General features: G+C 47.8%; 2 long non-coding RNA genes across 2 annotated transcripts; one reads left to right on the top strand and one right to left on the bottom strand.

Moving 5' to 3' along the window:
- Positions 1 to 47,976: 47,976 nt before the first annotated feature.
- On the bottom strand, positions 47,977 to 96,178 carry LOC144782872 (uncharacterized). The gene is made up of 3 exons (XR_013601293.1): positions 96,098 to 96,178; positions 52,949 to 53,012; positions 47,977 to 48,044 (listed from the first exon to the last, which is right to left on the bottom strand). It is a non-coding gene; the product is annotated as an uncharacterized LOC144782872 (long non-coding RNA).
- A 72-nt stretch (positions 96,179 to 96,250) lies between these two features.
- On the top strand, positions 96,251 to 128,480 carry LOC144782871 (uncharacterized). Its single transcript, XR_013601292.1, has 3 exons — positions 96,251 to 96,369; positions 125,518 to 125,581; positions 125,785 to 128,480. It is a non-coding gene; the product is annotated as an uncharacterized LOC144782871 (long non-coding RNA).
- The last annotated feature ends 15,699 nt before the right edge of the window (positions 128,481 to 144,179 follow it).

Genomic DNA, 144,179 nt, shown 5'->3' with positions numbered 1-144,179 from the left:
CAAGGGGCAGAGGAAAGGCCGAATGGGAGAGCCTGAAATTGGAATTGATGGTTGTTATAAACCTTCTCGAAGGTTTATACCCAGTCTCCAACCCTTTTCCTTTTTTTGAACGAGGAAAAGGGTGCTGACAAATCTCTGTAGAGACCATGGGACTTCTACAATAGCGCCTTTTTGAAGCATAGCGGAGATTTCTTCTTCCACAATTTTCTGATGCTCCTCCGAAAGGATCAAAGGTTTGGGTGCCTGTGTTTGAAAAGGCAGAGCTAGAAATTCTATTTTGAAGCTCCGAACCCTCTCCAGAACACAGGGATCTTGAGTTAAAGATTCCCATATATGATAAAAGTATTTGAGCCTCCCCCCTACTTTTGGGGGGGAGAAGAAGAAGGAAGAGGAGGACTTACTTGGAAGGTTGGTGTTGTTGGGAGTTCCTCTGGATCTGTAACCTCTGTTTCGTGAGCCTCTCCCTCTCTGAGGATAGAATTGGTGGTTAGATGGGTAGAATACTCTACCTGTTCCTCTGAAGGTTGAGAAGGGCCATTGGTTGCCATGGCCGGAAGAACGGCCCCTTCTTCCAGCCTGTCCGAAAAGGTTATTGTTGAAGTGTTGAAGATGCGTTTCATATTGGCCTGGGCCTTGTGAAGGGCAGTAAAGGTAGAGACATATTTTCCTATTGATTTAATCATGTCTTCGCCAAAGAGGAGGCCCATGGGGTTCTGAGAGGGCTCCTTTTTGGCTAAATCACCCAACTTGGGGTTGATCTTTGTAAGGATGGTTCTCTAATTAATGTTGAGACTCGAATTTGCGTTTCCAAGTAGAACGATGGCCCTTTGGCTCCAACCTCTAATGAGGTTGATATCAAGAGGGGAGTCAGAGATGTGAGACTCTTCAGCTAAGTCCAAAATCCTGGTTAGGGGGCCAAGAATGTCAAGCAGACGATCTTGGCAGCCCTTAAGAGCTCTTTCTAGATCTTTCCTCGGGTCTTTTCCCAGTTTAATTAAGAATTTAATCAGGTCAGGGTCAAGGTTTGGAGTTTGACACACCTTGTCCTGTATGGAAGGTCTTGGGCACTCAGATTTAAGGGTGTTACGAGACTCCCTTTCAAGGGAATTTCTAAGCCATCTCGTAATAAATTTGGAAATGTGTTCTTGAGGGAACCATTTAGAGCTATTGGGGTGGGAGATGTTGAGGGGGAGAACATTTCCTATCCCAAGGGGTTGAAGATAGCGTTTTTGGAGGAGGAGGATGAGTTTAGCTCGATTTGGTTGTTAAAGTCAAGGTCTTCGTCGTCCAAGTCAAGGACAAATTAGTCGTACGGGTTTTGGAAGCTTTCCTCTTCCTCTGAGTCAGTTTGCGTCGTTCTGAGCACTAATAACATTTTTGCCGCTAGGGACACCCATCAAATTTGTGCCGCTACGGACACCAGTAACTTTTGAGGCGCGAGAGCCTCCCATCAAGTTTGAGATGCTAGGACCTCCCAAACGAGTTGAGGTGCTAGGACCTCCCATAGTGCGTTCAGAAAGAGGCTCGGTGGTGTTTAATTTTTTTGGGGCTGTTGCCATAAGTGATAGACTGAGGATCACAAGAAGAGGGATCATCAGGGAGATCATTGTGATCAAAGGTGAGGGGTCTCTTTGAGGACATAACCTCTTTAATGGTTTCCAGCATGCAGGAACTCATTTCTCTTTGTAGGAAGTGTTTAAAGGATTCATTAACATGGCTAGTGGAGCTGGCAGTGACATGGTCAGAGTTAAGGTCAGACATGGTATTATATTAATTATATAAGTTTATAGTCTGCCTTGCTTGCTATAGGGGCTTAATAATCTGCTATGTTTGTTGAGCAGAATGACTTTAACACCTTGGCTGCTTGAGATATTCCCCTGCTGTGCTGAAGGTCAATAGAAATGGGTGTGGTCATGACGAGCTCAGCTCGTCATCAGCACACGAGTACCGTGCCTCCTGACGAGCTGAGCTCGTCATGAGCATGGAAGGAGTTAAAATCTGTCTTCACTTATTTGGGAGCAATAAGGGAGTGAGCTTGAGTTAAGATTGGAGTTTTCCAAGTCCCCTCCCCTTTTTTTATGAGGATATTATTAATTTGCCGGGGTACGCGAGAGAAAATGTCAGGACTGATGTTTGGAAACGATCTCCGGCAGCAGCTGCTGAGAGCGATGAAACTGTCACAATCGCTCGAGCTCAGCCGCTGCCGGAAAAACTGATTAGAGGAATGACCTAGGCCGCCGTTGCTAAGGGCCATTCCTCTTGTGAAAGGAAAGACGCGCTCGCTCCGTCTCCGCGAGCGTGTACTGAAATCAAGGCAAATTAAATCCAAATGAAGAGCCTTGAGGGTACCGGACAAGAGCGGAGGTTTGGGGAAAGTGAGGGGGCGCTTCGCAAACGTGGAGCGACCTGCAGGAGCAAGTGCGGGCCCACCAGGAAAGGAGATACTTTGGTGAGGAAGGGGAGGTAAAGGGAGGGTAAAGCTTGACGACCATATATTGGAGGTCGAGGGAGGGTGGGGGTAAGGGCTGGGGGAAATCCTAAATTCAGCACAAACTCTATACCAGAGATGAATAAGTAGGATAATTACAGAGTCAATCACTGTATAAGCAATAAAATCCATAAATATATTACATGATAGAAATAATACATGAAAAGCAGAGCATACAATGAGGAAAACAAGGTGTAAAGAACTTATCTGCTTGCGAGCCGCATTTAAAAGAGGCAGTCTGTTTGCGCCTCATGCCTTTTATACCTTGTGCTCATTGCATTCTAGAATTGTTTTGCTTATGATGTAGTGCGGCTGCTTGGGACTGCATTAAAAGATTGATGTATAATGTAGCCTCCTGTCTTGTAATGAAATCTAAAAAAGTATCAGCCCCAGATCTCCTCAAGCAATGATTTCTAAGACGGATTGATCATGGACATAAGGTGTTTTGGTACCATGGAAAAATCAAGAATTTTAGGGTTTGTGTAGATGAAACCAGTCCATGTTTCTCTGAAAGTTACTGGTGACTTTTTTCCCCTGAATGTTATGGATATACTAAGAAACCTCCTATCGGCCTTTCGCAACTTTGAATGGCTAGGCCCAGGAATACTTCTTTAATATTGGGGCTATTACTATTCCCTCTAAAGGATCTACATACTCTGATGAGAGTGCTGGAGTTGGTCAGGCGTTCCCTGGCAAAAATGACAAGTAAATCATACAGATGAAGATTCTTTTTGCCAACTGTGAAGTGAAGCAGAGTTGTTGCCGAAACATGTTCAAGCAGGAAAGGTAATGTGGTAGAAATGTTCTTGTTCTTTTTTGTGAAGGATATCGTACCATTACAGCAAGTGAAAGAGGAGCTGCTTTTGATAGAAAGTGCTATCAGGAGTATGAATGTTCAGCAGGGTAAGCGGTTCTGTGGATGACTGAGAGGCAGGCAAGGGAATTGATTCACTTGCTATCAGTGCTAAAAAAAGTCATCATCTATACAATTATTATTTTTTATCAGCTGTAGATGAAAATAAACGGAGCTGCAAGAGGAGGCTCGAGCTATGGCTGTCTGGACATTGCATGATTACATTTCCCACATTTCAGCCGGGATGGCCGAAAAAACAATCTGACAGAAGGTAAAGTACATGGGGCAGGAAAAAGTGGGTATGTGATGCTGGCAGTGGCTGTCAATATTGATTGAGCTGTTGGCTGGCGATTGAGCACCCAATCTAATTTGACCCAGCAGTTGAATAACTTCTTGTGCAGAATTTGGCAGTTCTTTTATAAGTACAATGAAGGAGGAGATACAAAATGCAGAGGGAAAGGGCAACACCTACAACTATATGTGAGACCTTTCTTGTCTCTCCACTACTCCTTCCACAGCAACAAGAAATAAAGCTAAAAAAATAACATTCTGGAGGCTTTTTGTAGGGAACACAGTATCAAGATACTGATAAAGATGAAACAGAATTCAAAGTGCCACATTTGTTTCATATAGATGCAGAGCATTTTTCAAAGGCTAGGGATAAAATGAATTTAGTGGGTATAAAGGTAGCAGTCAGAACGCTTGAGGGAAATTTTGAGTTGTGATATTAAGGTTTGCAAAAACAGCATGAGAGAATATCAAATACAATCAAGGGGTGGTTTTGTGGGTTTCGGAAGTGTTTTTTAAATCGTAAATCTCATATCCTTAGTCCCTTTTGTCCTCGTCACAGTCGTAATGACTCCCCCTCAACCAGGAGAGAAAAACAGGAAATGAAGGGATAAACCCCACCCACCCTAGGATTTTATAAAACTCCCTTTTACCCACATTACTTCCTGACCATAGCAAGCCAAATGAAGGCCATCTGACAAGGTGGGATGTAATGACTGTGAGAATGATATAGGAGGACTAAGAGTAATGGAAGTTACCAGTAAGGAACCATGCATTATCCCTCTATCCCAGTGTAGTTCAGTTCGCAAGTTTTTCTTCAGTTTCCACACAAAAACCATAAAATGATAACGATGAAAACATTTCATGTAGGACATTTGCCAAATTAATCCAATCATCAAGATTACATAAAAAGCCATCTATATATATAAAAATGAATGTATGTCTGTCTGTCTGTTTGTCCTTTATGCATTACTACACCATTCATCCGATCGCCATGAAACTTTTAGAAGTTGTTGAGTACACTCCCGCGAAGGTTTCTGGCAGAAAATCTTTTTAAAGATCGGCCCCCCAGAGCCCTCATAATCTTTCGAATACTGAATTTGCAACCACGACTTTGCAACGGTACAATACTTTTGGTGAAAAAGATGATGAACAATGTCATCGAAGCTACAATTTTAAATGGGAAATTCAAGGGGGGAGATGTACTGTTGCCACGTATTCTAATGATCCCAACAGATATGCCATTTGAATTCAAACGTATACAGTTTCCGGTGCGACTCGCTTTTGCAATGACCATCAACAAAGCACAAGGACAATCGCTGCAAGTGTGTGGACTAGATTTGGAGAATCCGTGCTTCTCACATGGACAACTGTATGTGGCCATCTCACACGTCAGAAAACCTTCTGATTTATTTGTGTACACACCAGACAGAAAAACAAAAAATATCGTGTATCCACAAGCACTCGAATAAATAAATAGAATTAAAACAACACATTGAAATGTTTTCCATATTAAAATGAATAAGTTTCAATAAAAATGACACATGTTATCATAACGAGTTTACTTGAATTTCCTTTTTTCTGAGATCGCAGCAGCGCGCGACGGGTAAGCTAGTTAATATTAAAACAAATCATATTACCCCTATTGTGAAATTCAGAAATAAATAAAGTATGCTGTTTAATTTCCCACCTAATTTCTTGCAAGAAGTGCATGTATATCTTCATTTGATATTTGCTGAAAAGTAACCTTAGAAGACAGCAAGATAAAAAACTTAAAATACATCAGGCATGAGATAAAGTATTTTGCAATCGAACAGCACCCTATAAAAAACAGGCCAGATAAAACATGTATTTATATTGGGTAACAACATTAGGTAAAGCAAAGCAGGTCGAACTTGAATGAACTGCTTGCCAGCTAATAAGGGGACAGTAAAAGATGTATGTAATTTTTTTATAATATGGGCAAAACAATGTAAAGTGCTGGGAATCCTGAAAACAAACACTGTCAGAACTGCATGGAATAAGGACAGGTTCAAATGTGCATACCACGCGGGATTGCCAACAGGTGATGAATTAAATTGAATCTAAAGCGTACCAAGAGAAAGCGATGATGGTTCAGCTTACCAAAAGTTAGATACGGTTCTATGTAAAAAGTTTTTTGAAGCTGAAAATAAGCTCAGAGGATTTCTCCAATACAGATAATGCTCTCTCTTTTTCTTTTAAAAACGTAAAAGCTGTCGTACTCCAAGCAATATCACCTTTGATTATTGAATCAGGGTTGTTAAAAATTTCAGGTAGGTCCATCTTGCTACAGTAATTCTTTATGTAATTTAACCAAGCTATACTGGGCACACTGTCGAGGGCCAAACAAAGCGATTAAAACTTTTTATAGGTTGCAACCAGACAGATAACCAAAGTAGTAGGGGTCGCACCTGCAGAATATCAGCTATATACCTTAACCCCAATTCTTTATGGATGATGTAAGAGGAAAAACTTTGAGGGAGACATAAAAGCCTTCTTAAAAACCTTTTTATAATTATGTTTAAATCTAACAGATTAACGAACTCACAAATATCGCTGCCATGGGCAGCGATAGGAACACTCTTCACTTTGTAAACTTCAAGCATAGCCCTGATAGATTTATGCTCCAACTTAATTGAAAAATCAAAAACTGAGGCAATACTCCTAGTGAGCATATGACAACTGGTAGATACCAGAGGAGACCAGGTCCTGGAAGAATCTAATAGGACTCCTAAATATGAAAAAGCAGTAACTTGAATAACGGTATTGCCTTTAATCCGATAGGTTCTAGACTTAGTAATCAGGCGACAATCACCATGACATGTGATTTTGATAAGTTGATACTCAAATCAAGGTTGTCCATAAATTGTACAACAGAATCAAGCAACCATTCAAGCCTCATAGCTGTTCTGGAAATGAGGACAGCATCGGCTGCATAGAGCAATACAGGGATTGAACGATGAAAAATCTGCGGCATATGCCATACACCCTTGATAAGTGTCTTCTCTGAATTGTTGATATATAGTGTAAATAGGAACGGAGCCAATATACATCCAGGCAAACTCCTCATTTTAAAGTGCTCTGTGCCATTGATCCAAATTGGACTGAAGCAAATAAAAATGAAGGTCACACAATAATAAAACTAACTAGGCTTCTACCCCCAGATGCAACATAATATCCCTTAACTTCTCCCTGTTGCCCATATCGAATACAGTGCTCATATCCATGAAAGTCAGGTGTAAAGCCCCTTGTTTTACCACAGTGTACTTATTAATAATAAGATCAAGATTGAGACACTGGTCAGCTGTCCCTGGACCAGGCCAGAAACCGTATTTAATGTCAGATAAAACATTATCCTTAACCTATTCAAACCTATCTGACGAAAAGCCTCAAACCCAGAATTATTCAGAGAAATGGGACGGTAACACCTTGGACTGGGCGATTAACAATTTCCCTAAATTTAGATCTATCATGTAGCTTGCTTTTACCCAGCAACTGTCCCCATGCCTCCTCGAATAGGAGCTTCTTCTGCTGTTTTAAAGTTCTCTTGTTGGAGGCATGACAAGTGGCAATCCATGAACGATCTCGAGGGACAGCCTTAACAGCCTCCAGAAAAGTGTAATGTGCCCTCAAGCATTTGGTGTCAAACAATTTATAGGGCTTAGTGCCCTCGGGAATGTTGCTGCGCTTCAACGTGGAATTAATGCTACAACAAATAGCAGCAAATTACCTCAAAATAACAGCATCAGGGGAATTAGAATTCAAGCAGATATTGAACTCAAATTGGCAAACTTTAAAACATTCAAGATAACAAACATCTGAAAGCACACTAATCCATCTAATGCACCGTCCCTGAGAATGAGGTTTGACATTGTCAGTAACAGAACACACAGGGAAGCCTTTTTTGGAGTCCCATAAAAAAATACACAGTAAGAGGATTATGGTCACTCTGTGGCTCCATACCACCTCAAAATTTAAGAGAAAGTGAACCGTGGATGAGGTAATAAAGAGATAATTAATCAAGCTACCAGCACTTCTACCAACAACAGTGGGTGTATACATTTCCGGTTGAGGTTCAATTTGAGAAGAAATGGTGGAAACAATACTCAGCCATAATCGAATTCATGAGCTCTTCCTGAAAAGTTTGTGAAAAGTGCATAGTCTCAAAAGAGGAGTAGACCGCGTCATCATACTGAGTGAGACACCCTTGTAGACAAGGGTGCACATTAAAGTCACTATCTAAGATAACAGAACTTTATCTAAGGTGGATACTGACAAGCTATCAATTTTTTTTTAGAGCCTGACCAGGAGATTCAAGCAGGAAAAAAGCGTTATAGAAATTGACTATAATGAAACTAGGAGAGTTGGGAAATGTCAGCATGACGAGGTCCAACTTGGATGAACTAGTAAGTATCTCTGTGGCTTTGCAACCTAGATTTAAAGAAACCAGAATAAGAAAAAAGGAGAAATAACCGTCTAAATGAAAATTATAACAATATACCAAGTTCCTTTTAGGCAAAAAGTTTTACATTTCACAAATTGATCATAAAAAGCCTTGTTGCCCAATTTGTTAGCGAGACCTGTGATATTCCAGCTAAGAATTGAAAGGGTGCCAAAAGTCCCCTTTCACAATTGAATGTCACCTATACTGGAAGAAGAACTCTTGTCACATATGGAAGATACTAATCAGTTGAAAATGGACATAGTACCTTAAAAAAAATACCTAGTAAGAAGGACAGATGGAGTGATAGGAGAAACTTAATCAGCATTATGCCCCACACAACGAAAAAAAGATGGCTTGTAGAAAAAGTCCAGCAGGAGGGCAATAAAACCAGTAGAAGGCTCAATGCTGGGTGACACTTGAGTTAACAGAAAACCAGCAGTTTGAGAATTATCAAAGTTGACTACAATCCAATCACCATCTAAGGACATGAGTTGGGATCCTCCTAACCATGTTAATGTTCTCATAAAGTTGCATATTGCGCCCCATCTAAGTATTAAACCAGTGGGCCACTTTATTTTTTAAATGAACTAACGTTTCCATGATGTTCAGAGCCAATGAAGGAAGATTTGCTAAAATGATAACGTAGGATGTTGCTGCTGGCGGCAGCCTTAGATTGTGGGGCCTAGCAGTAAGTATCACAGGGTGGAACTTGTCATTACTGTGAGGCTTGGTTGAGCCATGATTGGAGGCAATGGTTGGAACCAAACCAGACCTCCCAGTGTAACTGTGTATTAGAGTTAACCAACACCGAAGTAAGCTGCGAACGCATGGCGAAATTTGATCTCGGGGCATCCAGGTTCTTGGACTGTCTGCTGCCCATTGGACAAAGGTCAAGCCCACAAGAGGTCCTTGGCTGGAGTGATATACAATCAGGCGGTACCAGGACAGCAGGAGCGGCAGATCCTAAGGTCTCTAGAAGAGTTTGTAGAACATATGGCTCAATCCTTACAGATTCTCTGGACATAGGGCCCTGGAGTTGAATCAACAGATTTTGGATCGCCTCTTCAATCTTGGAAAGTCTTTGTTCGCAAGATGAGAAGGTGGAGGCAACCAGGGTTTCTAGCTTCGCGGCCAGTCTTTCCATGAGTCTGTCAGTGAGATTATTGCACCTATCAGGAGCCAATGGGCAAACCACGGGGTCACATGACAAGGACTAGTTAACTCTCTTGGACAAAACTCCCTTAAACTGTCATTTTTTATAGATAAAAGGACACAGAATTACAATATCCACTGCCGACTCATGATACAGAATGCTGCGCCGATGTCCTCTGCAGGATCGTAACTCAGGATCCACTGTTTGCCTTCATCGCCGCTCTCCTCCATGGCCCACCTCTTCCATGGTCCCTCACGTATTGGGCAAGATGTCATGATCTGCTTGTTTTCACAATGTTGGTACGACTCCAAGTTCTGCTAGACAGTGGAAAGACTTTGTAAGCAATGTACTGTTTGCACACAATGCAATACTGGGAAGAGTACACTGACTGCACCTGGCCACTTTCCACCTCCCCACAGACCTTTTGAGAGTCTCCAAATGTACTTCATTGACATGCCCCCCACTCAGAAGTACAAGTATGTGATGGTAATTGTGTGCATGTTCAGCAAATGGACTGAGGCCTATCCATCAAAGAACAGTGATGCACAAACTGCTGCCAAATACCTTTTGAAAGAACTTATCCCGCGCTTTGGGATACCAGCACTTTTGAGCTCAGAGCATGGGCCTGCATTCATTTCCAATGTGATAGGAAGCATATGCAAATGGCTTATGCTTACATAAAAACTGCATTGTGCCTACCAACCACCGGGCACACTGTAAGTTGTTTGATCCTTCTTTATCACGCATGGGCTGCTAGTTGTGTAATTACACACTGAGAGGTAACCAAATATATTCCACATTCCACCATTTACCCTTATCTGTACATAGTATATGCCCTCACTTACCCCCCTTTTTAATTCCCCTAGATGTCCCTTAATGACCAGTCCTGACGAGACCCTCATTCTTCTGGGTCGAAACGCCGTCGACGCAAGTGGGAATGAACCACGCAAGACAGTGCCTAGAAACTTAGACAGCCACTGTACTAGATAATTAGTGTATTATTGCATTTGGTCAAATTCCCTTGTCTGTATATATACCCAGTAGAAACCTGTAGAACACTCACTTATTGTCACTTAATTACTGTTTGGTTCTCACCAAAAACACTTGGGACACATTGCACTTTCTTCACTTTACTATGTGTATAAATTGTATATTATTGATGGAATCAATGTTTTGAAAATACAAAAACCTTGATATAAACTACATGTATTATGAGTTGTGCCTTGCTTCTCTCTTTGCCATCCCTTGTTAAACCCCCTAATGTTTTTTGAAAATTGCTATTATGCTTTGTATTGACTTTGCAACATACAAATACTATACCACAGGAACCATTGTTTTCCCTTGATAAACTAAGCGCCCTGGTTCCGTTGCGAGTAGGGTTCCCTTGTTTTTTCCCCTGTGACTTTTTGCGCGGTGGCTGCACCGCAAGGGTTCTATCCTTGTATATAGGATTCTTCCCCTTCCCTATACATAATAGGGCTTATCTAGATAGAGGGTTGGGATGGCAGATAGAGACGCACCACTCTATACAGAAGAATACATTACCAAACTAACTAGTGGACCCTCTTTATTTTCAAATCTACCGACTAATATCAGTAACCCGAGACAGGCACTGATTGATAAATTGGAAAAAACAAAGAAAAAACACGTGAGGACTGAGCTGCACGCACGTATGCTCACAGACTATCTTAGAGCTGGTATAATACCACAGGGCCTCCAAATCCGAAACGTACCGGGCATATTCCGAGAGGACCCAAAATTTAAAGGGAGCTTCTGTGGGATCTCTGTCACGTGTTCACGACATTGGATGGTCCTAGGTGTGGAGACTGCCATCGAACACTCTAAAATCGAACTTAAGGAAATTGAAGAACTAGAAAAGGAGCTCTTGGGTGGCGACGGTGTAGCCGAGGCCAAAACACTTTTAGACAAACTCAATAAGACTATAGAAGAATTTAACGCGTTTGAATTAAAGAAAAAAGCGGATAAAGTCTCTAAAGACATAAAGAACTATAACAAAGAGAAGGCTTTCCCCTACCTTAAAGAAGACTACTATACAACTTTCCAAAATCAAAATAGACAGAACACGTGGGGTCGCTTTAAAAGAAACCAACCAGTCACATTTTCTGAATCATCTGGTGGTTCAAGTGACTCAGACGGACAAGCGGGTCCGAGTAATTTCAACTCACATCAAGGCCAACCTTTTTTAGATAGAGGAGGCAAAACCAAAAAGAGAAACTGGCATCAATACCCAGGGGAACGCCAAACGCGGAACAAGCATTACCAATGGGGACCACAACCCTATTAAATACCTCTCCAAGTAATGCGGACAACATGGAAACTATTCCTATCTTTAACTTATCTAACCATGTTCTATCCTCCGCTGAAATATCTCTATTGAGCAAAGGCCTCTCCTTTGTTATTACGGAAAGAACTAACTTTTTCAATTTGAAATCTGAACTGTTTCAGTTCTTCAGAAAAATCCGTCTTAAAATATTTTTCAAAGACAAAGAGTATACCTCACAGACATCAGTAACTGGACTCAGACCACCCTCAACCTTCTATCCTACAAATGGCATGATGCCCCCTGAGTTACTAACTTTTGAAAAGCTAATTTTACAAAGTGTGGACAGCATGAAAACTAGTAAACAGTTTACACCGTACAATATAACACTCCTTGAACGTCAAGCATTGAACAGCTTAAAACAGGACACTTCTATAATACTTAAACCAGCAGATAAGGGAGGTGGGATAGTCATTCAAGACAGAAAAGACTATGATACGGAAATAAAAAAACATATTGGTGAAGATAAACACTACAAAAGACTCAACTATAATCCACTAACAGAAATTCGGGAGGAAATCCTGCGCATTACCAAGGAGGGTCTCGAGCTAGGTTTCCTAGACAAGAAAGAATTTGAATATCTAAACTCAGAAAACCCCAGAACACCTGTTCTGTATACCCTCCCCAAAATACACAAAAGTACAACACATCCACCTGGTAGACCTATCTTATCTGGATGCGGGTCTATCTTAGAACCCATTGGAAGATATGTTGACTTTTTTATCAGGGAGTATGTCCCCTTACAACAGAGTTATGTCCGTGACACTATGCACATGATTAACTTGGTGGATGGATTACCCTATGATAGAGGAACTGATTGGTTGGCAACTCTCGATATTTCGTCACTCTATACCAACATCCCACAACTTGACAGCATTCAGAGTATAGAACATCTTCTAGACACGAGACCCAGACCAGTTGTTGTTCCAACCTCGTTTATAATTTCTCTTTTACAGGTGGCACTTCAGAGGAATTATTTTGTATCGGATGGTCAATATTTTCAACAATGCTGTGGGACAAGTATGGGAGCAATTTTTGCTCCCAATCTGGCGAATATCTACATGAACCAAATTGAGCATGCTTTCGCATTAAGTGACCAGAATCCCTATCGTACCAGCATTAAGTGCTGGTACCGATACATAGACGATATCTTCCTCATTTGGAGAGGTGATGAGGGTGATTTCAATGCATTTGTCACATATCTCAACCAGGTCCAAACTCATCTCACTTTTACGTCCACGTTACACAAAACCACAATTGCGTTTTTGGACCTCAACATCCAAAGTGAAGAGGACAAATTATTCACCTCACTTCACAGAAAACTGACAGAAAGAAACACCTTACTGTCCTATAATAGTCAACATCCAAGAGCTCTGAGGGACGGCCTACCTTTCGGGCAATTTTTGCGCATTCGTCGCAATTGTGCCCATAAGGTGGACTATATGAAAGAGGCTGAGATATTAAAAAAGAAATTACTGAACAGAGGATACCCCAATAAGATAGTAAAGAGATCACTGAAACGTGCGTGGTACTGTCCACGAGAGGAACTTCTTGTTACAAGGGCCAAAAAAGACATGCAAAAAATAGTTTGTGTGACTACATTTGGTATACATACCAACAAAATTCGTAACATGATTATTAAAAATTGGCATATTATCAAGAGCATTGATCCTCTAATGGAAGTACCCCTTTTTGCCTATAAGAAGGGAAAGAATTTAAAAGATCACTTAGTGAAATCCTCCACAGAAACATCGCAGAAGAGAAGTGGTACATTGGAATCAGCCTGGGGTTTACCACCGGTTCTAGGCCATCATCCGTGTGGCAATTGTGTGATCTGTCCCTATACTGAGAAAACCACTACATTCAAACATGGCAATTACACACACAATTTGGAATAATTTTCGAACTGTAATACACGCAATGTCGTGTACTGTATCTGGTGCCCGTGTGGGCTTCCCTATATTGGACAAACACAACAGCCTGTTAAAGCTAGGATTGGACAACACCGTAGCCGCATCCGTAAGTGTGTTATGACTGCGCCTCTGGTACCACACTATAAAGAAATGAACCATAGCGCGGACGAACTTAAGTGGCAAGTTATCGATACTGTGACATTACCTGAAAGAGGAGGTGATATTGCCCAAATATTACAGCGCCGAGAATGCCACTGGATCGATAAAATCAATTCTATCAGCGATGGGCTTAACTCTGCTGATGAATGGAGAGGTTTTGTATCTAATCTTGCTACATGAATTGCGCAGATTACGCATTGCCCGTGCACACATAGCCACCATGTCCTCAACTGGCCCAGTAATGAGAGGGAGTGTTTAGCATGTCAATTGTTCAATCTGCACACCTATGCCATGCAAATGTAAGGCTTTGTGAATGCACGCACTGTACATACCATGTAATTTGTTTTTAATGTGTAGAATGGTGTATTTTAAGGTGTACTTTAATAACATGTATAGCCCCGATACTCTCAATTGTAATTCACATTCAGAGAATTTATTATTATATTATATATGGTACACTGTACTTCTTTGGAATGCTGCGTTGGCTACGTTGTGTAAAAGAGATAAGGCACACACCCTCGTAGAAGTGCAAGGATGTAGTGATCTTCTAGCACTGCCTGATGAAGTTACACAACTCCTGCTCCTCTAGTTAGGTCTGCGCATTCAGTACGCGCAGTACGGTACATACTGCTAGGACGCTGGCCTTACGTCACCGTCAGATCCCTAGACGTTCGGGTGACGCATGGAGTGAAGCGATCGTGCTATCCTTCTCCAGCCCAGGTAGGACTCCCCTAGCGCTTTTGTTACCAATATGCATGTCCCTTACGCTGTGGGCAGAATTTACATAGCTCACTTTCCATGTAGGCATTGATCCGGCTGAAGGGCAATTATCCAGGCGGCATCGACCGCTGGCCGTCTGAAAAGCTACTAGCAAAATACCGATAACCAAAGTCGGCCGGCACCGTCCGCCATTCTTGAAACCCTGCCACGACCAGTGTTGAAGTTGTTATACATAGACTTCGATTCTGTCTACAGTGGTAAGTACCACCGTTAGCCTGCTCCCTGTGAGTATTGTCATATACAAGGACTCTATCTTGACCTTACTTGCGTCCATTTCTCTCCTATCATACAGTACCCGGCCGGGCACACTGTAAGTTGTTTGATCCTTCTTTATCACGCATGGGCTGCTAGTTGTGTAATTACACACTGAGAGGTAACCAAATATATTCCACATTCCACCATTTACCCTTATCTGTACATAGTATATGCCCTCACTTACCCCCCTTTTTAATTCCCCTAGATGTCCCTTAATGACCAGTCCTGACGAGACCCTCATTCTTCTGGGTCGAAACGCCGTCGACGCAAGTGGGAATGAACCACGCAAGACAGTGCCTAGAAACTTAGACAGCCACTGTACTAGATAATTAGTGTATTATTGCATTTGGTCAAATTCCCTTGTCTGTATATATACCCAGTAGAAACCTGTAGAACACTCACTTATTGTCACTTAATTACTGTTTGGTTCTCACCAAAAACACTTGGGACACATTGCACTTTCTTCACTTTACTATGTGTATAAATTGTATATTATTGATGGAATCAATGTTTTGAAAATACAAAAACCTTGATATAAACTACATGTATTATGAGTTGTGCCTTGCTTCTCTCTTTGCCATCCCTTGTTAAACCCCCTAATGTTTTTTGAAAATTGCTATTATGCTTTGTATTGACTTTGCAACATACAAATACTATACCGCAGGAACCATTGTTTTCCCTTGATAAACTAAGCGCCCTGGTTCCGTTGCGAGTAGGGTTCCCTTGTTTTTTCCCCTGTACCAACCACCGGCAGCAAGAGCCGTGGAAAGGAAAAAGGGATTTTGAAAAACCAAATAGGGAAGATTTGTGCATCCACTGAACTATCCTGGGTAGACGCACTACCATTGGCTCTGTTGGCAATGAGGAGAACCTTTACACCGAGTGACCAGGTTGAGCCCAATGAACATTCCAGGGCACATGTCCACCTCTCCACTGTCAATCTCAGATGATGTACTTTTGTGCTATTGTAAGACATTGTGTTATCTTCATCGCCAAGTCCTACAGGCTCTTCCAGAAGCAGCAACACCACCATCAAACGACCTGAAGCCAGGCAACTGGGTTTGGATAGAAGTCCACACCAGACAACACTGCCTCCTGCCAAGGTGGAAAGGCCATTACTAGATTCTCCTGATGACAGCAACTGCCCTCAAGTGGAGGAGCTGACTTCCTGCATTCACAGCTCCCACACCAAGAAAGCACCAGGGCTGGAGCAAAAAGGGCAGGCTCCAACTGCACCACCAGCTGCATCAGAGGCACCCCGCAGGTGCAACCTTCGCTCCAGCAAAACAGCACCAGCAAGTATAACCTAAAAGAGGCAGATCCCTGCTGCGTGTCATCGCCGGACAAGGAAAAAAGCAACAGGCCAGGCCTCTGGATATCATCTTTTCAAGGATCTTCATGTTTTCTTCAACTGTCTGGTCACGTTACGTACTGGTGACCTTTGACCGTACACCACAGTGGCACCAACGAGTTCTTTTGAAAGTCTTGCTGGCGCCAGGACCTGCTAGTTAGATACAAAACCTAATTGCTTCGGCCAGAGACTACAAAGTTTCCAAATTCCAAGGCTAGGACAATGCCAAGAACAAGGAAAGAGGAAAGAAAGTGGCCAGCGGTGCTGACAGTGATACTGTCCCCAGTCCCAGGAATAATAATAATAGCACTTGTAATATATGCAAAAGACATTGAAATACCATTCCTTAATGGCAAGGTGGGAGGTGGGAACAACGGGCCCGATTCACAGAACTAACGTAAGACAAAACCCTAAACTTACTACCATTTTGGTATTCACAGAAGGCACTTACTCATTTTGGTATTCACAGAAGGCACTTACTAATTTCGGTATTCACAGAAGTTAGGAGTCCTAACTTTAGGACTCCTAAATGTCTTCTGTGAATACCGAAAGTCTTAAAATTAGGATTTTTCTCAGTTTAGTAGTAGTAAAGTTATGACTCCTAACTTTAGAACTCTTAAATGCCTTCTATGAATACCGAAAGTCTTAAAAATAGGATTTTTCTCAATTTAGGGTTAGTGGAATATAAAGGATTGTTCGTTGTCTGTGGTCAGTGGGTATATTTCTATCTGCCCCCAGGATGGTACAGAAGCTGCTACCTTGCTTCCTTCCTACCCCGAATGACCCATGTCACTGACCTAGTACATGTTGAGCACCAGAGGGACAGCCCAGGAAGAGCTAGAAGGACAGCAGAATGGGAACACAACGTAATGACAGGATTTGGATTGATGATGCCTGGTGCAGGGATAGTATACACAACATTGAGGATACTTCAGCTAGCAAGGATGATTACAGATTTGGCGGACTCAACAGCAGCAGCCCTAGGAAACTATGAAAATGGTCCGGACCAAGGGCACTCACCCAGGATAAGCTAATCAAATTGATAAATACACGGTTGCAATGGGACAGGTGGGAGAGGCAGGGGGGTCGGTGGGGAACTCCACGGCTGCCAGCGAGGGTGATCCCACGCTGGAACCCTCACTAAAAAATATTAGCTGATATGATGGCCCACCTGGAAGGCAATAATATCTGAGTGGTGGGGGTCCCTGAGGATGCGGAGGGGGAGTCGGCAGACCTCTATCTTGAAGACTTTATTCTCCATAACTTCAAGCCCAAGCATTTGTCGAACTATTTCTCTGTGGAGCAAGCGCATCGAGCGTTCGGGCCTTGGCCGCCGCCAAGGCCCCTCCCTGCGTACAACTATAGCCTGCATACTCAATTTTAGAGATCGGGACGCTTGAAGGGCGATTTGCAGCATGAAATTGCGACCATTTCGTACTTTTCCAACTTCACATTCAGCGTGCAGCGCCAGCCGTGGACCTTTGATGCTGTCAAGAAAGCTATCCAGGACAAAAATGTCAAATATATGATACTGTATCCTGCCACACTCAGGGTGACTGCGACCAGGAAATCATCCTTCTTCACAACGCCGCAGAAGTCTTGGGAATGGCTGGAGGGCGACGGGGCGAAGAAGAAATCGTGGGAAAAGGACCACCCCAAGAGAGCAACATCCGAAGATGCATAGCCCAGGCCCCCCAGCCAGCCTGTTCGGCCAGATGTCTGATGCAGATAAGTGGTTGTTTGTGCCCTCTGAAGTTCTCCGTTCTCCACTATGGAGGCGGGTGAGGGAGGTATAGAGAAGGTGGATGACTTTGGCCCGCTGTTTTTGAAACTTAACTTCCTTGGAAATATATCTGACCAAGGGAAACTCCCTTGCCTCTAGAGACTTTTGGACATATATATATTGTTTGGGATTAGGGGGGGTTATGATTTATCCTTGGAAATGATCTACTTAATTGAGGCCGGCGGAGTGAACCCCCTCCCCATTGTTGTTATAGGTACACATTTTGGGCAACAGGCACTCTGCATATTGGGGATGTGGGGGTTTGTTACTCACCAAGCAGGGATGCAGGGAGGGGGGAGTTTGAGGGATTGTTTGTTTATGATGTTATGTTAATTTGATTGGCTCATCAAGGTAATAGACGACACATAGCGCAATCATACTCAAGGCCTAATGCCGGTGGGGGGCGACTCATGCACAAGACGTGACATATCCATGACAGAGACACGACCTACCTGCATATGTGCATTGACATGGAACGTGAATAGGCTAGGTAACAAAATCAAACGCACCCTAGTCCTGCAGCACATCAAGCGCCACTCTCCTGATGTCATACTGATGCAGGGAACACACCTTAAGGGAAATCATTTAAGGCCCTAGATCATTTTGGATACAAGCCTCCAGCCCACTCCGGGTTTTCCACAGACTCCCGAGGCGTAGGTATCCTGCTTCGAAACTCATTACCATTTACAGTTCATAAAGTATGGTGGGATGACCTAGGGTGTTAAGTGGCCCTAACAGGTACATGGGAGGTCCAATCTCTTAGTTTTTGTTCATTACACATCTCACCCAAACTTCACGCACCTATCATCCCTAAAATTACCGCTCTTCTGGTGGAGCTTCCTTCCAGGACCTTCCTTATGTGAGAGGATATGACTGCAGTAATTGACCCTGATTTAGACAGAGTGGGCGCCGCAGGGGGGCACACGAGCAAACATATTCTCCCGGACTTTATATCAGCAGTGGGCATGGTAGATCTATGGAGAACCCTTAACCTTCGCTTGAAAAAATACACTTATTATGCGGCCCAACATGGGTCCTTCTTGTACCTTGATTATTTTTTCTCACGACTTGACCAGGTGGGAGGCTTCAAATGACCAACACATATAGCGCTGGGAATATCTGACCACTCCCCAGTAGGTGTTGAACTCAGGGGCCCAGTCGTCAACTTTGCTAAGGTCCCTAAGCTAGATCCCTGGTATTTGAGAGATCAAGACCTTAGAGATAAACTAAATTCAGGAACGGACCTATATTTCAGAGAAAAATGGGGTTCTGTGTCGTCCCAATGCACCCTCTGGGAGGCATTCAAGGCAATAATTGATGGCCAGGCCCAGATATTCTGGCCTTGGAAAGGAGGTTGGTGGAAGAGGGTGGTGCAGACCTGCATCACAGGCTAACTCTGCAACAACATGACCTGCGAGCCCTAGCAGATAATGCGTCTCGGTTGTATGCATTCGCCACGCAGCGCTGATTGTATGATGTGTGGAACAAGGCCTCCAGATTACTGGCCTGGCTAGACAAGAAGGACAGGGACAGATCGTTGGTAGAGAAAGTCATAGATGGAAGGATTCCTGTAGACGACGAGCATAACATTAGCTGAGACATTCACCTCCTACTATACAAGCCTTTTTTCCCTGTCAGTACTAAATCGGGAGCAGACTGCGAGGAGCTGTTGAGAGACTTCTGACGCTCACTGCAGACGTGAGAGACACCCTAGAGGCTGATCTCATGGAGGAGGAACTAATTGGCACCCTCGGGACCTTGAAATCCGGGAAGACAGTGGGCCCTAATGGGCTACCAGTTGAGCTGTTCAAAGGGATATCCAGTAAGATAGCGAAGCCAATGCTAGAGATGTCTTAAGAGGCAAAAGAAATCGGGTCCTTATCTGAAGACCAACGAACAGCCACGTAAGTGGTGGTACATAAAGCAGGCAAGCCCTCGGAGGACTGCAGCTCCTACAGACCTCCTCGCTCCTGAACGTGGAGGTGAAGGTGCTGGCCAAGGACCTGGTGACTAGGCTCACAGCAGTCCTCGCCTCGATTGTACATGTGAATCAATCCGGCTTCATGCCAAGTAGAAGAACGCGACACAACCTGCGCAGGTTGTATGGTGTCCTGCACATGATGAGCACCCTCCCGATGCTAAAGGCGGCGCGAATGGCAGTCGATGCCTCAAATGCTTTCGATATCATAGAATGGCTGCACCTGTTTGCCGTGTTGCCCAGACTGGGATTCGACCCGAAGTTCTGTGGGTGGATTAAGCTGCTGTACAAAACCCCACTGGCAAGGGTGAGGGTAAATGGAGCACTGTCAAGGAACTTCCCATTGCATAGAGGCACCCCGCAGGGATGTCCAATTTCGCCCTTGCTGTTTGCCCTGGCGCTGGAGCCCCAGGCATTTTGGATACGCACTGACCCAATGAAATGGGACATTCAGTCATCAGCGGATGAGAGGAACGCATTTCCTTATACGTTGTTGACATAGTTTTGTACCTCTCCAGAATATATTTTTCCATTGCAAGAATGCTTCACATCTTTGAACTCTTCGGGAGCTATTCCGGCTACAACATAAACTGGACCAAATCAGTGGTGTGTCCCTTATCGGCCCCACCCCCCAAGACTCCCGATAAAGTGTGTAGCACCCATTGTGAAGCAGGGCTTCAAATACCTCTGAATATGTGTGTCTCGAGATCAACAATTATTTTTGCAGTAAAACCTCTTCCCCGAGCTAAACAGACTTCAAACTGACATGATGCACTGAAACACGCTGCAATTGTCTTTAATGGGCAGGGCAGCTTTGTATAAGATGATGGCCCTTCCAATCCTTCTGTTTGTTCTTCAAAATACACCCTACCCAGTCCCAACAAACTTTTATACACATAGAGCCCGGGAACTCCGGACCTTGCTTAGGCAGGGAGGTACACCACGTATTGCCCTGCATAAATTGCAAAGTGGGATCTATGAGGGTGGATTAGCAGTCCCCGTTGTTAAACTTTATTATTGGGCCTCACAACTCATGGTGATCAACGATTGGGTCTACGTGGACCGGCAGGAGCAGGCCTACAGAGTGGATAGAGTGGCAATGCCAACAGGTAACTATGAGTCAATTCTGTATGCCCGCAGGACGAGTGCAGACTTACCGCCACATACAGCAGCAGTGGTGGTGTGCTGGACAGAAGGAAATAGATACCTGGCTGGCACTCTAGATTGATGAGCATGACCCCACTGTGGCATGGTGATCGACTGAGAGAGGTGTCCAATTGGCGGGGCTTCTCACGGAGTACAGGCATCGAGCACCTGAGAGACGTGTGGAGGAGCGGGCGCTTCTTCCCTTTGACTCGGGAATATGACCTATCGCCCTCCCAGGTGTTCCTCTACCTGAGACACCCCTTTAGGATCTACATTCAACAGGGCATGGACCTTCCCAACTCCTCCCCCCTGGATAACCGACTACTAGCAAACCCCATCCCTGAAAAAGGGGCATCAGTCATATACCGGAAATTAATGAACAATTACCCGGACCCCTTGGGCTCCCTGAGGCGTGCCTGGATTGATTACATAGGCAACATTGATGATGAAGAGTGGATAGAGGCCCTACAGAGTGCTCAAGACATTGCGATCCAAGCCAGATTTAGGTTAATACAACTTAAAGTCTTGCATTGTTCATACTACCCCACTCTGTTATATAAATTGGGGGCAGTACATACCTCACAGTGCGCAAGAGGTTGCGCACAAGAGGGATCCTTCTACCAAATCCTGTGGGAATATCCAGTGATCGATGCATATTGGCGGGAGGTGACGGCAGTGAGGACCAGGGTCCTGTGGGTGAGGGTGCCTATGGACGCTAGGTGGTTACTGTTGATGATACAGGGCGAAGAAGACTGGCCCGACACATTAGACTTGGGTGGCATTGGGAGCGGGAATAACAAACCAACACATAGTACAGCGATTGGGGGCTGCTCATCCCCAATCAGTGGCGAAGTGGGAAGTTGACTTGGACTGGTGCTAAAGAGCAGAGGATGTGATTTACAAAAGTAGAGGGTATCCCAGAAAGTGGGAGAATATATGGATCTCATGGCGGGAATACAGGGGTGAGTTATTGGGGTAGTGAGACCCCTGTGGGCTGTAACACATGCCATAACCGGAGATAGCATGAGGAGTGAGCAGCTGACATCCCACACTATAGGGAATGTCATCAAGTAATTCTAGTGCTGTTAGGGATCTTCGCCCCAACCATATCGCAATGTAACATGCATGTTAACCATTGAATATGTGCACGCGAAAATGTTTCAGACTTGTATTGTATGATGAGATTGTTTAATAAAAAGACTTTTGAAAAAACTGAAGTTTTCCCTTGAACACTCCAGCGTCCATAAACTCAGTATCCCAAGCCACAGGTAACCGGCGGTGTTTTAATAAGCGCCCTCACAGCACTCCACCTCCTCTAGCAAGGCAGCTTATGGGGGTTGGGTGCAGCGTTGTCCTGGCTGTCCTTGGTGCTGAACGGCAGCTGCACGGATCCTGATTTTACTGCTTACACAGTGGTGCAAGAAACAGAATGCAAAAACACCTCAGATACACAGTCGCAGATGCTGGATGAAGATTGCACAGTGTTCCTTGTAGATGTAATGTCGAGTGTGGGGGTTAGTTGCCGAATTGGCAATCAACAAGACTTCGCAGCGGTAAGTACAGCGAAAAAGTACTGAAACTTCACTGGGTCCTGGGAATGAGGTAACTGCCTGAAACTTTGCGGCAGGCGAGACTACAACTCTCACAATGCACTGGGCCGCCTGAATTTGTTCGATCCCATGGAGGGCCTGATGGCCAGCAATTCTTTGGATCCAGTGAGTGTTTTTACCTGCAGTTTGCAGGATACTAATGCCACTAGTCCAGAGGAGCCTTAGGAGCCTGAGAGTGTTTGTGGCTTCCACCGGGGTCCCTCCCTTCAGGAGTGCTAAGTTTTAGGCAAGGACGAGGGTTGTTCACTCAGTTCCAAGTCTGTTGCCACAGGGACAAAGTATCCCTCTTTTGCTTTGGTGCTGTGGGCAAAGCCCTGTTATCAGCGACATGGGCCTCCTCTTGGTCTTTCCATGTTGAAAGTTGATCAGATCAGACGTTTTGGTGTGAGTGGGTCCCTTAAACCCTAGATTTAGAGGCGTATGGGGTATGCAGCTAGTAGCCAATTGGCAGCTTGTTCCTGCAGCTATTCCGCCCCTGAGGTGACTATATCCAGGGGAGTAGGTCAACTTTTCTACCCAGAACCCTCTATTCTGACACTCTTAAAGATGGCAGAAATCAAATTGTGGTGTACGGACCAGGCTGCTCACCCTGGAGGTGTGGCTATCCTTCAGGGGGATTTACACTTCCCTGCAAGTCAGCCCGAATGAATATCAGAGGGTATGCAACATTTCAACCTCACCTCCTTGATGTGCCACTTCACTAGCCTGCCTTCGAGGAGAGAGGTGTGACCTCCTTCCTGCCCAAGCCTTTGTTCCTGACACCTGGAAGTGATCGCACTGCCTGGCAGAAGGTCAGAATCCTGCCTTGGTGGCTGCAGGCGCAGTAAAGCGTGGGCTGGTCAGCCAGAGCAAAGAGAAGCTTGGGTTACCAGGTGGGCAACCTCTAAGTTTGTCACCTGGGTGCATGCTGCATGACCCTGGGCATGAGATTTGTGTCAAGGGTGAGAAGGTACGTTGTTTGATACCAAACATAACATATTTCGGAGGTACCATAATGGAGCAGCCTAACTCCAGAATGTACAGGTGGCAGCCCATGTTATCTTATGGACCTCTAACACTTATAGTAGTTTCCAATGGGGAACGTCATTATAAGGACATACAGACTTGCAATTATATATCCTCACCTTTAATGTATTGTACAATGCCTCCTGAGCTGAGGAGGCCTACCGCCTGACATATATTAAAGTTAGCGCATTTGACTATGCCACACGTTGTGAGGGTACAGTTGAGTTTAAGCAGTTTGCACTGCTCCTGCAGTCTGCAATAGCAGGCCTGCTTTCAGTTTGCCTGGGTCACCCAGGGTGGCACAAAACTGTGCTGCAGCCCTGGGGACCGCTAGTACTGTATATTAGGGACTTATAAGGGGGGTAAAGTCTTTGTCAAGTGGGGTTGCCAATTCACGTGTCAGTTTTGGGGATAGAGCCCTGGCACTGGGGCCTGGTTAGCAAGCTCTAGTGAACTGTCAGAGTCGAAAACCAGTATATAGTTCTTCAAATGGGGTCAAAAACTGGGGGCATCTGCAACGAGCCATGTTTTCTTACAGATAAGTACTTCAAATCATCAGAAATAAGAGATTGAAATGGCACTCCCTGCAGTGCTTTCAGGACGAAAGGCAAATCCGAAGGGAGGAGCCAAGGGTCTAGCCACAAGCCTATTAATAGAAAAATGAGTCTGACCACCAAATTAAAATCAGTGCACCAAACTTCAAAATGTTTCCAATGCTTGGAGTAGGACCTTAGCGTAGAGGGGCGTCTAGAACCCTGAATGATCTCTGCTGAGGCACCCTTCTTCTCTGAAAACCAATACATTCAACTTCCTGACCGAAAAAGCCAGTCTCTAAAGAGGAAGGCACCTGACTGATCGCAGAAGGAAGGGGCATAAAGAGATTCTCCAAGAAGGAAGAACAGCGAAGCTCATCAGGAGAGGAAACCAAGAGCTCCTCCTAGGCCAGAACGGGACTTCCACACCAATTTCCACGCTCTGCCTCTAGACCCTTGAGAAAAGATGAGGTATAAGAGGAATAGGTGGGAACGCATATAGAAGCTGAAGAGGCCAAAATGAAGATAGTGCTTGTTTCCTTCATGCTTCCGGATCCTGATACAAGAGGAGTTGAGTGTCTTTTCTGGAAGCAAACCGGTCTAAAAACTCTTACATATCTGGGGAATATCAAAGGGGAGTGGGACAGGATTTGAGACAAGGAGAAGACCCTATTTAGTCTGCCTGGTACTTTATTGTGTCCTCCTTGGATGTGAGCTGCCCAAATCCCCATCCGCAAATTGAGAGAAGTAGACTTTGTCTTCCTTGTCTGTTCACATATGACCCTGCTGTTCTGTTGTCAATCCTGAGCAACACATACTGATTTAGAATGTCCACTTAGAAGTTTAACAACGCTTGGAAAACCACAGATAACTCTCTCGAGTTTGAAGTTCTTGACTTGTCTTTTGCAGACCAGTCTTCCAGGTATGGATGCACACTCCACCCCTGGAGAAGTTTGTACCAAGGTTGCCATCATCTTCGTAAATACTCTTGGGGCACACTTGATGCCAAAGGGCAATACCGGGAACTGAAAGGGTTTCTCTTGAGCAAAACATCTGAGGAATTTCGGATTAATCATGCATTAGGGATATGAAAATAAGCATTGGTTAGATCCAGACTTATCATCAGTGATTTCTCTGGATTTAAAGAAATATACCTCTGAATTGTTTACATTTTAAATGGGATCTTCTTTATATATTTGTTCATCCCTCTTAATTCTATAATCAGTCTGAACTACCAGAGGGTTAGGGGAACAGGATGATTCTTCAATACATTCCCTTGCCCCTCTCTGCTTTCAGAACTGAAACCACTGCTCTCTTCTGCACCAAACTGAGCATCGCTGCTTTGAAAGCCAATTTCCTTATCACATCTGGAGGTTCTGGCGTAGGAATGATCCCTGAACCCAAAGGAGTCTCCAGAAAATCTTTCTGGTATCCCTTCCTTACCACCCGACAGACCCATATGTTGGAAGTAGACTCCTCCCAAGCAGAGAGGAAAAAATCTTAATCTCACTCCTACTGGGACTAGGGACCTGTTTCCGGTATAGTCAGGAGCTCTGGTTTCTGTTAGGAGACCCAGACTTTACCTTCATTTTTCCTTGATGTTTGCTTACCTTGCTCTTTCTTTTGTAGAAAGAGAACTGCTGTTGCTGGCCAGATCGTCTAGGAGGCCGGTGACAGGAGTATTTGGAAGAAGAGGAGCGGGATCCAGATATTCCAACACTCTGACGAAAGGAATCAATCTTTTTTTTCAATGTGGTCCTTAAGAACACTCTCCTCAGCCATAGACGTTTTGCCAACCAAGCTGGCAACCAAGGAATCCAGGAATCCAGTGCCACTGACGTAGGCATTGATTTATCCACCTCCTCCAAAAGATATAATCTGGGGGGCGTGGCCGAGACTGCGATGTGAGCAGACGCGTCTTGTGTGAGCTCCGTCGCCCCGCTGCTCTGCTAAGCCTGTTTAAGCGAAGTCCCGGGGGGCAACTGCTCCTGGAGATCCCCTGACCGCTGCCGCCCTGCTAGCGATCCCCTCCAGTGGCGGACTGCAGCCGTTGAGATTCACGCCACCGGAGATCAGAGCCCGGGGACCTCCGAGATCGGCCTCTGGCCGCCATCTTGCCGCGGGGTTTGCTGGCGGGACGCCTGTCCCGGTCCCTGCGGAGTGGGCTGGAGTGACGGTCTGCGGGAGACACCGGAGGCCCCCTACCCCTTCAGCGGCTGTGTCCCTGCAGCGGACCTCCATCGGCTGCCTGCACGGCTAATCTGGGGCTGCGGGTGCCGGACTACCTCCAGCGACGGACGCAGCGACCGCCCGGACGCCACTGCTACGTGAGGCCCCGGCTTTGGCGGGAACACCAGGCCCGACCCGGAGAGATCACCGGAGGACCCTCCCACGAGTGCCGACCACGATCTCCGCGCCCGTCGAGGGATCTCCCGGTGAGCTGCAGAGCGCCGCCCCCCCCTCCCCCTGTCTTTCCCTGGAGGGGCCCGGCGGTGGGGGGCCTGATCGCGGATCTGCCCCTGGGTGAGCTCTTGGCTGCAACGACTCTGGGCATCTGGGGAAAGTGACTTGGCTCCCCTGTATACGCGATCCCTGCCTGCGCTCCTTGCTACCCTGGACTCATCGGCGGCGGGCTGAGGGGCTGTTTGGGGATCGAGTGTGGGTGAGGCCCGGGCCTTGAGGGCCCCAGCGCTATAAGCCTCTGCTCCTGGCCGTTTCTCCCACACGGCCCTACCGGAACATTGCCTCAGCCACCTTCTGCCTCGTAGCCTGACGCCCCCGCCTATCGTTGGGTCGGTGGCGCTTTTGGGGGACCCCTTGGCCGCACCTTCAGGTTACAGCCGCAGGACCACGCGGGTCCTGCCTCAGGCGGAACCGGGAGGCCGTGCCCCGCCACAAGCCTTCGGTGGCTCTCTGCCAGTGGGCCCTGGATACAGCTCGTCGCGGGACACCCGCCGGCGGCGGCCCTCCGCCGCCCCCCCTGCCAGCGTACTCCCCCTCCTCCCCGGCTGGGCCACCTTGCCTGCACAAGCGACCCCTCAGCGTCCTGGACCCCTGCTGCTCGGGCGAGCCTAACCTGCCACCAACGAGCCGGGCCTGCCCTACCTCGGGCTTGTGGAGGTTGTCCCTCGCCGTCTCCGGATTCCCGGCCTTGAACCCCTAATTGTAGGACCGGGACTGCTTGACCACCGGGACGCCGGTGCGGCCTCCCTTGAACTTTTCTTCTCCACGACCCGGAGGCTCCACGCAACAGCCTGCCCTACCTCTCACTATCCCTGGTCACTCCGAGTAGATCATGACTCGGGGCAGAGGGACCAAGCCGGAACCCCCCCCAGCGACGACCAGGGGTACATCTGTGGCTTCCATGTGGGGTAAGGCGGGTTCGCCGCCATCTTCTGGGGGTCCCCCGTCATCGGGGGGGAAGCCTCTGCCGCCGGCCGACTCCCCTCCGGTGACCCAGGCCTTCATGTCCTCCTTCATGGCAGATCTTAAGTCCGAAATTGGGTCCCTCAGGACGGAGGTTCACACATGCGTCAAGGAACTGCGCAAGGAGGTCACCGATCTCGGCGACCGGGTTGATGGCCTGGAGAAGACGGTCGATTCCCGCACCGACGACCTCGAGCAGCTCTGGCAGAGAGTGGCGACCCTCGAAGAGCAACACATCCAGCTCCAGATCAAGCAGGAGGATTTGGAAAACAGGGGGCGCCGCAACAACCTCCGCATACGGGGTGTGCCACTCGGAGAAGAGGGGACTAATACCATGGCCTATGTGGCGCTGCTCCTGCAAGAGGTGCGGGGCGAAGAGGACGCACCCCCGCCGCGTCTTGACCGCGCGCACCGAGTCTTTGGAGCGGGGGGCAGAGCCGGCCTCCTCCCAGCCATTGTCGCCAGACTTCATTACTTCACGGAGAAGGAGGCCATACTCAAGGCGGCTAGGGACGCCCCTGACCTGCGGTACGAAGGCCACAAGATCCAGATCTTCCAGGACCTGGCCCCCACAACGCTCCACAGGAGGAAAGTCTTCCGCCCGATCACGGAGAAGCTCCGGACCCTCAACATTTCCTATCAATGGGGTCATCCTTTTGCTCTCATCTTCAAGTGGGAGGGCAAACGAAGGGCCCTCCGGTCCTACCAGGAAGCGGCGCAATTGCTTGAAATGCCGGAGTCCCCGGATCACAGCCCAGCCCGCTCCCACTATCCAGAGAAGGCTCCTCCGCGCCCTGACTGGTCCACTGTGCGTAAACGTCGCCGGTCCCCCCCTGTGGACGCCCTCTCTACCTCGCAGACCAAGCAGGACATTATTGCTCACATTCGCTCCCTCGAGGGCGACCGCGGGGAACAGAACTCACAGCTTCCCGCTTCTGGCGCTGAGGGCGGGGACCGTCCTATGACACCAGAAGACCACTGATCGTGACCACTGAGGCCCGAGCTGCCTTAAGCCTCCACTTGCCCCTTGGGCACACGGACTTGTCCTATCGCGCCACGGCGGCCTGTTCCTACTGCTTTTGGGGGGGGACCTCCCCTTCTCTCTAGCGGGCCGCCCCTGTGGCTTCCCCCCCCTGTGGGGGTCGGGAACATCTGGCACTGGACAACACCTCTCCTGGGTCTTGCACCACACCACTGAGCTTCGACGCCCTCTCGGCAGCGGGTCTGCGCATGCGGGCCCATGACTCACCCCCGGACTACCTAGCGGCAGCGGGGTGGACGAGCTGCGAGACGACTGGACTTCACTTCATCTACCCAGATCTCTGCTCCCTCCCTTTGTCCCATAGGAAGTGACATTCCTGAGTTCATCCAAACCCTCGGGTAGAGGATGTCTGGTACCTGGGACAATGTACACTGGCCCTGTTGGCCTGTTTTGGTTATGCCTCTTCCCTGTGCCCTTTATATTCCTTCTCTCTCATCTCTTCCTACTTTTCTCTTGCTCTGCCTTCTCCTACTGTTCTCTCCCCGCGCCTGCGGAGGGACGGCATGGTGGGTCTTACAGGGGTTGGCACGCTGGGGGCGGGGTGAGGCTGCCCCTGCCCTGACTGCGGGGGGATTTGCTACACTGGGTCTTGCGCTGCTCCACTCCACCTTGGCACTATGACAGCGAACATCCCTACACCCTTGAAGGTCCTCTCACTCAATGTTAAAGGGCTCAACTCCCCCAACAAGCGGAATCAGATATGGCGCTACCTCCTACACCACTCCCCTGACATTATCCTCCTCCAGGAGACGCACCTTCTCAAGGGGGACACCAAACGCATGGCACACCCTAGATACCCCACACAGTTCTGGGCATCCTCTGACACCAAGACAGCGGGGGTAGCAATCCTCTGCAGGGCTGGCATTAGGCGGGGACCCACGAAACCCTTCAAGAGTGCTGACGGGCGTTTCCTCCGAGCCACGGTACAGGTGGGTCGTATGCAGCTCACCCTCGGATGTGTATATGCGCCCAACCAGTCGCAGGACAAATACCTCCAGACACTCCTGCGGGACCAGTTCCCTTCGGGTGACCCCAACGTGATCCTGGGTGGAGACTTCAATCTTGTCTGGGACCCTGAGTTGGATCGTGCGGGGGCCTCCTTCAATGGCACGGGAGCGATGTCCGCTACCCTTAGAACGCAGCTTACAGACCTGGGACTCGTGGATGTGTGGCGCTACCACAACCCGGGGACCCGGGACTAATCCTTTTATTCACACTCCCATCGGACATACTCCCGGATCGACTATCTCTTCGCATCCCTTGAATTGGCCCGAGACTCCTTGGCTGCCGCTATATCCGACATTTCCCTGTCAGACCACGCCCACGTGGAACTTTTGTTGCAGGACCCCCTGGCCCATGCCACTCGTGAGCGCCGGTGGGTGCTCCCGCCGAGAGTCCTTCGGGACCCGGAGGACGTCGCCAGCATCCGTGACGCCATAGACTCGTATTTCGCCGTTAATGACACCCCTGACCTGCCCTTTCATACGATCTGGGATGCCTTTAAGGCCACCATTCGGGGTCATATCACCTCCCTGGCGGTGGCGCGGAGGAAGGAGGCGTTCAGGATGGAAACCGACCTGGCTAGCGAGATCGAACAAGCGGAGGCCCGGGACCGGGACTCTCCTTCACGGGCGTCGAGGAGAACTCTCGCCAACCTCAGGGGGCAACTCCGCGCTCTGCGCACCAACAAGGCGGAACACTCCCTACTGGCGCTCAAACAACGCTACTACGAGGGCGGGGACAAAGTTGGCCGTCTGCTGGCCGGCAGGCTGCGGGCACGTGCTGCTAGGGCCCACATCGCCAATGTCAGGCGGCTAGACGGCACCTGCGCCACCACTGAGAAAGCCAAGCAGGCCGCCTTTGTTGCTTACTACACTTCTCTATATGCTGAGGAGCCTACCTCCGAGGAGGCACGGGAGGCCGTTCTTGCGGATTTCGAGGGGTCTCCACTGTCTCCGGCGTGTGCAGCTACACTAGAGGGCCCCCTGCAGGAGGAGGAAGTAACGGAAGCTGTTAAAGACCTTCCCACTGGGAAAACCCCGGGACCGGACGGCCTGCCGTTGGCCTTCTATCGCCTGTTCCTGACCCAGCTCCGCCCGCACCTGCTGCGGCTCTACGGTTCCTTCTCGGACACCACAGGCCCGTCCCCTGACATGGGCCTGGCGGAAATCGCCCTGATCCCCAAGCCTGGGAAGGACCCCACCTTGTGTGCCTCTTATCGCCCCATCGCCCTCCTGAACACTGATCTTAAGATTTACACTAAGATCCTGGCCAAACGGCTGGACCCGTACATGCCGGGTTTGGTAAACCCGGATCAGGTGGGTTTTATACGGGATCGTCAGGGGGCTGATAATGTTCGCAGGCTGGCACATTTAGTGGGGAAGGTGCAGCATTGGGATATCCCGGCCTGCCTCCTCTCCCTGGACGCGGAAAAGGCCTTCGACCGGGTGGATTGGTCCTTCCTGCGGGCGGTCCTCCGGAAACTAGGCCTAGGCCCTACCATGATATCTAGGTGCATGGCCCCGTACCTCGGGCCGCAGGCCAGAATTCGGGTCAACGGCCAACTGACATCGCCGCTCTCGATCCACAGGGGCACGAGGCAAGGATGCCCGCTTTCACCGCTCCTGTTCGCCCTAGCGGTGGAACCCCTGGCGGAGCTGATTAGGCGCACTCCTGACATTCACGGGATCCCCCACGGGGGGCGCTCCAACAAGGTAGCACTGTTCGCGGACGATCTGATCCTTACTCTTACGCGCCCTCGGGACTCTCTCCCTGCGGTGCATAAAGCCCTCACACTATTTGAACAAGCGTCCGGCCTTAAGGTTAACCACACCAAATCTTGGGCACTTAACCTTACCATCCCCGAGGAGGAGGTCTCTTTCCTGAAGGGGGTTGCGCCCTACCGTTGGGCGGAAGACCACATTAAATACCTGGGTCTGGACCTCACGCCCCACCTCGACTCGTGGTCCTCGAGGAACTGGGCCTCTTGCCGCAAGGAGGTTCTGGCGGACCTGCGGAAATGGAAGCCCTTGATGATCTCTTGGCTGGGGCGACTAAATGCGGTCAAGATGTCGGTCCTCCCCCGTATTCTATATGTTTTCCAGTGCCTACCCACCCCGATCCCGCTCCACTGCATTAGGAATCTCCAACGTGACCTCACGTCCTTCATATGGGGTGGCAAGCGACCCCGGTTCTCGCAGAAGGTCCTCATGGAACCGAGAGACAGGGGCGGTCTCGCCTGCCCAAATCTCCTCCACTACTACTGGGCGGCGCATCTCCGGTTCGTGATAGAATGGGTGCACGCGAAAGCGACAAGCACTGGTTCCACATGGACCGAGTAGTCACGGGGCGCACCATATGGGATCTTCCTTGGCTGCCGCGTGTGGCGCGCTCCAGGAGTGCATACATGGCGGTCCCGACGAAGACGGTTCTTGACGTGTGGGACAGAGTGGCAGTGCCCAAGGGCCTAACCACGTTCCCCTCTCCGCACACCCCCATTGCAGGTAATCCGCACTTCCCTCCTGCTGCCCGGACCCGGGCTTTTGAGAGCTGGACACAAGGGGACTGCAGGGTTGCAGGGGACCTCTTTCTTGGAGGGTTGCCTAAGTCATGGCCAGACTGCAGGGAAGAATTTAACCTCCCCTTAACGGCCAGCTTACAGTATGCGCAACTGCGCCACTGGACTTCGGGCGACGACATGTATCGGGCTGCTACCAGGGCATACACTCCATTCGAGAAGTTGGCACGCTCCCTAGGGGGACTGAAGCGGCTCATCTCCCAGATCTACAACATCCTGCAACACCCCACCGCTCCGCCCGCACACCCCTACCAGAGGCAGTGGCAATCGGCAACTGGCGCCGATATCACACCTTCTCAGTGGGCTAGGCTGTGGACTGACATTCCCAGAACCTATCGCAGCATCCCGCAGAGGGAAAACGCATACAAGATGCTCACGCAATGGTACTACACCCCCCTGCGACTCAGCAAAATGTTCCCCACTTCCTCCCCACTGTGCTGGAGGTGCGGCACTGCGACTGGCGACTTCGTACACATCTGGTGGTCGTGCTCTACCCTGGCTGTCTTCTGGAAGGAGGTCCTTAGTCACATCAAGAAGGTGTTGGGTTTCCCCCTCCCTGAGGAGGTTTCCACGCTCCTGCTGGGCATTCGACCCCCCACACTTAGGGCCCTCACGCGCAGCTACTGGATCCTCACCCTTCACATGTTAAGCGCTGCCAAACAACTCATTGCTCTGTACTGGAAGCGGGCTGAGGCACCGCCGATAGCTTCCTGGTTTGTGCGCCTCTGGCAGGTCCTGACTATGGAGCTGCTCACGGCGCGGATACAATCGAGGGGGGTGCGCTTCAAGGCAGTGTGGGAACCTCTTGTGCGCCATCTGTGCTCCATCAGCTATGCCCGCCATCTGCCTCCCAGACTTCGCGCCCTGCAGTTATTTGAGGACGCCCTCATCCCTGCTGACCCGAGCAGACTTGGCTCTTAGCCGCTTCCCCCGGAGTAGGCTTGCGTCCCCTGTCCCCGGCCGGCGACTGCAGTTTCTCCCCCTAGACCTCTCTCCGTCTTGCTGCTGCTCAATCCTCTTCCGACTTTTTCTTCTTTCCTACTTGCCTCTCTGGCTTCCGCCCCTCTATGGGGCAGTTTGGGCCCCGTTAGGCCTTTTGAAAATGTGACATCACTGCTCTCCCTTCTATACGCGCCTCCCCCGCACAACGATGCATCGCCAGCGTATGGCCGCCTCTTGCCATCATTGCCCCTAAGCCATGCAGCCGGCCCCCTCTAGGGGTTGTAGGCAGGGCGCTGTGTTAATGCTTCATCCTCCCCTGGCTACATGAGTCTACACACTCTTTTTTGCGCGGCCGGCCCCGACATGGGGTTGTAGGCTTATCGCTGTGTTCACAATAAAACAGTTTTGAACAAAAGATATAATCTGGACATAAATCTAGGGACATATTCATTTTGTCTGGGTCTTCCTATTTTCTCTTCACTACATCAGCAACATGTTGATGCTTCGGGAGACCCAAAGCTTTGGGTTTCTGAAACTGCCTTAAAATAGGCCCTGAAGAAGTACATGAAAACTCCTCGAAAGAAAATTTCATATTTTGTCTAATTCTGGCCAAAATCTCTGAAAGCAACTCCATGTCAATATATTTGCCCTTAAGTCTAAGGGAACCAAATAATAATAATAATAGGGTAGCTTATAAAGCGCCTGGTTACGCACACCGGCGTGTCCCCGCGCTGTAGTGAGTGAAAAATCCCAGAGCCCCCTACTGTGCTTCAGGAGTCCAGAAATTTTATTGAAGGAACAAATGTGTTTTGAGCTTTCTTCTGAATCTGATCTCCAAGATTTCCAGACGAAGCTCAAGCGAGAGTTTGTTCCAGTTCCTAGCTGCCAAGAGCCGGAAGGATCTGCCACCCATCCGGGCCTTTTTGACTTTAGGGATCACCAGCAGGCCGGTTCCAGTAGATCAGAGAGATCTGACAGGCCTGTAAGCAGTGATAAGGTTCTGCAGGGGCCTAGGCCCAATGCCTTGAATAATGCGGTGGCACGTACATAGGGCTTTAAACACGATTCTTTTCCTGACCAGGAGCCAGTGAAGAGCCTCCAGGGCCCTTTTAGAGGCGGCCCTTCTAGGGAGCCTAAGGACCAGCCAAGCAGCTGCATTTTGCAGCACCTGTAGTCGGGCTAGACTCCTAACCATGGCACCTAAATACAATAAGTTGCCATAATCTAATCGCGAGGTGACAAGGGCATGCACCAGCGTCCTTCTAGCTTCTGTAGGTAGAAGGTCCATGATTTTACGTAGACCTTTGAGGACACCAAAACATGCCCCCACCACACGACTGATCTGCGGTTCAAATGTAAGGTCCGAATCTACCCATACACCCAGGTTCTTAGCCTGCTGGTACGGTATGGGGACTGGGCCTAAGCAGGATGGCCACCATGCCGATGACCCACCACGAGCACCTCTGTCTTGCTACCATTTAACCTCAAGCAGTTGTTAGCCATCCAGGAGCCAAGCTCCTGCATGCACGCTCCGAAGTTGAGTGCCGCCAGATCAGGTGCCCGTGATAGCGAGATGACCAGCTGTGTGTCATCGGCATAACTATACTTGCCACAGGGGAAACTTATAAATTAAATAAGGTGGGACTCAGGGCCGAGCCCTGGGGCACACCCTGATCCAATTTCACCGCTCTAGAATAATGGGCCCCCTGTCTGACCTGGAACCTACGTTCCTTCAGGAAAGATTGAATCCATTTTAGCGCCGCGCCTGAGACACCGCCCTTATTCAGACACTGCAGCAAGGTGTAATGTGCTACAGTGTCAAAGGCGGCGCTTAGGTCCAAGAGGATGAGAGCCATTGTCTGTCCCTCATCCACTCCCTGTCTAATGGTCTCAATGGCCATAAGCAGAGCTGACTCCGTGGAGTGGGGTGATCTAAACCCAAATTGCGTAGGGTGGAGAAGATTGGCTTCTTCCCCATAGGCCATAAGTTGAAGATTAGCTGCCTTCTCAGCCACGTTAGCCAAGTAGGGTAGCAGCGAGATGGGGCGAAGGTTATCCAATTTCTCCATACTGACGTTGGGCTTCTTCTGAAGTGGGAGTACCACCGCCTGCTTCCAACCATCAGGCACCGTATGCGTCCTAAATGACACATCTAAAAGATGCCTGATGTAGGGCTCAAGAATGTCAAGGCTATCCCCGAGCAATTTAGGTGAGGCGGGATCCATGGGTGAGCCTGACTTTATAGACCTGCAGATGCTACGGAGCAACTCGGGGGAGGGGTGGTAAAGCTATCCAGCCTATGAACTCCCCCGTCATCCCTCCTAGGCTCAACAAACTCTATACCCGTTTTTTAAGGAGGAATATATTTTAGCCACTTTCTCTGAGAAGAAGCCCGCGATACACTCCTTCCTCCCCCACTTCAGTGCTTGAAATAGAGGGGTACTGATGCTTAAAGGTTTAGCATCTTGAGGATTATTTACCGGTGATGAAGTCTCGAGGACGATCTCCTTAATTCTGACCTTTCGAGTCATAACCTCCCTTATGTTTAAATCTCTTTTTTTCCCTAGAAAGAGAAGAACTGGAAGAAGTTATTTTTTCTTGAGGTGTTACCCAATAATTCTAGCCTTCAATCCACTGAAGGAACACCACAGAGATCAACTGCCAATGAAAGCAAATACTGCAGCTACAAAACCAAGTTACAATCTGCAACATTTTAAGTCTAACTAGGGGCTTTAAATTTAAAAGCAGGCAGGTCCACACCTACACCAAATACAACACAGGACCTGTTCCTATGATGGGTGTACTTCTCCTGATCATAGCCAACCAATAATATTATTTAATTGGACAAGTGGCTCCGACATCTAGCCATCTTGTGTTCCTGGATCAGGGTCACACTTTTGAGAGCATTAATAAAAAGATAAAAAGATGCGCTGTTTCTTTGTGGCTCTCTTCTCACTCTGCTATCCCCCAAGAACTATCTGGAGTGAAAGGTGAGTGAGACAGGAGAGGAAAAAAGTGTGAAAAGGAGTGATGGAGCCTCACGGGAGTAACACCATGGAGGCTGGCAGGATGGTACTCGCCTGCTGCCTAGGTTCTCATCATCAGCATCCACCACTCCAACCAAGAAGTGATAGTGTGTAAAGAAAGCAAAGATAATAGTGAAAGTAAAGGTGCTAGGGAAACAGTGCCTTACCTGTACACCAAACTTGGTGTACTGCAGGTCTGGACCCAAAGTACGGAAAAGCGTGTCAAATGGCACACCAATCCTGTGATTATAAAACCAAGCTAGATCACACTGGCCAACTGTCCTTTATTCTGTGCTGTGTGTCTGCCCCATTTAAAAAGCCAACATGTTTCGTTGCCTTTGGAGACTTGCGGCAACTTCTTCAGGGCTTGGGTCTGTCACTCCACCCTGCACCAAATTTCAAATATGCCGTTTTCTCAGCACTCGAAAGACATACCTATACCTCGAGAATGGATGTGCTCCTGTCAATCTTTTACAGGGTTTTATCCTCGTGCTACAACTGTCAGCCGGGACCTTGCGGTTTATCGAGCGTTGTCTCTGCACCGTGCAGTTCCCGTACTGGGCTGTGATTTTAAATCTCAATCGGAGTCGCCGCGTACTCACCTACACCTTATTTAGAGGCCAATATGGGGAGTACAAATTAACGTGCATGGCGAGGAGCACAATTTAAACATGCATGTGGTCTAGGGGAAGATAGGACGCTGCAGTCACTACTCATGTAACCCTGCTTCCTCCAACAGCAGCAGCATTCTATTGAAAAGGACCTCCAAGAGTGTCAGGGACATATTCCACCTCCCGCCCCCCTAAAATGGCGATGCACCCCAAACCCCCCCTAAGCCCAGCACAAGGGAAACAACAGGAGCAAAGCAGTAGATGAATCCACGTCTCCATTCGGGTTAGGCAGGAAACAAAAACAGGAAGTGATGTGAGTGAAAGGGGTGTTTACACTACTTTATGGTGGGGTGCAACTCCTGGTTGCAGTGGAGTTCACTTTGAAAGTAATGACTGGGACGAGGAAATGGGACGTAGGGGTAATGGTAGCGTATACAGGTTCACATTATAGATAAGGGTCAACAGCATAATGTAACCGCCAACCGGAAGTGCGGATTGAAGGTTGTCCAGTCCCAAGGGAAGGTTGAGGAGAATGTTGTCTGTTTAGCTTAGGACGTGATTCATTTGGAAACAAAAGCTGGCCCGTAATACTCATGCAAGTGCATGAGGAATATCTGGTAGAGGATGAGGACTGCTGAATTAAAGTATTAACCATGGCACCTCTAGGTTTCTGAGGCAATGAGCCAGGAATTACAAGAGTAGTTGTAAACTGTGACCGATCATATGAACATGGCGTTTTCCATATTACAAACTAGGGATGTCTTGGTTGCAATGAAGTTCAATCCTTTACTACCTGAGTGTAGGGCTGCTACCAGATCAGTACTTAACTAATGTAGCCTGCATTATCAAGCCTATGCAGGTAAAAAAAATGAAAGCAGTGAAATCCTGTATTTTTTCTGTCTAAAATATTTGTCTAAAACAGCAAACGCCTGAAAAAATCACCGAGAAGTATCTGTAAGTTGTCCCCGAGCTACTGACTTTGAAACTGGCACACCAAGTTCAAGTTTTGGCGTTGGCTCAACATCCTGTGATCCTGGGCAAATCACTTAATCTCCCGTGCCTTAAAAAAAAACAACGAATCTGACTGTGTAATGTAACTGGTACTCATGTAAAGCGCTACAAATACCGTGGAGTTAAGTTTGTGCTATATAAAAAAAAACAGCAAAAAAACCCAACAAAAAATGCAAAAATACAAAAGAGTACAGAGAACTGTACACAAAAAGAATTTCAACTACACGCTCTTGGCCCTTCCAGAAAAGTAAACTAAATGCCAGTATTTTTCTCACAAAGGCAGCAAACCTACCTGGGTCACACCCTTAACCAGGGCTTTAAGTCCTGCTGTTTTTGCCCTCACCCTCAGTAAGAAAAAAGTCCGGCCTTGGTAGCCATACCACTCATCCCTGGCCTTCGAAGTAAATTCAAAGTGACTGCTTTGTTATGTCTGCTGCCACGATCAGCAGCTTATTTGAAGATATGATCTGATAGTGATCTAAAAGCGCACACCACGGAATCCGCAAAGGGCAAGAGGGGTGGTCGTAGTTGGTAGAGCTCAGACTCCAAAAGTGAGATTCATACAATTGTTAGTGGCTGAAGGCTGATAATAAAGCCTTTTTTAAACTCTTCCTTCTCTGCAGTTATTTATTTATTTAATCAGACCCCCCAGGATATAGCGGCTGAACTAGTAGATTTAGCGGCACAAATCAGGAAATTTAGCGGCACAAATCTGGGAATTTAGCGGCATTTAGCGGCATTTTATTTTGGTTTTTTTTCGACAACAAACACAGATATCGTATTGTTTGAGTTATTTTACAACATGGAGCTATGTATATTTTGTTTATTTACAATTCAGGCCATTTGTTTTGGTTAAAAGGCTACATATAGGACATAACTTGTTACTGAATAAATGGCCACAGAACATGTATGCTTGGCATGTTAATCTTGGCCATGTACGTCCAGTTCTTCTGAGCACTCCAAATCTAGCCCAGTATTGTGCTGATGGTTATAATGCAAAAACAATAATGCCCGGATGGATTGCTCTGAAAGGGACCGTCGTCTGGATGACAGAATAATTTTGTAGATGCTGTTGCTCCTTTCAGCATCTGCAGAACTGGTCACACAGTCCTTGTACACAGCTGCAAGTTGGGAAAGAGCTGGAATGCGGTCAGCCAGCCCACGCCAAAAGAGGTCCGTGTCAATCACTCCAGAAATAGATGCCTGCACTGCTTCTGGGCCTACATTTTCAAAGTAGAGGCGAAGCTCCTGATCGGGAACTTTGCTCAAACCAGAGATGGCTGAATATGCACTCTTCTCATTAGGCAGGATGCAGAGTCGCGCAGAATTGAAAAGGCGCACTTGTTTCAAGAATTGTATGACTGGCTGGGCCTCCCCCATGTATTTGCCCACCTTTTCCAGTGAATGTTCAAAAGCTTCATTAAGCTGGTCTGTTATCTTTTTTTTCTGTGCCAGACTTAAGTTTGCCCCTGCAGTGGTCTGTAGAAATGGTTGTAGTGACTCCACAGTGAGGACTGAATTGTTTGTTAGGTTCATGTGGAGGTCCTCCAAATAATCATATACCTTCATGGTCACTGGTGTCTGACTCTGTAATAACTCCATCAGGTTTAAAATGCTTTGGCATTTTTCTGCCACAATGTCCAATTGGACTTTAATGCAGTTTCTTTGGTCGCTGTTCAAAATCTTCTGTAGATTTTCAAGGGAATCTGGTGGAGACTTGCTGAGTTGCATCTCAGACTCAACAAACCCAGCATAGGCCTCAAAGTGCTTGCAGTGGTACTGGACAGCAGCAAACCAAGAATTCCAGCGGGTACTGCAAGGATCAGGTGCCACCCGTGCTTTCATCCCATGGTTCCCAGCAAGATGGTGCAGGTACCTTCTCTTTCTGCTACCGGCCATGTAAAAGATGCGCGAGAAGTACAGAAGGAAAGCATTTAGCTCCACAAAAGGCTTCCTAAATGACTCTCCAACAAGATTCATTATGTGTGCCAAGCAGGTGATGTGTATGGAGTTTGTATACAGATTCCTCAACACCGTGCTGTATGCCTTGAGCATGTATGCCGTGTTGTCAGTGTTAAAGGAAATAACGTTCTGGAAGTCTATGCTGTACTCTGTGAGCAACTTGACACACATTAGATTTCTACCTTAGGCTCTATAATCTACAGTATTCTTTCATATATAAGTCATACAGTACTAATAGAATCTCTTGTCACAATTTTGCAGACCTTCCCCTTGCCCTTCTGTGACTCTGTCTCATGATCGTATCTAATAGTAGATCTCCACCTAAGGCTCTATATTCTATTGTATTCTTATATATAAGTTATGCAGTACCAATAGAATCCCTTGGTGCAATTTTGTAGACCAACCCTTTTTCCTGTTGTGATTCGGTCCACTGATCGTATCTAATAGAGGGATAAGGGTCTGGTAGAATAATAATCAAATATTAGATCAGTGATTAAGAGTACCACCACTCTGATGAGGAACTAGATTTATAATCTAGATTGAATAAGTCCCCTTGTGTTTAACATACACTTCAATATACTTCGCCGAAATGCCGCGACTGGTGCTGGCGCTGCCACTCGGTATCGTAAACAGAGAACTAACACGCGCGGCACCTTTTCCAGCACGCATGCGCGCGCAAGTAGCGTCTCGGCAAGACGCCTGTATTCCCAGCTGAGATCTTATTAAAGTAAGGTGCCAGGTAGGCGCATGCGCTGTGCATGGCCAATCGCGCCCAGGGTAGGGCAGTATCTAATGGAATTATGAGACTGCGCAAGCTCCACATTTGCTCCAATGAGAATGCATCTGAGGCAAGTTACTATTCTAGCATAAAAAACGCGGGCTTTGCCGGGCTAATTTACTAACGAGATCTAATCAAGCCAATCAGTAACGGTATAAGAAAGGACTCTACACCATCCCCGGTACCTCCCACATTTTTTCGTAGACTACGACGAGGTACCGACGGAAAGGTGAGTCCTGACCATGATTTGTCAGTCTGCATCCAGCGTTTGGCTGTGTGTTCCCTAGCTTGAATCTAAACCTGACTTTGTCTACCCTATCCTTATGGCTTTTTTATGACAGAAGAACTATTGAGAATGATCATCATTGGTAGAATAATTCATTTGTAAACTTTTGAGCACTCCCATCAGTATTACAAACTTCTGAAGTAAGCCCAATACTTACACTTCACCTATGATTTCTAAACACTACATTGTGGTTTGTCCTTCACCAAGAAACATCTGATTTAATCATCTGTGAAGGGATATTCCTAAAATATCTATTTATTTTATACTAGATTGTGCCCACAGAGTTGGGTGGGCTTAACCATATATAATCTAACTTTGGCTTGATTGAAGCAATTACCTTAGTTGCTGTCAGTCTGTGGCCGCTACTGGTTTTGAATGACATGGTTTGTGGTCTTTAGATAGAGGTTTTTTCTGTGTGAGCATACTAGGGGCACATAAGATGGATAATGCGATTACCCTTTGTCCCCTTGTGTTCTCTCTCACCACTAGAGCGGGGCCTCAACCACTGAGCAATTGCCAGGTGAGGTGAGGCTTACTCCCACAAAAAGCTGGGTGAGTACCCTTCAAATTGTTAAAAAAAAAATCTTAATTTCAATTCCCCAAACTAGCACCTTATGTTGAATGGGAAAGTCGAATACAATGCTTGAACGACCAAGTGATATGATTTACCCCCGTGTGTGGAGCACACTTTCTGTTCACCATTACTAGTTGAGTTGCTTGATTTTGACAGTATTCCTCCTTGTTTTTAGGGATGAAGAAGTAGCTCTCAAACTACACATACATGGAATACATGTCTGGTAGGGTGGTAACAGACCACTGATTTATTTCTCTTCTGTTGAATGTATTAATGAAATACTTTTCACTTATGTTTTTTTTTGCAGTAGCACATCTCACTTATAAGGTCCTGAAGAAAGCCGAGCCAACAAGCTATACGGCTGAAACATGTCGCCCTCACTTCTAGCCAATAAATAGTCAAAATTATTTCACACTATCAGGCGGTTTTTAGGGCTCGGGCCTACATCACCACGAAGTGGGGCGGAGCTTCCGAGCTCTTATGTATTAGAAAAAAAAAATTCTTTAGGGGTCCGGGCTGCCACATTCCTTAGTGCGCGCCGCGTTTTTTATGGCATCTGCCTAGTGATTCGTCTTCGCTGTGCTGTATATTTAGTAGCCTTGACGTGATAGGCTATATTTACTTTTCGTCCGTCATTTATTTCAGTTTCATGGCATATTGTGTGTGGTTACGTGCACGGCAGACTTATTAATCTTAATTAGGAGCTGTCAGAGTGCCCGTGTAATGCAATCCAGATGGTGGGAGCGCGTTCACCATTGCATTGCATGTATCATGCGCGCGTGTAACATGTACCTTCCGCGCGCGGCAGTCCATTCATTTTAATTAGGAGCTGTCAGAGTGACGCGGACACGGCTGAGATAATTGAAAGAAGTTTCCTGTAGCTTCAAGGGCAGTCACAGTACTTTTTAAGATACCTCGCATATTCTTCAAGCTAAGACAAGCACCCTTGCCTCGCCAATCCGCGTGTCTTCTAAAATAAAAGTGCGCATTTGCCTCTTCTCTGCGAGGAGTGATTTCCGTTGCTGTTTTCTCCTCCCTTCAATATGTTAGAGTTTAACAGAGATGTCCAGGGGTGCAGCAGGTGCAGTGACACCAGGGCCTCGAGGGCCTCACTTAACCCTGACAGTGCTGTATTTTACTAGCAGTGGCTGTGGGTGTCCAGGGGTGCAGCAGGTGCAGAGACACCGGGGCCTCGAGGACCTCACTGAACCCTGACAGTGCTGTATTTTACTACCAGTGGCTGTGGGTGTCCAGGGGTGCAGCAGGTGCAGTGACACCGGGGCCTCGAGGGTCTCCCTTAACCCAGACAGTGCTGTATTTTACTACGAGTGGCGGTGGAAGTCCAGGGGTGCAGCAGGCCTCACTTTACCCTGACAGTGCTGTATTTTGCTACCAGTGGCTGTGAGGGTGCAGCAGGTGCAGTGACACCGGGGCCTCGAGCGTCTCCCTTAACCCTGACAGTGCTGTATTGTACTACCAGTGGCTGTGGGTGTCCAGGGGTGCAGCAGGTGCAGTGACACCGGGGCCTCGAGGGCCTAAGTTAACCCTGACAGTGCTGTATTGTACTACCAGTGGCTGTGAGGGTGCAGCAGGTGCAGTGACACCGGGGCCTCGAGGGTCTCCCTTAACCCTGACAGTGCTGTATTTTACTACCAGTGGCTGTGGGTGTCCAGGGGTGCAGCAGGTGCAGTGACACCGGGGCCTCGGGGGTCTCACTTAACCCTGACAGTGCTGTATTTTGCTACCAGTGGCTGTGAGGGTGCAGCAGGTGCAGTGACACCGGGGCCTCGAGGGTCTCCTTTAACCCAGACAGTGCTGTATTTTACTACCAGTGGCTGTGAGGGTGCAGCAGGTGCAGTGACACCAGGGCCTCGAGGGTCTCCCTTAACCCAGACAGTGCTGTATTTTACTACCAGTGGCTGTGAGGGTGCAGCAGGTGCAGTGACACCGGGGCCTCGAGGGTCTCCCTTAACGCCGGCAGTGCTGTATTTTACTACCAGTGGCTGTGGGTGTCCAGGGGTGCAGCAGGTGCAGTGACACCGGGGCCTCGAGGGTCTCCCTTAACCCCGACAGTGCTGTATTTTACTACCAGTGGCTGTGGGTGTCCAGGGGTGCAGTAGGTGCAGTGACACCAGGGCCTCGAGGGTCTCCCTTAACCCAGACAGAGTAGTGAGTGCAGAGTAGTGAGTAGTGAGTAGAGTAGTGAGTGTAGAGTAGTGAGTAGAGTAGTGAGTAGAGTAGTGAGTAGAGTAGTGAGTGCAGAGTAGTGAGTAGTGAGTAGAGTAGTGGGTAGAGTGGTGAGTAGTGAGTGCAGAGTAGTGAGTAGAGTAGTGAGTAGAGTAGTGAGTAGAGTAGTGAGTAGTGAGTAGAGTATTGAGTAGAGTATTGAGTAGAATAGTGAGTAGTGAGTGTAATAGTGAGTAGTGAGTAGAGTAGTGAGTAGTGGGTAGAGTAGAGTAGTGAGTAGAGTAGTGAGTAGAGTAGTGTAGTGAGTAGTGAGTAGTGAGTAGAGTAGTGAGTAGTGAGTGCAGAGTAGTGAGTATAGTGAGTAGAGTATTGAGTAGTGAGTAGAGTAGTGAGTAGAGTAGTGAGTAGTGAGTAGAGTAGTGAGTATAGTAGTGAGTAGAGTAGTGAGTAGAGTAGTGAGTAGAGTAGTGAGTGCAGAGTAGTGAGTGGAGTAGTGAGTAGAGTGGTGAGTAGTGAGTGCAGAGTAGTGAGTAGAGTAGTGAGTAGTGAGTAGAGTAGTGAGTAGAGTAGTGAGTAGAGAGTGCAGAGTAGTGAGTAGTGAGTAGAGTAGTGAGTAGTGAGTAGAGTAGTGAGTGCAGAGTAGTGAGTATAGTGAGTAGAGTACTGAGTGTAGTAGTGAGTAGTGAGTGTAGTAGTGAGTAGTGAGTAGAGTAGTGAGTAGAGTAGTGAGTAGAGTAGTGAGTAGTGAGTGCAGAGTACTGAGTATAGTGAGTAGAGTACTGAGTGTAGTAGTGAGTGTAGTAGTGAGTAGTGAGTGTAGTAGTGAGTAGAATCGTGAGTAGTGAGTAGAGTAGTGAGTAGAGTAGTGAGTAGTGAGTAGAGTAGTGAGTAGAGTAGTGAGTGCAGAGTAGAGTAGTGAGTAGTGAGTAGAGTAGTGAGTAGAGTAGTGAGTAGAGTAGTGAGTAGAGTAGTAGAGTAGTAGAGTAGAGTAGTGAGTAGAGTAGTGAGTGCAGAGTAGTGAGTAGAGTAGTGAGTAGAGTAGTGAGTAGAGTGGTGAGTAGTGAGTGCAGAGTAGTGAGTAGTGAGTAGAGTAGTGAGTAGAGAGTGCAGAGTAGTGAGTAGTGAGTAGAGTAGTGAGTAGAGTAGTGAGTAGTGAGTGCAGAGTAGTGAGTATAGTGAGTAGAGTAGTGAGTAGTGAGTGCAGAGTAGTGAGTATAGTGAGTAGAGTAGTGAGTAGAGTAGTGAGTGTAGTAGTGAGTAGAGTAGTGAGTAGAGTAGTGAGTAGTGAGTAGAGTAGTGAGTAGAGTGAGTAGAGTAGTGAGTAGTGAGTAGAGTAGTAGAGTAGTGAGTAGAGTAGTAGAGTTGTGAGTAGTGAGTAGAGTAGTGAGTAGAGTAGTAAGTAGAGTAGTGAGTAGTGAGTAGAGTAGTGAGTAGAGAGTGCAGAGTAGTGTGTAGTGAGTAGTGAGTGCAGAGTAGTGAGTATAGTGAGTAGAGTAGTGAGTAGAGTAGTGAGTAGAGTAGTGAGTAGTGAGTAGAGTAGAGTAGTGAGTAGGACATCACAGGCAGCAGCTGTGCAAGCTTCTTACACTCACAAGGAGACCACCGGCAGCTGAGTTGCAAGCTTCTCCCACTCACAAGAAGGACATCACAAACAGCAGCGGTGCAAGCTTCTCACACTCACAAGAAGGACATCACAAACAGCAGCGGTGCAAGCTTCTCACACTCACAAGAACGACATCACAGGCAGCAGCAGTGCAAGCTTCTTACACTCACAAGGAGACCACAGGCAGCAGCGGTGCGAGCTTCTCACACTCACAAGAAGGACATCACAGGCAGCAGCTGTGCAAGCTTCTTACACTCACAAGGAGACCACAGGCAGCTGAGGTGCAAGCTTCTCCCACTCACAAGAAGGACGTCACAAGCAGCAGTAGTGCAAGCTTCTTACACTCACAAGGAGACGACAGGCAGCAGAGTTGCAAGCTTCTCACACTCGCAAGAACGACATCACAAGCAGCAGTGGTGCAAGCTTCCCTTACACACTCACAGCAGGTACTATGCCAAGGCAGCAGCAGCAACAGAGCAAGAGTCCCTTACAAAGAACAGGCACAGCACAGAGATGCACAATGCAATCTTCTCATACTCACAGGCAGCAGCGGTGCAAGCTTCTCATACTCACACGAAGGACATCACAGGCAGCAGCTGTGCAAGCTTCTTACACTCACAAGGATACCACAGGCAGCTGAGGTGCAAGCTTCTCCCACTCACAAGAAGGACATCACAAGCAGCAGCGGTGCAAGCTTCTCACACTCACAAGAACGACATCACAGGCAGCAGCAGTGCAAGCTTCTTACACTCACAAGAAGGACATCACAGGCAGCAGCAGTGCAAGCTTCTTACACTCACAAGGAGGCCACAGGCAGCAGAGGTGCAAGCTTCTCACACTCACAAGAAGGACACCACAGGCAGTAACGGTGCAATATTCTCACACTCACAAGGAGATCACTGGCAGTACACACCACATGAACACACTCCATAACACATAGCAACAATACATTGGCATTTACAATGCCATTAGCTCAAACTCAAATAAATCTGAGCCCGATTGCATTTCTAATGCTTGTTATTATATGGCATTAGGACAATTCCCAATAAACATATTTTTTGTCCTTTTAGTAATTTTTATTACACACATGTTTATCACTTGCCCTGCACTCCATCAGTCCTTACATACCCTGAACAAACATAGTGGCTGAAATTGTTTGAGAGTAGGAGGTCTGGTACCTATGAACATTAGCCTTGGTATCATATTGGCTTCAGGTGACCCCTCTCTCTTGGTTTTCCAGATGATGAAGTTCCGCCAAATGGGTGGGCAGATGGAAACTATACCCAGGCCCAGGATTGGACAAGCTATGTACTATTGGTGAACTGCACTTGCTCCTACATTGGTGGTCTTTCTGTCACACCAAATAGACCGGTTTCCTCCCTGCAGTTAGTTAGGTTTGCATTTAGGGGTATGGAGTAAATCTGGTCTTTAAATTTTGCCCCCTAGACCCTCCCCCACTATTCTTGTTGTCAGTACTCTGTGAGCACCTTTACAACAGCTTGCGCTACAGTCCCATGGTTGCACTGTGATAGGAAGACTGTGTCTACCAGGTGGGTATGGATCTGACGGGCACCCTGCGGAGAGACTACTGCAACTAACACATTCAATACACACCGCCCTTCGAGATCTGGTGTTTCATCAAATATAACACTGATCTTCTGATCTTTCAATAGTTCTTTCAGCTCGTTCTTGGCTCCTATATATCTCTCTGGGAGATAACGTTCTTGAAGCTGATGACTTCCAGGTATCGCTCCACCATTCCGTACTCGCTCGTGGAGAAACTTGCGCAACACAGGGTGGTCGGTTTTGCTCAGCGGAATGTTCAGCGCTGTGCAGACATTGACCCACTCACTTATAATTTCATGGTTTGAGGCACCTGCAGCTGTACTCTTTGTGAATAGCGAGTTCACAGTCATCTGACATGCACGTTTTGGCGAAGATTGAGGGTCAGAAGCATCTGAACAGCGCTTCAAGTGCTTTTGGGACCGCACATGCATATCCACAGTGTGTTTCCGGATGTGGTCCACCCCCACATTGCACACACTGCAAAACAGCACGCCACCATCAGCATGCATCACGGTACTGTAGTCTCTGGTCCGATCTGCTGCGGTTATCTGGATAGGCAGATGTGATCGTGATTCACAGGCTGCAGAAACTTCTCCAACCTGCTTTTGTTGTGGTGGCTTGCTGCTCCCTTGGAATACAGAAGATCTTGGGGTTGTGGCGCAGTCAGTTAGCTCAACTACAAATATATTTGGTGTTACTAGATGCATTTCAAGGGGGGGGAGGGAATTGTTGAATGGTAAGTTAAGAAAGCGCCTGGGATCAATGATTACAAATGAATGCAACAATGAAGCACTACACATGGCCAAAAATTGGAAAACTTTTTAGGCCGCAACTGCAATGTGAAATGCCGAACGGCGTTGAGCAAATAGTGTTAAAACAGCATGGTCAGTCGCCTACAAATATATTTGGTGTTAGATGTGTTTCAAAGAGGAAAAAGGCATTGCAATTGTCGAAAAAACCTAAGGCAAAAATGTTTCCGAAAAACAAGCAATCCTGGCCCCAAGTGCTTGCAAATAAAAAATACTATGACAAAGGTTGCATGGCTGGAGAAAATGGACACAAAAGAGCACGATCAGCTACCTGCAAAGAAAGTCAAACCTAAGCGCCGAAAACAAATTTGTACAAGTGTGTTTTGTAGGAGCACATAAGCTAGGCGTTGACACTCAGGGGAGGAGAAGAATAGGACCAGTCAAGTGCTATCTGGTATGTACGGAAAATCCTACAATTGCCCAAAACCAAAATAAAGAATTATGAAACTCCCTAGAAGTGTACAGAACCCCAAACTTACCAGCGCTGTGCAGCAGGCGGCCCAATTCTGGCTCTTGAAACAGCAGATTTTTTCCTCCGAGACTCTGCAAAAGAACCAAAATAAAGATTTATGAAAGTCCCCAGAAGTGTACAGAACCCCAAACTTACCCGCGCTGTGCAGCAGGCGGCCCAATTCTGGCTCTTGAAACAGCAGTTCCTTTCCCCATAGACACTACAAAAGACCCAAACCCAGCCGCGGTGCGTCCATTGGGGCGTAGGGGCGTAGCCCCATTAAGCCCTGGACGCACCGTGGCACTGCAGCTAAGTAAACATAAATACGTGACTGACTTCTTCACAAGCAGCGCGGGAGTGACACGTCAATGGTTGTGCGGTCGGAGTGCGCAGGGGGTGGGGGGGCGGGGCTGCTGTTCTGCTGCAGCTGCTTGAGTGACAGTCTGCAGCAGGCCAGCACTGTGCGCATGAGACTCCCGGGCTGAGACTTGCCCACGCATGCGCCGTCGCGCCGATGCCAGCAAGCATAGAGAAGGGGCCGGGGGTGCGGCTTCAGCTGGGCCGGGTTTTCAAAGGCTGCCCAGGGCGAGCACACAGTGTGCCCCCCTAGCCAATCCTGGTGCTGCATGCAGCGCCAGGATTGGCTGGTCCACAGCGCAACATCCATTATTGGATGCCGCGCGTGGGTGGCGGGGGCAGAGTGGCGCGGCAGGAGGAGAAGCTGGCAAGCAGACCCCGGCGAGAGCCCCCAGACCAGGTGTGTGACCCCCCCCCCACAGCCTCCCGGTGCCAGTCGTCCATGGAGGGGCTGCGAGAGGAGCAGAAGTTGTGGAAAGTTTTCGCCGAAGATGGTGAGTGCCCAACGGCAAAGTGTTACGGTGTTCCTGTATGGATGGACGGTAGTTGTGGGGTTCTGATTTCAAGAGACCTGGTAGAGGTGTCTGTAGCAGGGGGGAAATGCGAAGAGCAGTGTGAGATGTGGAAAATACTAGTGACCAGGCAGTGACTTGTGAGACGGGTCAGTCTTGCCACCCTCGTGTCTGTCTCAGAAAGCCAGAAGCAATGGCTGCAGTGCAAAATCCTTTTGTGGGAAATGCATTTAAAATGAGTGCAAACAAAAGGTTAGTGTGGGCCGTACTCCGCCTCTAGGTGCTCGGGGTGTAGGTTTGAGCGTTGTGAACGAACACATGTGCCATTGAGTTCTCAACTTTCCGTGTGAAAGGGGCGGGGCTAGTCCTGTTAGCAATCGTCACGTATTTGATTTTAAAACCGCAGCAGGCGAGACGAGTTACCAATGCCTGTGTTTACTGTAACCTTACTAGTCTTCCGTTGTCTTGTCTGTGCTCGTCCGCCTTTCTAGGCTCTAGTCACAGCGGCAGCTTCTAATCAAAATGTCGCAAACTCGCAACCATCAATGCCTCGCACTTACCAGATTTTTTAGTGTGCAGTTTTATGTAGAGCTAACTTGACCCGAAGGTATGTCAGAGCGCTTTACATGAGCACAGATGGTGCAGAACCCTGCATACTAATTTCCTCCCTCATGAGTCATGAGTCCGCAGAGCACGTTCAACGCAGGGGGGTATGGCTTAAGGGTCGTACAAATGGAAGAAAAGGGCTATACAAATGCATGTAAATGAACACGTATACAAATATACGCTAACACTGTGTCTGACCAATCACAGTCCTGGCGATAAACCGATTATGGCTCACAGCGCCCATGTTGCGCCTTGGCACAGTGGGCAGCGTTACTGCATCTGCCCCTGGCCTGGCATCTGGTTTTTATAGCCCCGAGGAGCCACCTTTCTCACCGAGCCCTTTGCCTGCGCTGATGCCAGGGTCTTGCCAGGGTGCCAAGTGGGGCACCGTCCGGCAGCACCAGGGCCAACTCTGGTTGGTGGCAATAGCAGCGGCTGTGGTGCCAGGTGCTGCCCTGGGGTGGCAGGACATAGCAGACATGCCAGCGCTTCCTTCAGCTTCTTGGCGCTTTAATCCAAAGAAATGACCAGCATTAGCCGAGCGCTGTAGAGTGCACTCAATGAGCCGAGGCTCTCACACGTTCACTGACTGCTTCAAGGGATTTACATCAAATTACACGGGGCTCGAACCAGTTGGAAAACACAACTGGTGACAAAGTGTAGAATGAGACAGAGATGGGTGGATGTAAAATAAACCGGAGGGGAACATGTAAAGAGTGGAGGATAGAAAGAAAACGAGAAATAAAGGGCATGGCCACCACGGGAATAAACAAGGTTGAAAGTGACGTGTAAGGAGTGAGATGAGAAAAGGAGGAGCGGGTATAACAGGCTCTAGAGAAAGATGAGAAAGTAGGGGACAGAATCGGAAGTGGATGACTGAATATTGTGAAATCGGGGAAGGGGTAACAGATAGGCATCTGGTGATTTTTGTAGAAAGAAATGTAGATTTCCTTCAAATGATTTGAATAAAAGAAATTTTCAGGCAAATGTGCATTTTCGAACCGTTTTATTTGAAGCCTTTGAAATGTACAATAAATAGTTCTTAAACTTTGGACAGATACATTGAAGGCAAGCCTTGCCTGACCAGTGACGTCATCGGCATAGCTCCAAGAGGCCCTGCTAGTCCAAAGGCTCATTCAACTTTACTTTTTTAATTTAAAGAACTTTATTATTTCAACGAAATAGAGCTACATACATTATTAATCATATAGATATCAAGGCCACATATGTATTTACATTTAGGTTGAGGTCTAAGTAAATCATATATGTACAAGGCCATATGGAATAAAAAGAAATATGTTATTGAAGCAAGGTAATCTGGTGTGAAAACATTAAGAAATACATATAAAGAGGAAGGGAAAAAATAAAACTAATAGGTACAATTATACATTGTCTATGTTTGATACATATCGATACATTATGTATTGTTTACAGTACAAATATTTATGATGGTTTAATGTTCCCAAGGTACATATCCTGTTTCTCCCATGTGCGCCTCGTTCTGGCCTTCCAAGGGGATTTTTGTAGGGTGCATGACTTTCAGACAAAAGTATTTATGCACATGTGAATAAAGTTACTTTGGATGACAATTCACCCTGTCAACCATGCCAGAACACAGTTCTGCGGTTGTGTACACTGTCCCCCAATGATTATGCTTGACAGTAATCTGAGCATCCGGCCTAGGGCTATACATGAAACTAGAGGTGGGTGGAACTCTGCGGAATGTCACAGAGCAGAGGTAGGGCTTAATTTCATGTTTAATCTGACTGCAGATAGAGTTTCAATTATCCTTAATATGAGATGGTGTTTTACTTTTACCTGGTATTGAGCAAATAGTGGTCACTCCCTACCAGTTGCGTTCCTTTGGCGGGTGTCTTATTTCTATATGTTCAACCTGTTGCACTTGTACAAGGCATATCACAGGGCTGTTGAAGGCCCTCCCCCTAACTCCCATCAAATTGTCCTTAAGAAGAAGGCTGGCAATGCATTGTTTCCCCCTTTCTCGGTGTTTCTTAACACCAGTTCAACTGCTGCTCTCTTTGTTCTGGTAAATAAAATCTTTCTTAGCCTGGTGGTTTTTCAAAGAGTGTTCGTGTTAGCCAATTGGCTGTGAGATGCTTGCATTTGTAAGACTACCCCTGCTCTCTCATCCACTGTGGTGTATTATAGCTGTGATTTCATACAAGAAAACAAGACAGAATGCCAGGATCTCATTTTGCTATGCATTTTACAAGTCCGTCAAGTGGCATTATGACATACGATACCAGCAGTTAGTGTTCTCACAGCCTGTTCTAAGAAACAGGCCATGCCCACGCTACCAAGCCAAGTTTGCAACTGACTAGGATAGGCAGTGGGCACACGTAGGCCTTGAGACCCCGAGTCATAATCCCACAACACCCAAGCATCTCCTACCTGGCAAATAACCCCAATACTGTAAGACGGTTATTGTCAGGTCTCATCATTCTGGGCTGCCCCTGTGTTGCATCCTGTCTGGAAAATCTGCTCTGCATGAACAGCTGTTAGCACAACCTGGAGCTCCAGTCCTGCAGCAAGTGTTGCTGACTATCATTTTATTTATGGTAGAGCTATGAACATTTGCATTATTTATTTTTTAAAGTATTTTTTGGATTGGTTCTCTTTAGACTGTATCGGTGCACTGAGTGGTCTGCTTTTACTAAGGTGAGTGAGCCACAACACGTCTTCTCTGACAATTGTATTAATGACTCGAGGCAAGTCAGTTGTCTTGTTTCTCATATGTAAGCCTTTGTTGTTATATATAGAGCAATACTATGGCCTACCATATACAACAGAGATGTTTGATTGTTTGTACAGTGTGCATCCTGAATTGAATCATTTTAAGATTCTCTCAAAATTGATTATCATGGATAACAAGCCACAGTGTAGAAAAGTAATTGCCCAGAGTGTCACAGTTTGGTCATGCTAGAAAGCTAGAAGTGAAACCAGAGTCTCTAGTTCATGGCTCTGCCCCTTAGTTTTTGCCCCAGTTCATCAAAATGTTCGGACTGGCCTGGGCATGCTACACTAGTGCCTTTATTTAATTACCTCAAGCTGTGCATGGTGCGAGCATGAGCCACACTGTTAAAACATGGTATTTCAAGCTGGTATTTATTTAAAGTCTTATCGTTTGAATTCAGCACCTGAGCATAATAGGACGGAATATATGAAGCTCTGTGGTTATACTGAATAAGCAGCTACCTATGTTATGCCATCTATTAATGTAATAACTGCACTTTCACAATTGCTTTATTAACCTTCCTGCTTTCTCAAATTTGCTTGAAAATGCACGATTTTTCTTCTTTTTTTCAAAATTTTCTTAGGGGGGGTTATCCCCCCAAACACCCCTTTTGGGGTTCGAGCTCGCTCGCTTCGCTCGCTCGCTACGGTGCTGTATGCAAATCACTTTGCGCCCCACCACTTTCAAATGTCACCCACCGCCCCTGCCCAAACCCAAAATAAAGAATTAGGAAACTTCCCAGAAGTGTACAGAACGCCAAACTTACCAGCGCTGTGCAGCAGGCAGCCCAATTCTGGCTCTTGAGACAGCAGATTTTTTCCTCCGATACTCTGCAAAAGAACCAAAATAAAGATTTATGAAAGTCCCCAGAAGTGTACAGAACCCCAAACTTACCAGCTAGGAAGTGTGAGAGTGATCCCCCCCAACAGTAAACATTAAAAAAAATAATGACCCCCCCCCCCGGGCCCGCCGCACACCGGGCACGCGGTGGGACCCAAGGCCCAATACTTTTTTTTTTATATGTGCCCCCGGGGCCCGCCGCGTGCCCCATGTGCGGCAGGCCCCCACATAATGTGGCCCCTGTGCCCGCCGCACACCGGGCACGTGGCGGGAGCCAAGGCCCAATACTTTTTTTTTAATTTGCCCCCGGGGCCCGCCGCGTGCCCCATGTGGGGCGGGCCCCCACAGAATGTGGCCCCTGGGCCCGCCGCACACCGGGCACGCAGCGGGACCCAAGCCCCAATATTTTTTTTTTAAATGTGCCCCCGGGGCCCGCCGCGTGCCCCATGTGCGGCAGGCCCCCACAGAATGTGGGCCCTGGGCCCACCGCACATGGGGCACGCAGCGGGACCCAAGCCCCAATATTTTTTTTAAAAATTTGCCCCCGGGGCCCGCCGCGTGCCCCATGTGGGGCGGGCCCCCACAGAATGTGGCCCCTGGGCCCGCCGCACACCGGGCACGCAGCGGGACCCAAGCCCCAATATTTTTTTTTTAAATTTGCCCCCGGGGCCCGCCGCGTGCCCCATGTGGGGCGGGCCCCCACAGAATGTGGCCCCTGGGCCCGCCGCACACCGGGCACGCAGCGGGACCCAAGCCCCAATATTTTTTTTTTAAATGTGCCCCCGGGGCCCGCCGCGTGCCCCATGTGCGGCAGGCCCCCACAGAGTGTGGGCCCTGGGCCCACCGCACATGGGGCACGCGACAGGACCCAAGGCCCAATACTTTTTTTTTTAAAATGTGCCCCCGGGGCCCGCCGCGTGCCCCATGTGCGGCAGGCCCCCACAGAATGTGGCCCCTGGGCCCGCCACACACCGGGCACGCGGTGGGACCCAAGGTCCAATACTATTTTTTTTTTGCCCCCGGGGTCCGCAGCATGCCCCATGTGCGGCGGGCCCCCACAGAATGTGGCCCCTGGGACCCAAGGCCCAATATATAATTTTTTTTTGCCCCCGGGGCCCGCCGCATGCCCCATGTGCGGTAGGCCCCCACAGAATGTGGCCCCTGGGCCCGCCGCACACCGGGCACGCGGCGGGACCCAAGGCCCAATACTTTTTTTTAAATGCCCAGGGGCTAACTCATACCCGAGAGAAGTCGAAGTATTTTGAAGAGAAGCAGAAGCAGCAGTCCCCGCCAACAGCAGTCCCCGCCAAGCAGTGTGGGCAGCCGCGAAATCCTGGAAGGGAGGGTCAGCCTCAGAAGCAGCAGGAGCAGGGCAGCACACAGGTGAGGAACAGGTGAGGGTGAGGGGGGTATACCTGCACGGGCGAGACCACCCTGACCTGAGAGACCCTTTTTATTGGCTCTGTGGTGACGAGAGCCACGGAGCCAATAGAAAGTGCCGGATTTCGCAGGCAGTTTTGTAAAAATCGCTGCATTTTTACAAAACTGCCGATTTCGCAATTTTTTTGCAAATTGCGAAATCGCGATATCCTGGAGGGTCTGTTTAATGCGATTTTATATAGCGCAAACTTTACCCAAAGGTGTCAGAGCGCTTTACAAAAGGACTAGTTACATTACATAAGGACTTCGGAGTACATGAGTTACATAAAAGAGAAAAAGAGAAAAATTCAGTTCAGTTCAGTAAGACTTTATTCGGTCTATTACAACCATCAAAGCATATAAATAAACAACACACCACATAATAAAATCCAGGATGTACAGCTTCTAAAAATCATCTATACACCTAAGAACGACAATCCTCACATCCTCAGAAGGGAGAAAATATTAAAACCTAGCATTTTAAAAAAATTTCTAAAACACACAATTTCAATTTAAAATCCTGAGGTATAACATTTTTGTTACCACATGATTTTTATTATGTTTCTCATTCGCCTTATACGCTCAACCTAAACCTCTCGATAGTCATTACATTTTAGGAACTTCTTAACTTTTTGTATATATTCCCCATGGCACATGCTATGTCTAGATTAACCATTTCCAGTAAAAGGTTTACTGCTTGCGACCTATTTTTAATATCATACTTTTTAAAAATTGGGCATTAAAAATGTCTTCGCATTTCTAACATCTTCTGACAATCCAATAAAATATGTATGATATTACATGTTGTTCCTAAAGTGCAATTGCATTTTCCTTCATTATTTAGCATAAAGCTTTTTACCCCTTTACTCGCATAACATGGGTTTACCCCAATTCTTACTCTTAGCACTTCACGCCTCAACTGGTAACTGGGTACCCTGTCAATATAAGGAAAATGTTGATATTTTTGCCACACTGTGACCATATGGAGAACTGAGCTTTTCCTAGAAAGATAGTTTTGATCCTGTGCTCGAGAGACTTTAGATCCCAGCATCTTAAGCTCTCTCTTATCGATCTCAGGTTAAAGGGACTGGGGGCACAATTCAATCGTTAACTGACAACACGCTTTGCGAACTATGGCTCTAGTTTCTTTGGCCCAGGTTAAATCGATGTTTATAATTTCCTTCTGACACCATTGTGAGATTTTAAGATCTTGACCCAAGCTCACACGTTGCCAGAAGCGTAGTAGGGCCATGCACGTTATAATACCCCATGAGATAGTTCCCAGTTCAAGTCTCACTGCTTGTACCATTGATGATTTAGGCAGAGAAAAGAGATTTTTCAATCTGTTTCCCTCTTCAACATCCCACCTATTTTTGCCACTCAGATATAGTGTCTATGCACCATACAAAAATTGAGGGGGCACCATGGCTGAATAAGCTTTTAGAACCGGTCTGTCGGACATTTCCCCATACACGCCATTGAATCTTTTTAATCCCTTCAACGAGGCCGAAGCCCTCAGTTTTAATGCATCCAGGTGAGTGTGCCAATGCAAATTCACAAAAGAATGGTAGTAAAAGGTCGATTAGGATGGCGGACGGAAACGCGTACTGTCCGCCATGGTCGCGGCAAATTCACTCCCGCCCGCACCGCGGAGAATCCACGGTTGCGATTAGGATAGTTATATCAAGAAACTCCGACCGCGGCGGACGGAACACATCAAACACCGTCCGCGGCGGACGGAACACATCCAACACCGTCCACGGCGGACATAACCAAATGAACACCCACCGCCGCGGACGGACATGACCGCGGAAACAGCCACATCTACCGCCATATCTGCGAAGACTCCGTGTCCGCGATTAGGATAACGCCGCCTGTACCACGGTACGCACAGCCATCCACGTCCGCGGCAGAAAGAATGCAACGAGAAACAGTGCATCACTGCGGAAGGCCAACACGAACAACATCCCTAACGTCAAACCAATGACAAAAAGTCTCTCCGAAAGTAAATTGCAAACACACCAAAAATGACAACCCCCCCACCTGAAACACCAACACCAATCACAAGCCACAATGACACCCCCCCAAGTACCCAATAATGCACACTAGTCAACACACCCACCTACCACCTGACTGCCAACAACCATTGAGACACGACTATAAAATGACACCCACCCACTACCACAATCCTTTGCATCACAGCTTAGCTGCCAGCAAGAGGCTCAATACGACCAACAGCATACTCCAATTGAAGACACACAACCACCACCCTACCACACCCACCACACCATTCCTACACACCACACACCTGCACACCCCAACTCACTCAACCCACACACTGAGCACAACACACCATGGCACCCAAAAAAAAACTAAATTCACGGACACCGAGTTGAAGGTAATGGTCGATGAAATAGTCCGTGTTGAGCCCCACATATTCGGGGCCAAAGTCCAGCAGACCACTGTGGCGCAAAAAAATCACATGTGGGACAGAATCGTCAGTCGGGTGAATGGGTCAGGGACCGTGCCAAGGACAAAGCACGAAATACAGAGGCGGTGGCATGACCTGAAAACCAGGGTGAAAGGCATCCGTGCCAAAAACCATGCGAGAGCCAATCACACTGGCGGCGGCACACCCCCGGAGCCCATACCCTACACCGATTGGGAGAAGAAGGTGCTGGTTATACTTCACCCAGAGAGCCTAGACGGACTTGAGGAAGGAGAAGAGGCTGGTAAGTACAAACCAAGCACCAGAAACAGAACGACATGGTCAGCCTCACACAACTGAGAAGACACATCTCCCAGGCCCCAACCCATGCACGTCGGACACATACTCACCAAAATGTAAATGGCTACCAACAGGCCCCCATGTCCACAGGGAGGGCGGTGGTGGTGGGTGGGGTGTGTGTGAGAGACCAGCACTACAACTCCCAACAGGCCCCCATGTCCACAGGGAGGGTAGTGGAGGGTGGGGTGTGTGTGAGAGGTGGGTGGGGTGTGTGAGAGACCAGCACTACAACTCCCAACAGGCCCCCATGTCCACAGGGAGGGCGGTGGTGGTGGGTGGGGTGTGTGTGAGAGGTGGGTGGGGTGTGTGAGAGACCAGCACTACAACTCCCAACAGGCCCCCATGTCCACAGGGAGGTCGGTGGTGGTGGGTGGGGTGTGTGTGAGAGGTGGGTGGGGTGTGTGAGAGACCAGCACTACAACTCCCAACAGGCCCCCATGTCCACAGGGAGGGCGGTGGAGGGTGGGGTGTGTGTGAGAGGTGGGTGGGGTGTGTGAGAGACCAGCACTACAACTCCCAACAGGCCCCCATGTCCACAGGGAGGGCGGTGGTGGTGGGTGGGGTGTGTGTGAGAGGTGGGTGGGGTGTGTGAGAGACCAGCACTACAACTCCCAACAGGCCCCCATGTCCACAGGGAGGGCGGTGGAGGGTGGGGTGTGTGTGAGTGACCAGCACTACAACTCCCAACAGGCCCCCATGTCCACAGGGAGGGTGGTGGAGGGTGGGGTGTGTGTGAGAGGTCACCACTACAACTCCCAACAGGCCCCCATGTCCACAGGGAGGGTGGTGGAGGGTGGGGTGTGTGTGAGAGACCAGCACTACAACTCCCAACAGGCCCCCATGTCCACAGGGAGGGTGGGGTGTGTGTGAGAGGTCACCACTACAACTCCCAACAGGCCCCCATGTCCACAGGGAGGGTGGTGGAGGGTGGGGCGTGTGAGAGACCAGCACTACAACTCCCAACAGGCCCCCATGTCCACAGGGAGGGTGGGGTGTGTGTGAGAGGTCACCACTACAACTCCCAACAGGCCCCCATGTCCACAGGGAGGGTGGTGGAGGGTGGGGTGTGTGAGAGACCAGCACTACAACTCCCAACAGGCCCCCATGTCCACAGGAAGGGCGGTGGTGGTGGGTGGGGTGTGTGTGAGAGGTGGGTGGGGTGTGTGAGAGACCAGCACTACAACTCCCAACAGGCCCCCATGTCCACAGGGAGGGCGGTGGGGGGTGGGGTGTGTGTGAGAGACCAGCACTTCAACTCCCAACAGGCCCCCATGTCCACAGGGAGGGTGGTGGAGGGTGGGGTGTGTGTGAGAGACTAGCACTACAACTCCCAACAGGCCCCCATGTCCACAGGGAGGGCGGTGGTGGTGGGTGGGGTGTGTGTGAGAGGACACTGTAATGTAATCAAATGGATATGAACATGTAATGTCCACAGTACTGATCAGCACAATCTTGACCCTCAGGTGATCGTACTCTGACTGGTGAAACCAGCACCCGGCCGCAAGACTCGCTGCACACCCATACCGGACTCTCTGGGGACGATGACACCGGCAGCTCTGGTGCGGAGGATGGTGCGGGCCCAACGAGACAGCCAGGGCCATCTGGCTCACAGCAAATCCCGGCCCGACAACCGTCGCCCGTGTAACTACAGCAACACCGGCCACAGTGATCTGCAGACTCCCCTCCACCACCACCACCACCACCACCAGTACCACCACTCCTGCCTGTGCCACCCTGCCTAACCCACCGCACGACGCTGGGCCATCGGCCTCCCACCCAGGCAGGGAGAGTGGGCCACAAAGGAGCGAGGCCAGGCCACATCAGCCAATCAGGAGATCCACACTCCGCCGCGCTGAGGAAGGACACCCACCCCATCCTGTGGCAGAGTCACTTGAAGCCCTAGCCAGGTGCCAGGCTTCGTACGACCGTAGCCAGGAACAGGCAGATCGTGCCCACCAGGACTCGGTGGACAACACAAACATGTAGCGGGATATTTCGGGCTACCTTGGCCAGATAGTGGACATCATGGGCCAGCAGACAACAATGTGGAGGGAATGGATAGCCCGCAACAACCCCCCCCTTCAACCAAGTGTCCAGAGCCCACGGCCAGCAACACCACCGCCGCAGCCACCGCCACCACCACCTGTGCCCCTGGCGACGGATGTGGCCCCTGAACAACCTGCACCCCCAGCTGACTCCGTTCCACCTCAAAGACGGAGGGGCCGTCCGAGGCTGGAAGTGGGTGAGAGCAGTGTGGGTGCTCCATCCACACGGTCCAAGAGGGGCCGCCAATGACTCTGACACTGCCTGAGCCAGCCATTCACCCTGCCAACTATCCTGTCCCACATAGCCAATCATTGCCACAGGTCTGCTGGACTAGCCTGACACCACCCAATGTGGTGTCAGCACGGACATTTCATCTGCCATTACCTTCAACTCCCACTCCTCCACCCCACACTTACTTGTAAATATTCACCAGCACCAATGCACAACCTGTAAATAAATACCACTTACACACTCAATGATGTGTTGCCTCCATGTTTAATCACATAATTGCCTCAGAAACAGACGTAACCAGGTGCAGGGATCCAAGTCGTACATAATCATGCCGATGCAGGAGTGACCTAGGGAACATCAGAGACAGCAAACACACGTCAGGAAACATATTCACACCCATCACAACACACTGCACAGCAACTTCCCACAAACCACACTCATCACTAAAGCATTGGATGAGAGGACACACATCATGGAGACTTGCATGTCCAAATAAATGAACACACACACATGCAAACATCACACAGCAGAACACACAGCTGATGCACACCACATCCACACAACACCAGCATACATACATAAGGCATTGTCAACCGGCACAAGAGGTAGTTACTCACATTCAAGGGAAGTAGCGATCAATGAGCTGCGGCCTCTGGTCCAGACCTTCCTCCTCACCACTATCCTCATCAGTCGACATGGGTGGGATGGGAGGCCGAGGAACTTCTTCGTCTTCAGGGTCCAAGAGCAGTTCAATGTCATTGCGCACGGCCAGGTTGTGGAGCATGCAGCAGGCAATCACGATCCTGCATACTTTGCCTGGTGAGTAAGGCAGAGCCCCTCCGGTCTTATCCAGGCACCGAAACCTAGACTTTAGCAGTCCAAAAGTACGTTCAACCACTCTACGTGTCCTTCCATGTGCATCATTGTAGCGCATTTCACCCACTGTAGTAGGATTACGTATGGGACTGAGGAGCCAGGGCCGGTTTGGGTACGCCGAGTCGCCTATGTAGGGGGATGACAGACACAAATATCACTACCAGATTTGGTGGGTACCCCATGCCACACAGAAATCACAATAGTCCCCACTGCATACTCACCAACAAGCCACGCATGACCGGGACGCAGATTTGCCCTCATTTGGGGGACAATGCTGCTCCGCATGATGTGGGCGTCATGTGCGGAGCCTGGAAATCTTGCACACACATGGGAGATGATGTTGTTGGCCAGGCACACCACCTGCACGTTCAGCGAATGGAAGTGCTTCCGATTCCTGTAAACCTGCTCACGTGCCCGTGGTGGAATGAGAGCGATATGTGTGCCATCAATGGAACCCACTACATGTGGTATCTGGCCCAGTGCATAGAAGTCTGCTTTGACTGCTGGCAACTCTTCCGGCCGTGGAAAATGGATGTAGTCATCCTTGTACAGCATCATAGCTTTTAGAACATCCCGAAGTACCGTGCTGAACATGGCCTGTGACATCCCCCTGGCATGTCCAACTGTGTACTGAAAGGTGCCAGTAGCAAAAAAGTGTAGTGCCGCCATCACCTTTGCTGTGGGTGTAATGGAACCAGGATACGTCCTTCGTGGCTGCAGATGAGGAGACAATTGGGCAACAAGCTCCATCAATCGACGGCGATCCAGCCTGAATTTCCTGATCACCTCCTCGTCAACCATATCCTCCAGCACAGTGTATGGCCGATGCACATTTGGAGCCCTCCTGTGTGGGAGAGATGTAACTTGAGTCAACTTACAAACGACGCATAGGTGTGCAACTCCATCACATGTAAGCCAACATTAGCAAGAAGAAAAGTGTTTTAGACAATGGACATATGTGTGACATCTCTGAAAGTTACAGCAATACGGAGTGGCCCATTAACAATGTGCAGCCACTTGCAACAGGAAGTGTGTCAACACATACAACGCTACTTAGTCTCATGTCAACATTACTGACAAGACGTGTGTCATGACCCTAATGTGTAGAAGCAACATCACAGACACACATGCAAGTGCATGCACACAAACGATAATGATACACACACACCATGTCATCATGCACCAATGCCAACAGCAATAATGGTGAGCATACGGTCATTACATGTATGTTGACACAACAGGCAACACACATACACTGAATGCATGTGTACCCCCACCATTGTAGTGATCACGCATGAACCACACACTGACAACAGATTCAGAATGTGGCGATACAGCCGTGATGTACTGTGTAGATGTGAAGATGTAAAAACGTCTGTAGGGTCACACCCGACGTCAACACTTCGACATGCACACCTGTTGCACATTGTGTGCCCACCGATGGGCATAGTATGGACACACATGGAATAGTGCATGACATATGAAGTTTCCCTATCACGCTCACAACCCTCATGACGCAACTGCAGACAACACACCACCACGGTGCAGCGTCTGACAATATAAAATCATCGTCGCCGCCATGGCGGTGCACTGCTTCCGCTATTTCCGAATGGGCATACGCGGACAGCGTTCCCTCTCCCCATTGGCTGCATGTGCAGGGACCGTCACGGTCACACATCAGCAACCGCATGTGCAAGCTTCCGGCACGGATGCTTCAGTTGCAACAATGTTCTATCACTGGCGCCACCATGGCGGTGCACGTATTCTGCGGGGGAGGTGCAGGCCTACACACCCTTTAGATGTAGTCAATGGACATGGCAGTTCATGACCCCCCTTACAGTCACATTGCATCATCCACCGTACACCGGCCGGACCAGCCCGGCCTGGGACCGCCGTGCCGGCCATGTCCACAACAGCCGTGCCGGCCATGTCCACAACAGCCGTGCCGGCCATGTCCACAACAGCCGGGCTTGGCACGGCCTGGGACCGCCGTGCCGGCTATGTCCACAACATGGTGGCGCCAGTGATAGAACATTGTTGCAACTGAAGCATCCGTGCCGGAAGCTTGCACATGCGGTTGCCGATGTGTGACTGTGACGGTCCCTGCACATGCAGCCAATGGGGAGAGGGAACGCTGGCCGTGTATGGCCAATCGAAAGTAGCGGAAGCAGTGCACCGCAACACCAGGGCCAGTCATTGGCTCTTTTACGAACACACATCCAGGGCTGACCAATTGCTTGCGACGTATGCCACTGACACGTGCTGAAGGCCCTATATATGTGTGATGTCAAAAAGCACACATCCTACCCTGGGTACCAGTGCTGCCTGTTCACCTCGACCTGTTGCTGCTGAGCTGACCGCCGACTGCTGCCTGTGACCATCACCTCTACCTTCTGCTGCTGAGCTGACCGCCGACTGCTGCCTGTGACCATCACCTCGACATTCTGCTGCTGAGCTGACCGCCGACTGCTGCCTGTGACCATCACCTCGACCTGCTGCTGCTGAGCTGACCGCCGACTGCTGCCTGTGACCATCACCTCGACCTTCTGCTGCTGAGCTGACCGCCGACTGCTGCCTGTGACCATCACCTCGACCTGCTGCTGCTGAGCTGACCGCCGACTGCTGCTCTACTGCCATACTCCGTGATCTTGCCATATCGAGAGTCAAAGAGATCCGGTCTCGTCCCTTCACCGCGGCGGAGCTTGATGTCCTCGTGGACGGTGTGCTCCGCAACTATGGACGGCTCTACGGCGCACCCGGACAGGTGGTAAGTGCAGTGTGGGACATGTTGGTGTGCATGAGGTGGTCAATGACTCCTGGCTTCTGCAATCTTAGCTGTGTACTGTGGGCTCGACATATTATTAGGAATGTGCATGGCTGCTGACAGATACGTGTTGCCCCCATCTGTGTGACAGGCCAACTGTCCACTGACTTGCACCCTTTTGTCTCCCATCATGGTAGGTCAAGCTGCACCTTCGCAAGGACGTGTGGAGGAGCATAGCACGTGATGTACGGGCATTGGGGGTGTGCAACAGTCGACATACACACTGCCACAAACGCTGGGACGACATTTCCAGGCTGAGCAAGAATGTAGCGGAAGTGACACTGGGGATGATCCCAAGGACGCCACGTCTGGCCCGACGCTCCATGACCCCTCTCATGCACCGTATCATTGCTGTGACGCATCCTGACCTGTCCGAACGGCTGAGTGTGGATCAACAGCAAACTAGCGGTGAGCAGACTGTCTGTGTATGTTACTTGGGAGTGCAATGCATGTATTGGTGCCCAGACACAGTATTGACTTCCGTGGTGCGTATGTATCGCTGCGATGCCATGTTGGTGCCATTGGGTGAGTGTGATTTGACGTTCAGGTCCGGCATGTTGACACGCCACTTGCTTAGTAGTTGAGTATGTAAGCACATGCCGTAGTGGTCCGTGGCCCCATGGCAAGACATGTGTGCAGATGTACGTGCTCCTGCCCTGTCCGCATGCTGTACATGTGTCACGACCACCAACGCTTATGTAATGTGAGGATGACTGGTAGAGGTGGGCCGTGTGCAGGATGGGGGCTAGAAGAACTTTGTCAGCAATGGAATTAGGGATTCCTTGTCCTTCTGTACGTGAGTGTGCCCATGACTTACACCTCTTTTCTGTGCATTTCAGCTTTGGCAGAGGGCACTCAGCCACAGACGGCGGAGATGAGTGGAGGCAATGCATCCGGATCAGACTTCGCGCACACGCAGACTGACACAGAGGAGGGCAGCGCCGGAGAGGGGGACAGGACCGTCCCTGAGGACTCGCATGCAGAGACACCATCGTCCTCATCTTCCGACAGTGTTGGTGAGCCAGCACTGTTGTCACAGACTGGGAGTGGGCAATCAACACCTTCGGTCGGGACACAGCACACAGCGCCGACAATGCTGCCAACTGCACCATGTACTGTTAGTGCACGCAGGAGTAGGGGGAGCAGAGTGGCGTTCGGTGCAGGCACCGCGGCCCCTGCCACGGTGACCCAAAATGCACTTTGTGCTGAGGCTGTTGATCTGCTGCGACAGCTGTGTGTGGGGCAGACCAATATGACAAATGCTTTCCAAGACCATGATAGGAAGTTGGGGCAGGTGGTGGCATTCATGGAAAGGATGCATGGCGATCTTGCTGGTCTACACAGGATAGTTCAGTCATTGGCAAGCAGTGTGTCGTCTGCCATTGTACAGTCGCATGGACAGGGTGCTACTTCTGTTTCCCCATCTACACCACTGGATGTCTCAGGGGGGAGTGAATATTCTGACCAGGACTCTAATACAGGTTATTGCACTAGAAGCAGCGTCAGACAGCACGTCAGGGCACGGAGGGCACAGACACCATCCCCTAGGTCTGCAAAATCTGTTAACAAAGACAACGTCAGATACACTGGAGTACACACACAGGATCCACAAGTGGTGTTGGAGGACATGCCTTCACATGCTACACGGGCATTCCACACAAAAGGTACTCCCAAGGCAAGGGATACTCCCAAGTCCATGGACACTCCCTTGGACAAGGACAGTCAGAGGACAAAGGCACCTCCTAAGAGCAGGGAGAGTCCCAAGGACAAGGTCAATACCAAGGAAGGGGCCACTCCCAACGACAGGGACAAGGACAGTCAGAAGACAAAGGCACCTCCTAAGAGCAGGGAGAGTCCCAAGGACAAGGTCAATACCAAGGAAGGGGCCACTCCCAAGGACAGGGACATGGACAGTGAGAAGACAAAAGCACCTCCTAAGAGCAGGGAGAGTCCCAAGGACAAGGTCAATACCAAGGAAGGGGCCACTCCCAAGGACAGGGACAAGGACAGTCAGAAGACAAAGGCACCTCCTAAGAGCAGGGAGAGTCCCAAGGACAAGGTCAATACCAAGGAAGGGGCCACTCCCAAGGACAGGGACATGGACAGTCAGAAGACAAAGGCACCTCCTAAGAGCAGGGAGAGTCCCAGGGACAGGCACACAACAGAGCAAGGGCCATCACCCAAGGGCAGTGACACAGACAGAGAGAAGGTGTCTTCTGGAGACAGGTACACCACAGACGACAAGTCTGCTGCCAGGAACAGGGCACCGTCCAGGGCACAGGGAAAGTCCAGAGTCAACACTCCTCCTACGGATAAGGCACATTCTAGGGACAAGGCTTCTCCCATGGACACTGGCGCAATCAAGGACAGGCATACATCACCCCTGGCTGCACTGAGGCTGATGTTGTTGAAGGAACGGAAAACAGATGTCACCGCGGCGGAGTCCCCCCATACCTCCACTCCCATCCAGGCCAGTCAGAAGCAGAGGAGGGAGTCCCCTGTTGTTGCATCCCCCATTACACATGATTCTGAGTCCAGGCGGCAGGCACACAGCAAAAGACAAGCAGGCTCCAGCACGTCCCCAGAAAGCCGATCCCCGGAAGCAGATGCTCCACCTATGGTGGGTGATATTTCTTTTGAGTCCACGCCACTTGCCAGTCCTGTCCTGTCCAGGGTGCACTCACATATCCCTAAGAAACGCAGACACACACCATTGACACCTGCCCACCCCGATGTCGCTCAAGTACAGCTATCCCCAGCTCCCAGGGCCACCATGCCTCCTGGCCCATACAGCCCTGTGGGTCATCATATCAGTGGTCCCAGTGGTGCAGGTGCAGTTGACTCTCATGTATCAGATAGTGGCACTGTGTCTGTTGTTTGCTGTCATGCATCATGTAGTAGCACAGTCTCAGTTGTGCCCTCTCCTGTTTCTGGTGCTGGCAGTGTGTCTGGGTCTGTGGCCCATGTGTGTGTCACTCGGGCTGTGGCTGTGTCTCACACTCCTGTTTCTGGTGCTGGCAGTGTGTCTGGGTATGTGGCCCATGTGTGTGTCACTCGGGCTGTGGCTGTGTCTCACACTCCTGTTTCTGGTGCTGGCAGTGTGTCTGGGTCTGTGGCCCATGTGTGTGTCACTCGGGCTGTGGCTGTGTCTCACACTCCTGTTTCTGGTGCTGGCAGTGTGTCTGGGTCTGTGGCCCATGTGTGTGTCACTCGGGCTGTGGCTGTGTCTCACACTCCTGTTTCTGGTGCTGGCAGTGTGTCTGGGTCTGTGGCCCATGTGTCTGTCACTCGGGCTGTGGCTGTGTCTCACACTCCTGTTTCTGGTGCTGGCAGTGTGTCTGGGTCTGTGGCCCATGTGTGTGTCACTCGGGCTGTGGCTGTGTCTCACACTCCTGTTTCTGGTGCTGGCAGTGTGTCCGAGGCAGGTAGTTCACGCAGTCCACCTGATTCTGTGATGTGAGGTGCTGTTCACTTCACTCACATGTTATTGCACATGGTGTGTACATTGTCCATTGATAACAGCCTTGTACTGTTGTGGTCCTTGGGACGGGTTGCTTGGAACACGTGCTGCCTCTGATGGACCTGCTGTGTTGTCCACAATGCCCTGTTGATGCTGTGATACTGCATTCTGCCCTCTCACGTGCTGCCTCTGATGTACCTGCTCTGTTGGGCACAATGCCCTGTTGCTGTTCTGATACTGCATTCTGCCCTCTCGTTTACTGCCAATGATGTACCTGCTCTGTTAAGCACAATGCCCTGTTGCTGTTCTGATACTGCATTCTGCCCTCTCACGTGCTGCCAATCATGTACCTGCTCTGTTGGGCACAATGCCCTGTTGCTGTTCTGATACTGCATTCTGCCCTCTCGTTTACTGCCAATGATGTACCTGCTCTGTTAAGCACAATGCCCTGTTGCTGTTCTGATACTGCATTCTGCCCTCTCACGTGCTGCCTCTGATGGACCTGTCCAGTGCAATGGACTGTTGATGCACTTAGCCCCTCTCACGTGCTGCCTCTGATGGACCTGCTGTGTTGTCGACAATGCCCTGTTGATGCTCTGATACTGCATTCTGCCCATTCACGTGCTGCCTCTGATGTACCTGCTCTGTTGGGCACAATGCCCTGTTGCTGTTCTGATACTGCATTCTGCCCTCTCGTTTACTGCCAATGATGTACCTGCTCTGTTAAGCACAATGCCCTGTTGCTGTTCTGATACTGCATTCTGCCCTCTCACGTGCTGCCTCTGATGGACCTGTCCAGTGCAATGGACTGTTGATGCACTTAGCCCCTCTCACGTGCTGCCTCTGATGGACCTGTCCAGTGCAATGGACTGTTGATGCACTTAGCCCCTCTCACGTGCTGCCTCTGATGGACCTGTCCAGTGCAATGGACTGTTGATGCACTTAGCCCCTCTCACGTGCTGCCTCTGATGGACCTGCTGTGTTGTCCACAATGCCCTGTTGATGCTCTGATACTGCATTCTGCCCTCTCACGTGCTGCCTCTGATGGACCTGTTCAGTGCAATGGACTGTTGATGTACTTAGCCCCTCTCACGTGCTGCCTCTGATGGACCTGTCCAGTGCAATGGACTGTTGATGCACTTAGCCCCTCTCACGTGCTGCCTCTGATGGACCTGTCCAGTGCAATGGACTGTTGATGCACTTAGCCCCTCTCACATGCTGCCTCTGATGGACCTGTCCAGTGCAATGGACTGTTGATGCACTTAGCCCCTCTCATGTGCTGCCTCTGATGGACCTGTCCAGTGCAATGGACTGTTGATGCACTTAGCCCCTCTCACGTGCTGCCTCTGATGGACCTGCTGTGTTGTCCACAATGCCCTGTTGATGCTCTGATACTGCATTCTGCCCTCTCGTTTACTGCCAATGATGTACCTGCTCTGTTAAGCACAATGCCCTGTTGCTGTTCTGATACTGCATTCTGCCCTCTGATGTACCTGCTCTGTTGTCCACAATGCCCTGTTGATGATCTGATACTGCATTCTGCCCTCTCACGTGCTGCCTCTGATGTACCTGCTGTGTTGTCCACAATGCCCTGTTGATGCTCTGATACTGCATTCTGCCCCCTGATGTGCTGCCTCTGATGTTCATGCTCTGGTGCCCACTTTGCCCATGCTCACGCATACACTGTGATTGCACCCCTATTATGTGTAATAAAGGTGGTAAATCATGTGTCGTGGTTTGTCGTAGTCATTCCTGCTTGCGTACTACAAATGTGTATTTCTATTTGCTTCGAATCAGTGGTTTCGGGAACATGACACTCCCCCTTCCAACGTCACGACCCTTGCAGGTATTCCCCTCCAGACAGCCAATGGTGTGTGCCTTACCTGCGCCGTCGTCGATAGTGGGCCAAGACTAGGACGTGGTGGATCGCGAAGAGCATCGGGAAAGCGTGTTGCGCTGGGTCCATGGTGGCGAACAGCTTGCGGTGGGTATCTCTGCTATGTATGTTATCTTTGCTGTGGGGAATCTGCCGTGTTCAGACAGGTTGTTTTTCCGCAGCGGTTTTATGTGTATTTTCCGCCATCTTGATTTGGAGGACGGTCGTAGACGTCAGTACGTTCGGCGGAGGCTCTGGATTGGTTCCGTCCGCCGCGTGGTCGGGTGTAGTTGGGCGGCGGTGCGTGCTCTTCCGTCGCGGACGGAATTTTGACACTCTTTCCTATCCTGATATGGCAGACGGAGTGTCCGCGGCAGGCGGACACGGAAAAGGCATTTTCCGCGTACTCCAGGGCTGCGGTAGCTCTTCCGTCCGCCATCCTAATGAGCCCCTAAGTACATACGTCTACTACAGAAACTAGTGGTTAGAGTTGCATATATACAAGTTGGAAATTCACTCAAGGAAAAGATAGACAGAAAAACAGACCGAAAAACTCTAGATTCACATAAGAATGGTAGTAAGTACATATGTCTACTACAGATAATAGTGGTTAGAGTTACATATATTCAAGTTGCAAATCACTCATGATTACATTTTTAAAAGCGTTTAGAGTTGGACAAATATATATTTACCGAGTATGACATTCATGCTGTCGTTCAGCTAGGCGTTCAGGTGGTGTTGCACTTAGGGGCGGTGGTCTTGGGTCCATAGGGATCCCCGAGGTGGAGGTGGAGATGGCCGTAGGGGTAGAATGCCGGGTGGTGGTAGGTGGAAGCAGCATGCTGGATCCCCGGGCTGATGTTGGTGTCGATTGGTATCGTGACTGGGGCCCCGCTCCTTTGCCGGTCCCTGCACTACTTACCTTCTGTCCTGGGGAAGGTCCTAGACCCCAGGATCCTCCAAGGGCACCACACTACCCGCTGTGAGCCCAGGCGTGCAGAAACAGACGGCCCCTTCGCACAGCTCTAGTTCAGTCGTGGGGGAGACAGTCCTCTTCACAGGCCTTCCCAACTAGCCAAGCCCTCCGCATGGCATCCTCGTTGGGCCAGGGGGTCTCGTCACTTGTCGACGCCGTACTCCACTTCACAGGACGGGGGGGATCGGATGATGCTGTCCGTCACATATTACACCCCCTCCGCTTGGGCACCTCTATATCGGGAGACTCTCTCAGCGGCCAAGACCTGACTCGAGAACCCAGGCTTTTCTTGACATCCGGGCCTCAGCGTAGACGTCAGTCCGCCAGGATTTTAGCCTGTCTAATCGGTGGTCTCCTCATAATTTCGGGCCTTACGGGTCAGGATACCAGTTCGGACACCCTCCGAGTGCCATATGGCCATCCACTCCGGATATTCGAAAGGATATTTTGGCCGAGTCGGGAGATCTGCGCGGCACATCTAGCTGGACATCTTTCTTGGCACTGGTTGCTTGGCACCAGTTACTAGGAAAGAGTGTTCACTGCAACTACTGCAAAGTTCTGTTGAGTAGATTTTTTTCCTCTTGTTAATGGAACTCTCAGTGAGATAAACTTTTTGCTTTAGCATCCTGCTTTAGTGGAATAGAGAGCAACATGACTTTTGTCAGCACACCTGCATTAACATTCCTAGCCTCTCACACGTTGATATCTTCCCTCACAGACGGGCACATGCATCATTGTCAATTGCATTCTCAAACGGTGCGAATCGCAATTTTCGGCCGTTTGAGAATGCAATTGGTAAAATTGGGATGCATCATGTTTTTCGCAATTTTTGAAATCGTAATCATGTTGTGATTGCTAAACTTGCGATTGCATTTTAAATTTGTGAATTCACAAATAGGGAAAGGTAAATTACCATGAAGTAAACCTTCATGGTAATTTGCGGAAAAGTTCAAAAATGCTGAAAAGTGCATTTTTGAAAGTGTCAGTTTACACACACACATGCCCTTGGGCAAGCATGTGTGTGTGAAAAATGCACTTACAGTTATCTTTCAGGGGTGCAGGGGGGGTCCTAGGCCCATAGGAATGAATGGGAAGGGATTCCTTAATTGCGATTCTCAAATTGAGAATCGCAATAAAGGAATTTTAAGAAATCGCAAAAAAAATTGCGATTTCTTGATGCATAGCCGTTAGCAAATTCTTAATTGCGATTCCTTAATTTTCGCAATTAAGAATTCGCAAACGGCAACATTGATGCATGTGGCCGAGAGTTTTTTAGAATTTCATACAATATGACTGTAAAATTGTCAGTTGTTTATAAATGCCGAGTATTTTGGCCAAAAATTAAATTTTTCGGCCTACTACTTCTAATGGCACAGAAGCAGGTTAATATATATGTTTAAATATATTGTCGCTTGAGGTTTTCAGCTTATGGTTTTGTGAAAGAAGCGTTTGTTTATGAACTTCAACAGTGCAGGATGTTTTTTAAAAAAAAACCTTTATTGAATGCTTTTCATTAACAGTCAGATAAGCAGTACAATATCCATTCCTCGTGTCTTCACAGTTCGGAATCACATATACAGTAATTCTTACATTGTGAGCAGAATTATACAAAATGATCCCAATCACCCTCTATTACACTGTCTTCTGCGTCCCGTTCTATACCCATTGTACTTGTAACATGTTAAAATTATAATAACGCACTCAAGCATTTTAATCACTCACAGGTATATTAATCGTATTCTCTTCTGCATCAGATATTCCTGTTACTGGCGGGGCTACTAGATCCTCCTCTTCCGCAGCTTTTTTTAATCATATATTCCCTAAATCGGCCCCATATTCCAAGGGTCTGTTTTTTTCTTGGATGGGGGCATTATAATTATCCGTGTGTGTGAAGCAGTGAGCTAAATAGCAAGCCAGTCCGTGACCTTTGGAAGTGGGCCCGCAGCCATGAAATTCTCCATTTTGCCAGGAGAAGGCAGATAGCTACCAATCTACGTCCCACTTTCGGTATGTCCATATCATACCCCAGTAGTGCTACCAGTGGTGACTTTGGGATCGGAATTGCAAGCATTTGTGTTAATATGTCATATACCTCTTCGAAGAAATCTTGTATCCCCGGTCATTCCCATGCCAGGTGTAGAAATCTCGCATTCGCCCTCCCACATCTCTGGCACCTATCATTATCTATCAACCCATATTTATGTAGACTGGCTGGTGTGTAATATATCCTCTGTAAGTACTTATAATGTATCAATGTGTGTCTCCTGTTTTCAGATATGTTCTTACTGTTGGCGTAGCATCTGGCCCACTGCGCTTCCGTAATTTCTGCATCTAAATCAGCTTGCCATTCCATCTGCCTTTTTCGATAAGGAGGCTGAGTGTGTAACCTTATTTAGCGTGTATAGTGCTGTGACGCCTCTCTGTGGGGTGGTTGCCTGCATTAAGTATGTTAGTGTCTTCCATTCCAGGGGTTCCGCCAGCCCATCTCCCAACAGCTCACGCATCGCCTGTCGCAGTCTATGATAATTTCATGCATCTAAAGTATTGGCTTGAGGAGCGTGAGCCAATACTTGCGCCCACTCCATCATCACTCCCTCGTGAAATAGGTCCCCCTAATTGTTCTATTCTTAAATTGTGCAATGTTTGCTTAACCACATTTTCCTCTTACAAGGGTAACCAGACACACCACTCAACTGGCCATGTAGGTGTATACATGAGCCCTATCCTCTGGGTCTTGGCCACGTTTTGTAGTTGAGTCCTAGTGCATGCTGTCGGGTCTAATACATACGAACTGCCCCTGGCGCCCACCATTGAAATTTTTGGCAGCGGGTCTGGTGCAACTGCATTTCTTTCTATATGGAGCTGTGGTAGATCCCGGGGTCCGTGTATCCAATAATGAGCATGTAACGCTTGGGCTGCCCTATAATATCGTTCTAGGTCCAGAGCATTTAACCCCCTCTCTGCATATGGTTTAACAAGTGTATCCCATTTGACTCTCAGGTGTTTACCAGCCCAGACCAATGTTATCATTTGGGTTCTGATATTTTGAAAAAAGACTACCAATATAGGGATATTAGCAAATAATAACAGAAAGCAAGGAAGTACAATCATTTTCATTACGGCTATGCGACCTGGCAATGACAAAGGAAGCCTTATCCATTTGTCAATGGATTCTTTTAATTTCTGAATTGCACGGCCATAGTTTTCCCTAATTATTCTTTCAGGGTCTGTGTGCACCTGCATCCCCAAATATCTTATGGCGTCCGTGGTCCATTCAGTGGAATAATCTGTATTTCCACATATACAGCATATATTATTTCATTTCTGATTCCAATTTGACAGAGTCCAAAAGACAAGAGTAAGAATACTCAAGAAACAGGGTTCTTTCTTGAGCTGATAAATGCAGTACGTCCCTGCTCGTAGCTATCAGGCTACGGGTTAGTATGTGGGTTAAATCCCGGGATTTGCTGTATATGTGGAAATAGCCTTGAGGAAGCCCCGGCGCAATTAGCCAATAGGGGGCGAAACACGTGTCGGCTGTCCATGTTTCACTATAAAATAATAAAGATGTCTCACTGCAATCTGAAGTAGTTCTGGCCTCTGTATGACGACTTTTAAGAACGGATATTAATCCAAACAAGTATCTATTGATCTCTCATGGAGTACACACTCTCCATCCTTCAAACTTGTCTTCCTTTATGAAGCTCAAGAGGTCCAGAGCTTTGAGTGTGTCTCCAACTACCTATAAAAGGAGCTTATCAAAGCGTTGTTTAAATCTTGGAATCCTTGGACCTTTCTGCTTTGCTGATCAGTGGAATAATCTGTGCAAACCTGTGTGGTTGACGGTGTGAGAGGAAACATTATTGATTTATGCCAATTCATTTTTAGTCCAGAATGTTGTCAAATAGCATCACTTCCTTTAGCAGTGGATGTACATTTTGTTCAGGGTTACGTATGTATAACAGTATGTCATCGGCATAGGCTGCTATGACTAAGTTGTTCTGTGGGGATCGGATCCCTCTATGGGCATGGTATTCCCTCATGGCACACATCAGTGGTTCGGCCACCAAGGCGTAAAACAATGGCGACAGCGGGCAGCCCTGCCTGGTGCCTCTTGTAACTGCAACTATTGAAGAGAGAGTTCCATTTATACGAACTCGTGCTAAAGGGTTAGTATATAGTACCTGTATAAGTTTGAGAAATACCACTCCCACACTCACCCTGTTAAAGACTGCAGAGAGAAAGTGCCACTCTACTGAGTCAAATGCCTTTTTTATATCTATAAACAATGCTGCTGCCTAAATCTTTTTATCTATGTGAGCTTTAGAATCGAAACAAGTTTGTAGATTGCATGTGAGAGAGTGACCCAGGACGAACCCAGTCTGCTCAGGGCCGATCAATTTTGGAACAGTGCAGGATTTTTGTCCCCTCTGTTAGGCCACACCATTTGTTACATAGGTCACACCCCTTATGAGCCCCCCCCACTTTTCCATCCCAAACAAAGCACTGCTCCTAAAAAAGGAGCCAAAAAAACAGCCCAAAGGCAGTCCCTGGACCCCATGCTCCTTGGTGTAGTGAGCCACCCGGACACTACAATACATTGTATGGTGCACGCATCCCAACAGCCGGGTATGTCCCGAGGGCTTAAATAAAGGAGCGGTGGCCACTCAAAGCTATTGGACGCCATCCCCCTAGTAATTGTGTCTATGCATTTGTGCCCTGTGTACTCCATCTCAGGCGAGGCCTGTATGTACGTGACAAAACAGCAATCTGACATTGGCACGAGGGTGGGCAACACCTGACGTGTGCTGCCAAGATCGGGGAGTGCTCCTCGTCCAAACGCTTAATTAAAATCAGGTGTGACCTGGCTGCGGATCATCCTCATTCAGACTGTATGATCACCGGAGACTTCAACACTAACCTCTTTCAGGGAAACCTTGCTGACTTTGAAGGGCTTTTTCCATCCATATCAACAGAAGTAGAGGCACAGTCCAAACCACCAAACCAAGCATACTGTGGTCTAGGAGAGCTTTGTGTGTTGCAATTTTACAGTGCCGGCTTTTTTGTAATGAACGGTAGATCTACGAAAGACATTCCACCAAAGTGGTCTTGGACAAATGGCCGCAAACACTCCTATCTTGATTACACCATCTGTAATTCAGCCTTGTTCCAACACTTGGGTAACTATAGCATTCATCCCCAATCGGAAAGCGACCATCGCCCACAAGTCGTTACCCTCAATGTAAAGCCAGTGTATCATAAATTTGCCTCAACAACATGCATAGGAACTTACACTGAAAACCTTAAACGACTAAGATGGAGCGAAGACATCTGCACTAACGTTATGAAGGAATGTTTGGCCTTTACAACAGGAGGCATTGACTTGGCTGCCTCCCCCACTGTTTCCTGGTCCATCTTCTGTTCCCATTTGATAAGCCTTTTTCCATCTAAACAGCATTCCCATAAGGCCTCTTCCAGTCCCCAGTTTTTGATTTCAAGCCAAACTAGGGTACTGAAGAAATCTAGAAATAACGCTTTGCGCACCTTTAAGAAATCCCCAGGGAACAGTGAGCCCTTGAATGTGTACAAAACCGCCCCAAAAACATTTAGGCAGGCTCAACAAAAAGACAAACGATTTTACCTAGGCCAATTCTGGTGTAAACTACTATGGAAGAGCAAAAATCACAACCCAAGAAAATATGGGGCCTTAATCAATCGTCAAAATTCTAGTTCATCCACCTTTGGGAGCGCAAACATTGCAGAAGCCGATTGGTCCGCCTTTTTGACTGACCACTTTAGGGCCACAGAGGGAACAGCTTCTACAGACATATGTGCTCTTAACCCGACGAAAATAAGCCTGAGCATGAGCTGGAGCAGGCCCACTGAATCTTTAGAATCTCCAAGTGAAGATCTGCAGATCACCCAAGAAATGGTCACCAAAGTATTATTAAAAGCAAGATCAGATGGAGTGCCTGGCCCAAATGGCCCACCACAGATTTTGTTCAAAACAAATATAAGCCTTTGGTTGGGATACTTAACTAATCTTTTCAACTTTGCATTAAGAAGTTCAACCATACCGGACTCTTGGCGAGGCGCAATAATCCATCCGATTTACAAGTCAGGTTCTCATGTGTCTCCAAACAATTACAGATTAATCGCCCTTTTAGACATTGAGGCAAAGCATTACGCAGGTATTCTACTGGAGGAGCTGAGAACCTGGGCAGGGCAGAATAATTTGATCCCAAGGAACCAAACTGGCTTCACTGCAAATTCTGGCACCATGACTAACCTACTGACATTGTCTATAATTGTTGATAAAGCACTTCATCTAGGGCTGTTTTTTGCTGCTTTGTAGATTTTAAAGCCGCCTTCGACCGGGTCCCCAGGGCTGCTCTATGGGTAAAGCTAAAAAAATGGGGGATCCCAGCCAAACTTCTGGAGGCGATTATCCAACTGCACTCAGGCACATGGATACAAGTGAAGTTGGGGACTGGCACACATCTATCTCGGAAAATCATGACAACTCGAGGTGTCAAACAGGGATGTGTGCTGGCCCCATTACTTTTTAATTTGTTTATAGCAGACTTACCAGCCACCCTAGAAGAAATAAACAGCCACCCACCCAAGATGGGTGGTGTGTCAATAAGTAACTTTTTATACGCTGATGACTTGGTCCTTTTTAGTCTCACCCGGGTAGGGCTGCAAAGGCTACTAAACAAACTACACAGCTACACCACCATGAATACTTTAGAGGTTAATCTAAAGAAAACCCAAGTGGTTATCTTCGGTAGAAAACGTAACCTCGGTGGTGGATGGCTATACAATAAAATGAGCCTTACAATAGGAAAAACATATAAATATTTAGGGGTCAACTTTGACTCTAGGGGTACCTTTGCCAAACAATGCAGTGAAATTTCAGTAAAAGCCATGAACCTTCAGGTGAATCTTTCCAAGCTCTCAAAAAGACTGTCTGGTCGAGTCTATCACCACTATTGGAAGTCATGAGAGCAAAAATCGGGCCCACTCTGTAGTATGGCATTGAAATTTTTAGGGGAAAACTAAACGCCAATCTAAACCAACATGTGACCAAAATTTACCAAAAATTCCTCCACATGCCTAAAACCGCCGCTGCCGCACAGATCAGATTAGAATTGGGCTTACTAAACTACGAAATTTCAAACACTGGCACGTCTTTGAATCTGTGCCACAAACTGAGGCAAGCAGATCCAGGTTCATTTGAGTCATTACTTTGGTTAGACATTTCTCAGAAAACCCAGGTGGCTCTTATTGCCGATTTTTTAAGGACTCCGTCCAGCAAATGTCTGCGGGCGACCTATGGGATCTCAACCCCAGCAAGGCAGTTTTTTAAATCAGCATTAACCAGATCGATGCTATGTATTTTCCCCTCCTGTGCTGGGATTTACTTATTCCCATGTTTCATGACGAGCTGGGCTCGTCATGAGCGTGCGAGGAGGCTACCTCATGACGAGCCCAGCTCGTCATGAGCGTGGAAGGGGTTAAGAAACGTATTCGAATGAGGTCCCTAATCACTGATAAAGCTCATTTCGCTAAAACGTAGACACGCATGGGCAATAATGAATTCCTATGGGCTGGCATCTCCTTCTTCTTATCTGTCCTGCACTTATCCTTTGTATTTAAAACTTAGCTTTATGGCTCTTAGATTGGGTGACTGGCAATTTTTAAAAGATTTACCCTCCTGGCGTCGAACGTCAGAGGATTTATTGTGCAGAGGGTGTGGCAAGACGGCTGAAACTTTGGAGCATGTAGTATGTCTTTGCCCCGCTCTTATGCCACAGCGCAGACGAAAACTGATAACTGAGTGGAATAGGCTGGGAATCCGGACTCGTAGACAGGCAATTATCGCAGCTCTGACTCCTGAAAATACAGCTTTAAATATAGGCCTTACAATTTTTATACGCTATGCATATCGTAATTTCACTAAGTAACCGGAAGGGCCTGTCAATGCTTTTTTAAAGAAACAGTCTATATTAAATCGCACTTTAGTTTATGCTGCTAAAACTGTTTACTTCTGTTTGCACTTTACCATAACCTGCTGCTATTTGTTGAACACTTGATCGTATCTACTAGCACAATATTGCTATTTGTCAGGGCCACAAACTCTCTACGTTTTAATGCTATTGTTGACACTGTTGTTTTGCACATCATGCCCTTTTAACATATGTATGCTGTTGAAGCCCCCTAATGCAATTTGGAAGTTCTTATCTATTCACTGTTTTTACGTTTTGCTTCTTTTATAATAATCTGCATTGTTGTTGGTATTTTTTATGTGGTCTTTTATGGATATTTTATATCCAAATAAAGATTGAATTGTGTGCAGGTCCTCGTCCTCTGTGGAGTGCTCCTTATCTATAAGTTTGCCTATTACATGTCCTATCCGTTCCCAAAACGGTTGTATCACTGGGCAGCTCCAGAACATATGAAGTATATGAGCCTCCCTCTCCCTGCAACGTGGACACACTGCTGTGTCCGTGCCAAAGTATCTCCTGATGGGAGACGGGTAAGATACGCTCTATGCAATACATAAAAGTTGATCAGCTTAAAACGTGCATTTCTGGAGCCCTTCGGGGTGTGCTCTAAAATCCTGTTCCACTCTATCTCCGGTATCTGTTTACCCAAGTCCTCCTCCCATTGTAATCGCAAGTGCTCTAGTGGCTGCTGCATGTCCTGTCTCATTGCCTTGTATAAGCAGGACACTGGCTTAATTCTACCAGCAGACAACGCCACATATCTGCACCCTGCTAGTGCCCTTGGCTCTGTACCTCCTGCTCCCCAGTGGCTGCCAATCCCTCCAGTTAGGACCCCATACCTCAGGAAGCGGACTCCCGGAAGGTCGTGCGCAGTCTGCAGCTCGGCAAATGGTAGTAGGATGGAATCCAAGTACAGGTCTCCCATCACTTTCAGTCCTGCCTCTACCCAGTCCTCTAGCTCTGCCCAGTACCCCCCTGTGGTAGGTAGCGCAGTTGTGTGATGGGTATATCTGGGGAATAAGGGGTCCTAGCTCCTACTCGTCGCAGACATCTAGCCCAGCAACATACCACCACCTTGGTCTCCGTTCAGTCGTCCGACGAGTCCCACCGGACTCGTAGCAGGATTCCCGCAAGAGTTGCAGTGGCCGGCACGGACAGGCACCGTGCTTGTCCCGGGTTTCAGTCCGCTGCCAACCATTGAATCAGCCAGTACAGTGGGCAGCTATGTAGTAGCCCTCAAAGTCGGGTACTGCCAGACCCCCTTCTGTTGTGGGGCGCCGTAAAGAAGTCAGAGCTACTCTCCTGCGTCCCTTCACCCAGAGGAAGGACATGATTGCTGAGTCTAGGTCCTTGAATGTGGCTAGCGGGATCCACACTGGGAGGGCCCCAAAGTAGTAAAACAGGCGCGGAAGTGCTATCATCTTCAGAACAGCCACCCGCCCCGCCACCGACAATGGCAGTGTCCCCCAAAATTCCATTGCAGTCTTCACTGCTCTAATCCCTCTGCCCATGTTGCCTTCCATCAAATCCGCCTGCCCATGGTATATTTTGATTCCCAGGTACTACAGGCAACTAGGCTCCCAGGTAAGATGCTCCACCTCCGGAAGTCGGGGGGCATCGGGCATCCGGGGGTATAGACTAGATTTCCGCCAGTTAACTTTGAGGCCAGACACATAGCCAAATCAGGCCAGTAGGCTCTTAGCTCCTCCCAGGTCATCCACTGTATTACTAGGGAATAGTAAGAGGTTGTCCGCATACAAGGCTATAAAGTGCTGCTCCTCACCCACCCACAAGCCACTAAAGGCCCGTCCGCTCCTGGCCCTGCACGCCAGAGGCTCCATGGCCAGCGCAAAGAGGGGTGGGAGAGGGGGCACCCCTGCCTCGTGCCTCTATCCACCTCCTGTCTGTGTGAGAGGGTCTTACCAGTACATACCCGGGCCATGGAAGACGCGTCCAATAGTCATACCCATGCCAGGAAGTCCTCTCCCAAACCCAATTTAGCAAGGACTTCATATAGATAGGGCCATTCGAGGCTGTCAAAGGCCTTCTCAATGTCCGCGGCGAACACCGCCGACTCCCGCCTGTCGTACCCGTCAGAGCTCATTATTGTCAGGAGTCGCCTGATATTTACGACTGTGTTTCGCCCTGAGATGAACCCTGCCTGGTCTGCAAGGACCAATGCCGGCATATGGGGGAGAGGACCCATCGCTAGTATTTTACTAAAAATTTTGTAATCCATGTTCAACATGGACAGCGGTCTGTATGCTTTGCAATCATGCAGCTCTTTCCCAGGCTTGGGCACTGGTACAATAAGTGCCTCTCTAGTGCTCTCCAGAAGCACTCACACTTCCTGGGCCTCCTGGTACATGGTTACCAGTCGGGGTGCCAATGCTGCTGAATAGGTTGCGTAGAACTCAACTGGCAGGCCGTCTGTGCCCGGGGTTTTATTCCGAGCCATCCCCCTATGGCGACTCGCACTTCCCATTGTGTAACCTCGCTACCCAACTCCTCCGCCTCCTCTGGAGTCAGTGGCACCATCTGCAGGCCTGCAAGATATTCCCAGGCATCCATGGGGTCATCAACTCGCAATCTCCTATATAACTGTGCGTAGTAACAGGCAAAGGCTTAATTAATCTTTGCCTGCGAGTAATGCCTGACCCCTTCTTCATCCTCAATCTCAACTAGGGGCGAGCACCTACCTATCGGGTTTGTCAGCCACTCCACGAGTGGTCCCGATTTGTCCCGCTCTGCATGCGTGCGCTGTAAATATTTCTTGTAGTCAAAACATCTAAGCCTCTCTGTCTGCTTTGCCACTTCTTTCTTGGCCTCTATTAGGGCCTGTTGGACCTCTGGGTGACCCGGCCTTCTACATTCCAGGTCTCTAAGGGCCGCTTCTGCTCCTCCTACTTCTCCTAGGATGACACGCCTAACCCCCGTGGTACCTGTTATACACTGGCCCCGCAAGACCACCTTGACAGCATCCAACTCCATATTCGTCAAGGAGGCAGTCCCCTCATTGGCCGCAAAGTAGTTCACTATTTCTTCCCTGACCTCTTCCCGGAAGACCTGGCCCTCCAGGATATCTGGACGCAGCTGCCATGTGGGAATCGCTGACAGAGGGTATCCCCATCTCAAGGACAGAACTAGTGAATTAGGATCGGATATTGTTTGCGCGTCGTATTCCGCGGTCGTGACCTGGCGCTGTGTGTCTACGCCACAGGTTTGCTCCTCATTCCCGCTGGTCTAAGTGCCCCAGCCAATACCTGCTGTGTTCCAGCTTTGGGAGGTGGGTCTCCGCAGGGGGTGCTGGTCGCCTTCCACAGGGCTCTCGCTGCGGCCGTCTGTTTCGTGGCCTCCGGAGCACTAACTGATCTCAAGCATCCTCGAGCGGGCTCTCTCTATCGTCCCCTCAGCCCGGTCACGGCTGGTCACTTTCGTGACTCGGTGGGGGGAGAGCTCCGCACCTCTGCCGTCTCCCGTTCTCCTCTGTGTGACAGTGCTTCTGCCCTCTCACCTCCTGGGGCCAGCGCCGCGCTGTCCGGTCGTCGTCTCTATCTTTCTGATTCCCCCGCAGATATCGCAACCGGACCTGCCATGTATGGGCCTGTGATCGTGGGCTGTCGGCGGGCTGGAAATGCAGGCGAGGAGGCCGGATATAGTGGGCAATAGTATTCTTTTATTGCACACTGAACAGGTCTTATAACAAGAGAGGGAACAGAGATATGGTTTCTCAAGGGCTGTGCCGTCTTCTTCTGTCTCCGCCGGATGTTGTGGGGATCCAGTGGTGTTCCGGGTCTTGGGTGTAGACGTCCGTAGAAGACCGGGAAGGCTCCTCGGAGGGCAGTAAGAGAAAGAGAAGGAGCCGTTAGTCTTACTGGGGCAAGAGGCCGGATACCATAACCATTACCAGGGGTGAGGAGGTAGAAAGGACCGTGAGGAAGGGGTGGGAAGGACAAAGAAAGGTAGAGTACAGAAATGATGGTCGAGAGGGTTCGTGTGGGGACTGTGTCTTTACAGTGCAAGGTGCTGTATACTATATACAAGGTGTCTAATAACTACAGTGGACGTGTCTAAGATAGAGGGAGTAATTACACGGGAGGGGGCCGTACTATTTACACAAAGCACCTAGCGTGCTTATAGAAGGAAGCTGGTACTCACGCGCTCCGCCGTAACTCTCCTCCGAGTTACGGCCGCTCTTCAGCCACCTCCGTGGGACTCCACCAGTCTTCTGACCACTCCTCGGTTTCTCCGCTCCCGTCTTCTCCTTCCGTCGTAGCGCCAGTCGAAATCTCCTGCCACGATACTCCGACGTCTTCTGTCTCTCGTCCTCCGTCTTTTCTGTGTCCGGCCGTCGGCAGGGAGGCGGGACTTCCGGGGTCAGGGGGAGGTCCTTCCGATCCATCGTCTCTTCTGATTGGGTCCTGCAACAGAGAGAGGGGCGGGTGTTCCATTGTCACGGACGCTGTTGTGGTTGTTTCGGGTTGCATGTCCTGGAAGGGAGAGCAGAGGAGGGGTGATATTCGTGATGGGGTGAGTAGGGATCTCGCGACCCGTGGGGTAACATCACAGGGCCCAGTCAGGTCCACAGGGACTCCTGCTCCATTTCTCCGGTGCAGCCCCAGGGGAAAATCTCTGAGGTTAACTTCTGGCTCAGCAGCGGTGCAAAGAGGGGAGGGGGGCATCCGCTGCAGCCAGCTGCTGCTGCTCAGTCGCGTTTGTCCTCCCTGCTCTGCCACCTTTTACAGAACGCCGCTGTTAGATCTGGGGGTCTCTAGTTGGCAATAGTATTCAACTTTGTCCAAATAGGGACCCTTACTTCTAAGTCAGGATAAGGGGATTACACTCCTTAATAACCCCTGCTCACCCCCTTGGTAGCTTGGCACGAGCAGACAGGCTTATCTCAGAGGCAGTGTGTTAAGCATTTGTCAATATACACAGTAATACAGTGATAACACTACAGATGGACACAACACAGGTTTTATAAAAATAAGTATTCTTTATATAGACTTAACACAAGACCACAAACGACAAAAATCCGCAATACTACACTTAAGGTTACTTGAAAGATGATTAAAGTCTCTTAGTTCAAGTTGATGGTAGATGTGACAAAGTTTTCAACAAAGTACCTGGATGCGTAATGCAAAGTAAACAAAAAGACTCGCAGAAAGGGAGATGCGTCAGTTCCGTGACCCAGGGGAACGGTTGCGTCCTTCCTCAATGCTTGCGCAGAGTAGGGAACTCGTCGTGAGCCTTACCGGTGCGCAGGTGATGCGTAGATTCTCGGCCTGCGGGCCCGTTGAGGTGCGCAAGATGGCGCCTTGATGCGATGCGATGATCCAGTTGCGATGCGAGAAGATGGCGCCCTTGATGCGGCGATGCGATGACGTTGTGATAATGCCCTGGCAGCCTTGCGATATCTCTGTACTCTGGAGTCGCGACAGGCCCTGCGACGCGCTTCTCCGGTGATGCGATGGCGACTCTCTCGATGTCGTCACGCTTCTCCGGCGATGCGACAGCAGGCAGCTTCGATGAACACACGCTTCCAGGGTGATGGGACGAAGGCTCGTTTCTCCGGCGTTGCGATGATTTCAGCTGCGGCGGCGACATGCTTCTTCTCGATGCGTCGCACTTCCAGCAGCACGCAAGTGACTGGAGTCAGAATTCCCAGCAAGGAAATTCAGGAGGGAGCTGGAGGTGAAGTCCCTGAGGCTTCAGCAGGAGGCAAGCACAAGCCCTTGGAGAATATTCTGTAGATGAAAGTCCTTATAAAGTTCCTTCTCCTTTCCCTTGGCAATGAAGCAACCACTGCAGGCCAACCCAGCAAACAGCACACTGGCAGAGGGGCAGTCCAACTCCTGCAGCTTCCTTGGTTCTTCTCCTTGGCAGAAAGGTTTCTTGTTCCAGAAGCGATCTAATTTCTGTGGAGCAGGGTCCCAATACTTATACCCCAAAATCCTTTGTTCTCTGAAGGCAGAGAGGCCTCTGCCTCGTTCAAACCAGTTCCTGAGCACTTTGTTGACATGACTCTCTTCTTCCTTTCACTGTGCAGGGCAGAGACATCAGCCGCCCCACATGAGGTGGAGCCAGCACAGGGGAGGGAAGATACAGCTCTGGAGCACTCTGTTGACATGATTCCTCCTTTCCTTTCACAGTGCAGGGCAGAGACATCAGACAAGCCATAGGGGGTGGAGCCAGCATTGTAGAGGGAAGGCCCAGCCCTATTCAGGTCCCAGGTGAGACTCCTCCCTCTCATCTAGATACAGATCTCTCTCTTCACCACTGGGCTGCCCCAGCCTGTCTCCTGGAATTCCCCAGCCCTGTCACACACAAACCCAGACAAGGAATACACAACTCAGCAGAGGCGGGCTCAAATGGTTAGGCAAGCAAATACCTACTTTCTAAAAGTGGTATTTGCAAACCCAGAATATTAAAATAAACTTTACTAAAAGATGTACTTTATTATTCTGAGTTCAGGCATACTAAATTCGAATGTCTACCATGTTCCCAGAGTCAGTTAGGATTATAAGAATGTAATAATCTAACTGCCCATTCTAACCTATGAGAACAGGTAGCCTTCAATACTGAAAAACGAAAATGGCTGTAATTCACTATTAGAACATGCTACACACATCAGAGCATGTCCTACCTTATACTTACAATGCACCCTGCCATTGGGCCTACCATAGGGGTGTCTAACATGAAGCAAAGGGAAGGTTGAGGGACTGACAAGTGGGTGCACTTGGCCAAGTCGACATGGCAGTGCTAGACTGCACACAGGCCTTGCAATGGCAGGCCTGAGACACACTTTACAAGCTGCTTCTGTGGGTGGCACAAACAGTGCTGCAGGCCCACTAGCAGCATTTGATTTACAAGCCCTGGGCACTGTACTAGGGGCTGACAGTGAATCAAATAACCCAATCATGGAATAACCAATCAGTATATTAATTTAACATCGGGAGCACTTGCACTGTGGCACTGATTAGCAGTGGCACAGTGCCCAAAGCATAAATCCAGCAAAAACATATCAAAACAGAGGAGGCAATCCATCAAAAATGGAAGGGAGACTCACGCCAATGATGTCAGGTCTAACAGCCGCCATCTTGAGTCGCTTCTCGGCTGCTAGCTTTATTGTCATTTTCCGTCAAGGTCGGCCATTTGTCACAGCCTCTGTTGCTGCTGGGCCCGCCAACCCCCTTGTACCACTGCGGGGGAGCGCCGTGGGGGCTTTATTCCCGCTCAAAGCGTCAGGATGGCTTCAGATGGTGGCTGGCTGACCGGAGCTCGTAAGGTTGCAGCTCACTCAATCGGCACTAAGCTAAACCCCCCCCCCCCCCGATTACCTCCCTTATTGATATAGGGGATTTGTTAAATGTCATTGACTGCCGTTTCTTAAGCTGTACCCCAAACCTGAAATCTTTCTGACGCAGACCAAAATTTACACATATGAAGGTACTGACCCCATTACGTTAAGAGGTGTCATTGAAATGGAAGTAGCCAGTGGAGACACGAAAACACGAGCAAAGAATCATATGGCAAAGGACAATACCGGAACACTCCTAGGCTGTCACACGGCCGAGGATTTGGGGTTGGTGTTTTTTGCGAAACAGCTCCACACGACAACATTTTGAATTAGTACCCGAAGCTGTTCAGGGGATTAGGGTGCTTGAAAGGCATTCAAGTGAAACTCCACATTGATGACACTATGCTACCAGTAGCCTTACGCCACAGAAGGGTGCCTTTCCATCTTCTCCCACTGAGAGAGAGTTGAAGCAGTTGTAGCAAGCTGGTGTGATAGAGAAGGTGACGGGTCCAATGCCTTGTGTTTCACCGCTGGTCATCGCTCCGAAACCAAAGAAGCCTGGTGCGTCGACATGAGACTGGAAGAGGCACATTACCCAAACCGTTGATGAGATAGTGGGCAATTTAAATGGTGCAAAATGGTTTTCAAAACTAGATTTGAACTCTGGGATATCTTCATATAGAACAATCTTTTCCACTCATGTGGAGCTGTGATGCTTCAAAGTTTTGGGGTGTCATCAGTGGCCAAGGTTTTCCAAGATGTCATACGTGAAGCACTTCTGGCCTGGTTGGAGAACTCAATGTGTGCGATGAAATTCTAATTTTTTCAGGCACGCTAGAAGAACATCAAGCCAGGCTGAAGGCTACTCTACAATGATTAGTGGAGTGCGGCCTGACCCTTCACCATCAAAAATGCCTTTTTTACACCAATGAGAACGAATTCTTTGGATATAGATTCTTCAATGATGGCCTGCAAGAGGACCCAAACAAAATTGAGGCAATTAGAACAGAAGCCATTCCTCATAGTTCTCCTGAAGTTTGCCATTTTCTGGGGATGGCTAATTACTGCAGCAGATTCATTCCCAACCTGGCCAAGCTATCGGACCCACTGGGGTCACTGACCAGGAAGGATGTGCCCTAAGAGTGCAACAGTAAAGCGCAGGCTTTCAAGGATATTAAGAAAGCACTCCTACATGATATCACCATGGTGTACTTTAACTTGAACAGAATGCATTGTGGACGCTAGTCCTGTGGGGCTCGGTGCTGTACTGATGCAGATGAAAGGTGAAGGCGAGTGGGTCTCCATGGCGTATGATAGCAGAGCACTATCTGTTGTGGAAGCTCGATATGTGCAGATAGAGATCCCCTGGATATCCATGGGCCTGCAAACATTTTCACATCTACCTCTGTGGGAAGGCTTTCAAGTGGTGACTGATCATTATCCCCTGGTACTGTTATATGCCAACACTGCTCAAAATGGTCCACCAAGGATTGAGAGGTGGGCCGTTCAGCTCCAACAATATGCATTTGATGTGGTTTACCGGCTTGGGGTAAACAAACCCACTGATTGTCTGTCGCATCATCCCCTAATGGCTGATCTGAACACACAACGAGAAGATGACCCAGGAACGGAGGGGTCTGTGAAGATGATCACGGAGATGGCATGTTCAGGAGTGCTGTCTCGACAATAAATTGCAGAAGCTACCATGGTAATGCTTGTCTGAGGCAAGTGACAGAAGCACTGAGAAGACATTGATGGTTGAACTTCTTGGACGGGCCAGTGGATTGACAGCAGAGGAGCAAGAAGCGCAGATCCAGCTATGGTGATGCCGGGACGAACTCAGTGACAGCGAGGAAGGGCTCATCCTTCAGGCCATCATATTGTCATTCTCCATGACTTGTGAGCTCGGACAGTAGAATTTGCTGACCAAGGACATCAGGGCGTCATTGCAAAAATTAAAGCACGTTTGAGAAGCAAAGTGTGGTTTCAAAGATATGGATCGTCTGCTGGAGGAAAGAGTGAAAACTGCCAATCTTGTATCATCACAGTAGTTGAACCATCTGTGGCTTCCATCATCCAGAAGTCAACAGCACCAAGCCTTGGCCATCCATGAGCATGAACTTTTTCTGTTTTCCATACAACAGACTAACGCAGGTAATCATGGATAGCCACACCAAATTTCCCGCTGTTGAACTGGTTAGTTCCACAACTTTTGAGTGTGTGAGGCCCGCACTAGAAAAGATTTTTGCCTTGCTATGACTGCCTGAAGAAATGAAAACTGATAATGGTCCTCCATTTCAAGGCCACAAATTCCGAGATTATCTTCACCATTTGAAAATCTGGCATCCCTGAATAATTCCCTATGGCCCCAGGCAAACAGGGAGGAGGAAAGATTTATGAGGACACTCAACAAAGCCCTCTGGATAGGTGTAGAGAAATGTGAGGACCCAGAGTGTTGTTTGCACCAATTCTTACGGGCCTACAGGCAGACTCCCTACAGCACCACGGGGTGTGCCCCGAGTGATCTTCTAATGATAAGGTCTAACGGAAATCTGCTGCCAGCCGGGCCAATCTGCCAGCCGGGCCAAGCTGACAGCCCGCCATCCTAGATGCCCACACAACTCCAAAGAAAGGGAGAGTCAACATTGACAAAGCGAGTCGAGACAGAGCTGTGGAACACATCCTGCAAATAGACGATCAAGTGGTCATCAAAGATTGCCATTCGGGGTGGAAGTTTTGCACCCCTTTTGAGATCAAAGCATGGAAAGTCGTGAAAATAAAGGGAACCATGGTGACAGCCAATAGAGGGGTAATGGAAGGGTCAAGGAATCTTTTCCTGGTTACCAAAAATCCCATTCAGGAGACCAGACGTCAGTGAAGATGACTCAATGTATGAACAGGATACAAGCGTGAATGACCATGGTCAGAAAAATTCTGAAACTCATATGTCTGAGGGCGTCACCAGAGTGATCGCAGCCCCTCACAAATGGGTCCACTAGAAGAGAACAATTGTGAAACGCCAAGTGTGGAAAATGGCACCCGTGGCCACCTCTACCAACTGAGAGGCAATCCAAAATTTTCCAGCATTTGCAACAAGAATTTTGGATTCTATTGAGGACACGGAGGCGAGGATTATGCTTCTCAATCTTTACTACTCAAAACATTAGTCAATAAAAAACAGTAAAATAACAAACACTACATGCCCCATGAGGCTTTGAACCGCGCCTCTTTCATTAACCAATCTGAGCAGTCCAGGCTCTACAAAATAGCGATGCACCATCTTACTGCCTCTTTCTTTGCAACAAGCAGTCTTATCCTTATTGCAATTCAAAACAGGATACAGTTCCAACTCTCAATGGAGAGCAACTCTAAATAACGGGTCTAGGACGAGACAACTTTATCCATAAACAGCTACAAACTTGTAGCCAGAAGATATTCCAGATTCAGTTCTGTTTAGAATCCGTTCCTGTAATCAGAAACAAGTTTGAAAACCATAGAACCAAAGAAGTTTGGTATTCAAGGGAGGGAAGAAAAAACATGTCTCAATAAATCATATGACATCATGACAGTTGTAAAACAATTCTTACCTGTCCCAACGGATGGGATAATCCTCGCCCTAGTGTCCTTAATAGAATCTAAAATTCTTGTTGCGAATGTTGGAAAATGTTGTATTCTATGGCAGGACAGGAGGCTCAGATTATGCTGGTTTAAAGCTGACCAACAACCACAGGAGAAACATGTACATATGGTTTATAATAAAATATTTTAAACATTCAATCAGATGACCAATCCACTGCATTCAGAATATCCTCTAATCTGGATCCCATAATAAAGGCCTTTATAGGCCATAGCACCTCTCGCAGAATGAGCGCCATACACAGATACATCTATACCTGCTCAGCCATAACCCATCTGACCCAACGAGCTAAAGTGGCCGCTGAAACTGGGCGAAAAAGAGTTTCTGGATTGACAAAAGTAACGTCCTGAAGGATCTGTTCTCTGAGACAAAGTATGTTCTTCATAGTTTTTTTAACATTTCAAAACACATAATGTATCATTATGAGGAAAGTCAGGATAATCAACTGAGCGAGACATTGTTTTAGTTCTTCTAGAAATAATGAATGATACACCCTGGGGAGAGAAAACCCTCCCTGCTAGATCTAAAGCATAGACATCAGAAACTCTACGACAAGTAATAAGACATAACAACATGGTGCGTTTAGCTGATATTTGTTTTAATGATAAATCTTTATTGTCAGGCCAGGATTATAATAATGAAAGAACATTAGACACATCCCATAACTTAGTATATCTGGGTCTCGGTGGACGAGCGACCCTTATACCTTTCATTAACTTACATACCATTGGATGGATCCCAACTGGTTTTCTGTCTATGTGATCATGTCCAGCAGACCAAGCAGACCTAAAATTATTCACTGATCTGTAGCATAAACCTGAATCTGCACATTCGGACAAAAAGTTTAAAATCTCCTTCAAATCTGATCCCACGGGATCCACCTGCCATTGAAGGCACCAACCTATCCAGCGTTTCCATACTGCAGAATATCTTTTACGGGTGGATGTAGCCCAAGCTTGTTAGATAAACTTGGCAGCTGTCGATGAAAGGCTTTCAATTTGTTCTTGTCTCCTGAGAGCATCCAAACCATGAGCCCTAACTGATCTTGAAGAGCCAATGGATGCAGGGAGCACACTGGGCCCCGGAGGAATTGCGGAAAAAAGGCAGTTGAAATGGCATATCCACAGACAACTCCAGGGAGTCAGAAACCACGATTGTGTCTTCCACAGTTGTGTGACTAATGCCAATGATGCTGACTGCCAACGGACCTGAGCCGCCACTCTCGGGATCAATGCAAAAGTGGGAATAGCATAATTCTTCTGAGATCCCCACTGATGAAGAAACACATCTGTTCCCATTTCAATCGGGTCCAGTCTCCTGCTGTGGAAGCGGTGAAGTTGGGTGTTGAGACGCCAGGCAAAAAGATCTATCTGACATAGGCCTCAAATAGTCATGATCTCTTGAAACACGGCAGGATCGTTTTTCCAGTCTCTGAAATCTGTCAGGAACCTGATCTTCAATCTGCCACTCAATTGTCTTTGCTGGGAATGTATTCCGCAACTATTGTGATCTTCTGTGCTAGGCAGAAGTGCCAGAACTCCAGAGCAATAATGGCTAACAGACGGGATCTCGTCCCTCCTAGGTGATTTATTACCTCACCGCTGATACATTGTTCATCCTGAGAAGGTTGCAACAATTGCTCTTCACTGGGGAGATCGACTTGATGGCAAACGAGCCCGCCAACAACTCTAGACAACTGACGTTTAATTTCAATTCTTCTGCTGATCAACGGCCCCCTGTAGCGAATTCTCCGCATCTTGAGCCCCAGCGGCTGACGTCCGATTACATAATTACGTCAGTATACGTTCCGAAAATGGCCTTGCCATTCCAAGCCTCCATATGTGTTTACCACCATTGCAGTTCCTCTTGAGCTTCAGGTGACAGAGTAATCAACTGATCGTAACTGAAATTTTGTTGAAGGTACTAAATCTTGAGGCGTTGCAATACTCTGTAATGGAGAGGAACAGGGAATATTGTCTGGATCAAGGATGCCAGAAGGCCCACAATCCTCGCTAGGGATCTCAAAGAAACCATCTGTCTCGACAGTGTCGTTCGTATTTCCCTTTTGATGGATTTGATCTTGGTTGAAGCAATTGAGCCGTCACTGAGTCGATCTGAAAACCTAAGATGTCCACCTGTTGGGACGGTATTGTCATGGATTTTTGGAAATTTATTACAAAACCCAACTCTTGAAGTAGAGCAATAGTCCACTGCAGATATATGCACAGCTGATTCTGATCTTGTGCCAACAGTGGCATGTCGTCTAGGTAGACAATCATGCGAACTCCCATCTCTCGTAGATGAGTCACTACCGGCTTCAGCAGCTTGGTAAACAACCAAGAGGCTGATGAGAGACTGAAGAGAAGAGATTGGTATCGAAACCACTGACCTTTCCATTGGAATTAGAGTAATTTTTGGCGCCGAAGAAAAATTGGCACTGTTAGATAAGCATCTTTTAGGTCCAAACGCACCATCCAATTGTTTTCTAATAATAGGTCTCCTTAAAAAATGGATACCCTCCATCTTGAAATGTCTGTAAATTACTATGGGGTTGAACTCTCTGAGATTTAACACTTAACTCTGTCCTCCTCCTTTCTTTTGTACCAAGAAGACGTTGCAGCAAAAACCGTCTGGAATGAAGGTTCCTGCAGCAATAGCCTGCTTTGTCAAATGTTCAGTAGTTCGGAGTCTATAAAAGACTGTTCTTGTGGAAAAATGGAGAGGAGGAGGAGGAATCTGTTGGATGGGAACACAGATTAATTCTATTTGATACCCTTGAACAGTGTTCATGATCCACGCATCTGAGATGATCTTTGACCAATTGTAAACTAGATGCATCAATCTGCCCCCAAGGGAATCGAAGGGAGAAAAAGAGTTGTTACCTGAAGAGTGGGCGTCATTGTTCTTGAAACCTCGGTTGATCTCTCTGTTGTAGCGGCCACGGAGTGGGTTGGAATCCAGCCTGATCTGGTTCTTGTATATAGCCCCTGCCTCTGGGGGCGAAGCCTTGTTGAGGGCTTTGCTGGTTATAGAGGCCGGCCGAACGTCCTCTGCCACAACCAGCCCTACCAGAGAGGGGATGGAATACTCTCTTGAGGGAGGACTGAAACTTGTCCAGAGGTGTGAAGGTGTTTACGAATTTTGCGATATCCTCCACAAACCGTTCACTAAAAAGTTGGCCTTCCGCTAAAGGGCGTGGTTCGGCTGAGGCCAGTTCTACTAGTTGCGGGCCAATTCTCAAGAGGACCGACTTGCGTCTCTCAGAAGAAAGTACACAGTTCGCATTGCCAAGGAGGCAAATCGCTCTGAATCCATCCAGCTAGGACCTCCGGGTGGATGGCTGCACCCATCTCTTGTGCCTGCAGTGCTAACTCCAATATCTTTGCCAATGGACTAGAGATATCGCGTAGCTTGACTTGGCAGGCCGTAAGAGCCCTATCTATACCTTTCTTGGGATCTTTCTTATATTTCTTGAGAAAGGTCTGCATAGACGTATCTATTTCTGGGTCAGGGCCGTTTTATTCGGAAGGTCTGGTCTGGGGCATTCTGATCTAAGACTGGCTCTAACTTCTTTGTAGAAGCTCTTACGCAGATTAATCTGCATATATTCCGACACAGCCGGTGCGGGGGCTCAACCGGAAGATCTAGGATGGACAATACTAGAAGGATCAAAAGTGAAAGGAGATGGAGTAACGGGGAAAGAGAATGTTTGTGTGTCTTGGCGCGCTTGCGCGGGCGCGATTCCTGTGACCAATCAGTATCAGTGTCTATCTCGGTCTGCGGGGGTGAGTTGGAGGAGTTAGGCAGTGCTGAGGGGGCCAGAGGGTTGACATTGTAGTCGTGAGCTTTGGCTTTGTGTAACTTCGTGTCAATTTTAACATGGCGCCAAGATGGGCCCTGGGGCTCAGAGGGCGGGAGGGGAGGGCTAGAGGAGGGGTTACCAGGCGGAATATTTGGGGTAGCACCTACCAACTGATCAAGGCGGAGTGAGATGGGCTGGAGGGCGGAGGAAAGACCCTTATCTACTTTACTATCTAAAGTTTTGTCAATGAGGGTCTCCATATTCTCATCATAGTAATAGCCTTCATCATCTGCAGGGCCATATGCAGCTAGCTCTTGTTCGTAGACTTCAAAGTCTGACATTTTGGTGAATATAACTTATTCTCCTGAAAATTCCCCAGAGGGAAGCCAATTTTTTACAGCCCTGACCAGCATATGAACAGGGTGTCAGGTGGGAGCAAAAAGCTGGAGCATGGAGGCCAAAAGGTACCAAAAAAGCTGTTGCAGTAGGACTTATGTGGAGCTGAAAAGCCCCAAATGCCTACAAACCGGCTGTAAGTTTATAAAAATTAGTGCTGAATGACAGCAGCGTTCTAAAGGGTTAAATGCAGGGAAAAAACTGCCCAAAATACTTGTGTAATGCTGCCCTGAACAGCACGTCACTGCCAATACTGCCATCCCACTGTTATGCGAGCCCAGGGAGAGGCGTCAGTCAGTGTGTATCGGGAAGCCTGCGGTTGCGTGCACTAACTTGTGCAGGTTCCTGAGTGGAACGCGCAAATAGCCCAATTGGGGTCTCCACACGTCCTCACTTCCAGGGAGGAGCCACTCCCTGTCTGCAGCGCGAAGAGCGTGCGCTGTTGCAGCACGGCCGCTGGGAAGAGAACACGACTGAAATTCAAATAACGAGACAAAATCAATATTATTGGAGATATGAAACAGCTCAACACCAGCTGAGGAATTCGGCAATTCTACACTCGTATCGCGAAGGCATACAATCATAAGTGCGGCGTTGCGAACATCATGCTGTAACAATCAATTAATTAACACTCATAAAAACACAGTATGTATATAACATAAGTCATAAGAAATGCAAATAGCGAGGCCCTTATCTTGACTGCGGAGCAGCAAAGAAAGAGGCAATAAGATGGTGCCTTGCTATTTTGTAGACCATGGACTCCTCGGATTGGTTAATTAAAGAGGCATGGTTCAAAGCCTCAGGGGACATGTAGTGTTTATGTTATTTTACTGTTTAGGTCGAGCCTAACAGCGCGCATGCGCTACCCTGCGAGGCTTCTTGTGTTTACTCCGTGTGGGTCTGACTCCTCCCACACATTGGATTGGCTTTTGCGTGTGTCTTTCAACAATGAAAGCACGCTAAAGATGGGTGCATGGTCCACCTCTTTTGTAATGTTCACTCCCACGGCGTTTTGCTCTCGAGAGCGGGCAGCGGCGTGCAGGGTGGCAGCTGCATTCCTCGTGGGTCAGGTTACTATTACACACAACGCGCCGTGCTTTCGCTTTTTTTCTGTCTGTTCTGCTTCAATCCAGTGCAGTCTCCCGGTCAAGCAGTTGTACTCCAGGCTTAGGGCTATCTTGTTCTAATCCGGGTTCATTCCAGGGCGATCTAATTCTATTGTTACCTTCCTCTGCGCGTTTTATTCTTAATTTTATTTCACTCGACCTGGGGGCCCCTCACTCTGTTGTAGCACTCGCCGAGCGCTGTCTTCTTCAGGTGCAGCCTCAGCCCAGTGCTGCAGTGGAGGCTGCACTGCAGCCTTGTTTTCACGCGTCCGCTTGTTCTGTGTATAGGTGCCCATTTGTTTGTGGCAGCACTGCAGCAAGGGGGCCCTCCATCCAGCTCCTACTCTGCCAAAGGTTTTGTGTCAGATGTAGGTTTTATTTTCTATCATGCTGGCATCCTTGCTTACACATACACCCATCCCCTTCCAACATAACATAAGATAAAAGTAATTTACCATTGCGGTTCATTATGGTGTTTCTTAACCTCGCAATGAAGCTGAAAGCTAATTAACATGACCACGTGTCACACAACCAAAGCAACTTATCACAGTGCTCTCCGAGGTTCTCTAAACTTGTACATAGTTGCCAACTAACAAAATATGCGGCTGTGCTTTTAGATAAAGAATGTGCCATTCATGTAAGCACAAATTGCACTGAGAATACTTAAACACCTATGACTAAGTGTTATACAATGGAAGTAACTTATTACTGCGGTTCATTTTGACCGGAGTTCAGTTGCCACTGCTCATTTACCCATGTCCCAGCACTACGTACTCCTACCTACGGAAAAGCGGTGCAATCCTCAAACAAAATGGAAGCTGGACTGACTGCACTGGCGGTCATACTGTACGCATACTGATCCTCCCCCTTGACTCCGTGTATGGTCGAAAGATGTAGCTACACCAATATGCATTATTTCCGGTGAAATGTTTAGAAGTTGCTGTGAGGTCACAGTTAACTATAGAACAGACCTCTAATAAACTAATAAGAAAACCTGCTTTCTATGTAATCTCTATCTACAGTGCACAACACCGGCCTCAGAACATTCTAGGCAGCTTTATTTAATAAAAGACAGATTGTTGTTAATTGTTCCCGTTGTTCGTAGCACCTATCATTCAGTATACGTGCATCCTTGTTGTACATAGCCTCCTCATATCACCAGTGACAAATGAAATTACAGTAATGTTGTAACACCCAGGATAACGAGCTGCATTGCTAAACACTTATAAGCTCCCAAAGGCGAGACCTATTGGCTATGCCAATGCTTGTTTTTTATTGGCTGCTGTTTTGAGTAGTAAAGATTGAGAAGCATAATCTGAGCCTCTGGTCCTGCCATGGAATCCCTGGCCTAGTCAGAGGGTCAAGACTTTGTTTGCTGAGCACTACAGTTGGAGACTGCATGAATAAAGAACTAGGGGCCAGATGTAGGAAGGCGATTACCGGTCGGTAACGGCCGAAATCGGGCTGCTACCGACCAGTAATAGGCTTTTCTGATGTAGGTGGCAAATTTATCGATTCGGTAAATACCGAATCGGTATTTACCGATTCGGTATTTACCGAATCGGTAAATGACATGTAGGAAGCACTTTGAAGAGTGCTTCTGTGGCTTAAGGATTCGTTATTTACCACCAACTATTAGTTGGTGGTAAATAAGGAATACCTCTGTAAATTCAAATGTGTGCATTTACACCAGTGCCACATGTCCTTAGGGCATGTATGTATGCCACATGTGCACACCAGCTCTATTCAGGGGTGCACACCCTGCCACCCTTGACTCTTTTCCTATTTTACCGAATCGGTATATACAGATTCGGTAAATACCTAATCTTAACGATTCAGTATTTTTTTTACCAATTTTTTACCCACATAGCATTTACCCATTCGAAAATACCAAATTGGTAAAATTCGGTATTTTCAAATCTTTCAAAAATTTTCAAATCGGTAAATTTCAATTACCTACATCTTAGCCCTAAGTGTCTGAAGTACCTCGGACATGAATGTTGTGTTGTATTATATTTTCCATATTTATGTTTTTTTTCTCTTCTTTTTGGAAAGGTTATAATGGATGTAGTGCCAGCCGGCCAGTATGATCCATTGAATGGTGCACTCATTCTGACGGCCGGGCGCGTCCCGTGGGCTTAAATAGAGGTGCGGTAGCAGCTCGAAGTTTTGCACGCCTTCCCCCTAGTAAGCGTGCCTGCGCTCTGTGTACTCCGGCACGGACGTGGCCTGTATGTATGGGCCCAAACAGCTATCTGACACTTGGACCACAAGGGCCCTGGTCGAAGCACTTTAGAGCCGTAGCCATAGCCAGCAATGTATAAAATACCTCATTGAATATCAAGTTTCGCTCTACCAACGCCTACACAACTTGAATCTCTGATGCTCGGTTCCTCTTGCTCTCTCAAACCTCGCCCCGCCCTCTCCGGCACCTGCTATTACCAGTCCCGTGGCAGCGATAGGTCGGCGTCATAGGAGACACGCTCACAAAGCGCCCAATCCAGCAGCGCCATAAACGCAGAGGCTGGCGTGTAACGGAAGCACCGCTGAGCCACGCCTCTTCCGCCTTATCTCCGGCCGGGAGGGTTCTTCCTTGTCATGGTGACTGTATTTCTTACCCTAGAAGGAAAGGGTTTTTTCCTTCCACATCTCTTTCTAAAATATTTCAGAGCGTTCGTTTTTACACGTATAATCCAGGTTTCGATTTAGGGCGAAAACCATTACCGATTTTCCCGGCCTTGAAGAGTTGGAGAACGTCGGGGGAAAACGTGTAGCCCTCCTACACCTCTTATCGCTGTCTCTACCCTTAGCCACCGCTAACCCCTCCCTCAGCCATTGCTGATCTGTCCAGAGCCGCAGCACGACTCGACTCATCACTCCCCCACGTTACCCACCCCCGCCTCCCCTTGATACCAGAAGTATTTTTTTCAGCTAGGACAGCCAGCATTTGACACCCTGCATCTCCCCCACAGCTCCATCGAGCACCCTTTCCTCCACTGCTACACAAAAAGATTTCACGGTCACCCCATGTCGCGCTCACAACCTTAACTGGCAAATCTGATTTCCCCAACGCCCCCCTCTGATACCCACACTAGACGTTTCACAAAGACCACCGTCAGCACGGTACAGCCTGAACAGCTCACGAACTAGCAGATATCTACCTTCCCAATGACAAACCATGACCTTTTAAGTAAAGATTGGATGTAAGGGAGAAGGGGGCAAATGAATGATTAAAAGCCCAAACGGTGAGCAGTGTGTGTGGGTTGGGAGGGGTAAAGACCAGTGGTAGCACAGTGGAAGGTATTGAAACAATAATGCCGGTTTTAGGGCTATAAGAACACTTATTTTTCGTTTATTGGGCGTAAAATCTGTATTTGCCGCTCACACCTTTTATGATGGCATTTTCGCACATTCACGATCTCGACACCCTTGTTACGGTTCTGAGATTTCGATCGATTGGTTGATTGTGCGGTTGGTAGGCATTTGTAGATGTATAGTTTATTAAGTTTTCTTAATGCGGATTGAGAAAGGAAATTTAGTTTCAACTAGATAATTATCTTTATCGCTCAGTATGCCAAAGGACTTTACCATTTCCTTATTCGAATGTTATTTGTCCAGCTGTGCTATTTTGTTGAAAGACATATTTAACTGTGGATACAGGACTTGCACAGCGGTAATTCAATGTTTGTAATCTGTGTTACACTTTTGTGGCGTGCAGGCAGGGTTAAACGCTGTCTGTTCCTCCCAGCGAAACTTGAACCTAATACACAGCTCCTCCCTATGGAAGGAGACACCCTGTTGCACAGCTTATAGTTCAGACGATTAAGTCTTTCTGATTGGTCAACAAAATTAATCCTTCCTCATATTGGGATTGAAAAATTAAAAACTTTTTGGAATCCCAATATGAGGAAGAAAGACATATTTAGCCAGGTACACAGTTGGTATGTTATTAATCATGATCAGGGCCAGGGGAATTATGTGATTGTGCGGACGCTCCGGTGTCCCTATAGTTATAGATTTGCTGCATTTGCCACATAATCCACCATCTGCTGCATAATCTGCAGATTTTAGCAACAAAAAATGTTGTTTCTAGCTCAAACGTTTCACAAGGTACTAAAAAGGCAGCAACATGTGTTGCAGCGCAGTGAAAGGCTCTTGGTAAAACACCTTAAAAATTAGGAAATAACAAAGTGATACTATTAAAAAAAATGTGCCGCATTATGCTACACAACTTGCCTTTTCTTGCCATAAAATGTACCCAACCCTGCTGCATAATTTGGTCCTCTCTTGCCGCATAATTCTAGTGGCCCGGAACCTTATGTAGTAAAGCAGTCTGTGTAAAGTTAGGCAGGCAGCTCTAATGTATGACTGCCTTGACATTTGTGCTTCTTGCAGTTGATGCATATATTTCACGATGCAGTATGAGGTAGACAGTTTCATGATTCTACATCAGTAAGGCATGCAGGGTGTTAAAGTCATTGCTTCATAGGTTTGCTTTAATTTAGTCTCGTATAACATTGAGTTACCAAGATAGTACAGTAACCACCAATTTTTGAAACCTGTGGCTTTCCTTTTAGGTCTCGCCTGTCGATGCGCATGCGCATCGAGCAAGCGAGACTATAGGGGCTCATCCACTCTTTATCCACACTGCAAGGAATCGTGGCGATTCCTTGCAGTGCCCGTGACTTTTAAGGTCAATGCGCATGCGCATTAAGCTTATGCGCATGCGCATTGACCTTAAAAGTCACGGGCGCGTGCATGTCCGTCTTTGTTTACCCGCTCCGCCCCCTCCCGCCGTGTCGCCTTGCCTACTCTCTGAGACAGCCTCCCCCAGCTCCGCCCCCTCACTACTTGATTGCACGGCCGCTAGGCCGTGCCTCCCCTACTCTCCTCCCCCCTCCTCCCCTGCCTGCCTGCCGCTAGGCCGTGCCTCCCCTACTCTCCTCCCCCCTCCTCCTCCTACTCTCCTCCCCTGCCGTGTCGCATTTCTCCTCCCCCCTCCCCTCTCCTCCGTCCGTCCGTCTTGTTATTTCATGTCGATTTCTAGTGAGCCATGTGGATTTTAGTAGCATGCTAGCTCTAAAGTATGACAAAACATAACTTTGCTTGTCAGAGATCACTGATACGATAAAGGCAATCATATACAAACATTCTACAGAGATTGGCGGTGAAGGCGTTCTTTTTAGAGCAATCTTATAATTTGGTGAGAAGCTAGTCCGGCTGAGACTAGCCTTCGCCATATTTCCCAGAAAGTATACCACAATTCGGTTGACTAGGCCTCCATCGGTCGGAATACATATTTCACAAACATTCGCGAAATAACTCCCTCGCCTGTAGAAATATATTTTTATCTCACAGCTGTGGTGCAATAAAACCCCCCGCACTTGCCACACATTTTATAAACTCGCTTTCTTCCTAATTATCGGTGGATTTACCACAACGCAACTGAATTCCGCTTGTACATATTTTCCGGGTTTGTTTGCATGTGTACCCATGGTGACTCATGCTTCAAGCTTCCTGCAGCAACAATGCGAGTAATGACGGCGATCTGACATTTCACGTGACAGCCTGCCGGAATGAGTAGGTGTCAGAGACGTTAGTTACTGCTGCTTCAGAAAGGATGAGAGACGCCCGTCGCGCCGTGCACAGGCACTTGAGAAAGAGCAGCGGAGGGCAGTGTGTAAATAAGCACATGCCAGGTGACTGTCCAATTTCACAGCCTATTGAGATGTACCCAGGCATTGAAGCCCCGGTGATTCACGCGCATACTGCAGCTCGCGCTGTGCCTCTATATAAGGCTGCTTCCTTTGCACTGGCAGGGCCCGAGCGCCGCGACATCAAAGGGAAGCTTGGTTTTGTCTCGGAACTGCATTCAGTCCTGTCACAGCAAATCAGCCAGAGAGCCGAATGAATTTATTGCAAAATGCCTCCCAAACAAGAGACTCCCATTTCCTCTTTAGACATGTGAAAAAACGTGTTTTTTTTTTTTTTGTTGTTCAGTGAAAAGATACCGGCAAAGTGATAACATCTGGCTGGAGCGAACCGCTGCCAGCTAAAGAATGGTTTCCTCTCAGTGGGCCTGACCAGGGTCTGATGCTGTGCAGATGTGCGGCCAGGCCTGACTGTAAAAGTTATAAACATTGTCATAACATTGTTCGACTTCTCGAGTATTCCAAAATGGCGAGCGGATGATGCACCGGCGGTGCGGCCTTCTCCAGACAGCGTCCCGTGCCAGGGTCGAAACAGGCATTTATTTAAGCGCCAGTATGCAGGCAAGTGTTTTGCAGTGGTCTCCCTCATGTACTGCTCTTCCCCCTCCGTCATGCTCTGTGTTGCTCTCCCGCATGTACTTCTCGTCCCCCTCCACCATGCTCGGTGTTGCTCTCCCGCATGTACTTCTCTTCCCCCTCTGCCATGCGACATGTTGCTCACCCATGTGCTTCTCCCTCACCGGCCTCAGTGATGCGCTGCTTGACCTGGGCTTTGCCTGCTCCCGTTCCTCACCTGCCTCAGTAATGCGCTGCTGGAACTCCTGTGCCTCACCTCCTCCAGGTTGCTTTCTTGCCAGTAGTATTCCTTGCCTGCTTCATGTTTCGCTCGTCAGTTTGCTTTATTCCACCCCTCACTGCTCGGTCACCCGTTTGCTTTACAACACCCCCCAGCCCTGCTATGTTGCTTCTGTCCCAGTGGTCTCTCCTGCCAAACCAGTGTTACATTCCCTCACCCACTTAAAAAAATTCACACTTCAACCAATTCAATTCCAATCAGCTCCGCCCCCTCCCCTTCCCGCCGTGTCGCATTTCTCCTCCCCCCTCCCCTCTCTTCCCTCCGTCTTCAGTAGAAATCGTGGCTGTAGAATCAAATAAGCTTTATTGCAAAAAGACTTCCCGTGTCCAAACAATGTTACAATCACTTGAGGTATTGAGGCGGGGATTTGCAAATTGATGCTAACAGCCGAAGAGTCAGTCTTGAAGGATCTGACTGGTACAGGTATTCAGTCTGCACGGCACCCCACCCCCGCATTGTCCAAAGTTGCCAAGTTTTCAGTCTTAAGTGTGACATTTGCACGTTTTCAGTGTGCTCCTGTGTGATATTTCATTGCCTTATAGTCTGTGTCACTTTCTAATGGCGAGTAAAGCGGTTATGTCCGTGTAGAGAAACGTTGCACAGTTATGGTATAGAAATAGTCTTGAAACAATTGCAAACTCTTTAAACGCTTATGCTGTAACACAAATTACTTTCCTTTACGGACATGATCGCCATGAAACAATAGTGGTGTTATTTATAATAATATAGATGTATTTTATTGGTATATCTCCAGTTTGTTTAAACTGTGTGTTATTTTCATAAGCTACATCAGTTCTATTCAGTGATGAAAAATTGTCATTCTCAGTATTCATCTGGACATGAAATGCAGCTGTGCAAACTTAAAATAACTCTGTGGGGGTGTGTTCTTGGAGGGGAAGGGGCTCATGCTAAGTATTGCCTGAGAGGCACTTATGCACACATCAAGCCTCTTTACATTCACCCCCAAAATCTTGCTAAACCCTACGATCGTCAGGTTTTTAGGTCTCGCCTCAACCCCTCACCCTCAACCCCTCACTCACCCTCACTCTCACTCATCCTCACTCACCCTCAACCCCTCACCCTCACTCACCCTCACCTCCACCCTCACTCACTCACCCTCAACCCCTCACTCACCCTCACTCTCACTCACCCTCACTCAGCCTCAACTACTCCCCCTCACCCTCACTCACCCTCACTCACCCTCACTCACCCTCACTCACCCTCAACACCTCACTCACCCTCACCCACCCTCACCCTCACTCACCTTCAACACCTCACCCTCAACCTCAACCCCTCACTCACCCTCACTCACCCTCACTCAGCCTCAACTACTCACCCTCACCCTCACTCACACTCAACACCTCACCCTAACTCACCCTCACCCTCACTCACCCTCAACGCCTCACCCTCACTCACCCTCACTCACCCTCACTCACCCTCACTCTCACTCACCCTCACTCTCACTCACTCACCCTCACCCTCACTCACCCTCACTCACCCTCACCCTCACTCACCTTCACCCTCACTCACCCTCAACCCCTCACCCTCACTCACCCCACTCACCCTCAACCCCTCACCCTCAACCCCTCACCCTCCCTCACCCTCATTCACCCTCACTCACCCTCACTCACCCTCAACCCCTCACCCACACTCACCCACACTCACCCACACTCACCCACACTCACCCACACTCACCCACACTCACCCACACTCACCCCCACTCACCCTCACTCACACTCACTCACCCACCCTCACTCACCCTCACTCACCCTCACTCACCCTCACCCTCACTCACCCTCACTCACCCTCACCCTCACTCACCCTCACTCACCCTCACCCTCACTCACCCTCAACCCCTCACCCTCACTCACCCTCAACCCCTCACCCACCCTCAACCCCTCACCCACCCTCAACCCCTCACCCTCAACCCCTCACTCACCCTCACTCACCCTCACCCTCAACCCCTCAGCCTCACCCTCACTCACCCTCAACCCCTCACCCTCACTCACCCTCAACCTCATGCTAAAGATTTACAAAAAAACCCATTAACAATTCTAAAAGCACTAACTCTAATGCTGCGAGACCTATTGCATTTCTAATGCTTGTTTTTCTTGTGTTTATGTATAATTCCCTAGCATCACACATCTTTGGTGTATGTAGCACTTTGTAAGAAATAACATTAGTGGGGACCAACTAAACGTGAATTAAATGGAACGTAGGAAGTTGTTTGCTTCATATGTGGATACTCCCTATGGTGCCCTTAAAGTGACAGCTATCGAACCTGGAGCATTACCTCCTCATCCGGATTCCTGTCCCACTCCTTACACATTAAGCAGTTCTCCTGCTCCACAGAAACCAGTTACCCAGCTAAGGCAAAAAGTTCTCCCAAGATGGAGTCTAATACCCATTAGGCATAATGGGAGGAACTATTCATGACCAAATCCTGTTCCTTTTTTTCTGTGCTGCAGAATCTTTACCTGGCAAGTCTAGAGATAAGTACTGTTTCCTTTTCTTGTTTTATTGTTATTACATGGCTCCTCTTGTCTCGTGTCTTCTGAGAAGCTTTCTTCCTCAGACTAGTTTCTCGCTTGCTGGTCGCTTCTTGGAATCTGCCTTTGGTGCCCCATGCTTTGACTGGTTCTCATTTTGAGCCCCTGGGTTCGGTGGATTTTAAATTTATTTCTGCCAATGTTTTGTTTTTGGTGATCATCTCTTCCGATAGTAGGGTCAGTGAGATTGGAGCACTTTTTTCCTCTCCACATTTTTGAAGATTTGTGACGATAAGGTGATTCTTCTTACGAGCCCATTTTTTTCTGCCCTAACTGGGGTCTGATTTTCATTGTCAAGAGGATATTGTTCCCCCTATTTTATTTTGTCCTGATCCTTCTTCTTCAGAGGAGGGAAGGCTTCATTCTCTGGATCTTCTCAGAGCTCTTTCGACTTACCTGGAGAGAACTAGTTTATTTTGGAAAGTGGACACTGTGACTTTTTGTCTATCTGGAAAAGTTCTTAAGCCATCTTCATCCACTCATCCCGGTAGATGAAATTGGCTTTCATTCACGCTCATGATGTTAAGGTTTCCTCTTCATTCCTAGGTCGCTATACTAGGAGCATTTCATTTTACTGGGCAATGTTTAAAGTGGCATCCATCAGACATTTGTAATGCCCGGTTACTTACTGGTAGTCTTCATTACTCAGTCCAGGTCTTCCTGTCAGTCCCGAGCCCTGCCCTCCCTCCCATTTTATTTGTATGGTGATTGTTCCATCTTACTTTTGCTTGGTACTTCAGGATGGGTTCATGACTAATTCCTCCCTTTATGCATGATGGGTATTATATGCCATCTTGGGAGAACTTTTTGGCTTAGCTGGGTAATTGGTTTCTCTGGAGCAGGAGAACTGCTCATTGTGTAAGGGCTGTGACAGGAAGACCTGGTCTTGGCATAATGAAGGGCATAATGAAGGTTACCCGTAAGTAATCAGGCATTAATCTTTACTTGCAAGTTGGTCCCGCACTAACAACTGTGACTTATTGCTTCAGAACAGGTAGTTGGGAGGTAAAACCGGTCTCCTAAGGTGGTCCATTTGATATGTATTTAAAAAAAGAAAGAACTGGTGAACTGTTAGATATCTAGTTAGGAAATGTATGAAGATGTATTCAAAGTAGCTCACCTGTATTAGGAATGTAACAACATGCAACTTAAAATTGGTTAATATTGGAGTAGTCATTAGCCCCCTTGTGTGACGAGTTGTAGCTGATGATGAGGGTTGCTTTGTATTGATATGGCGAGCTTGATAGGAAGGATGTGATGGAGTCATACATGGACTGAGGTTCTACCCCAAGGCCCTTCCAGGCCCTAACAAGGCAGTGATCAGAGGTGTTGCTTTTGACCTCAAACATGCTTAATATTGGGACACCCAGTGAATTGTAAATCTATAGGGTTCTAAACTACCTGATCAGATCACATGAGGATGATTTCACCAATTATCAGGTGGTACTGTTCAGGAGATACAGTAATATTAACAAGTCAGTTTTTTGGGGGGCTGCTTCTGAGCACCTTTAGATCCTGCCAAGTGGATTTACGCCTAACATTGGGAGCAGAGCTATTTAATTAACATTTTGAGTGACTGAGGTTCTGGAGTGTGATATATATCAGTTATACACATTTAATGTTTGTAACAAGGAGTGCTAATCAATGTAGGCCACAACGAGGGGGAGTTTATACATTGGCTTTCAAAACTGATTCACGTTACAAATGATCCTTTAGTGTTTTCTAGATTAAGAGTAAAAAAGGAGAGTGATGTCTTCTGATAAGTAATCCAGTGTTTTGAAGCATAGCATGAGATTGAATGCTTTGATATTCTAGACATGCCATTTTTAGGGAGTTTCAGAAGGATCAACATTGCAGTGGAATCTCGCTTTGCAAGAAGCAGTGAGTTTGTTGTGTAGTTGAGCAGGCTGGTGGCAAAGTATGGCTATGCATATGACGCAGAGGGCCCTGAATCCAAATCTCATTTTCTTGGCCAGCAAGTTATGTTAATCTAGTGATTAAGAAGCATAATACAAATATGCATGTGAAAATTGAGATAACAAGCTTGCTATTCCTACTTTTTCTGTTTGTCCTTCATAGAAGGTACTGAATGTCTTCGTTGTTGACTTGTATCTGGTTTAAAGAATGTTCCCTGGAAGGGATGGAAACCCACATATTGTATTTCTTTAAGGACACTTCAGCTGTATGTTTGCCTGAAGCTGAAGCCAGTGTCGCGTAAGAAGAGAGTTCATTCACATAAACACTGACACTCTGACAAGACTGGATTTTGAGCGTTCGCTGAAAAGAAAGGAATGTGTGCATTGGAAAAGGGCCTCAGAGGAACTCAAGACACCATTGACCGCTGCAGTCTTGACTTCCAAAGGTTGTTCTGGTGAAATTCAGCATCAACTGGCTCACGTCGTGCGTTTCTGATGAATCTTTTACCAGTCATGTATCAATCGAAGAAGAAGCCTGTTAAACACACAGGGAGCTGATTGCTGGCCAAATGGTACTCAATTCATTCAATTCAAAATCTTTTATTCGATTAATCGTTTTGATAATCATAAAAAGTACATCATGGAAATTAAGTACATTTACGTAAAAACACATTATTACATTACAAGATAAGAAATATAAAAAGATTATACTTAAAAATCCATATACAAAATTGATTCAGATGATCGAAAATTCAGTTAGACGTTATCTCCATAGCTTTACGGATCGTTAAACATGATTTCAAAAACAGCGCTACATTCTTTGCCACATATTGAGAGTCTAGGTGCTGGAGTGCTAAAAAAGCCGGACGACAAGTCCTCAACCCCATTTGGCGCAACAATGGAATAATCCAACGTTTACGTGCTTGATCGTAATAGCGACAAAACAGAACAACGTGGATAGTTGTTTGGGGAGAGACATGATCGCACGGGCATTTAACTAGGTCATGAGACCAATTTGATACTGTTGGAAAAGTAACAAGACGAAAAAACAAATTGAAACGGAACCTGGTTAATAGGTATTTTTCATAGTTCGATATAAAAAATGTGAGGTAAGGCTGGATACCTAAGGACCATCAATACTTGAACGTTTGCTTGTTTATCTACTTCGCTAGAGAGACGCAGTACTCTTAAATGATTGAGGCATTGGGTTTTCAATGCTTTTCTGCTTATTTCAACTAGGGAGGATGGCTCAGTGAAGTAATGAATGAGGTTCAGGTCCTTCATAAAATTGACAACATACGTTAACCATGGAATTCTCTTCCAGGACGACATTTTTAAGCAGTCAGAAATCAGGGCACGTGTTAGGTGACATTGTGGTTTTGTCCAGATACGGTGCCATAGGAGAATTGGTTGACATTTGATGTTATCCGAAAGGTAGTCAATACCAAGCTCGATATGGCAACCATATATTGGGGCGCTCTGTGGGAGTACCAGTAGGTATTTTGTGAAGCCATTTTGGATTTTTTGCAGGTCTTCAATATTTATGTAACCCCAGACGCCTGCTCCATAAGTTGCGATGCTATGGTATTTTGCTTGGTAAATTTTGAGCAACTCGGATGGAGCTGGTTTACCCAATTTTCTGGAAAAGGAAACAAGTGCCGAGGTCGCTCTCTGGTAAAGCAATTTCCTGCTTGCCATCGCCCTTTTCCAGGTTAGCTGGTCATCGATTAAAATACCTAGATAGGGATATTACCTAGTTCGTTCCAGTTTAGTTTGCTCAATAAAAATGTTTAGAACTTTTTACCTTGGGGCCTGTATACATGACAAAGGTCTTACTTTTGTTCACTTTTAGGCCCAATGAAAGCATATATTTACAGTATTTGTCCAGTTGTTTTTGAAGCTGTACTAGGGTTCTGGCGAGTATAACGGAGTCATCAGCGTATAGTGGGGCTGGAATAGGGCGTTGGTTGATGGTAGGTAGGTCCTGGCTCCCTTCTAACATGGCTGTTTCCAGCCCGTTAGTATATAAGTTAAACAAGAAGGGGGCCAGGACACAGCCCTGTCTGACTCCTCGTGTTATGGAGAATGGGGATGTCAATTCTCCACCCATCCCGTATCTCACACAGGCCGAGGCATCAGAATAAAGCTCGCGCAGAAACTTGATAAGTGGAGGATCGACGCCCAACTCTTCCAAAATAGACCACAACCTGGCGTGTATCACACAGTCAAACGCCGCACTAAGGTCGACGTAGACCAGGTATAAGTTGCCCCGTTTTACTCCCACATACTTTCCTATTAAGAGGGTTAAATTTAAGGCCTGTTCAACAGTACCCAGTCCCTCCTGGAAACCATACTCGAGGTCGGTAATGATGTTCTTCTCCGTCGCCCAATCCTGGAGACGCTCCAGGATTAGGCGACCACGACCTTCCCCATTGAATCCAGGAGGGAAATGGGCCTGTAGCAGGCTGGGTTATTTCTATCGCCCTTTTTGAAAATTGGGAGAAGTATGGAAGAGGACCAAGAGTCCAAAAGGCCAATTTTTAAGACTGCTGCCATCACCTGGGTGACAATTGGGGACCATAAATCAATATTAGCGACAAATATATCAAGGGGGACTCCGTCGGGGCCAGGAGCCTTTCCAGTTTTTGAGGAGGATAAGGCGTGTATGATCTCACCAAGAGTGAAATGGAGATCTATTGGATATGCCTCCGTTTTGGGGGTATCAGCTGTCGATTCAACCTGTGCAACGCAGACCGAGGGGGAATCACTAAAGATCTTTGAAAAGTGAGTCACCCACTCGTCTGCGGTCACAGCCACATCCAAATGCTGATGTGAATTCTCCTCGGCCAGAAAAGGGGATTTGACTACCTGCCAAAACTGGGAACTGTCCTTACTGCGGCAACTCTCATGTAATTGTGCCCACAGTTTTTTCTTATGATCTTTTTTACAGTTAGTTTGGGCCTGTTTATACTCAAATCTAAGTTTAGCTACTTTTATTTTTATCTCTGGCTGGTTTATGTAGTGCCTTTTTTAAAGCGGTTAACGCTTTACGACATGCCGAATTAAACCATCTTGGCGCAGACTGGTTACCTGTTTTATGATTACGGAGTAGTTCAGCCTGAATTACTTTGAGGATCTCCCTAAAGCTAGATATAATTTGCTCGGGGGAAGATTCCTCCGCCAGACAGTTATTTATCCATGGAAATGCCTTGGATATAACCTTGTTTGTTATTGTTATAGGGTCAATCTTTGACCATTTCACTGAAAAACCGTTGGTTCTGTCCATGGTCAAGGATTTCTGGGTCAGTTGGCTCATCCTAGTGGGATAGGAGTCGTTCGAGGTCAACTTGAAAGTAATGCTATTAGGGAAATGATCGCCTGAAATTTCTGAACCTGTGGTAAACTGAGAAAGTATACCCTTTAAAAAGTAAGAACACAATATAAAATCTATAGTGCTAGAACAACCCCTACCGTGAAAAGTGGGTTTAAATTCTACAGGAGGGTCTACAAGTTCATTAGCATACATCAATTCTAAAGACGTAATACTGTCATTAAGAGAATCACCTACTAGGGAATGAGTAAAGTGTGTCAATGGGCAGTCTTTTTCATCTAAAAGGCCGCAATTACCATTTTTATAAGCAGCACACAATGGGACGTTGAAGTCCCCTCCCCATATTATATTACAAGCAGATGATGATTGCTTAGAGCGTTGTTCTTTTATAGACAGAGAAATTACAGAAACAGTTTTCACACAATCTGCTGGAGATAAATTGTTATAAAAATTAATAAAACAATATGACGTACCATTGTTAAAAATAACCAGTAATATTTGGTAATTCAAAGTGGTATGAAGAATGGAGATATTCCTTACTGCCAGGTTATTTGAAATATATACTGCTAAACCTCCCATGGGTCTACCGTGGGTGGTTGGACACGCTGGGGAGTGAAATGTTTTGTAGCCTTGTATATGTAACGGATCAATTGTCCAGGTCTCTTGCAAGCAGATTATCTGGTGAGTAGATACAAATTTCAGCCATGATTCATGTAAGATCTTCGATCGAAGACCTGCTACATTCCAGAATAATACAGATACTTGCAAGGTCGATGGTGTTGTAGTGTTAGGTGCTGGATTTCCTGATTGGGGCAAAGTATAAAAAGAGATGTGGTTGTCAACATTATCAGGATAGGGCAAAACCTCAACACTTTGTTGTAAATGTACATCTGCTATGACCGTTAAATCTACAGTGGGAGGTGATAACACCAGACTGGTAGGTGGAATCAAAGGTGATAAGGGTCTAGGTGGCATAGGTGGTGATAGACCTGAAGAAGGGGGATTCCTGTTACCCTGGTTATTGGCCGATGGTGGTCAATCCACCATCTCCAAACAATCAAATCTATTGTACGTGGGAATACCCTCCAGTCAAAAGATGGCCTAGTGTCTCTGCCTCCTTGACCCGTCCAGCATGCCCAATCTGGTTTTCTATTCCAGTTTCCTACCTGAGTCCAGTTCCACTCTGGACCTGGAGCATAGCGTTTAGCTGGAGGATAGAAGAAAGACAGTCTTTTCGTGCCTATTCCTTCTAAGGATATTTGGGAACCCCCGGAGGAGAAAATATATTCGACCGTTTGGGGATCTTCAAAGTTTATTATTACACAATCTCCGGGAATAGTTTTGAACTCTTTCCCTACCCATGGGACCCTACGAACTGAAATAACTCTGTTATTGGCATAGGAAGGAAGGGGCCTATTGGTTGATAGCCAATGTAGCACTTTATTTTTTAATGACCATCCTGGTTCCTCTGAGTTTAAATGCAACTCAGGAACCCCAGTCATGATAATGACAAATGGGGTTGCTTCTGGGGGGAGATGGGCTGGGCGAGGTCCATTTCGTCTAGTGTTATAAGCAGCGTTTTTGGTTGCTGGTGTTTTTGTTGAATTCGTTGCATGGGGTACTGTACTAATGGGGACTGGTGGCGAGGGCGGAGCTGAGGGAGATGGTATTACGAGGCTCCTTTTTGCAGCGGTAGTTGGTAACGTTTGCTGCACAGTTGAACTTGACGGTTTTTGGTGGACTACCGCTGTGGTAGTCACAGATTTATGTGCTTGGGGTGTTTGATGGGTTGTTACTGGCCCTACCTTATTAGCTTTTGGATTAAATGTTTGGGCCACAGAAAGAGTAGGGGTGGGGAATGAACTCTTCTTAGTGTTTAGATCAGATATTAATGTTGCTAGTGTTTTTTCGATTTTAGACAAAGATAGCTCAATAGGTTTCATGTATGATTTAATAAGTGCCTCTAAAGAGACCAATATATGGGTGTCATGAGTGCAAGGGTCCCGCCCACTGCCCACATTGCCACTAGTAGTAGGATTGAAGATGTCGGATGAAAGGTTTATAATATCTGTCGATATAACAGTAGCCTGTTGCTGGGGTAACGATGGTTGACTTATACATTGTTCAGCTATAGGAGATTGGGCAATAAGTTGAAACTGGGATCCCTGTCGAATCTGGGAATTGTTTTGAGGTGATTTCTTTTTCCCTTTACTCCCCTTTCTATTTTTTGGTATAGCTCCTTCCCATTGACCCCTAGTGTTGGGAGAAAGGAAATCCTCCTGAGTTGGATTTGTGAAGAGGGTCGGGGTTCTCTCGATTGATAGGGGTGATTGGGGTAAGGAAGAGTGTGATAATTGCGTGGCTGAAAGATCAATGGACACTGATAGATCTACAGTGCCCGGGGCCATATTGGTCGCTAGTAGTGCGCCAGGTTCTAAGTTGCGTAGTGGAGTTTTAGCTGCTGCCAATAGTCCCAGAGAGGAACGCTTAGCTGTGGCTAAATCTTGGGAGACCCTCCTTTCTAGCAAAAGGACGCCTTGATTTATGGCGTCGTTTGCTTTTGCGATGAACTGATCGATTGGGCCTATTTTCTGAGCAGCATGGGAAGGTTTGCTGCTTCTGGTAGTTCTAGGTGACATGCTTACAGTAAGGGTGAACAAAGTTCTAATGTCCGATAATGAACACCGTAACACAACAAAGAATTAACAGGTGATATATCACTAGGAAGGGGAATTGATGAACTGTCAATAGGGTGGCCCAGTCCAGTCTTAAACTGGCTTAAACGGGCCCGCCCTTGGCCCGGGCTTCGCCCGGCGTCCCGCGAGACGGTGATGATGCTGCTTTTGAGCGCCTCCTGGCGCTAGCAGGTGACGCGGCAGAGCGCTGGGGCTTCTGGGGGTTGTGGTGCAGTCCTCGCTCGTCTCCGCTCGGCGGCCCCGCTCAGATGACAGGAGAGCGAAGGGCGGCGGGAGACAAGCAGTAGGGGGTCCACGGGTGACACAGTTATCCCCAGGCAGTAAACACAGGAAGAATGGCAACACAGGCTTCAACTGGTCGGCAGGCAGAAAGGTTTCCCCGGTACTCAAAACTGGTAGCACTGGAGAATTGGGGCAAAGAGCATGAACCGCTGATTGAATGACCACATTGGCATATGTTCACCTACATCTTGAAAATTAAATAAATGATAACATTTAGCTGGGAACCAATGAGGGAATGATTATCTTCACTTACTTTATCTTGCGCGAGATGGTCTTCACAAACCTTTAGGCCCTCTTCAGGTCTAGGGCTGAAATCCTTCAAGGCAAAGAACTGGATTTAATAGGCTTACTCTCCTACACTGTTTCGTAGGGCTGAAGAATGCAGACCTTCCACACTCCTTGCCAAAAGGTCCTGCAACTTTATTGGCTCTCGTTATATGCGCATTTCCAGGATCCCACATTGTAGAGGAAGATCCAGGAACTTGATTGCGTAATCATGATGCCCCAGGGGGGAGAAACTGATCCAAACCAGGCACTGGAGGATTGATAGATATTGTCCCCAAATGACAGACTTCTGGGGAGACTCCTGTCACAACTTTTGCAATTTTCATGTTATCATAAGAAATGACGGATAGTCGATAGACATATCTCCTGCATGGCCAATAACCAACCACAATCTCTCCCGGCTTTTAAGACCTTTAATCACTGCTGAAAATTCTACAATAACAACTCTTTAATAAATTATACATGCACAAACCCTAATGGAGAAGTTTAGCGACGGTTAGGTATGTTTCAAAGGCGCTTCAAAATGTTCAGGTAGGTTCTGTGGTGAGGTACCTTCAGATGCCAGAAGTATCGCCCAATATCATAGAAATATTATCTGACATAAATATTGTGTCCTAAATATTGTTTACAAAAATGTGGTACCATTGGGTGTAGAATTTCAGTTGTAACTCCGATTAGACAACATTTTTGTAAATGATAATTCGGTCATCATTTATTGCGAAAAAACATTCTGACAACGATATTCAGATACGTCACCCATATGCCACAGATTTCACCCCATCTGATTTGGCTGAAGTGCCCATTGTGACAGAACTAAAATCCCCATTAAAATCCTGAATAGGATACATTTTCTTTGTTTTTTTTATTTCCCAGGAGTGTGCCTCCAATGGAGACATGACTGGAGCACTAGTGCGGATGGAACAAGTATCTGGTGCAGCGTAACTCCTTTGGAAGAGGAAAGCTGAGTATCATGGAATCCCAGATTTACTCAGATACTCTCCAGCTTCTTTCTGTAAATAAACCTGTGAGCTCACTTAGCTGTTTGTTTATCAAACTTCAGATCATGTTCTGGAAAGTTTGGCTTGGTTTCATCATTGGTCCCTATGTCCCTCAGCAACCCTTTTTTTTTTTTTTTTTTTTTTTTTTAAACGGGCCAATACCCTCAGCCTTCGTGACCATCTTTTGCAAGAGAGTGGCAGTCTAGGATCATAGGATCCAGGAGTAGGCAACATGGAAGATGAGCAGGGGAGTTCTACCAGTGATGGCAAAAGTGCTTCCTCTTGTGCCTCAGATTCTTCGACACATGTTTCCAAAGAAGCCAGTGGAGTTATCCAGATAGTACCCATCCTCCCTCTCCTTACCATGACATATAGCCACCATCTGTCACTAATGATAGTGGTCCAGCCCTTGAAATATATACCGGTGTTGGCTAATCCCTCGATTCGAGTGCTTATCACAACAAAGCTGATTTTACTCCAGGGAGCTCAACAAAGAGGACTGCTGCACCCACATCAGCAGCCTGCCATGGGAGAATGCACCCACCACAGCCTATAGCCTTAGGCAACATTAACCTGCTTCAGCGTGATGTTCAAAAGTCAGTGGTCCACCCTTTTCAGCAGGGTGTCTGACCCACTACCATGCTGCAGGCTGTTTTAATGGTAGACCCATTGTGTGGCAAAAAAAGCTCCGCTTTGCATTTGTCTTTTTTCCCCTCTTTGTTTCTGGATGCTGCATTCAGGTGGGTAACGGAAGGCGACACAGCATCCTGATGCTACTATGTTCTTCAGCTACACCACATGCCACTACCACAGCTGTAGACTGAGCTGCATGCCCACAACCCAGCCCACCCCAGCAGGATGAGGAAGAAGAATAACAAAAGAGTAGGATCCTCGGCCTGAGGCTATAATGCAACAACGTAGTGCTTCCAGCAGGACATAGAATGAAAAAACAGAGCTAGGTGAAGAAGGTAGTGACCTCTACAGTCTTTCTGTAAGGAGAAGATTTTTGATCAAATATTATACTTAACAATTGCTTATGGTGTGCCACAGGCCTTCGTAGCAGTACTGGAGACAGCAGAACCAGGGCCATCAGAATTGAAGTAAAAACAAACCAAGAGAAAATGGATGATACAATGGAAAATAATGCTTCAAATGTAAAAATGTGCCGATTTTTATTTTTTACTAGGCATGTGATGTTTCAAACAGTTATAAGGGCCTGATTACGATGTCGCCTGACACTGTCTCGGTCCTGGGACAGACCAACCTCTGAACACTGTTCAGTCACATGTTCCCTTTTCCAAATGGAAGCGTCATACGGCCGTAACACAAGATCCCATTGAGAAAAAGGAGGTGCAGTACATCCCTGCACCCCGTGGCAGGCACCCGTGACAGGTGCCCCCTCGGCCCACATCAGGCCGCAAGCACAAGGGGGCCCAGCTGGGGTCCCCAAGCACGCTTTCCAACATGGTTTCCACGTCAGACATGCTGGCATGGAAACCATCCTGGAAACAGTGCATCGTAATCTCAAGGACGGAAAGACCTAGCCTTGAGATTACTGGCTGGCTTCCGACTGGCCGACAGGCTCCTAGAGCCCGCCAGAAGCTAGCCGGAATGACTGGCCGGTTTACTTTCCGACCACCTAGATCATAATTTGGCGGTTGGAAAGTAAACCGCAGTACTGATTACGATGCAGCCCTGAAGGCACAGACCGTCGGTTGGAGCTGTAACGGGCTGCATTGTAATTGGCCTCTATGGATTCAGTCAGTATGCAACGCAGATCTTTAAAACGTTCAGCCGGGCCACATTGGTCAACTTTCCACTTTGTGGAAGAGGTGTGGCACAGCGGCCAGGGTTTCTGACTCAGGACCACAGGGTTCACGGTTCGATCCCCGGCTCCAGGTTAGCCCAGCACCATGTGACTCTGGGCAATAGCTTGCCTAATCTTTCAGACGGCCCCCAACGCCGGGACACCTCCCTGGAGGTAGCTGTGCGCTTTATAAATGCTGGCATTTACATTCCAAGTATCTACGAGTTACAAAGGTAATATAATGACTAGTTTTAATGTAGTCCTTGCTGATAGTCCCTTTTTTGCGTTTCTGAAAGTACTAAGTGTTAATGGTAATATAGTTACCATTTAGCCATAGTTTACACACAGATTTTCTCTTCCACTAAATTGTCTCTGGTTTATTGGCTTATTCAGATTAAAAAACACTTACAACAATAACAACAATCCAACTTTGTAAATAACACAGTTAAAACACTTACAGAACATTAAATACATTTGTGACCAAAGAAAGGTAACCATAAAGTATATTCAAACAAAAATCTCACATATTTACAATTTCTTAAGTTTTAGATAAGTCTGCTAGGCAGAAGTCTAAAAACCACAAAAGAGCTGCAGGAGAATGGAGAGGAAAAGCTCAATGCATATGCATCCATTACAGATTTTATTCTGAAAGCCCTTCAAAGAGGAAAGAGACAGTTTGTCCTACCATAATCGTAGGGAAAAAACATAGTAAAGAGTGGAAATAGGCGGCGTGGCCTAGCCAGCCAAGATGGTGGACGCACCTTGAAAGTGCTCCCGGACCCCTCTGCCATCCGCTCACAATCCGCCCATCCAGACGGCCATCCAGCCCTGAGAATCGTCGCCGCTCCAGTGCTGCATCTCTGGCTGTGTCCCTAGTTGCGAGGAGCCCAATATACCAACGCTATGCCGTTTTTCGGCCGGGGGTGAGTGGTTGATTTGCTCAAACGCTCCGTCCATCATCCGCTTTGTTCGTCCTAAGTTGGCATGGTGTGCCCAGATGTGGGTCCCTTGCTCACTCTGCCACTGGATTAAAGATAGCCTGTCTGATGAGGGTTATGAACCCGAAACCGGTCCCAGGATGCTTGTTTCCGATCCAGGGAAGACATGGCTTGGCAGTTCGGGCTGGACTGTTCCCATGAGGCACAGGGTCAGACTGATTTGCATATGGCCATGTCTGAACTGGGGTGGAGGAGTGAGCTAAAGAATGATGATGGATTAAACCTAGATCAGTTGACCCGGGGTGAGTGTTTAATTTGCTCAAACGCTCCGTCCATCATCCCCTTTGGTATCGCTTTGTTCGCCCTAAGTTGGCAGGGTATGCCCAGACATGGGTCCCTTGCTCACTCTGCCACTGGATTCAAGATAGCCTGGCTGATGAGGGTTATGAACCCGAAACCGGTCTCAGGATGCTTGTTTCCAGTCCAGGGAAGACATGGCTTGGCAGTTCGTGCTGGACTGTTCCCATGCGGCACAGAGTCGGACTGATTTGCATATGGCCATGTCTGAACTGGGGAGGTGGAGTGAGCTACAGAATGATGATGGATTAAACCCAGATCAGTTGACTGGGGGTGAGTGTTTGATTCGCTCAAACGCTCCGTCCATCATCCCCTTTGGTATTGCGTTCGGCCGGCCGGCCAGCTGGCCAGCGGCAGCTCGCACCTAAAATGGCGGCCTCTCAGTTCTAAGCCGCAACGACTGCTGCATCCAGACTGTGCCGCCTGGTCTTCTGTCTGGCTGCCTGGCAGGACGGAGGGCCCCCCCTGGGGTTGGAGCGTCTGGTGGTGGACCGCCGAGTCTGGGGCACCGCCTGTGTCTTCCTCTCTCCATCGCCAACTATGATCCTGTGTGGGCGGCCGCGGGGGCCTGATTCTGCCCGCCGGTGCTGAGGAGGACGCACCTGGGGGCGAGCCGCCCCTCTGCCTGTGCTTGTTGGGGATATCCATAGCCTCTCCTTGGCAACCCGGCGGCGCTACCACAATATCGACTGCCATTTCGAGCAGTGGGGGCTGGAGATTGACGGCGGTCGGCTCCCGATTACTGCGGTGTAACCTGTGACCGGGGGCCCAGCAATCGACAGACCTGACTGGTGAGTCCCAGCTGCGGAGGGGGTCCTGGGTCAGCTGAGGGTAGCCCCCCGTGCGGGCAGCCTGCTGGAGTGTGATGCCGGCCCCCGGGTGGTGCTACTTGTCATCTGGCCCTGCCGTGCCTCCTCACCTTTTGTGCCGCGCAGCCCTTCTTCAGGCCTCCTGAGCCCTGGCACGGATTCCTGGCAGCCCGCTGGGGCTGACTCTGGACTCCAGGCTTGGGGAGGCCTGGAGGGGTGTGTCGGCCTCGTCCATCGTGTGGCAAGAGGACCCCAATGAAGACCCTCTCCCACCCCCTGCCCCCCAGCCTGCCTTTGCCTTGCTCGGGGCCTACTGGTGTGGCGATCCCCCTGGCCTGGCCTTGAAAATTCGTCTCCGACCGCTCCACCTCGAGAGGCAGCGGTGCCGGGGAAAGGGGTATTTGGACGTTTCCATTCAACGGTAAGAGGAACTGCGTGATGGCCTCCCTCACTGTCCCTATGGCCTGTGTTTGCAGTACCTGCTAGGGATCGTGGGCCCTTTCATACGGAGGCCTGCCACGGACCTCGGATCGGCCTCCCAACACGTTGCCTCTGGTTGGAGATAGGGCCCCGGGGAGGTGGAATCGTCCACAAACAGAGTGTTGCGAGGCCTGGAAGGGTGCTTCCTCCACCGGCCCCCTGCTTCTGCCCTGCTCAAGTGGCGCCTGGTGTGGTCTGTGGGCCCGAGCACAGAGGCCCTGCTGCTGTCTTGGGACCGGATCTACGTGCCATGGCCATCGGGGTGCAGTCTTGCCCAGAGGGGTAGAACCGTCCGCACATACAGAGCTGCGGAGAGCTTTGGGAAGGCCTCCTCCTCCACCCCAGTTGCCTTTTTGCTCTTGTGCCTTCCGGGGTTGATCGCTGGCCCCCTGCTACGTAGACCTTCTGAGACGTCCCTCAGGGCCCCCTGCCCTGTTGGGTGGCACCATGGCAGACACAAACCCTCCAAGACCCCGGCCACCGAGACCAAAATTGACCATTTCACCACTACTGACACTGGGGCAACTGGGGGAACAGTGGACAGGGAAGTTCCACCGGCCGCGGACCTGTCTACCATCCTTCAGGCTATCCACACCTCGCAATCCTCCGTGGAGGACAAGATCTTGAAAGTCCGGGTGGACATGACCCTCATCCGGCAAGACCTCTGAAACACCACGGCCCGGATCAAAGAGACCGAATCTCGAATTTCCACAGTGGAAGACGACGTCCAACAACTTAAGGGGCAAGTTGCTCGTCTCCAATCACACACCCAGGAACTGCACCGGCAGGCCGAAGACGCAGAAAACAGATCCCGCCGCAACAACCTTTGCCTGGTGGGCTTTCCGGATGGGGTGGAACAGGGTCGTACCGCGGACTTCATGGAGAAGTGGTTGCGATCCTGTATCCCTGAAGGCTCCCTCTCCCTGTGGTTTGCGATCAAGCTGGCTCACTGCTCCCTTGCTCCTAAACCACCAACGGGAGCGGCACAGAGACCGTCCATAATGCAGATTCTCAACTTTAAGGACTGTGACTCTATCCTGGCTGAAGCCCTCAAACAGCAGCATCTCCGCTATGATCATACGATCATGATTTTCCCGAACTACATTCGTGAGGTCCAGGGTCAGCGCCGCTCGTTTGGCGAAGTCAAGCAAAAGCTACGTGCCCTTAACATACAATATAGGCTCCTCTTCCTGGAACGCCTGCGAGGTGTGTTCTCCAATAAGACCCTATTCGTTGACTCTCCTGAAGAGGCTTGGACTTTGGCTACGGAGGAGCGTTACCTACGACCGTAATCCATCGCCGGGTGGTGCGGATGGTGACTCCTGCCCCCCCGTCCTCGGCGCAACCGCTCACATAGGTGCCGTGGCCAGAGGTGAGCCGGCTCTGACTTCCCTTGGGCCCCTCTTGGCAGCCGACACCACTCCCTGAAGAACCCCTGGTTGTGAGGTGGTCTGGCTCCTCCGGCCGACTGGACCCTGGGGATGCCAGGCCTTTCACTGCTGGACCTCCTAGACACAGATCTTTCACGTAGCCTGATGCTTCTCAGGGACCCTGCTTGAACTCGTCTCTGCCTGCCGGGCCTGGCTCCGCAGCAGGAGGCGGCTTATCGGCTCATCCTTGCTTTCACTCCCACCGGACTTTATTATGTACATCCTGTTACGAGGAGGAGTCCTCCACGCTTCCCCATTCCCTAGCGTTCTAGTTTGGTCTTTTGTTAATTTTTCCACTGTTAGGGCCACAGATGCTTCCGTTCCTGAAGTATAGGGTGGGGGTTGGGTTAGGGTGGGGAAGACCGTTGTCCCGAGTTCTACTCTTTGTTTTTTGTTGCTCCTTTGTTTTGTTGCACCAGCACTCGCATGACACCCTACCTCCACTCCCCTTGGGATACAATAATTCTTCTCTGGGCACCCAGCCAAGCCTCCTGGGGACCCAGCTCATGGCCGAGCTTCCCAGTGGGACTTTACCCCACCACTGAGACCGTCTGCCACTATGTCTGATACACCGCCGCTAGGAGCTTCCCTGCGCGTAATGTACTGGAATGTCAATGACCGCTTCAAGCGCATGGCTGTATTATGATAAGCGCAACGCCTTGGGGTGGAGTTCCTACTGTTACAGAAGACGCACTTGATGGGTAATCACTGCCCGTTTTTAGCACGATACGGGTATGATAGGGTCTGGCATTCGGGCTTCACCCGAGGCTCCCATGGTATGGCGATCCTGGTGAAACTCTCCCTTCCTTTTGTGGCTGCGCGAGTCATCCATGATGCCCAGGGCACCTTTGTGGCCCTGTGTGGCACTCTGAATGGTGACCCCCTCAACCTGGCATCACTCTACTCTCCTCCATCGATGTTAACGACCCTAGCCAACTCCGCTGACCTCCTGACTTCTTTGCCTTTGGGCTCCACTCTCCTCAGGGGTGACTTTAATGCGGTTTCCTCCCCTGACTTGGACACGGCAGGCCCCACGACCCATGGTAGACTTGCGCATGCGAGACAGTTGACGAATTGGTCTGAATCACTGGGTCTCTGCGACACGTGGCGTATCTGGAACCCACACTCCAAGCAGTTCATACATATCTCAGCACCTCATCACACGCAGGTGTGGATTGACACGATTTTCGTTCCCTCGACTGATTGTCTCATGATCCAAGATGTTTCCATCCTCCCTCAAGGTATATCTGACCATTCCCCGGTGATACTTAATATGGGCTCCCCTCCCCCCTCGTCAGACGTGAAGGTTAAACGCTTGGTTCCTTCAGGATAAGGAGTTCTGGAAGGTGGTGGGACAGGAACTCAAGCATTATTTTCTGACTAATGAGGGATTGGTATCTTCACCGGGTACCCTATCGGAGGCTAGCAAGGCCACGATTAGGGGAGTCACCAAGGGCCAGCTCAAGCTCCAGTGGCAGGCGCAATTGGAGCAAATTACCTCGCGAGAGGCACAGGCACTATGCCTTGAATAATCCTCCGCTCAGACGCCTCCGAGGTGAGGCTTCTTGCTCATATTCGTAAGGAGCTTCGGCAGCTTTCACTGGACACTGCTAAGCTCTTCTGGCGCTCATCCGTTGCCAGGGTGTATGGCTGAGGCGACCAAAACGACTCAGTTCTCCACAGACTAGCCACCTACCCCAGGGCGAACCGCATAATCCCTGAAATCATAGCTCAGGATAGATCGGTGTGCCGCTCCCCAGCGGAGATGGCCCACGCCTTTGCCTCATACTATCACCAACTATATTCAGCTAAAACTCCAACTCTCTCTCTAGCTTGTTGGGAGTTGGGAATGTCTGCATTCTTCACCTGGACTCCATTGTTCAGGAGGATCTAGACCACCCCATCACCCAAGAAGAAATTGGGGAGGCGATCACCCTTACCTCCTCCGGCAAGATGCCGGGCCCAGATGGCCTCCCTCAGGAATACTATGCTCTATATCGCGAAACCCTCGTTCCTCGCCTTGCAAGTCTGTTCCGGGAGGCGGCTGAAAAGGGTTCCTTCCCTCCTGAGACAGATATGGCCACCATAGTGGTTCTTCACAAATCCCAGCCACCCTCGCCACAGTGTACGGTCTACCGTCCCCTCTCCCTTATCAATATGGAACTGAAACTGTTTGCCACAGGTCCTCGCCCAGTGGCTCAAACCCCACTTATCCGCGTTATTTCACTCAGACAAATGTGGGTTCATGCCCTCACATGGTACCCAACATTGTCTTCGTAGGATGTCCTTGCCACGATGGGTTATGGACCCTGCTTTCGGGGTCTGGTCTGTGTTCTATAAGCCTGTCCGAGGGCACGTGTCCTGGTGAATGAGAATTTGTCAGAACCCTTCTCGGTCTGTAGGGGAACGAGGCAGGGGTGTCCTCTTTCCCCCCTGCTCTTTGCTCTGGTGATGGAGCCCTTGGCGGCCCTGATACGATCGAGGGGGCACATGCAGGGTTGGGAGTGACCCAACTCAGAGACTGACAAGATCGCCCTTCACACGGACAATGTCCTCATTTACTTAGCGGATCCCGCCCTGTCAGGTCCCCATTATCTCAGTATCCTACATTTCTTTGAGCAGGCCTCCAGCTGAACCCCAACAAGTCGGTCCTGGTTCCTCTCCACATGTCTAGAGAATGGTTTGTTCAAATACCTGGGGATATGGGTGACTCTACTCCCCGACCGCAGCTGGGCCCTCAATGTTACTCCCCTAGTAAAGAAGGCTAAGGCAGACCTCCAGAAGTGGCAGACGCTGCCCCAGAACCTCATGGGGAGTGTTACCCTCTTTAAAATGATGATTCTCCCCAGGTTCCTTTACGTTCTTCAAAACACCTCCCTCTGCTTCCCGAGGGCGAGGTTCCGAGATCTAGATAGCATGGCCTCTAAGTCCCTTTGGGGGAAAGGGAGGGCCCGCCTGGCTCTGAACGTCTGTAGGATTCCTTCCTTCAATGGGGGCCTGGGGATGACCCTCTTACATCTGTACTATTTAGCCACGCGCCTGCTATCCATTCACGACTGGTTCAATGGGGGCTGGTCTGATCTGGCATACAGGCTTGAGTTAAGTGAGTTGGGCTTGATCAGGGTCCAGTCTATGCTGAATGGGGATCCTATTACGCCCCGATTGCCAGAGGTGACGCGTTCCGCGCTGCTGGCCTGGCGGGCCGCACTGTGACACACTAAGTGGACACATAAACTGACCCAGTGCACAGCCCTGTGGCAGGGTACCTGGCCCAAGGAGTTCAATGGGCTGCAGGGTTTCCGATCCTGGGACCTTATAGGAATTTCACAATTGGGAGATATGTGGGTAGGCGACCATATGCGTTCCTTCAAGGACCTTCAAACTAGACACTCCCTGCATCAGTCACAGTTTTACAGGTACCTACAGTTGCGCCCTGCTCTTCAAGCACACCTCACGACAGGCACACGGCTTTCTGACCATAGCCCGCCTGAGGAAGAGATTATGCTGGGGAACCTGGGGAAGGGTGGCATTTCTCGCATCTACCGAACATTGATCAATAACACCCCAACATCTCTATATCGGCTACGTGCTCAATGGGAGGCACTCTGGAGGAGGAAGACTGGCGTAATGCCCTTATGGCCCCCAGGACAGACACCGCCTCTGCTAAGTTGCGTATGGTACAGCTATACTATTTACATGCAGCCTACCTGACCCCTGTGCGCCTTCATAGAGCAGGATTTCACCGACCCCCGCTTGCACTAGATGCAGCCATGAGCCCGCTGATTTCTTCCATATGGTTTGGATCTGTCCACACTTGACGCAGTTCTGGGGGACATTGAGGAGGAACTCAAAAAAATACTGGGGTGGGAAGTCCCACATGATCCAAAACACACGATTCTAGGCATCATGGACGGATGGAAGGGTCTAAAAGCAAGAAGTTGTTTTTTTCTATGGCAATGTTGGTGGCTAAAAGGGATATAGCGGCCTCCTGGAAGTGCCCTGACCCCCCCCCCAAGCTTTGGGCGCTGGCGGACCGGGGTCGAATGGTGTGCCACGCAGGAAAAAACCATGTATGAGGCACACAGTTGTCCTAAGAAATATCGAAGGGTCGGGGGAAGTGGTTAGGGGGAATGGTTTAGTCTCACGGGGAATGTTCAAATGTATATCGCTTTGTATCCATCCGTCTCTGTAAAATGGGTCAATCAGAACGTTGATTATACTCCTGTGTTATCTTGGTGTCGTGATGAATGGCTGGTGTTTTCTGTCAAATCAATGAAAATGTGTTTATCAAAAAAAAGAGTGGACATATGGTTTAATCTCATCTTTCTGGAACAAACTGACTCCTGGTTCTGGTATAGCATTACTCAGTTTCTTCATCACATTGCTCATTGATAAAGCTCAAAATTAAAATTTTACATATAGCAATACAGCCTTGGGTTGTTGAGAATGGTAAAGGAGCTCCAAATAATGCTCACAGCCCCTGATTGTTTCATTAACATCTATAAGAGAGTCCAGACTCAAGGACACAATCCATTCGCAAAAACTCGTCAACATATCTGCCTCTAGCATGTAGGGTGGCAGGCGAGATCCAAATATCTAAGTTATGGCATAGACGTATGTTTAAATCAAGTTAATTATAACTTTCAAGTTATATTCACCATCACCAGCATGCACTACATGCTTCTCCTGAATAAAGATATAACTGTTATTTCCAGATCTTGCATTCATAAGGTGGTCTGGCCAGGTCTCTTATGCCCCGAACTCATTACGCAGACTCCATTATTAACAAGATCTTGCCTATGGAAGACCTATTGGCTTTGTCAGTTTATTTTTGCCATGTTATACACCAGTTGATACAATTTAAAAACATGTAACTTACTTTGGCTTTCCCGAATTGGAGAGGAAGGGAGAATTACACAGAATGCGATCAAAATGAGGACGAGTTTATAAAAATTTAAAAATTGTGATGTTATGTGGCTCTGAAAGCAAACAACGATTTAGGGAGTGGCGAGCTCAGCTAAGCAATTGCCTATGCAATTTTGTGTAACAGTTTGATAGCCTAGTGGAACAGCTTCATGCAATATTGGGGCCATGTTTTCCCCAAGCCATGATTTAGTTACGAAGAATAAGTCTGGTTATGTGTATGTCAATAGTTCGAATAGGCCACCAAACTCACAAGCCACTTTCTGGAGGCCAAACATAGTCCGTCGGATTTCCAATGGACAGTGTTGGAACAGCCATTTATTCCAGACCATGTCACTGACATATCGAAATACCTATTAATCAGAGAGCAAAGATGGGTTTTCAGGTTAGGCAGTGACAAGACTGGATTGAACGATGAGATTCCATGGTCCTCTCTGTGAATAGCAATTTGATCATATCTAATGTTGAAGCAACTAACATTATTATCTTACTACAGCAAAGTAGCCCACACAAAGAGAGCGTTCCATCAGAATAGACACAGCCATAAGACCTTTCTTGCGGGTTCACAAATTATAATCTAGCCACTGCGAGATAAAAGTGTATTCCTCCACCGATACACATTTTCATGCTGACTGTATGCAGACTAAGTGAATGTCAATAACGTTTTATTAACCCCTTCCATGCTCATGACGAGCTCAGCTCGTCATGCAGTACACTGGTCGTGTGCTTATGACGAGCTGACCTTGTCATGAACAATGGGTTTTTGCAATTTTCAGCACTCAGGGTAAAATCTGCACAGCAGTAAAGGTGTTAAAAGCTTAGGACCATCATAGGTTTTCATCCCTATGATGTCCTACACTCTTCTGTTCAGACAGTAAGACGAGTGGCACCCATTTTTGGATTGCTGTACATCCCAACTGTTATGTCTTTATCCAAACCCAAGGCTTCTGTGTCGTTTGCTTTTCTTACTTCGACACTTTTCCACTTTTCAAAGAGATAACAATCTAAAAAAAAAACACTGTTGTCTGAACTACATCTACGTTCTTTCCCAGTAAGTGAAATTGATTAAATACTATCAACATGTTATTTATCAACTCACGCCTAGACCATATTTGAAAGGCTCCAGCATGACCATACAAGACGTGTGCTTGCGAGATCACGTGATGCGTCACTTATGATTCGGTTATTTCCTCCCTGTAAGCTTACTCGCTTTACTCCTTTTTAACTACAAACGGCTTAATATTCTAAAAGAGGGCAACCAAATATTAATACAATTAATGAAGGATGGTATGGCAATACACTGAGTTAATTGAAACTACAAATTCCAAGCACGACCAGACAAGACACGTGACCGCGGGATCACGTGATGCGTCATTTACAAGTTGGCTACTTCCTACTCGAAAGATGACTGGCTCTCCTTCCTTTGTAAAAAACGTCTTGCTATCTAAGAAAAGACGGCCCCCAAACATCATAACCATGGTAGATGGTTCGGAATAATATCGCAAAACTCAGAACTACATTCCTAGTCACGTGGTGTGATCACGAGACGCACTGATGGCCAATCAGCGCGCTCCGCAAATAAAAACGCCCGGGACTGTCCGCTCGGGTACCTCCCCAAGTCGGCTCAGACGCCGGCGAGAAGTACCGACGGACAGGTAAGGGCGCCATTCCTCCGCTAAGCTTTAATCTACTGCACTGGTTATTCTTGTAGCGCGATACGGGGCAAGATCAGGGCACATTTTAGTGGCTCACACCATACCGCGCTAACTTTGTGTCAAAGGTTTTTAAAGTGTCTGTAGCTTAGCTTCCATTTACTGCACTGGCTATTCTGGTATGCGCGATACGGGGCAAGATCAGGGCACAGTTTAGTGGCTCCCACCATGCTACGCTAGCTTTGTGTCAAAAGGTTTTTTAAGTGTCTGTTGAAACTTGCGACCCAAGCTTCTCTCCCGTAATCATGGGGGCCAGACAGCTACCAAGAGTGAATGGCACGATGTCGCCAACGGGGTAAATAATGATGAAAGTTTGCTTTGTATCTTATTCTTTCGATCTCACTTTGTAAAGTGGTTACGTGAATGACTATCACGTGAGCTCTATGTCACTACTACTCAAGATCATCAACGAAAGATTGGCATGACATGTTTTGATATATTTACCTATACATTCAGATCAAGAACACCAGACTCCCACAATAATCACAGACTCAAGTGTGCCCCATTACAGAGTCTATCAGTTAATCAATGTAACAGTATTCCTGAACATGACCATGAGGGATTATGTTATAGGGATTGAATGAGAGGCTTTTTACTCCTAATGTACAAGCAGCCAGGTGGGAAAGGGACATTTAATGGTGTTTCATGTGCTTTTCCCCCTGATTTTAGAGCGGTGCTTCCTCTCCCTGAGCCGCAGCCAGGTGAAGTGAGGCTCTTTCCTCCTGCGCAATAGGTAAGCAGGGGCTGGATTACATCTAAGTGACAAAATAATACATGATGTAACGACAATTGAATTTGAATGTGAGCAATGTGCCACAGGGATTAACTTTTATTGTAACATCAGGAGGTTGACACCATTAGACACCTGATTATCTACCTACACCTTTATTAGAGCTGCATGTCACAACATAGTAACACTTGTTTTTTCCTTCCCAGTGACCAATCAGTCCATGTGCAGGAAGGAATCAATAGACACCTGGGATTCAAGGTGATTACGTCTTTATTCTTCTTTTTTCACCATTTTATTTCACATTTGCACATTGCAGTAGCACTTATTAACAAAGGTCCTGAGGATGGCAAGGACAATTAGGTCAATTTTTGCTGAAACATGTCGACCTATATTACATCTGAGCAGATATTTGTTTAAGACTGCTTTTGGTTGCTCTGGTTTTTTTAACATTGGAGGATTGAGTAAAATAAAAAAATACAGTGTTACTCGTTCACCCAATTTTAATTCACTTTCTTTCACACTCGCATGCACTGCAATTTTGTCACCCATCAGATTAGACTACCAGTCAATATCCGAAGGACCGCACGGTGAGTCATATTTTGATGTAGGACATTCTATCTAGTCCTCTTGCATCATTTATGTCTCACATATGGGAAGATCCATAAGGTGTCCCAAATAATGAAGGGCGGTACCGTGTGGTGACTGATGGGTATCCTTATCTCTTAGGATAATTCCAGGACTAGATACACTTTTTCTTTATCCTGGTCTGTTTTTCGCACTGCATCTTGTAAGGTAGTAGGTTCATTGTATTTAGACCCATGGATACTCTTTTTGTGATATAATAGTTTGAAGATGACATATTAATTTTTGGACATAACATGAATATTTATCAATAGTCAGTTTAAAGAAGAGTTTGAACTTGGTGTAATTTTGTGCTGCGGGAGAGTGAGCATTGTCCTTGGAGGCTAAAGGTGGTGAACTATTGCGGATTTTATTTGTTATACCAGGACATAAAATGTGTGTTTTTTGGTTGTTTTTATCCTCGTCACACAGACTAAGAAAGCATTTTATAGTGTATGTGTGTGTTGGTGGTGAGGAAACTGGTTGAAATTGAGGGTGTGGCTGTGTCATCTTTGAGTAGTAACGTTGTCTGATAGATAAGTAGAAGCAAAGTTATAAAGAGTGGGGTGGAGATGCTTTCTTTTTGCGTATGTTGAAGGTTTATGGGTGAAAGGTGGCCGCTGCATGCCATTGAGTTGATTTATAATGCTATCTGTAGCATTCTCATGCTTCCCGTTGTAGAAAAATGTTATGACAAATAATTAGTTATTCAAAGCGTACTGGCATCTTTTTTTATATGTTTTATTGTTATTTTCAAAGTCACGATACCAATAGTTACTTAGGAAAACACATTATTTCAACAAAGAAACATCACTCGTAATATCCCCACCCCCTGGCTCTAACATAGTCACAATGCAATGTGTGAGTACTGTACAGTGTTGCTGATTCCCCATGGCAGAACAAAAAATAAAGGTCTGCATATAACCTTTGCATGGAATATGGCGGAAGTTATTGTAAAATCTCTATTGTCACCATGCCATCTCTGTATCTGCATCAACGCACTCCTCTAAGGGGGCAGCTTATCAGGAGGAGCCAGCAGTTCAGAAAGCATCGCTGCCCAGACCTGCAGGTCATTCACCAGTTTCTTGTCTATACAAGTTTTTCCCACTCGACCATATCTCTCAGCCAGTTAGGACGTTTTGGCGCGATTGTTGACAACCACTCTATAGCAAATCTGTGCTTGGCCAACACCCCGAGGCCGCGCTCAAGGATGTGAGAACTGCCTCCCAGTATTGGTCTATATTTGGACACCCCCCAACACATGCACAATCCGCTCCCAGTCTTTTGCAGCGGGGACACCTGCAAGAGCGCGCCGGATATATAGCATGAAGCCTACTGGTGGACGTGGATTTCACTCCCTCATGTATTCCCTCCCAGTCTTTTGCAGAGAATGGCCCCTCTAAAATCTCTTGCAATTTGTCCTGTACTGAAAGCTCAGCCACTGGAGCACTCCTGCCTCGGAGCCCTATAGATTTGTAAGATCTACCTCCTACTGTTTGACATAGCCAACAGTGTTTCCAAAGTTTGGGATGTCTGTGGGATCTCCGGAAAAGATGGCTATATCCCACGTGTAACTTCCACTATTTTAGCGAACTGAAGGAATTGTCCCGTTCCAAGTTGAAATGTATCAATGGCATCTGCAAGGGTAATGAACCTATCATTTGGGTATAAATCCCACAGAGTTTCAAAAGTCAACCGACCATTTATCTACTGACATAGACTGTTCAATAAGTTTAAATGTGCGCAATGCCCAGATGCTCAAGTCGGGTGCAAAGCGAGCTCTCCTCAGCTCTATCTTAACCGCCCTCTCCCATGCCCCACATACCCGTCAGATCCAAAAGGTAAAGTAATCGTTGCTCTTCCCCCAACATTAATAGCTCGGTCAATGGACCCCTATTGCAGGTGCCGCTCAGCAGTCTGTGCTCCCAGTTCTCTTGGTCGTCCAACCAGTTCACCACGTACTACAGATGTTCTGCGAAATAATAAACCTCCAAGCAGGGCAACTCAAACCTCCCTTTCACCAGGGGCGCTTGAGTGGCCAAACTAACTCTTTCTCCCATTGGCCATTAACAGTTCCACTATCAACCTATCGAGGTCCAGAAAGAACTTCCTATGGATTGTAAATAGGGTCCCCTGGAAAATATACAAACACCGGGGTAGTATTAACATCTTCACCAATGCCAACTTCCCCATCAGGGAAAAGTGTAGGGTATTCCAGAATTTTACTGTAGGTCTCATTCCATCCATCACCCTACTTATATTTACATTTTCAAACTCCCCAGCCTCATGCGTAATCCTTATCCCCAGATATCCTACTATCTCAGTCACCCTTGGGAGATCCAGCTGCTGCAAGTCCTGCACCCACCCCCCAGCAGCTCCAGTGGGAACAGTTTTGATAAAGTGCGATTCACACGTAGCCTAGTAAGTTCGCCAAACTCAGCGAGGACCAACAATATGATAGGGACTGAATAAGTCAGGCTGTTCAAGTATAATAAAGAATTGTCTGCATATTGGGAAACCACGTAAGTAGTCACCCCGATGCGTATCCCGACCCCTGCAATATATCTCACAATCTGCATGCCAAAGGCTCCATCGCCATGGCTAAGAGCGGGGGCAACATGGGGCAACCCTGCCAAGTCCCCCGGCTCCGTTCAAAACACCTCAACACCATGCCTCCCACCCATACTCTTGCAGAGGGGGCATAGTATAACAGTTGCACCCATTTAGTGTAGGTCCCTCCGATGCCAACCATGTGCACTACCTCTCAAAGAAACTCCTATGACAGGGAATCAAAAGCCTGCTCAGTGTCCAGTATCACAAGCACATTCTGGTCATCCTGTAGGTTCGGGAAGTGCATCACCAAGGACAGTCTCCTCAGATTGCAAATAGTGTTCCTGCATGGGTTAAACCTGCATTAATCTTCTGTGATCAGTTGGGGCAGGTACTCAAACAATCGTGTGGCCAATATTTAACTGACTATGTTCACATCTATATTAAACATTGACAAAGGGCGGTAGGAGGTCACCATTGTGTCAGGCTTGGGAAACATACCTATAAGTGCCTCTCTCATAGAGGCAAAGAACAACCCCCTTTCTGTATGATTCATTAAATACCTCCAATTACCGATCGGTTTATTCCCCCACCCTGCATTGATACATTTTGGCAGGCAAGCCGTCCCCTCCGGGGTCTTTGGCTGTCTTCAAAGACCTTACTGCTGCCATAAGTTCTTCCTTAGAGATGGGGGCGTCCAAACCGTCCTTCTCCTGCTGTGATAGAGAGGCCATTTGTAAATTGGCTTAGTAGTTAAGCCATGTCTGTGTGCCACCACAGGTGATACCCTGTACACCATTTGCAAGTGCAATGCGAATACCTTGATGATGCCACATTGCATATTCACCATCTGCTCCTGCGCGTCCCGAATGTCCCCTATAGTTGAGCTGCGAGTTTTGCCTCGGATGAGCGTGGCAGGCATTATGCTAACCATGTCCCCTTCCAAATGGAGACGCTGTCTATAATTTGAGTGGAGACATTTTCTTTACCTCTCCCAAGTCTCTAACGGCTCCCGTTTACACTCCTTCCATTCAGTCAATCGAAGCGGCCGCTCAACCACCTCCAGCTCCGGATATCAAGCTGCCGCTCTAGCCCATCCAAGGATCTGGATAGTTATTGCTTGACAATTTTCAGCAAAATAGTGATCAAGGACTTCAGTCACCGCAACCGTAAACACCGGGTCCGGCCGTGCATCCACTCGCATCCTCCATAACGGCACCCCAGGTGCCCCCCTGTGTATTGAGACCTGCAGTGGCGAATGATCAGACAAATAGTGCACCAGATATGAAGCATTGTCCACACACTGGATCGTGCCATCTGATAGCAAACAATAGTCTATGTGTCTTGGTTGCAGACACATAGCAGGAATAAGTTTTAGTCTGTGGGATGCGCATCCTTCATACATCCTGTAGTCACACACCCCGTATTTGTTCCTTGAGAGCGCTCGTCATTCCAGGCTTGGTATCTAGCCTTGGAGAAGGGGGAGAGGGGGGGGCGATCCATCTTGCCATCCAGCAAACAATTCAGGTCACCAGCCAGTATTATTTTGAGACCACATGCTCTACGGCCGCACTCAACACTGACCCCATAAATTCAGAATCATCAACATTGGGGGCATATACATTCACTGAGCATACATTCCTGGCATACAGAGCCCCAGAGACGATCACCAAGTGACCATCAGGATCAAGTTTCACCCCCCATTTGCCACATAGAGAACACCAGGCACAAACCCAAATCTGAGTCCCCCTTGCATAGTTTGAGTATGATGTTGAAAAGAGTTGCCCGCCAACTACGACATAGGTGACGAATGCACTGTCCCCACGTGTTGGTCTTTTGTAGGAAGGCCACGGAGACACCATATTAACGGAGGTAGGAGTAAACCATTTGCCTTTTGCTAGGCTGGCCCAGTCCCCTAATATTCCAGGTCACAAATTTCCAGTAGCCATAATAAGCTGTAGCCACGTGCTTCAACTATGGTCCCCAGACACACCACGCCCACCCACTTCAAACATGCCCTGCTACATATATTCATACATATTATCATAGACCCAGACTCCCTCAGTCCCCCAAACAGACAATTGAGTCCAAAACAACCACCACTCCCCCCCACCTCCACAGGCTGCGAATCTGAACAATGGTCCATTCCAATGAGGCCAACACCTAGGACCCACTGCCCAACACCCCATAGAAGCAACTTCCTCAACTAAGTAAAACGCATAGAGCAGAGTACCTAGTATCCCTCCAGGACAGCGATGCCAGAGGCTGCGTACTGGCATCTTAAGGAAAATTCCAACACCACTAGCTAGCTGGAGCTTAATCCAATGGAAGAATTTTGGTGGCCCTATTAAAATTTGAGAAGAGATGATTAAGACGGTGTTGTCCAGTGACCGTTGCAGGTACCTTTAGATGGGAATTTATAACTGACAGCGCTAGGATGTATTAACCACGAGTAGGCTCTGGCTAATTCATTAAGCTATTGTAGGGCCAGTGAAGCAGAATCTTGTTGCAAAATTTCCTACACTGCCTGTGCAGTAGTGTGGCAAATTACCACCATATGAAACTGGCGAATCATTACATGGCCAAAGCAGACACATTGGGCTCATATTTAAAACGAAGAAAAAGCACCAGCGCAGGCCCTTTTCCAAAACAACAATCAAAGAATACTCTAACCCAGCCTTTCCATTCTTTCCAACAAATTTCACATTATGAATTTATGAACCTAGTCAGAGCAAGCAGGCCTGCCGACAGCCCTTCTAACCCATGTCTCCCATAAACCTTCAAGAGAATTCTAACAACCTCTGCTGCTACTATGGTAAGAAGAATCATCAACAATACCTTAACTACAGGAATATTTCCAGAAGAACTAAAAAAGTCATATATTCGCCCATTACTAAAGAAAGCAAACATGGACCCGCTGAACTCCCACAACTACAGACCGAGTACAACTGGACCGTTCCTGGGCAAATTGATAGAAAGACCATCATTTGCCCAGATGGCACAATTCATTGAAGATAATGCCATACTTTCAGACTTCTAGACGGGATTCTATTCAGTAAGAGGCACAGAATCTGCCCTTGTTGCCATCTGGGATGACCTTACGAACACAGTTGGCCGCAACGGGGTTGCTGCACTACTTCTCTTGAACCTCTCAGTTGCCTTTGACACTCTGATACAAATACTCTACGAAGACGGCATAGAGGGGACTGCTCTAGACTGGATCGCATCCTACCTTCGCAGCAGAACGAATGTCATCCATACCCCCCTTTCGCTTCCAAACAGGGGTTCCTCTAGGTGCTATCATCTCACCCATGCTTTTCAACATCTACATGATGTCATTACCAGCACTGATCAATCAATTTCACCTCATGTGCTATAACTATGCAGGTGACACACAAATACTCCTTCAACTGGATGCCCCAAAGACGTTGGAAACTCACCAATGTTCAGTTGTCTTTTGAGCCGTTGATCAATGGATGACATGGAGCCATCTCAAATTGAATGTTTCCAAAAGAGAACTGGTCACATGTGGCAATTGGGAAAATTATGATCCACTTGCCGCATGGCCTGATGATCTGGGAACACCGTCTAAAGTATCAAAGGAAGTAAGAAACCTCGGAAGGAACATGGACTCCAAACTATCAATGAATGCCCAAGTGGGACAAACTAGCAAGATTAAGTTTTTGTTAATAGAAAAACTGTGCAATGTATCTTACCTTACCTGGGATTTCCACACAAGGTCCAGGCTACCATCTCTGATGTTCTGTCTAAACTCAGTTACACTAATAGCCTCTACCACGGATCACCTTTAACAACTATGAAAAGACTACAACGGATTCAGACTACTCTTACACATAAAGCCACAAGCCCACATCTCCCCTGCCTTGAAAGCCCTACATTGGTTACTGGTTGCCAGAAGATCCACATTCAAGCTGCTTTGTATTACCCATAAAGCAAGACATGGAACAGAACCGCTTTTCATCAGGAATAAAATCACAAAATACATTCATCAAAGGATCCTCCTCTCTAGAGTGGCAACTTGCCTCAAAATCCAACCGTACAAGAAAAATCCATAGTTGGCACATCCTTCTCTGTTCAAGCAGCCAAACTATGGAACTCTTTACCCCCGAACATGAGATCCACAGATCACCACCTTATCTTCAGAAGACTATTCAAGAATTGGATCTTCTCCACATAACCACCATACTCAAACATAAATATACAGCATATTCCTCTGTATATAATCATTAATTTGGATCATAGGTGTGTACTTACACTTGTATTGCTTTGTATAAACATGTCTAATAATTATTTTTAAAGATATAAATATTTGTGAGTTCTGCCTAAAAAATGTACATATTACTTGTACTTACATTATTCTATGTTTAACATCGAATATATTTGACCAGGGACGGCTTCTCCGCTATGGCGGAGGAGCGTAACCCAACGAGCTCAGACCCAGCAGCAAAAAAATAAAACAATGTCATTATTGTTTTATTTTCAAGCTGCTGGCTCAGCCGGCGTGTGCAGGGAGGGGTGGGGCCAAGGCATGGGGGCAGGAGGAGTGCCACGTGCGCTCACTAAGTGATCATGTGTGTTTAGCCAGCCGCCTCAGGCTGACCAAAACACACATGCGCACTTAGGTTTCTCTAACCCAGCTGTATTGAACAGCTGGGTTAGAAAACCCCAGAGACTCCCTGAGCGGAGCGTCTTTCCAGCCAGCTCAAGCTAATCCCCATGCTGCTCTACCACTAATATGATCCCCAAAAGAACTCTTCTAGACTCTTCCCTCTTCTACCCCTCCTTGCATCATTGCATGCTCTTTTACTATTCAGCTCTCCCAAACAATCCTTTCTAAACCCTTCCCTCTGACTCTTCCCCCTCAACCTCACCGTTACTCATCCCAAACCCCCTCTTACTGCTATGAACTCCAAAAAAAGAACAGAACAAAAAAACATTCTAGACCCTTCCCTCTTTTATCCCTCCACTATTCCTTTTCAATCCAAATAACAGACTAACATGTCCACCACTCAAATTAATTTCATATTTCCCTATACTAATTCCCCATTAATCCTGTTTGGGTTCTGGAGTAGCGTCACTGATATTGAGCGAAAGGAACCAGAACTATTCTTTGGTAACATCTTCATGCCCTCAGTGGATTCATGAGTCCCATGAGTTACAGGGTTACCATGCCGGTCCCTTGAGTAGAAGTCCATTACAAATCTCTAAAGGTCTTCCTGTATATACCTGAAAGCCTTTAGCTCATGCATGTTTATTTTTTCTTAGTATGTTCTGCATCCTTGATTTGTTTCCACTTTTACTGTCTTGTCATCTTGCAGAATTTGTGGAACATAGGCTTCATTGCCTCATGTACATCATCCTGACTCCAAGTCAAATGAATTAAAGTTACATGTTGTGCCAAAAACGTTATGAAGTACATGTTCATTCGACTGACATAAAATTTCATACGTACCTATTTTTGAATGATGGCTGAAATATTTACAAAGTGCAGACGGCCAAGTGCTCAGTGTTCCATTGTTGTCTGCCTTTGGGTTTGTACCTTGGAAGAGTATGATATTCAAGTTTTCCCTTTCGCCATTAAAATCTAAGAGATTGGTTCTACTACCCGGCTCTCTTCATTTTGGTGCGCGATGTGGGCACAGTGCCAAATAATGCCTGGTTTCTTGCATACCAAATTCTTGTAGCAACATATCTTGTGTAAGCAATTCTTTTTTCCCACAGGAAGCACAGTTCTTGGCTAGAGCAGGGGAGGCAACTTTATAACAGTACCACAATTTCCACATGGGCCACTTTTTATCGGCCCGTTCACTTTTTGTGTGATTAACTTGTTCATCAAGTCATATGTTTCTTCTTTGCTAGAGACTATAGAGAACAATAACTCAGTACACATTACTTTGGCTTCCGACAGCCCGTGGGACTTCCCAAGCATGAGCAAATTTTGTGGAGCATTCTTGGTTCCAGAAGAATAGGCTGATGATTTAGCAGTAATTACTCTTAATCCTACTTTTTCTCGTCCCAGTCATTACTTATGAGGTGAATCCTACCTCCAAAGACAGGAAACTCCAGGAAATTTAAGCCCGCACACCCTAAGCTAGGTGCCGAAAAAGGCTGACTTTCCCAGAATGCTCCTGTTGCTACCCAGCTCTGTTGCAGGCCCAGATGGTGAGTGAGGTTGGATAGGGCATAATGACCAGAATGAGGATGAGTAAGGCTAAGAATAATGATGATTACTATTGAGTAATCAGGCCATTTCTTCAAAGACCCCGGTCCTTGTCCCAGTCATTAATTGTGAGATATACTAAAGCTAAGAGGCCTTCAACAAATTACAGGGCTCGAAAAATCTGAAAAATGGTACTAGTCCTGCAGGTCTAGTACCTTGAAAAATCTCCTCGACCTAACAGTAACCTACTTGACCTCCGTCTCTGAAAGCGGAGCAAATGTGACAAGATAACAAGATTTAAAGGCATCTTTATTGCTCATTTGCTTTGTGAGCCATAAAAAGGCCTTTAAATCTTGTTATCTTGTCACATTTGCTCCGTTTTCAAAGACTGAGGACAAAAGTTAGTACGGTTTCCTACTCACCAGAAAGGGCGAGTAGGACCTAAAAATAGCTCGACCTCTTAAATGTACCTCGCAAATGCGAGCAGTCGAGTGGATTTGTCGAGCCCTGAATTAGATGCATTAACCACCACCAAATGCAAGCCAATGGAATTTTAATGCCTAAATGGTGAATCATGACCTCAAAATTGAATGCAAATTTGATCATGAACAACCATGACAAATTTCCTAGCTATCGAAACGGAAATGTTCAATTCTTTTAAGGATTTGAGGGCGAGGATTATGCCATTTTTTCTTCACTTCAGCATAGCAGCCAATTCATAACTTTATCAAACAAACTACAGTTCCCATGAAACCTTTGGAATAAAAGAATGAAGAATAACAGCCCATGAGAGAACAGCTCTCCACAGCAACCAATCACCTATCAGCAGTCCATGTTATAGTCAATCATCATTGACCCCTTTCGTCGTGCGAGTACTGCCGTTGTTCTACCCTCATGCATCCTGTTTACCCGTCTTCGTTCCTATACCAAAAAGGGCTACAATTAGCAAAGAAAACTGCAAATCTTTCAAGCCCTGCGGAAAAACAGCAGTTGTATCAGCCAACATCGGAGGGATACAACAATTATAACATGTAAGACATAGCATAAAAGCAAAAAGGTGTACTAAATTCACTACTTACTATCAACGGGCAGGGTCAGTCATAGCAGATACTCACATGGTGGGATAATCCACCCCTTCGAGTCCTTAATGGAATTGAAGCTTTCAGTTACGATAGCTAGGAAATTTTTTGTTCTCTGTCAGGACCAGAGGTGAGGATTATGCTAGTTAAAAGCTTGCTGACAAAGGGTGAGCCTTATCCAACACCGGCTTAAAATAGAACCTCTTAAAGGTAGAGTCCGAAGACCAGTCAGCTGCATTTTGGATATCTTCTAAGCTGGCACCTAAACTGTAAGCTATTGCGCCATCTGCTGAATGGGCTTCAAACAGGAGCAGATCAATTCTGCCTCCTGCATCACCCACCTGACCCACCTGGCAATAGTGGGAGAGCAATGAGAAGCCGTCGCTCTCCTGGAGATCGGAACTCCCCTGACATCTTCTCATATGCTTTTAGGCATTGCACAACACAGAGCTTAGGGGACTCCAGGAATGTCGGGTAAGAAATGACTCTGGTGAGACACGTTGTCCTTCTACTGATCGTGAAGATCACCCTGGAGGAGAAGAAAGTTCCGCCTGTGGTATCCGGAGCCCTGCAACACACTAACCCTAGGAACTCTCAGGGGAGGGAACTAGAGACGCGGGGTGCTCGGAGGAAGCCGGCCTCAAACCTATAATGAACACACAAAAAGAAGCTGCTCTCTATTAATAAGTGCCAAAAACGAAATGTGGCAAAAACTAATTTGTTGGCGCTGGCATCTCACAAAAGATGAAGGACTGTCCTCACACACCAAAAGGTGTCATGCTTCATCATCGGCAGTCCTCGCTCTCTAAAAACTAGGTTTGATAGAGAGCGGGCCTTCACCTGGAGACAGGGAGACACTTCAAAAGGTAAGTGGGGGCCCGTGAAATGTGACTATAGTTCTAAAAACCAGTATAATTGCCGAATTAACAATTATTCAGAAAGGCAATTATATAGTATTAAAATAACAGAAACGGTGAAAGGAGGGGAATTATTACCCCATCACCATAGTGGCTAAACTTGTCGACATGTTTCTGCCTATATGGTCCAAAGGGCCCGCGGCATGCATCAGGACAAAATAATTTATCTGGGCTCCTTTCTTACCAAATGTATTCAGTATGAAGTTACCACTAGGTAGGCTGACTTGTGTCGCTCTACCAACAGAAGATTTTCATAAAACCTGCAAACGTAAGTGAAAAGAGAAAATTTCCATCAAAACGTTCGTCATTTAGAAGTAAAATTGCCATACATGCACAAATTAATACATATAGCGGTTATTTGTGTAATAACACTATTCACTGCTGTCAGTTAGGGACAGTGTAGATTTATCTAACCCTCGATGTATTGCGGTTCCTGCCGGAAATCCAGCGCATGGCGAGTTAAAAATCCTTAGCTGGAACCTTGCTGGGATTTCAAGGAAGCTGGGCCTCCCGGAGTGGAATGCCCTGGTTGATGCCCACAATATCTGCATTTTTCAAGAGACATGGGCTACCGAGCCACTGCATAGGGTGGGGTTTGTCACTCTCTTTGTACCAGCAGTAAAAACCAGGGTGGGGAAGGGACGGCCATCGGGGGGGCTTATTATCTGGATAAGTATCCTGCTTAATTGCAGAATAACTACTAAGAAGGCAGGATCTCCGGATATTCTTGGTGTCTCCCTATTGGGTCTACGGGGAAGTATAGCCGTTGACCTCTACAATGTTTATATTAGGGGAACAAAAAATGGGTGTATTTCACCCACAATGAAGGAGCTTGAGGTTCAGCTGGGAGAGCAGAGTGGTTGTGGACATATCCTAATAGCAGGGGATTTTAATTGTACATATGAACCACTCCCCTTAGAAGGAATTCCAGATTTAGGAGAAGAGGACAGCAGATGGGGTATCCCTATTCTCTCTATCCCACCCATTAAGCGCTGGACTCTCAGTGCAATCCATCTCAATGCATTTACTTTGGAGTTTGGATTAAGAGCTGTTAATGGTCGCACTCGATCTGATCTCCAGGGTGCGCCCACTTTCAACAGGGTTGGCCAATGCACTCGGATTGACTATATCCTGCTGGATAGGGCCCTCTGGAGTTTTGTTAACGATATGGTTATTACTAATACCGTAGAGAGCGACCATAACCCACTCTCCTTATCCCTAAAAAATCCTTGGAACATTGAAGCACTGCCAGTCTCTCTTGGCCGCCCACAGGGGATTACTGTCGCTACTTGTGGCAGGCGTCTAAAGTGGAGTAAGTTTATGTGCAATACCGATAAACTATCCACAATAGACGAAGTGGTTAAGGGCATGCAAGCTGAAATTGGCTCTATTAATCTGACCATAGCAGCAGACAAGGTCACCGCTGTTTTTGAAGCTGCTATAAAAACTATTGGGGACCTCTTTTGGGTACAATTGCCAGTAGGGAAACAGAAACCCAAACCAAAAGGCTCACATGATTGGTATTCGGCAAATTGCAGGAAGGCCAAATCACGCCTAATAGAGGCAGTTAAAGGGAAGTCTCTCCCTCTAATCCAAATTGCCAGAAGAGACCATAAAAAGGCTTTACTGGTAGCAAAAAGGGAGTGGGAGGATAACTATTGGCTAACCCTTAAGGAAGCCAGCACGAAAAAAGACTCTAAATCCTTCTGGGACACCATACGGGCGCGAAACAGACCGGATATTGATTTCGTAACCTGCAATATTCCGGGTCATGTATGGGAGGTTCATTTTTCCAAACTGTATTCCTGTCATGACGATATGGATGGAAGAGGGTCTGTCCATTCCTCTCTTCATGATGACTACTCCCTTTTCCCTGGCGATCCCGATTTTACACTGAAGGAAGTAGAGTATGCTATTAACTCCATCATCCCACAAAAAGCTGCAGGACCAGATGGCATCCCTGGGGATCTGCTAAAAGCTGATGGTGCTAATTGGGGCAAATTAATCCACTCCCTTCTCCTTGCCATCTGTAGGGGTGCCCCCATTCCTGTCTCTTGGAAGGGGGCAGAGGTGGTTCCCATCCACAAGAAAGGCCCTAGGGATGATCCGTCCAATTATAGGCCGATTAGCTTACTGGATGTAAGCCAAAAAGTTGTCGGTAAAGTCATTCTACTCAGGATACTCAACTGGGTGGATGAAAACAAAATACTTACCGATTTTCAGGCCGGCTTTAGAGTAGGCACTGGAACGATAGAGCAGGCCTTTAGGCTTATGATGATCCACTGGAAGGTGGTAGTGATAGGCAAGGGCAGTCTTTATCTCGCATTCATCGATTTAAAGACTGCCTTTGACCTCGTTCCCAGGGACTCGCTATGGAGGGTTCTGGCCAACATGGGGCTCCCACAGTACTTATTGTCCCTATTAGTTAGGCTCCATCAAGACAGCTTTGCCCAAATCAGGTGGGGTTCCGGAGGGGAGAAAACAGGCTGTATTCCGGTCGAGAGAGGGGTCCGCCAGGGATGTGTTCTGGCTCCCACCCTTTTCTCCCTGTATATTAATGGGGTGGTGGAGCACTTACTTAAATTTCCATCTGACGAACCATCCCTGGGGGGGGTACGTATACCGACCCTCCTCTTCGCGGACGACACGCTCCTAATCTCCAAAACCCCTATGGGACTACAGAAACTCTTGGATAACTTCCAATCCTTTTGTACCGACCGAGGCTTGGTCATAAATACCAATAAAACAAAATACCTCGTCCTTAATCCCCCTAAACAGAAAGTGCGCCCCCCTACTTTAAACACCGAATCCCTGGAAAGGGTGAAAGAATTTGATTATTTAGGGATACGCATTTCTGACAAAATGGATTGGACTCCCCATTTAGATAAGATGCTGCTGAATCATAAAAGGATCACAGGTGCCCTATTAAGGGAGCAACGTTCCAGTTCGTTCAAACCAATAGGAACAGTCCTAGAGATCTATGCCGCCAAAGGTGTCAGCTCTGCGCTTTATGGAGCTGAACTTTGGGGCTTTGCATCTTCTCAAGCACTGCAAAAATCTGAGAATAAATTCTGTAGGCAAATTATGTCGCTACCTCAAAGTACCCCCCTTTTGCCCTTATTTATGGACCTCGGCTGTACTCAGATCGGCGAAATTGCGAAATTTCGCCCCCTCCTATTATGGGCCCGCATTTGGCGGGTAGAGGAACTTAGTGCCTATGCGAGAAGTTTGGAAGAAATAATGGAGTCACCACACTGGGCCAGAGTCAAATGGTTAACTGATATGAAAAATCTATTGTCAAATTTGGGCCTATTAGACTTTTGGTCCAGCAGAACCTCTCCTCCAAAACAAGTTCTTAAAAACCTCTTTCGGGATTGGGCTTGCTCCCAAAGGCACTCTAGTCCATCCATTGGCAGACTCACAGAGGATTTTTTGATGTTTAAAGACTGTCCCAGGCGAGAACCCTATCTAGACACAATCGGGAAACCCTTTGCCCGGTCTTTGTATTTTAAATTCAGAACGGGTACTCTTCCACTGAACACTTTTACCAAAACATGGAAATCCTGTACAGACAAATCTGACCTGTGTCCATCTTGTTCAGCCCACCCAGAGACATTGGCTCATTTTTTATTTGTCTGCAAGGAATATGCCAATCCAAGAAGGGTGTGGCTGAAGAACTTGTGTCGGCAACTTGGAACTAGGAGCCATGCTGAGGCAACCAGGATACTTGTTTCGGACAGTTATGTACCCTATGCTTGTGCCCTAGCAAAATTTCTATTTTGGGCTTGGGCTATTCGAGCCAGAAAGCTTAAATACTCTGTTTAATTTTTTCTTAAACAATATTTATTCTAGTAAATGCTGTGTTTCTTGTTATCAACTGGATATGTATCATTAATTTTATCATTACTTTGAAACTGCTTTTATGATAATGACATTTTATCGAAATAAAGCTTTTTGACTTTGACTATTCACTGCAATTGTGAATACACATAATCTCATTGGAGAACACATATGAGATAAACTCACAACCTTACCTCGGGAGGAGAGTGATGGAGAGACCCCTGTAGTCAAACTCTGGAAGAAGGGAAATAGAAGCATTAGGTGAGTGAGCTTCCATCCAACACCCATTTTTTTACTCATGTGGAGGAAGGCTGTCTCTTTATTACGCATTCATACTCTCATTCACACTCTTACTGCATCAAGGTGCGCCTCTAGCCGTGATCCTGGATGTGCCTGCTCTTCCTCCCCGGAGTCAAATTAACCCATGAAATGTTGAGCCTTAAATAGTCCCCTTAATTGGTAACACTCGCGTAATGTAATCCACGTGTCCTCGTAATTAGGAGGACATCCGGTGTCTAACAAGTGCCCCTGTAAATTATTGGAAGCGTGCCTGACCCCAGCGTCAGCAATTTGAAAGAGGCGGGATGGCCGGATTCAAAGAATTAGTACCTGTGGTTCCACAGTTGTATTTAATAAAGCTAAGTGCCCCTGTTAGTGGCTGTACATCGATGGTTCCCAGTGTCACGGGAAAGCCGCCTAACTCTGCCTGGGAGGCGCATCTGCGTGCCTCATCAGGCTGTTTATCAGGCCTTTATGGTATCGCCCGTCTCTTGCATTCAAGACTGCAAATGGGGGGTGGTTTACAAATTCAAAGGAACAGAAATACTTTGTTTGGGACGAACGATGGTGTGCAATCTGTGTTCAAACTCGCAGACGCCCCCTAAATAGACTGCACATGGGTGCCATCGGATCACACATTTAAACAAATAATTTTATGTGCAAGATGTTGTGAATTTTCACACATCATGGTAATCTGTGATGTGATAACAGATTTATAGTAATTGCTTAGTGCGGGTGTGGAAGAGTACGGGCAGAATGAGGTGGAAAGGTCAAAGGACCTGTAGTGTCCATGGTCCTTCACAATTATTAATTATTTTTAAAGTTGCTATTAACGGTTTAGGTAAAGGATGGAAAGGGCGTGGCTATTTTTTAATAGAGTGATGCCCACACTGGACGCAGACAGGTAGGATATTATCGGTGCGCCAAGGTCTACAGCAGATATATTCTCATTGTGGTTGTATTCATTTCCAATCTGGAGCCATGGTATCTCATCATACAGCATGGTATCTCATCATACAGTCCTGTGTCCCATGTACGTAGTAGGCGATAGAACCACCGTTGCTCTCTCGTGTGGAGAATCCTCTGGATATCAAAGCCTGTTCTTTTTATGACCTCAAGAACTACCCATTTCAGATCTGTGTCCTTGTGATTGTGTTCCACGCAATGCCTTGTCAATCTTCTCCAGAGTCTCAGCCTGTTCCTCAAAGGTTCCATACTAGAGTAATTTCTCCGGATCCTGAGGAATTGCCCTACTGGCAAATGTTGTTGCAGTGATCTGGGGTGGAAGCTCTCAACAAGCAGTAAATTGTTTTTGTCTGTGCTCTTGTTGTGAACTTTAGTCTGGATCCCTTCCGCTGTCATGCTTATAGCTAGGTCAAGAAAGATGGCTCCCTCCTTGCTAATTGCATGTGTGAATTTCAGATGTTAATCTCTGGTATTGATCCATCTCACAACGTCCTCTGCTTCTTCTTGGTAGCCGTGCCAACCGACAATGATGTCATCTATATATCGCCGCCATACTTTCAATTGTGCTGCAAACGGGTTGTCTTGATGGAAGATGTGGTCCACTTCGAATTGAGGTACATAGAGGCACTCCATGCTCGGAGCAAAAGTGCTTCCCATGGAAGTGCCTGTGATCTGATGGTATATTGTGTTTTTATATTCTAAGAAGTTTTCCAAGAGAGCCAATTCTGCGCACTCCTTGATAAAATGTCTGGGTGTCATGAACTCCCAGTCTCTTTCTAGGAGAATGTGTTCCACCACGCTCAATGTGCGTCTCTGATGTATGCTGGTGTATAATTCCTCGATGTCCATGGTGATGAAAAGATCTTCCGCTGGTTTGATCTTGAGGTCTCTAAGTAGGCAAAGGGCATCTTTAGTGTCCTTCATCTTTTGTGAGATGCCAGCGTCCACAAAGTAGTTTTTGCCACATTTAGTTTCGGTTACTTTGTACTCGAGAGCAGCTTCTTTTTGTGAATCATATCCAAAGCCCTCACATCTGAAACTCACCTGCAGGATATCAGACAAAGCAGCATGGTTAGTTTAGCAGAGAGCTCCTTTCTGGACAGGAAACTATTTAGGTTGCCATGACAAAAACAAGTTAAGCACTGGATTGACGTCTTAAAGTGCAGAATATCGAGGATCCTGGGTAAGAGCCAGCCTACTCCCCGCAATAAGCAACACACAAAAGGGTGTTAACCAATCGCCAAAACCTTGTAGCGGGACGTTTCCCGCCGTAATGGCTGAACAAAATGTATTGACCGACATATAAGCTAAGCCGCTCGAGGACTGATGAGCCAAGAAGTTAAGGACGTGGAGTACATCGGCAGCCATGGGACTCCGTCGCAAACACCAGTAGGTCCATCTAAGTCAGGCAGAACGGTATCTCTTGACTGTACTGTCGGCCCAGGCCTTGGACAAGAAGTACACAGCTTTGTTCGAAAGGCCTGGGACTGACCATTGTCCGCTGTAATCCTCCACTCCATGAGCGAGAGCGATCCTTCCCGAGCCAACTGGTGTGGAAGCTAATCTGGATAGAATATAAGCTATGGAAACAGGGGAAGAGGTATTGTAGAATCCCAAGAAAGTTTCAGAAGAACCGGAAACCAGACTTGAAGCTTCCAGATAGGAGCGACTATGACCACTTCTGCCCGCTGACCTGTGCAGAAGCGCTCGTAATCATCGCGAATGGTGAAAAGGCATAAACTTTCCCCAGGCTCTAATTGTTGAGGAAAGAGTCCGTGACCTTGGCTAGAGGGTCCGGCCTCCACCTGAAAAATCTTGGAGGCTGGGGGTCCAACCTAGATGCAAAAAGGTACTCCAAAAACAGACCCCACCACGCCTGGAGGGATGAAAAAACCCCTGGGGTGGAGGCTCCAAAGACTGGAGTCCTGGAAATTGTGAGGCTGGTAATCGGCTACTTGGTTCGCTTCTCCCGGTAAGTACTCCACCGTGACAGAGATTTGGCTATCCAGACGGTACTGCCAAAAACTGGTTGCGAGGTATGAAAGGGCTTTGGTCCGGGTGCCCCCTAGATCATTGATATACCAGGCCACTGATAGATTGTCCACCACGAGAAGCACATATAACTGAATCGAGTCCTTAATCCAACAACGGACCGCAAAGGAACTAGC

This window comes from Lissotriton helveticus, chromosome 9 (genome assembly GCF_964261635.1).
Source record: "Lissotriton helveticus chromosome 9, aLisHel1.1, whole genome shotgun sequence".
Taxonomy (NCBI): domain Eukaryota; kingdom Metazoa; phylum Chordata; class Amphibia; order Caudata; family Salamandridae; genus Lissotriton; species Lissotriton helveticus.
This window is presented reverse-complemented; position numbering and strand designations above follow the sequence as displayed.